The sequence below is a fragment of the Podarcis bocagei genome, assembly GCF_964188305.1.
Source record: "Podarcis bocagei genome assembly, chromosome: 11".
NCBI classification, from domain to species: Eukaryota; Metazoa; Chordata; class Lepidosauria; order Squamata; family Lacertidae; genus Podarcis; species Podarcis bocagei.
Genome location: NC_138136.1, coordinates 13,622,814 through 13,766,992, shown reverse-complemented (window position 1 = coordinate 13,766,992; position 144,179 = coordinate 13,622,814). Strand labels below are relative to the sequence as shown.

Here is a 144,179-nt window from a genome sequence, read left to right as displayed (position 1 = left end):
CCTCCTTCCATTCTCCACTTTGCCTCCTCCAAGTGGAAGAAACCTGGGCAGTGCTGAATGTCACATCCATTGCCAGGTGTGTCCAGCTGGAAATAGAAAAGGGCTTTCCCCTTGGCCTGCCTTTGTATCCACTCAGTTGCCAAGTGCTTTTGTGACATCACAAGAAACCCACAGCCAATGGCAACAGCTGGGGAGGCATCGTCTTCATTGCTCTGAGCCTCACAATGGCGGGGGGACCTATCAGTGATTGTGTGCTTGTTTATTCGGGACACGGGTGGTGCTGTGGTCTAAACCACCGACCCTTTTGGGCTTCCCAATAAGCAGGTTGGTGGTTCGAATCCCAGCAATGGGGCAAGCTCCCGTTGCTCTGTCCCAGCTCTTGCCAACCTAGCAGTTTGAAAGCATGCCAGTGCAAGTAGATAAATAGGCACCACTGATCACGTATGATCTGATAATACAAAGCCATGCATCTGTTTTCTGTTTCCCTAAATGCTTTTTCAAACCCTAAGTTGGGAAATAGAACATTGAACTTGGCCAGGAAGGAGCTGTAAGTAAATATGGCTGTACCGTGAATAGAAAGACTTCCCAAAAAGAGTGGCTTATCAACCTTCTCTTATGGATCCTTCATCTACATAACCTGCATTAGCGGTTAAGAGGTTTTTATTCATTTTAGCAGGCATAATAACAGGGTACTAAAATATACACGATAACCAAAGATGACATTCTAAAGTGAGACTGCAGTTTTTAACACCAAAAAAAATAGAGATCAACTGCTTTTTAACTGGTGTATCTCCTAACAAGACAGCACAGCTGGTTTGATTGTTTGATTGCTGTCTACATGGATGGTTCCTATATTATTGCCTACATGGTGTCTTGGGCCCATATGAAGCCTGAGGTCAATTCTTGCGGTTCCGATGCAGTGCATGAAATTCAATGCATTAGGGAGGGTGAAAAGAGGAGGAGTGGCATCTTTCTGCATTTCAGAGGATCTCTGAGACAAACCAAAAAAGTCATCAGGATGCAGCTTCCCCCTGCTCCTTACAAATTTTGGCGTGATTTGCTGCCAATAGCAACTGACCTATCATCTGACTGAAAACAATGACAAAGTTATGTCCTGATAAAGATTCATATTGGGAGAAGAAAAATAGTTTTACTGTGCATCTGGGAAGGAAAGTTGCAATGGTTTCCTTTTTATTGACATAAATAGTCAAGCCTTTAGTTCCAGTATGGAGTCTTCTCTACGGTTCTTTGTGATTATTTCAGTCTTGATTTTGGAGATGGGAAGAGGTGTGCTTCAGAAACTAGTGCTATGGTCCAGTGCAAGTCTGTAGCAATCTCCTGTTGAAAAGGAATGGTAGTCATTCCTTCAAAACAGGCAGCTCACCAAAGAAAACAGAGCTGTGGCATGAACAGTAATGCAAAACAAATGAGAACATGAATGAGGATGAGGACATTAACATTCGGAGAACAGGAAAACAAGAACAGACCAAAGAACACAAAATAAAGCATTGTCATCGTGCTGCTTTTATTTTCAGAGGCTGCCTCGTCTCTTTCCTTCCTAACAGTGTGGAAAGTGGATTCTGTGGAAGTTGAGGCTGAAAATCATCCTCTTATTTTCCTTTTTGGTGTCAAGAGTAGTTTATTGGGGTGTTTTCTTTGTTATGTGTCCCTGTACTTGTAACAGCGGGGAACCCAGACATGGTAGATGACTCATAGGCCCTAAAGGATGGAATCTCAAGAGCAGCAATTCCAAACTGTGGCCCATGGCATATTAATATGCCCCAAGAGACCTGAAGTATGCCAAGGCCCAGTGGTAGAGCATCTGTTCTGCAGGTTCAATCCCTACCAAAGCCTTCTCTGAAATCCTGCCATGCCCCTGCTATTCACTACAGACAATTCTGAACTAGATGAACCATTGGTCTGAAATAGCAGAAGACAGGGTCTTAAGTTCCTGAGTCTTGAAATGGGGGGCTACAAAAATGGGTACTAGGATAGCAGCTACTCATGATGGTGAAATGTGAATACCACTTCCTGGGGTTAAAAAAAAAAAGAATAAAGGACCCCTGGATGGTTAAGTCTAGTCAAAGGAAACTATGGGGTTGTGGCGCTCATTTTGCTTCAGGCCAAGGGAGTTGGTGTTTGTTGGCACGCAGCTTTACGGGTCATGTGGCCAGCAGGACTAAACCGCTTCCAGCAAAACAGGACACCATGACGGAAGGCAGAGTGCACGGAAATGCGGTTTACCTTCCCGCTGCAGCAGTACCGATTTATCTCCTTGCAATGGCATGCTTTCAAACTGCTAGGTTGGCAAGAGCTGGGATAGAGCAACGGGAGCTCACATCGTCGCAGGGATTCAAACCACCAACCTTCTTATTGGGAAGCCCAAAAGGCTCAGTGGTTTAGACCACAGGACCACCTGTGTCCTGAATAAACAAGCACACATTCACTGATAGCTCCACCCGCCATTGTGAGGCTCAAAGCAATGAAGATGATGCCTCCCCAGCTGTTGCCATTGGCTGTGGGTTCCTTGTGATGTCACAAAAGCACTTGGCAACAGAGTGGATAGAAAGGCAGGCCAAGGGGAAAGCCCTTTTCTGTTTCCAGCTGGACACACCTGGCAATGGATGTGACATTCAGCACTGCCCAGGTTTCTTCCACTTGGAGGAGGCAAAGTGGTGAATGGAAGGAGGCAATCCTCTGGCAGTGGGATACTAGGGAGTGATAATAAGGCAAGTTTGCTTGCTTGAAGGCTGCTAGTATCTGTGGTTGGAAGCTGGTGGACATCTCATGCTGGACCTAATAGAAGCGGGCAGATGTTGGTGGATGGAAGCCAGTGGCATGTGGATTTGGAAGTTGGTTGAGGCTACAAGGCTAAAGCAGACTGATGTTTGTGGATGTCGGCTGATGGAAGTTCACCTTTGGAAGACAGTCAACAGATGCCAGTGGATATTTGTGGATTGAAGCCAGAGCACAAACAGGAAGGGACGTCGGTTGGTATATGTTTGTGTGAGTACATGGGAGGTTTCAAATGTGGTTGTGGAAGAATGGTGTCTGCATGTGCACAAATGTGATATGTGAAAGGTAGATATTTATGAATAGATAGAACCCAGGGGAGGGGGGGATATTGGTTTCAAGGAATCAGATAATCATGGAATTGAGTTTGAGAGGGACCATGAGGGTCATCTAGCCGAACCCCTTACAATGCAGGAATCTTTTGCCAAATGTGGGGCTCAAACCCACTGGTGTGCTTCTGGACTGCTAGGTTGGCAGGAGCTGGGACAGAGCAACAGGAGCGCACCCAGTCACGGGGATTCAAACCGCCAACCTTCTGATCGTCAAGCCCATGACGCTCACTGGTTTATACCACAGCGCCACTTCCTGGGGAACAACAGCTAGAGAGGGCTGAGAGTTTTCCAGAGGCTTCTAGTTGGCCACTGTGGAAGCATGTTGGAACAGATAATCCAGCAGATCTCTTCTTATGGTTTTCATGATCACTCTATGCCCCTTAAAGTTGGGACGCTCCATGCAAATTTGCCGATAGATGGGCAGTGGCATCATCCCAAAGGCTAGAGTAATGAAACACAGGATTTCCTTACGAAGTGTATGCTACAATGAGAGATGTAGAGAAATGTCAGTAGGATCACTGCTACCCAGGAAGCATGGTTTTTCCTCTTCTTATTCCTCAACCCTGATGCACTGGACAAAAGGGAAGGGCAGATTACTGTATCAAACACAGTATGGTTAAACCCATAGATTTAACTGGGCTTAAATACACTAGCGGCCAAAACTGTGGAAACCTTTTGGAAAAGGTGTATTTCCAAGGTTTGATGGCTCATAACACCTGATTGGCTCTCTAAACACTCATGCTCATTGGCTACATTCAAATGAAGGAAAGCTACTGCGTATCAACCTAAGCAGGTTATGCTTCCTTTTTCTGGTTACTTGCTATAACTTTTGATAGAATACAGATAATTGAACAAACTTTGTTGCATTACATTCTTCATTAAATTGTCTTTACATTGATTTATACAGTGGTGCCTCGCAAGACGAAAAGAATTCGTTCCGCGAGTCTTTTCGTCTTGCGATGTTTTTCGTCTTGCGAAGCACGGTCCGTCGCAACTGCGCCTCTTCAAGCGGCTTAAAAAAAAAGCGCAAGACGTTTTCGTCTTGCGAAGCCAGCCCATGGGGAAATTCGTCTAGTGAAACAACGCAAAACCGAAAAACCCTTTGTCTAGCGAGTTTTTCGTCTTGCGAGGCATTCGTCTTGCAAGGCACCACTGTAATTTTATGGTATTACTAAAAAAATTATAATGGTGTTAAGCGCCATCACACCTCAGAAATACACTTTTACCTAAAGGTTTCCACAATTCTGGCCACTAGTATATGTCCAGGGATGCGGGTGGTGCTGTGGGTTAAACCACAGAGCCTAGGATTTGCCGATCAGAAGGTCAGGGGTCCCTTTACCTTTACCTTTATATGTCCAGCAGTGCAGTCCAAACCAACAATCTGCTAGGATGATACAACAAATTGTTGGACTGTCCCAGCTCAGCCTGGGCGTAAGTCAACCAGCCAGAAGAATTTGCACTGGCATAAGTTCCACCCCTCAAAGTGGGTGTTTTAAGGATGGGGTTAGGAAAGGGCAAGGAGGGACTTAACACCTATTCCAACCCCCTTTGGACTTTGTCAGATGATCTAACAACCTGGTAAATCTTAGCCAGCAGAAAGGAAGAATTCAAAATTATCCATATTCCCCATGAATGGAGTTTGGAATAGTTGTAGCATAAGCCAATGTAAATTGGGGGGAGGGGCTTGTTATATGCCTGCTGCCCACGCCACATGCCTGCACTGTATTTGTCACCTAAAATCTGGTTACAGTGGTACTTCGGGTTAAGAACTTAATTCGTTCTGGAGGTCCGTTCTTGACCTGAAACTGTTCTTAACCTGAGGTACCACTTTAGCTAATGGGTCCTCCCACTGCCGGCACGTCGCCACCGCACGATTTCTGTTCTCATCCTGAAGCAAAGTTCTTAACCCGAGGTACTATTTCTGGGTTAGCGGAGTCTGTAACCTGAAGCGTCTGTAACCCAAGGTACCACTGTACCTTGGCATATAACAAGCCCCTCCCCCCCCCACTTACATTGGCTTATGCTGCAACTATTCCAAACTCCATTCATGGGGTACAAGCTGCCCCACAGCTGCAAAGAAGAGGACTGCATGTATCTTGTAAAGGTGAGGTTTCCTTCCACCCTTGATTCAAGGTGTGGGGGACTGTTCTTTGGGTACCAAAAGTTTGGGAATCTATCTTAGAGTAAGGGCTGGGACCCTTCCCAAGAAAGGATAATAGACTTTGCATAAGCTAAACTAGAATGTCCAATGTATCTTATCAGGAGAAATGTAGCTACCAGGACCAGGACAAAAAAGGAGTAAATGGGTCATTGGTTACAAACAATGTTGAATAGGTTTAGTCTTGAGGTTTTGATCCAGAAAACAGCCATTGTAATTTGCATGAGAGAGGTCAAAGAGATCCTGTGGTTACAATACTTAATGGCTTTGCTATAGCTAAGCAGAGCTACAAATATCCAACAGCCACATTCTCTCAAGTACCTTGTTCACGCTGCAACAAAAATGTTTATTGTTAGTAGCACTAAATGGCTGAACTCAAACTACTTCATTAGCTAAGAGGGGAAATGGAAAGGATTTTGGAGGCTACATGATGCAGCAGGACAAAAATTAGAATAAAGATGACTTATGTGGTTTTAGCCTTTAGTAGACCATTAGGTGATGAATGTTCATCTGTAGTCTCTGATGAGCTTCAAAATCACAGAGCCAGGAGCAAGTTCCTTCCTGAGTCATTTAAGCAATATTTGATAGCACTGCAACAAATCATAAGATTGACTCCTGGATAGTACTTTTATCGCCTTCAGCAAGTGATAAATGCATGCCTTCCTGGCCCGATAATGATAAAGAATTTTTATTTAGAATTGCCTGCCAACTGGCGATCAAAAGCTGATAAAAAAAATATATTGTTCAGATTCTGATTTAATGGTTCTTAAAAGAAGCAGATTGGGACGTGGGTGGCGCTGTGGGTTAAACCACAGAGCCTAGGACTTGCAGATCAGAGGTTCAGCGGTTCGAATCCCCATGACAGTGTGAGCTCCCGTCGTTCAGTCCCAGCTCCTGCCCACCTAGCAGTTTGAAAGCATGTCAAAGTACAAGTAGATAAATAGGTACCACTCTGGCGGGAAGGTAAACAGCGTTTCTGTGCACTGCTCTGGTTCGCCAGAAGCGGCTTAGTCATGCTGGCCACATGACCCGAAAGCTGTACGCCAGCTCCCTCGGCCAATAAAGCAAGATGAGCGTCACAACCCCAGAGTCGGCCACGACTGGACCTAATGGTCAGGGGTCCCTTTACCTTTATAAAAGAAGCAGATAAATATCAAACACTGTTGGTAAGTAAGGACCCACAGAGTTGGGAGTTGATAAGCAAATGTGATTATATTTATCAAGTATTAGTGAGTATGGGTGGGTCTCGTTACAAAACATTAATGGTTTCCCATTTGCTTACAGACTGTACTCGTGATAAATTCAGTCTGGGAGTATTCTGTATTCCAGTTATCTCTACTTCACACCCAGTTAACAGGGCATATACTCCAATGTGTATAAAATATGCACACTTAGGTATGTATACATGCATCTTACAACTAATCCAGAATGCGGCAGCTAGACTGGTGACTGGGAGTGGCCACCGAGACCACATAACAGCGGTCCTGAAAGACCTACATTGGCTCCCAGTACATTTCCGAGCACAATTCAAAGTGTTGGTGCTGACCTTTAAAACCCTAAACGGCCTCGGCCCAGTATACCTGAAGAAGCGTCTCCACCCCCAGCGTTCAGCCCAGACACTGAGGTCCAGCTCCGAGGGCCTTCTGGCAATTCCTTCACTGCGAGAAGTGAAGTTACAGAGATTCAGGCAGAGGGCCTTCTCGGTGGTTGTGCCCACCCTGAGGAACACCTTCCCATCAGATGTCAAGGAAATAAACAACTATCTGACTTTTAGAAGAGATCTGAAGGCAGCCCTGTGTAGGGAAGTTTTAAATGTTTGATGTTTTGTCGCTTTTAAAAAAGTTATTATTAATATTCTGTTGGGAGCTGCTCAGAGTGGCTGGGGAATCCCAGCTGGATGGGTGGGGTATGTAGGTATGAATGTATGTATGTATGTATGTATGTATGTATGTATAAATAAATAAATATAATCCTCATCATCTTACATTCTTAGGCGACTTCATGCATCTGGGGGAGCAGGATGCCGCAATAATGTAATTTCACTTTATTGGTAGCATTTTAGGCAGCAAGAAGCATTTTACAACCAGATTGCAGTGAAAATGGTTCTCCTGTTACTCCCTGGAGATCTCTACAGTTTGCAACATAAATCAGCATGTGTTTCCAGGGACTACTCCGTTTTTCACATAATGATCTAAGGGTTGCAAGGGTGTTTTGCCACACAAACACTCCCTTTCATGGATGGTCAGGTAGCGATAACACCACCAAGTAGTAATAGGGTAAAGTCATTTTCCGCAAAGTATTACACATTCCCCTGGGTTTCAAAGGGTGCGTGACATATTTTTTAATCGTGATGTTTTTTTAGCTGCAGAAAACAATTCAAAGATAAAGTATTATTATTAAAACTACCCCCAAATAATCTTTGCCCAAGACTAAGCTCTCAAAATAGGTGCACAATATGTAAGTTTGGAAGCACCGGGGTAAGGGATTCACAGTTATATAGCACATGCCTCCAGATATTACTGTGGTATTCGAAAACCATCAGCAAATTTGCGCTGCACATTCTTAAAATGTGCACCACACTTCAGAGACTGATCTAGGCAGGAGCCACCAAGTCCTTTGAACCTTTCCTATCTGCTAGAAATGGTGGGAAATATTCCAACACTCCCCATATTTATCCTGCAAGTTTTTTGTACTTGGCCTCTTTAATAAGTAGAAGTGAGAGAGGTGGGAATGATTTCTTTCAATATTCTGAAGAGCAACAGCAGAGCATTTCCTAGCCACAGAAGCAAACAAGTGAGACCTGCGACAAAATGTCGGAACAATGAGCTCTCCCTGGTTAGCGCTCCAGCCAAGCCCACCCTCATCCAGCATAATCCATCAGAGTTCTCTGCCCATTTTTCTGACAGTCAATATTTAACGCCCCTCCATTTTAGAGGGGGGAGTCTTTTTAAAAATTGTACTTCTACAAACTTACTTTTATTAAATGTACCCCTGCAAGCCTCCAAGCCTGCTTCTGTTTCCCTCTTGAGTTTCCGACTGTGCTATTGGCTATGTAAGGATCTGCACTGACAGAACTAGTTCACTATTAGCCTATAGGCCTAGGAGACTGCCTGATGTGCCATAATCCCAGGAGCTCCCACTTCAGGAAAACATCCTTACATATTTACTTTCTGGTGCTCCCTGCACCTCTAGAGGAGACACACCGAGGGTCTCCTCACGACAAGGTTTAAGAGCGATCTCTGCTCCCTGTTTTCTAAAGGTACAACCTCATATATATATTCCTTTTTGCGAGTGTGACTAAGTTTTCTATATGCACTCAGTGTGCATGCAGTCCCTTTCCTTGTCTGCCCCGCTCCCCCTCAGCAATTTCCTTTTCCATACTTTTCCCAGGGTCTGTCTGAGGTAAAGTTGGTTTCTAGCCTATTTGGCTGCTGCTTAGCCTGGATAAGACTGACGCAAGATCAGCTGAGAGAGAAAAACAACTAGAGGAAATGGAGGAGGTTATAATTGCTTCCTGGACCAAGAGAATGCACCCACCTTTTGTTTCTCAGTGAATCAGCTTTGCTGAATATTTAGCTTGGTGTTTTTGGCTTTTTTTCAATAATAAACTAAATCTGGCGAAGCTACATTCCCTACAACAAGTGTCATGGGAAAGAATAACAGTGTCTAAAAGCACCCCCCCCCCCAAATCCAGTTCCTTAGAACTCTTCCTGCCCCATACCTCCTCAAAACCAATGTGTACATCTGGTAGGGATGCGAGTGGCGCTGTGGTCTAAACCAGTGAGCCTCTTGGGCTTACTGATCAGAAGGTTGGCAGTTTGAATCCCCGCAACGGGGTGAGCTCCCGTTGCTCTGTCCCCGCTCCTGCCAACCTAGCAGTTCAAAAGCACAGCAGAGCAAGTAGATAAATACCGTATTTTTCGCTCTATAACACGCATCTGACCATAACACGCATGTAGTTTTTAGAGGAGGAAAACGAGGAAAAAATATTCTAAATGAAACAGTGGATGTATGATTTTTATGGTTCATGCTGTGGCCACAGACATGTGATCTGACAGTGAGTTTGGGGTAGCCCAATGCAAAAATCCTGAGGATCCATGTGGATCCGTGCTTTGTAACCAAGTTTTAAGTGGGGAGGGAAGGAAAAGAACTCAAGGGACAAGGAGCTTTTCCGCGGGGAGGAGGGAGGGAAAGAGCACTGTTGCTTTAAAGGTATACTTAAGGTATTTGCCCTGTGCCTGGGTTTTTTTTCCATTTAACAGTTTGCAGCCTTTTCCTTCCGCTCCCTGTTTTGAGGCGGAATAGATTTGAGCAAGTGAGGAGGACTTTGATTGCAGGGGATTCGCCATTAGCTGTGTAAAAGCGCTCCTCCTTGCAGCCTGAACGATAAGCAGCCACCAGCAGCAATAGAATGGAGCACAACAAAGCAGTAGGGGCACTAGGACCCAGACAATGCTCAAATCTATCCTGCCTGAAAACAAGCTGCTCCGTCCCAGCCGATCAGCTGAGACGCGGGGATTTGCGAAGTTTTCCCCTCTCCCTCATGCCCTCCCCAGCCTTTTTTTTTACTTCCTGGTTTTCACTGCGCTGGCTCAGAGCTCGAGGTTGGTTTTATTTTGCTGCTGGTTGCTTAAATTTTATCTTTCCTGCCGTCTCTCTGCAGCCTCATTGCTCTGTTTAGAGAGGGCGCAGACCTTTGCTAGCGTCTCTCCCTCCCGTGTAAGCGGCTGCTGCCGGCTTTGCTGCTATGGCTCTCCTTCCCTCCCTCCTTCCTGGCTCCAGGTCGCTTTAAAGAAAGCAAAGTGAGAGCCTCGTAGAGCGTGTAAGTGGCTCCCACTTTGCTTGACTGATGGCAGCCATGGCTCTGATCCGTGCATTCACTCCTTAACACGCACAGGCATTTTCCCTACTTTCTCGGAGCAAAAAAGTGCGTGTTTTGGAGCGAAATTTACGGTAGGTGCTTTTGTGACATCACAAGAAACCCACAGCCAATAGCAACAGCTGGGGAGGCATCATCTTCATTGCTTTGAGCCTCACAATGGCGGGTGGACCTATCAGTGGTTGTGTGCTTGTTTATTTGGGACACGGGTGGTGGCGCTGTGGTCTAAACCACTGAACTTCTTGGGCTTGCTGAGCGGAAGGTCAGCAGTTTGAATCCCCATGATGGGGTGAGCTCCTGTTGCTCTGTCCCAGCTCCTGCCAACCTAGCAGTTTGAAAGCACACCAGAGCAAGTAGATAAATAGGTACCACTCCGGCAGGAAGGTAAATGGCATTTCCGTTCGCTGCTCTGGTTCTTAGCTGTTCAGTGGCAAGCTACTTTTGAAGTTGTAGCCCTTAACTGTCATCAATAGTTCTGTCCTCAGAAATGGAGAAATCTACATTGCTCAAGTTAAGAGAGAGATTTTGTTAGAGTTGAGCCAGAGGGAAAGTAAAAAAGGTAAAAAGGTAAAGGACCACTAGATGATTAAGTCCAGTCAAAGGCGACCATGGGGGTGTGGTGCTCATCTTGCTTTCAGGCTGAGGCAGCCAGCATTTGTCCACAGTCAGCTTTCTGTGTCATGTGGCCAGCATGACTAAGCCGCTTCTGGTGCAATGGGACACCATGACAAAAGCCAGAGAGCACAGAAATGCCGTTTACCTTCCCGCCGGAGCGGTACCTATTTATCTACTTGCAATGGCGTGCTTTCAAACTGCTAGGTTAGCAGGAGCTGGGACAGAGCAACGGGAGCTCACCCCGTCGTGGGGATTCGAACCGCGAACCTTCCAATCGGCAGGCCCAAGGGGCTCAGTAGTTTATACCACAGCGCCACCAATGTCCAAGAGGGAAAGTAATGTGTCTTCAGAATAAACATTCAGGCTGGCGCTTCTCTTCTGCTGCTTAATGTTCTGAATTTCAAAAGGTGTTTGCCATGCTCTGTTTAACTTATATGAACAAATTTAAAGGTGTCTGTATTTTATGTGGCAGCAAGAGATTGTTGCCAGACCTTTTTGCAAACAGCTTCAAGGGCAGCAAACAATTTACTGCAAAATCAAATCCATCTATGACCACTGAAGCCAAAACAAAAAAGGCAAGAGAACTCATTGATTAATACCAATTTGTAAGACCTTGCCCACAGATTGGAAGTACGGTCCCTCTGTGTATCGGAGCCTTGCAAAAGCGAAGGAGATTGTTATTGTTGCCCTGTTAAATCTTAGCAATATTTTGCATTGCATTTCTTAAAATCTATTTGATCCTTGGGTAGGAGGGTGGATAAATTCAAATTTCCCCTGATACAATTTATTTGGCTATAAAACACTCCTTTGTCTTCACTATTAATGGCAAGTCTTTGTTCTCACAGACGGCTGAGAGTGGGAAGCGTTGAATGAACTCAGTTCATCTTGAGGTAAAAATCCCACCCAATGCTATCTCACAAAAATTGCTTAATAATAGCATGGGGGGAGGGGACTCAATCCCTTATTTAGTTTTATGTGCATCAAGTGGCTGTTATTTCCCTCATTTTTGTTGTTGCTCCTTCCTGTGTCAACATCACTCTTTCACAAAAAGGCCTGACTGCTGGACAGAAACATTTAGAAATAGATGCTTTGTGGGGGTGCTCCTCTTGTCACACTTTAACAAGAGCTGCCACGGTCATTTCACAAAGCCCTCCGTAGACACGCAGCAGCATGTTTAATGCTTAGACATATTGTTGGGGAGGAATTTGCCCATGGGGACAGCACACTGCTCTAATCTCTTTGCGGTCCACAGCAGGAACTTCAGATCTATAAATTGCTTGCTAAAAGCTGCTGCAGTCAGATGCACAGCAAAAACATTCATAAACAGAGAGAGAGAGAGAGAGAGAGAGAGAGAATTGCGTAGAGATGCTATCAGTCTTGTGTTAGGAAAGCGTGTTCTCCCTAGCAGAGAGCACGTGTTGCGGTTGGGAACAGGCCACCCTCCAGTGACTAGGCAAATTTAGTTGAATCCCGACCATTTAAATGGTTAAACTGGGTTGCTGGGGTGTTTTGATTGTTGCCAGTTCGGAGGAGGGGTCAGAGTCTATATATACAGGGGCCAGACGTTGGCACGGCCTCTTGGCCGTTTTGCATCGGATCACATGGAGCACTGGGACAATCTTCTCATTGTCTGGTTACATTTCTTTATTTCTTTATTTCCCCTTTCTTTTAATCCTCTCTAGTCCCTTAAATAATTTAATTCCCCCCTTTTCCTGTTCAATTTCCCACCCCACCCCTTACCCTGCCCTGTAGGAAGATTCTCCCTGTATCTGTGGCTTGCCTTTCCCAATAGTGAGAGAGCCCCCGTTAGGGGCTTTCTTTCGCAAAAAGGTTTCCCCCATTTCTCTTGTTGAAATTGTGGGGCTAGTCAGGGCTGTTCCCAGCTTAGCTGATATCACTTTCGTTTATAGTATCCCCGAAGGTTGGCTTTATGGCTCCCTGTGCCTCCAAGGACTATGAGCACTCTGTATATGCTCTTGAACTATGCTGTTTCTGAACAAGTTTATTTTCTTTAAGTTTGTTTTGCCCTGATAGAGGCGACTGCCATTTTGAGATGAGCCATTGTGGCTTAGTGGCTAAAGTGCAGGACTAGGACCTGGGAGTTCATATCCCCCTCTTAGCCATTGTTATAACAAAACAAAACAAACTGCTCCTTATGGGCTATTCTGTTGCTGGGCAGTTCGGCCCATTTGTGATAAAAGAACTTTGGGTTTCTTGAAGGGGTGCTTCCCTCTAAAAGGGCAAGCAGGGGTACCTGGACAAGCTGTGGGCTACCTCAACTCTGCTATTTCACTGGAAACATTTATGCCTGGCCTAGCAGGTGATCCTAGGGCTTTGCCCTAGAATTCGATGGCCTGGAAGCGTTTCCGGCCTGAATAGTGTCCCCATGTGGTCCATGAAGCATTGGTTTCACTGGGTCAGCGCATAGTGCCGGTAATGCCTAGGTTGCAGGATTGGTCCCTGTATGGGACAGCTGCATGCTCCCCCATTGCTATACCTGGACACTTAAGTCCTTTTGGTGGTTACCTCACTGTGAGGGATGTAATGGGCGCCATGTTTGCAATATGCAACTGGGAGAAAGCACCTTGGCGTGCCCGCATTGCAGTTTGCTCTGTGCGTTGCAGAGCACGGCGCTGCACGGGCTGCAATTGCATTGCATTGCTAGGAGATTTGCAGTTGCATTGCACGGAGGGTGTGTAGTTGCATTGCACGGAGTGTGTTGTTGCATTGCACGGAGTGTGTAGTTGCATTGCACGGAGTTTGTTGTTGCATTGAACAGAGGGTGTGCAGTGCACGGAGTGTGTAGTTGCATTGCATGGAGTGTAGTTGCATTGCATGAAGGGTGTGTGCATTGCAGGGAGTGTGTAGTTGCATTGCATGGAGTGCGTGTGCATTGCAGGGAGTGTGTAGTTGCATTGCATGGAGTGCGTGTGCATTGCATGGAGGGTGTAGTTGTATTGCACAGAGTGTTTTTTGTTTTGCTTTGGTTTTTTGCATTGCACGGAGTGTGTGTGCATTGCACGGAGTATGTAGTTGCATTGAACAGAGGGTGCAGTGCACGGAGTGTGTAGTTGCATTGCATGGAGTGTAGTTGCATTGCATGAAAGGTGTGTGCATTGCAGAGAGTGTGTTTTGCATTTCACGGAGTGTGTAGTTGCATTGCACAGAGGTTTTGTGTGTGCATTGCACGGAGTGTGTAGTTGCATTGCACAGAGCGTGCTTTTTGCATTGCACGGAGTGTGTAGTTGCATTGCATGGAGAGTGTGTGCACTGCACGGAGTGTGTGTTGTTGGTTTTTTTTTTTTTTTTTGCATTGCACAGAGTGTGTGTCTGAAAAGGAAGCTGGCTTGGCGGCAGCTTGGTTGGGACTTCTTTAGGGGTTCTGGCCAGCGTCGGCCCTGTAAATTTACATATCATGATGGCTGCACAAGATGCCCCCTGCCCAAGCGGGGGCTGGAAGCTGGCAAGCAATAGCTCAATACCTTTTGCCCATATTCCCATTTTATTTAGGGATCCAGTTGGATATCGTTGCTAAAACATACCACTTGGCTATGGAGAAGCTGTCTGCCTTGAAGGAAGTTATTTTGTAATACTTCCTCTGTAGCAAGTGATGCTTCACCAGATCCGATCTTGCTGGGTCACTTAACTAATCTTCCCACTAGGCCAGGCTGCCTAGATTTCACCCCTCCCATATCCAAGAATCTCCTGAGGAGTCTGCTGATTCTCCAGAGAGGAGGAGGCGTGTTCTGGTCTCTACTTATTCTGCTCCAGCACCAAGTCAGTCAGTCAGTGTCGGAGAGGGAGAGAGACTGAGTGTTAGAGATCATGTGTAGAGATAAGGTTGCTGCTAAGGGCAGCTGCAGATACTCAGTGCAGTGCAGCATTTATTTATGCTTAGACCTATTAAGCTCTGTATATAGTTTGTATAGTTGTAGATAGAATAAAGAAGATATTCTACAGAGCTGCTCTCTGAGTTGTTTATATACTCAGACTCTGCTGTGCGACGACTGTCTTTTTGTTGGAGTGAATCCGGTGCTCACAACTCTAAGCTGTGAGTCCACAGCACTTTGACCTGTTCATGTGCAGAAGGTGGTCTCTGGAAGTGCTACCCAGCTCGCCTAGCCCAGTTGGGGCTGAAGTGGATGAGTCCAGTTGGTGGCACTGGCTCAAGGGCGATGCTGACAGAGGTCCCCTTACCTTTGTGTATGCCTACCAAATGTGGTGAAGGCAGATATCAGGCGATGGTAGCAATTCCTGAATGTATGCAATAGTAGTTCGCCATGGCAGGATACCTTGAACCCGCTCAGGGATTTTCAGGTTCATGCTGGTGCTGCTGGATCTTTGCCCTTTGGTTTTTATTTCAAGGGCTGCTGGTGTGCAAAGCTATGGCCTCAAGCCTGGTGTGGTGAGGCAATCATGTGACATAACTTTTCTTGAGTTTTCCCCATTGTAGTAGCAGTTCACATGTGGCCCGAGGAGTTCAGTGACCATCGGATCTGCTTTTGGTCTGATAACCAGGTGGTGGTGAGCGTCTTGGCAAAACAGTCCTCATGCCCCACAGTCTCTGCCCCTCCGCTCATGCTTTCGAGCTGCGCCACTTAAGGTTTAATATTGTGCTTTCTACTCTCCAAATTACGCTGACACTATCCGATTTTCAGATGAAGCGCTTCAGATCCTGGGCTCCAGACTCGGCTATTGCCAGACTTTTCCAGTCTTGTGGCATTTTGACAACAATTAGTAATTTCAGAGAGCGGCAGATTCCATTTCCCCTTCTGCTTTTACCTCTTATGGGAAGGCCTGGATGGATTTCTTAGCCTTAAGCTGGCAGTTCTTGGCCATTCGGAAGAATTTGCCCCCATCCTCTGAGCAGATCCTGCAGTATTTGGTCCACCTGCTGCAGATTGGGCATGCGGTTATAACTATCCGAATTCAGTCCGCTGCAATGTCTGTTTCATTGAAGCTTTAATTTTTCAGAGACCCTTGTATAAAGTTTGCAGTGCGCAGGGCCTTGGAAGGTTGGAATAGGCTCCAACCTCATAGGACAGTGGGCAGGAAGTCGGTCAATTTTTACCTATGCAGTATCTGCAACAAGTTAAAACTTGTCTGCGGGTTAAAGATCAAGGTGAGACTCCTTTCAGTAGTCCATTGCATTTTCGCACTGAGGGTTGGGGAAATGGTTGTTGGAGCCAGCACGGGGCCGAGATTCTGGAGGCTTATTGCTTCAGGACTTTTCCTTATCCTTTGGAGCTTGTCATTAGAGCTGGTAACTCTAAAACAGACTTAGTGGGCAGGAGTGCCACAATCAGGCTTCCCGCCACAGGTGAGGAGGGCCCTTGCCCGGTTATGGATAACAGAATATTTGGCTTTTTATTCCCTGGGGGCTGGCCCGCTCCTAGTGCATGAAAATGGGTTCCCGTTAGCCCGGCATCAATGTGCTTACGTCGTGCACCAGTTATTAGAGCCTGCGGCTTGCTTACCGCTGAACACTCCTCATTCCTTACGATTAGGTGCTGCTGCAAAGGCTGCACATTGGGGGCCTGTCAGTAGACAGGATTGTGAATACGGGTCATTGGAAGTCTGACGCTGACAAGGATTATATCAGGAAGTGTCACAGTGATGTCTGTGCTGATGCTTGTCTGTTGTTTCCTTTTTTCATAGGAGCAGCTGTGCACATTTGGGCCACAGCATTGTCCACTAGGCTGGCAAGCATGTTGACGGGTTTGGACTGGGGCGTCATCTCAGTCTTCCTGCCCATGTGAACATATACTGGATGTCCAGATGGGGAATGCTTTGGGAGGAGATCCTTCCTTTGGTGCGGTCGAGTGTGACCTGTGCAGGTCCTCCCGCAGTGCTGGTGGTACAGCTGGGCGAGAATGTTTGCTGTCTTCCTCCAGCATAAGTTTGCATTCCTGCATGCAAGAGGGCTTGGATTGAGTTGATGGCAGCTCTCCCTGGACTCAAAATAATTTAAGGCATTGGTTCAAGGTGGTCTGGAGGGGGGGTTGGAGCACCTGTCCCCTCCAATGCGCAAAGATGTTCCATTAAGGGAATCCAAGGATTTGCCATGCTTTTGTCGCCCCCTTTTGAGGGGTAGGGCCATGCAAGAGCCCCTGGGAGCATTTGGGGTGAGCTTGAGTCTGATCCTGGTTCATTCCTCCCCCATGCTGTTTATTGGAACTGACGATATGGTGGGGCCCAGTCGTCAGTGCTGCCCTGCTGAGGTCAGGTGCAGCTAGTCGGGAACCAATGCCTAGACAAACTACCACCGAGCAGGCCAGAAAGCATGTTAATAAGGCGGTGGATAATAGAATAAAATAAATAAAGTAAATAAAATAACAAATAAAATAAAATAGGTCCTTGCTTTAGGTGGTTCTGTAATATTGCACCCTCCTAATTTTCTTCAAGGCTATTGCCCTCTTTAGGGCAGATGGGGTGCATCTTTCCCCTATGGGGAACGACACCTGGCGGGATGCGATTGCCTTGGGATTCATTACTCCCCCACAATGTTTGCTGGTACTGACGATATGGTGGGGCCCAGTCGTCAGTGCTGCCCTGCTGAGGTCAGGTGCAGCTAGTCGGGAACCAATGCCTAGACAAACGTACCACCAAGAAGGCCGGAAAGCATGTTAATAAGGCAGTGGAAATAAAATACAGGTCGTTGGAAATCGAATGCATTCAAAGATTATGTTCGTTAACATTATTGGTGTCTTACAATTTTTGCTTGTTTCATCTTATTTATCAGGTTTAGCGGTGACCCGTGTTTGGATTGTGGGGCACAGTATCGTCCATTGGGCTGGCGTCGCAGCACGGCAATCTGGATTGGGTCCAGATTTCGGCTTTCCTCCACATATTCGCTTGTCTTGGCTGTCCAGACGTGGGATGTGCTGGTCGGAGTTCCTGCCAAGTATCCGGAGGCAGTTGCTCTTGGAGGGGCCGCCAGCTGCTATTGTGGTGCAGCTTGGTGAGAACGACCTGGTGCCCATGGACTGTTTGTCACTACGTGCTGCAATTTTGGGTGACCTGGAGACGCTGCGTGCAATGGTGCCGACAGCGAAAATTTTTTGGTCAAAGCTTTTGCAACGCTGCGTTTGGAAGGGCAGTCGTTGCCCGGCTGCCACTGAAAGGGCCCGAAAACGCATCAATTCTGCTGTGGTCAAAAAAGTTTTGGAGCTGGTGGCGATGCAATTTCCCACCCCGAGATTCTTTTTGAGAGGCCATCCTTTTTCCAAGCTGATGGCATGCACCTTTCCGCTTCAGGGAATGAGGCTTGGATTGGTGCGGTGGTGACCAAGCTGAGGTCTTGGTTGGGGCTGTGAGTGGTTTGGCGGTGAGCTGAGGGCTCCATGGCGGTTAGGCACTGGTTAAATTGGTGCTTGGAGGGGTAAGTGCCTACCCCTCCAAATGATGCGAATGGGAATTCCGTTAAAGGAAATCCAGGGGCTTGCCATTCTTTCGTCCTTGTCCCCGGAGTCGGACTTGGGCCGTGCAAGCCCCAACGGAACATGAGGGTGAGAGGTGTGGGTCTGTGTCCCAGCTTCATCTCTCACCCAATACTTGTTTCCCACGCTGGCTTCCGCTGGTATCCGGAAGGCCAGCTCTGTCCCTGAGGGCAAGGACAGATAGTCGGAACCAGTGCCTAAGCAACCACTCACATTTTTGTATTTGAATAAAGTTGTGGCCAAAATTATGCCAAAAACCTTAAACAAAAATTGATGTGTGAAGTGTGAATTATTGGGGGGCTACTGTGACTCAACACGCAAAGCGTGTTCTCCCTAGCAGAGAGCACGTGTTGCGGTTGGGAACAGGCCACCCTCCAGTGACTAGGCAAATTTAGTTGAATCCCGACCATTTAAATGGTTAAACTGGGTTGCTGGGGTGTTTTGATTGTTGCCAGTTCGGAGGAGGGGTCAGAGTCTATATATACAGGGGCCAGACGTTGGCACGGCCTCTTGGCCGTTTTGCATCGGATCACCCGCCCTCCCTCCCTTTAATAGGGGTTTTTTTTATTTAAGCTGATCGCTTGACCTTGCTATGCCTGTCATGGTGTCGTTCGCCTTGGTGCGGGGGCACGGTAGGAATTTTGCCATCTGGCTGATTGGCTGGTGCCATTTGGTTTTTGCCTACTGCGTAGCAAATCGTCACAACTTGTAAGGTTGGCGGTTAGGCACTGGTTAAATTGGTGCTTGGAGGGGTAAGTGCCTACCCCTCCAAATGATGCGAATGGGAATTCCGTTAAAGGAAATCCAGGGGCTTGCCATTCTTTCGTCCTTGTCCCCGGAGTCGGACTTGGGCCGTGCAAGCCCCAACGGAACATGAGGGTGAGAGGTGTGGGTCTGTGTCCCAGCTTCATCTCTCACCCAATACTTGTTTCCCACGCTGGCTTCCGCTGGTATCCGGAAGGCCAGCTCTGTCCCTGAGGGCAAGGACAGATAGTCGGAACCAGTGCCTAAGCAACCACTCACATTTTTGTATTTGAATAAAGTTGTGGCCAAAATTATGCCAAAAACCTTAAACAAAAATTGATGTGTGAAGTGTGAATTATTGGGGGGCTACTGTGACTCAACACGCAATTAATCTTGGAGTATACATTTATTTTAATTTATGATAAATATTTGATTGTATCTTTTTCCAGTGTGCTTATTATTATTATTATTATTATTATTATTGTTATTATTATTAAATCAAATACCTTTATTGGCATCACAGTATAAAACGTTTCGAGTAATTGGAATAATTAAAAAGACAAGGGTGAAGCTATCAAGGGTTATAAGGTCACGCTATGGTTGTGTGCATTTGGATGTTCTGCTACGCCCTGTCTATTTCCCGAAAGGATAGCTCATTGGGAACCCTTTCGGGTAAAATTGTAGCTAAAAAGGAAGCTACTAAAGCAGTAATATCTCTGTCCTAATCTGCCAGGAGAAACCTTATTTGGCTTCTTCTCGGAGTTATGGGCCGGAGGTCCAACATTTTGCTCAGCATCAGTTGGCGAGGTCTGCTGTGTAAAGGGCACTCTAAGAGAATGTGGTCCATTGTTATTATTTAGTAAATTTGCATACCGCCCTATATCCATAGAGCTCAGCGCAGTTCACAACCTAAAACCACAATATAAAAAAACAGAAAAGACATAATAAAACAACTCAGTAATCTTGGGTAGAATAGTGCATCAGGTATATTTTTAAGGGTAGTTCTAAGGTATGCACAGATGGTTTTGACCCCGGATTGATTAACGTAGAGCACAGTGGTACAATAATCAAGTTAAAAATGAAAATAAAATAGTATTGCCGTTGGCTCTCTATCATTTGCTGTGCTATTGCTACCTTGCTCAGCATACATTAACAGATTCTGGAGGAGGTCAGTTTTAATCCACCAATGGATGACAACAAGAAAAGCCTTGGCTCAGTCCTGTTTCTGACATTGGCTTTCAGATCCCTTGCTCAGTGTGGCATGTCAGAAATTAAAATGAGCCAAGCTCTGTGTGTGCTGCTGATCTCCTTGTGGCTTCCTCAATGTGAGCAACCATCTCAGGCTAACTGTGACTGTAAGAATCAGCAATGCATCCAGACTGTCCCCAAACCCCAATGCTCACTAGGCAAACATCACATCACATACGTCTTTGTGTACAACATATCTAGCCAACGTGCTTCATCTGTAGCTGGTTGAGGCTGATGGAAGTCGAAATCCAAAAACACCTGGAAGGAACCATGTTGGTTATCCCTCCTAGCAGCACCCTGCAAAATTCCTCAGATAACTCTGTTTGCTGCTGTGGTCCATACTTCCTCATTTCCCCAGCAAAGTCACCTAGAGATCTGAAACCATCGTTCTTGTTTTGTTTTCCTTCCTTACCTCTAAGATGGGTTTTTCTGAGATCCTCCAGACCATCTCCCATCATCCCTGACTGAGGAAGATGGAAGCTGAAGTCCAACAACATCTGGAGGGATGCAAGTCCCCCATCTCTGCTCTCAGTTCACAGCAGTAAATAAAAATATCTAAGCGGCCATGCCAAAGCATGTCTATTGGCATTATGAAAAAATATTGCTTGGTAGCCCCTCTATGTGGGCATCATTGCCTCATTTTTTTAACATGCTCATTAAAGTTGCGCCCACACATTCTACTTGCATCGAGGGATTTTTCTTTGCAGTATTGATTATGACTCATTTTTGCAAAGATGAGAGCTCTGAATACAGCTTTCATGTACCCATGAAAGACTCCTCGTCGGGTGTGTGGGTGAGTATTTCATGTAAAGTTGTAATTTTTTAAGTGTGTGTTTTCACAGACTTTGTTATTAAGAGATTGAGGGCTTTGTTACAATACAGCCGCTGATGTAGGCAGAGTCGGCAGGCTGATGCCTGCAGGATGCTATGAAGACAAAGGCAGTTGGGGGTACTAACAGGCAGGATCCACAGGTATTTGCCCCTGTGTCAGCAGGGGTGTAGCTATTCAAGGCTACCAAACAGATTGCTCCAAAAAAAGAGAAGAAGTTGCAGCTTAGGATCAGATTTGCTTATTCTGGTGAATATCTGCAAATAACAATAGTTTAAATGGAAATGCAATGCAGCCTATGAACAAAATCTGGGACATGTCTCTTTGAGAATGTTATCTTATGAAAACCAGGTGAGAAGAGGAATTTCTTAAGAGTTTGGTCCTATTTAGACTCCTTTTCCAATCTCCTTTTCCAAGTTATTTTGAACATCCATTTCAATTCTTTGTATATCATTTCCCAGTAAGCTTTAACCTTACTACAAGACCACCACGTACAATAAAAAGAACCTTCTTTCTCTTTACATTTCCAACACTTGTTAGATGTATATACCGTATTTTTTGCTCTATAAGACTCACTTTTTCCCTCCTAAAAAGTAAGTGCGTCTTAAGGAGCGAATGCAGGCTGCACAGCTATCCCCAAAGCCAGAACAGCAAGAGGGATCGCTGCTTTCACTGCGCAGCGATCCCTCTTGCTGTTCTGGCTTCTGAGATTCAGAATATTTTTTTTCTTGTTTTCCTCCTCCAAAAACTAGGTGCGTCTTATGGTCTGGTGCGTCTTATAGAGCCAGTTTACTCAGTATTAGATACCAACGATATATCATTTTCATATAATTTCCTCTTAAACCATAAGGCAAAGGGACCCCTGACCATTAGGTCCAGTCGTGGCCGACTCTGGGGTTGCTGCGCTCATCTCGCTTTATTGGCTGAGGTAGCCAGCATACAGCTTCCGGGTCATGTGGCCAGCATGACTAAGCTGCTTCTGGCAAACCAGAGCAGTGCACAGAAACGCCATTTACCTTCCCACCGCAGTGGTACCTGTTTATCTACTTGCAGTTTGATGTGCTTTCGAACTGCTAGGTTGGCAGGAGCAGGGACTGAGCAATGGGAGCTCACTCCTTCGCGGGGATTCGAACCGCTGACCTTCTGATCGGCAAGTCCTAAAAACATAACATGCTGTAAATTTTATATCCATATCCATATATGGATATATCCCCAGATATGGAGATGGAATATGGAGATGGACCAATGTTCTGACTCCATACAAGGCAGCTTCCTCTGTTCCCATCAGCTGCCCTTGGTTTGTAAGCAACAAACCCACCCTATGGCTTCACAGTGGGAGACAGGAGCTCAGTCTTTTAAAGCTGCAGGCTACAAGCAACATCTGATGCTGGAGAGAAAGGTTTATGCTCTCACCGGAGTTATTTGATCAATGGGATAACAAAACAGGAAGTGGTTGTAAATCGCGCTCCCTGTGATCCTTGGGTGAAATTTAATAAATAATAAGAACTGTATAGCTTGCCCAAAGGATTGAACAGTAACTCACAAGAAGGAGAAGGAGGAGAAGATGAGTTTGGATTTGATATCCCGCTTTATCACTACCCTAAAGGTAAAGGGACCCCTGACCATTAGGTCCAGTCGTGACCGACTCTGGGGTTGCAGCGCTCATCTCACTTTATTGGCTGAGGGAGTCGGTGTACAGCTTCTGGGTCATGTGGCCAGCATGACTAAGCAGCTTCTGGCGAACCAGAGCAGCCCACAGAAACGCCGTTTACCTTCGCGCCCCAGGGGTACCTATTTATCTACTTGCACTTTGACATGCTTTCAAACTGCTAGGATGGCAGGAGCAGGGACCAAGCAACGGGAGCTCACCCCGTCATGGGGAATCAAACCACTGACCTTCTGATCGGCAAGTCCTAGGCTCTGTGGTTTAACCCACAGTGCCACCCGCATCCCTTTTTTTATCACTACCCTAAGGAGTCTCAAAGCGGCTAACATTCTCCTTTCCCTTCCTCCCCCACAACAAACACTCTGTGAGGTGAGTGGGGCTGAGAGACTTCAGAGAAGTGTGACTAGCCCAAGGTCACCCAGCAGCTGCATGCGGAGGAGCGGGGAATTGAACCCGGTTCACCAGATTGCGAGACTCTTAACCACTACCCCACACTGGCTCATGCCAAGAGCTTATGCCAAGACCCAACATTAAGAATGGATTTTCATGTTACGGCAACAAAGGATTTCCCAGAGGAATGCCACAATTAATATTCACTCTTCAGTGTAATGATATAGAATAGTGAATATGCTTTAGTCCTATGATACAAATGTTGGAAAGCTTTAGGCATGTATGTGATTAGCTGATTAGCTCCGACTCCTCCAAGCCAAGGTTGCTCAGTCAGCAACTGGCACAAATGATTAGCCACCGTGTTTCCGGATATGGGTTTATTTCCCCTAAGGCAGCCCTGAATGCATTCATATGATCAAACCTTACGACTGTAACATTAAAAATTGCTTTGTTAGCCTTTTATTTAACTATTTCAGATTATATGTGGTGGAGAAGGTATTTTTACATAATAAACGTTTCTGGCAAATGGCGAGATGTGAAGCATAGCTTATTCTTTTGACTCTCGACTTGTCTGACTTGCTCAACAGAGGCTCTGACATGGATTTATTTATTTGCTTCTTTCTTTCTTTCTTTCTCAGGAAGTGTCAGTCCTAGACTTAGACATTATATGGGGAACATGCCACCGCTATTTCCCTCTCGCACAGGGTTGGTTGGCATCTGTAGGGGAGAATCTGTGGGACAGAGTATATAAACCTTCTCCTCATCGTTTGGCATTTCCTTTCCATTGAAATGAAAGTGAGTTATGTAAATAGTTACGTAAGTTGAGTGAGTTGCAAAACCTATGTTGAAGAGCAGACAGTGAAACGAATAATATAGTACTCAGGGGAAACCAAACTGCAGCAGAATGGAAACAGGGCTGGTTGTGACGAATATAGGTCAGAACAGAAATCAGTGCTGCCTTACACTCCTATTTGTAAGCTGCTGCCTCCTTCACCTGCATTCCCTATTATCTCAGCAAATGTTGTCTTAAGGCTACATTTGTCATGTTAACATCCAAGTACAGTGGTACCTTGGGTTACAGATGCTTCAGGTTACAGATGCTTCAGGTTACAGACACTTCAGGTTACAGACTCCACTAACCTAGAAATAGTACCTTGGTTTAAGAACTTTGCTTCAGGATGAGAACAGAAAGTTCTTGATCCGAGGTACCACTGTAGTGGCCTCCTTCAGTGTCAGACTGCAGTGGTACCTCGAGTTACAAACACCTCAGGTTACAAGCACTTCAGGTTACAGACTCCGCTAACCCAGAAATAGTACCTCGGGTTAAGAACTTTAACCTCAGGATGAGAACAGAAATCACTCAGCGGTGGCACGGTGACAGCAGGAGGCCCCATTAGCTAAAGTGGTACCTCAGGTTAAGAACAATTTCAGGTTAAGAACGGACCTCCGGAACAAATTAAGTTCGTAACCAAAGGTAACACTGTACTTCTCTGTCTCTGTCTGTCTATCTGTCTCTATCTATATCTATCTATCATCTATCTTTCACAGTTCTACAGCAACAGCAATATTGTTTATGGGCAGAGGCACCAAGATCCACGCAGCATTGGGCAGCGGCTTGTCGTGTGCACATGATGTCACATGTGTTTTTCCTTTCAGAAGTGTGACGAAATCAAAAGTGAGAAAAATAGGTTTGACGTTAGATTTGTGGTCCACCAGGCATATGAAACCTTTGGCCCTCCATATATTGCTGAACTACAGCTCCCATCATCCCTGGCCATTGGCCCTGTTTGCTGGGGTTGATGGGAGTTGTAGTTTGGCAGCCCTTGAAGGGCCTAAGGTTCCCCACACCTGCTGAATGGAAATGTGTAAGCTGGTGTAAGGTTGATAGTAGAAGGAATAGTCTTTCTTACTAGCCATGTCCACCCAGTATAAATATATGTTTTGAAATAATAATAATAGCCTTGGCAATTTTCTTCACAATCTCCTGCTAAAAACTGCATTGAACAGGAGGTGCAATCCACATCCATCCCATGATATAATGTCACCTATTGTTCCTATTTAGTGCTCTGAGTCCTTAACTCCTTAAAGTAGAGCATAATTTCCTGTGATTGTTCTGGGCCAAAGTCCTGCACTTTCATCCATTATCCTAGCTCTCCCTCTTTTGCTGCCTTTTCATTTATTTCTTGTGCTGTATTGCAAAAGTGGCCCATTCACCAAGACACCCGTTAGTTTCTTCAGCTAATTTTTGTTCCTTTTTTCAAGCCAGGAGTGGGGAACTTGTGGTTCCCCAGATGCAGACTTCTATCAGGCCCAGTGAGCATGGTCAGTGGTTGGAGATAATGGCAGTCATAGTCTCCATTCATGCTCCAGCCATATTTGGAGGGTCACAGTCTCCATTCATGCTTTAAGCAGAAGCCAAACTAGGCTACATCACCATCCTGCGAACTATCTACTTCACAGACCCATTTCGGCCCCGCCCCATTTGGGAGACACTTTTTGTCGTTGTTGGCATATTAAATTTCGTTTGTTGGGGCAGATCTGTAATTGCATAAATTCAATTCTCAATAAAGGAAGCATTTTTTAATAGGAACCACAAGAAGCTAACTACTGGAACAACGAGAGACAAAATGGCTGGCCGCAACCAGATGGGACCTGCAAGACCCATGATCAAAATTTCCAAATAGGGCTGGGTGATATATCAATATATCATTCAAAACCACTTTGAAGTCCGTATCGTGATATCAGCTTCATAATTTTGGACCTGGAAATATATTGTGAGTCATGATATGTGTGAGTGCTATGCAAAAATCACAATGTGGGGGAAACCGTGAAGCCAGCCAATACCTCTACATAGCTTCATCATTATTTCAGACATTGTGATTTATTGGTATATTGTGATATTTAGCTGGTGATATATTGTGATGCTGAAAACCAGATATCTCCCAGCCTTAGTTACAAATAAACCTGAAGTAGGTTAGGATTTTATTTATTGGTGGCAGGTAGACTTAACCATTTTTTCTGATTTGAATAACCCCCTTGCCCTCAGGTTGCTCTTTCTCCCTTGGAAGTGAGGCATCAGGCATAAGCCTGCATTTTATTAATGTTTGATCAGGGCTTGTATATTAAAGAGAGAGCTTAAAGATTTTCAAAAGTTTCATGCCAGGCAGAAGACAGCTGCTTAGAGAACCTTGGCAATGTTTTCCTCCTAGACAAGGGGCCCCTTGATTTATAGCAGAAAACAATTCTCAAAGTCGTAAAAGCTGGAATTACAGACTGAGAGTGAGGACACTGACCCTACATGTTACAGAAGATAAAAAAGGCAGAGATAAACATAATTAGGAATGAGTAAATAGTAAAATAATACCAATGTGCCTCCCAGTAAAATGAGCCAGATCTTCTTTCTAAGGTTAAAAGGCCAAGACCAAATGGAGAAGCATCTAGCTGGCAGAAAGAGAGCATTTTTGGGAGAGCATTTTTGGGAAGTCTTTTTAAAGCTGTTTCTTTCTTAAACTGAGAGAGTTAAAGGGCAATAAATGTTGGGAAAAGCAGCTGGCTGAAGGGGGGTGTGTATACTGAAGAGGCTTCTTTTGAAAGCTGTTTTTTTACTGAGTTACTGAAGAAGCTTCTTTTGAAAGCTGTTTTCTACTAAGTTCCTTTTCTACTTTACAAAGGCCTTATTCCTTTTAAAAGGCTACCTATGTTATGTATTAAATATATTTGCTTAAATGTAATTATGCAAAGGATTTAAGAAATGCTAGATTCTTATTTCATATAGTTGTAAGAGTTGTATTTATCCTGAAATTAAGTCAGCCACCAGCCTAGCCCCCCTGCCAGACAGGAAGACGCCATCCAAGCAGTCCTGATATATAGCTGTCAGGCATTTGTTTAGAAACCTTCAAATGAAGGAGATCTTTCAATGTTGATGTGAAACTCAAGATCCTTGACATATGTTTAAAATAAAAATTTAAGATTAACCATTTGTTTTAGAAGGCAATAGGGCAAGGAGGGCAAGAGGTGAGCTGGTAATTAAGATTCCTTGTTGAGACACATGTAAGATATATTACTACTTATTTGTCATTTATAGATGTAACAATATATAGCTCTTTGTGTTCCATATAAGGACAGGAGGATATGGGTGTATCTTTTAGGATTGGTTATAGCAATCAGCCAATAGGAAATTCAACCAGGCTGATTGGACAGAGGCAGCCACAGGAGGAGCAAAGGGGGCTGGATTAAGGGAATATAAGTGCTGGCCATAATGGCAGGAGGCCAGGCCAGAGCTTGGTAACCATATACCACTGTGCCTCTCATTTATTTGTCTGACAAATAAATTATTATTTTAATTTCTCTATTGCTGCGTTGAATATTTCATTCCAGCTAAGCGTTAACCACAAGCAGGGTGCTACAGAAGGAGATATACAGGTTGGTGTCATGTATGTTCAAGTATATGCAGCATAAACAATTGTTACACACCACCCCAAGCAGTGCAAAATTCTCAGGGTTCCAGGTGTTTACCCAGGGTCTGGTTTCCTTGGAATGAAGGACAGTGGAGACACTGGTATCTGTATGGTATATGGTCTATTTACAGTGGCACCTCGGGTTACATATGCTTCGGGTTACATACGCTTCAGGTTACATACGCTTCAGGTTACAGACTCCGCTAACCCAGAAACAGTGCTTCAGGTTAAGAACTTTGCTTCAGGATAAGAACAGAAATTGTGCTCTGGCAGCGCAACGGCAGCAGGAGGCCCCTTTAGCTAAAGTGGTGCTTCAGGTTAAGAACAGTTTCAGGTTAAGAACGGACCTCCGGAACAAATTAAATACTTAACCTGAGGTACCACTGTACACATATACGGCCTGAGTTTACAACAGAGAGGCTCATAGCATTAACACCCCATGAGGGTCTTGCTTCTCCCATAACCACAGCCTTGGATTCCAGCAGAAATCAGGCAGGGCCCTGTCTCACAGGCTTCAGCCTGCAACCTTGCTTCCAACTTCTAATTTATACACACCTCAGCTTTCAACGAGGGATGCAGGTGGCGCTGTGGGTTAAACCACAGAGCCTAGGACTTGCCGATCAGAAGGTCAGCGGTTCGAATCCCTGTGACGGGGCGAGCTCCCGTTGCTCGGTCCCTGCTCCTGCCAACCTAGCAGTTTGAAAGCACACCAGTGCAAGTAGATAAATAGGTACCGCTCCGGCAGGAAGGTAAACGGCGTTTTCGTGAGCTGCTCTGGTTCACCAGAAGTGGCTTAGTCATGCTGGCCACATGACCCGGAAACTGTACGCCGGCTCCCTCGGCCAATAAAGCGAGATGAGTGCCACAACCCCAGAGTCGGCCACGACTGGACCTATTGATTGGTCAGGGGGTCCCTTTACCTTTACTAGCAAGTTGAAGGAGGGAAGCCCATCCATTTCTCATCTGTCACAGAGCCACTTCCTTTCCTACCTTAACTGCCAATACTAAGAGGGCCATTACTTCACCAGGAAGCTAGCCTGGCTATTCTAGGAACTGAATCCATGGAATTAGAATCCAGGAATTAGAAAGGGGCTCGGACATACAGCCTACCCCACCCCAAACTCCTAACAGTGTGCTTAAGTGCTTTCTTTCATTAAAACAGGTTTGCGTGTTCTTTGGCAAACTCACCATATGAAATCCTTGTTGTGATTAAACTCACCCACAAAAATAGCAGGCAAACAAACTTTGTACTGGTCCTATTATGGCAGTCATATGCTTCTGTTGCAGCGAAGAGGAGATGTGCCTCAGTTGTTGATCAGTTGCACATGATAGCCGAAAGCGGTCCATGTTTACTCCAAGTGGATGCTTAATTTCCTTTCAAAGCCCTCTCTTCCACGGTTTGGGAAGTGGGAGAGCCCCGGGGTCATTGGACAAGAAGGATGAAACAATTGACTTGTTGCCATCGCTTCGGGGAAACTTGGAGACACAAACTATTCTCGGTCATTGCATAAGCAAGCAAGACTCTCTATTGGGGTAGCCAATGTGGTGTTCAGGGCCATAGCTGGGAGGTGGGGTGAGGTGTGCCCCCGCCATGGGCGCAAGTGGGGGTTTTTTTTGGGGGGGGGGGAAATTGGTTACAAAATATGTCCATAAATATAAATGTTGATTGTTGCCTCATAAGAAGTGGTTTTTAATAGAGGGTGAATTGAAGGGGGGCGTTGGAGGAGAGGCAGAAAGAAGAGCTAATTTGTCCATGGCTAGGGGGCGCAATCTGGACACTTCTACCAAGAGCGCAAGATCACCTAGCTACGGCTCTGGTGGTGTTCTCCAGATTGATTTTTTTTTAAAAAAAAATGTCATAACATTTTTATTGTAATGAGAGATTAGTTTTCATTCACATTAACAGTCTGTAGGCTTTTGAAAGTGGTAACTGGCACATATGGGACCAGTGTATACACAGTTTATTAGGCGAATCCTCATCTTCATTGCGTTTTCTGGATAAACGCATATGGATATGGTAAGGAACATTTCTTATTCCTTTTGCCCAGACAGCCTTGTTCAAGCTGGTGTCAATGCGTACATCAGGAGTCCCCCATCTCATTCATTGCAAATTTACATATCTCCCTGAGAGCACGAAGAGCCCGTTTCTTGAAGCCCACACCATGAATCCGTTTGTGAGGGTTTGTAGTATATTCCCAAGTAACCACCTCATTGATGGCTGATCATCCAGATGTTGATGAATCTGCTCCCATTTGGCCTGCAATTTTTCAATACCACCACCCCACAAAAGGTGGGGTTCTCCATTTTGTATTGTCCTCCTCAATTAAGGCCAAGGGTTGCTTCACGTGACTACTCCAGCATACAACATTTATGGGGAAAGACTTGCCTGTCCTTGCTTCTAACTGCATCAGACTGGCAAGATTCTTTGCTTGGAAACCAGCCCTCTCTAACCTGATGCCCTCTAGATGCCTTGGTCTCTTCCTCCTCCCATTACCTGGTCCAAAAAATCTAGAAGCCAGCAGACTGGGAAGGGTATGTGCAGGGCCGGATTTAGGTTTTATGAGGCCCTAAGCTACTGAACGTAATGGGGCCCTTTATATGTCCAGCTGTCCTTTGTCAACAACAAATTGTCACTGTTTTTTGTGTTGAATATATGCTATATGGTAATTTATGGACCTAACAGGTATCTAACGCCATAATGGGATCCAAATAAATAACTTATGTATTACATGAAATCAATCAGTAGGCATAAGACTCATACCCTTAGCCTATGCTGCCTGATCACCAGTCTACAAGCACTCTTTAATATTAGATAACAGGTACAACAGCTTGGCCTACATTCAACTGTGCTGCACTGCAGTCTGCAGCTGCATGCTACATGTTGCCATGCAAACAGTCCATGCAGAATGTAAAAGGTAAAGGGACCCCTGACCATTAGGTCCAGTCGTGGCCGACTCTGGGCTTGTGGCGCTCATCTCGCTGTATTGGCCGAGGAAGCCGGCGTACAGCTTCCGGGTCATGTGGCCAGCATGACTAAGTCACTTCTGGCAAACCAGAGCAACGCACGGAAATGCCGTTTACCTTCCCACCAGAGCGGTACCTATTTATCTACTTGCACTTTGATGTGCTTTCAAACTGCTAGGTGGCAGGAGCAGGAACCGAGCAACGGGAACTCACCCCATCACGGGGATTCGAACTGCTGACTTTCTGATCGGCAAGTCCTAGGCTCTGTGGTTTAACCCACAGCACCACCCGCGTCTCCCATGCAGAATGTAGACACCCTATATATAGAAATGAGCAAACCAGTGATATTTTAGGGAGCAGGCTAGCAGGTGGGGCCCATTACTTCCATCATAGGATCCCACACAACACAAAACACTGTTGCTGTATGTAGGTTTTATTTTATTTGTTTTTTATCTTATATTTTGGAAGTGTCCATCACGTTGTTGTTTTTCCTTTAATTTTTTTGGGGGCCCCCAAGAGAGTGGGGCCCTAAGCTATAGCTTGTTTAGCTTATACGTAAGTCTGGCACTGAGTATGGGTCACTTGCATTTGCAAGTTTCAGTTTTGTGTTTGCAGCCAGAGCAAATTCCAATATTAGCAGATGGGGGAGGAAGGCAAATATCCCAGATGTTCCAATGCCAGAGAGGTGGGCGTTGAATCTGAAATGGCACTCCCAAAGGGTGCATGAAATATGGGCCAGTTAGAGGGAGGAATCTCTAATAACACACCTGATATGAACTCCCCATCTGTCTATGTAGTCCTGTTCAGTTCAAGCATTCTATTGAAAGAACAATCCCCTTTTCACTCCATACTCATTACCTTTGATGTCTCTGACATTTTTGGACATATTTTATGCTGTGTGAGCATGACTGTACCTTAAAAAGAGGCACCACTTTTGTTGTTAAAAAAGAAAACTATTTGTCAGCTGTCTCCCTGCACACCTGACTGCCAGCTGCAGGTAAGCACTAGCAAGAAACAGGAAGGATGTAGCACAGTTGCTTCTTCCTCCTTGTCAGTCTCCTTGTCAAGATAAGGGTGTCTAGGATTCTGCAATTTATTTTTTCCTTGGGGCAAAGGAGGCCTGAAATGAAAGCAGGCTTTTGGAATGCACGGCCTTAAACCACCAGCAGCTTGTGGCCTTATAAAGACGGCGATCTCGCTAACACCCTCTTAGTTATTTCTCTCTCGATAGCAATATTGGCTGTAAATCAAGTCTATACCAGGATTTGCAGCTTGCTCGCTGATACAATAAAGGGAGTGCAGTAAAAACAAAAGTGAATTTTCAAAATTAAATTTGCAGCCGTGCTCACATAACCTGGAAGCTGTGGGAGTTACAGTCATTTATTTCATATTTTATATGTAGCTAATTAAAAACTCTTCCCCCCCACACACTTCTTTTTTACCATATGCACCCCAAACCCAGTCTTGTGAAAGGCTTCCGTCCTAAACCCACTTAGGTGGACGCAAATAAGCATCAAAGTTGGTTAGAACGTGGTGTTGATAACGCCAAGGTTGAAGGTTCGATCCCTGTATAGGACAGCTGCATATTCCTACATTGGTTAGACTAGATGATCCTCAGTGTTCCTTCCAACTCTACAATTCTATGATTTAAAACAGGGGCAGGAAACCTAAGGCCCGGTGGCCGGATGCGGCCCAATCGCCTTCTCAATCCGGCCCCTGGACGGTCCGGGAATCAGCATGTTTTTTCATGAGTAGAATGTGTGCTTTTATTTAAAATGCTTCTCTGGGTTATTTGTGGGGCATAAGAATTCGTTCATTCCCCCCCCCAATAAATATAGTCCAGTCCACCGTCCCTCAGGCCCACCACATGGTCTGAGGGACGGTGGACCAGTTCATGGCTTTAAAAGGTTGCTGACCCCTGATTTAAAATAAAAGTGTGTCAGGCTGCAATTCTATACACACTTATCTGGGAGTAACTGAAATCCATACAACCTTCTTCTTTGATGATAATTTTTATTAGTTTTCAATTACAACGATCCAATAAAAGCCTCATTATAGCAATGCCAAATTTGAATACAATTAATAATACCAATCACTGAGATGCCAAATTATTCAATTTAGGTGGGGCCCCCATGAGCTAGAATTGATGGCTTGATGATTTACTTTATTTCTGCATTCCAAAATCTTATAAATTTCAATTACACTCCAGTCAAAATAACAATCCCTTATATTGCAACTGCAGTTTTAATGACTTCCATTCGTATTGACACATTAAATGATTCTACGGGTGAAGTATTCAAACTATATCCTTGTTCTTCCTGTGTGAGGCAATTATTCTGTCCATAATACTTCTGATGCACCTAGTACTGCATCTCTCAATCAGAATATAGCATCCCAATCATATGCATGTTTACTCAAAAAATGGAAGCAAAGATGCTTTCAACAGAACTTTCTTTTAAGGGCAGAACTGCACTCATTCTCGAAGTCAACTTTGCATAGTAATGGTTGGGAAGCATTTGCATGTAGGAAGCAGTGGGCAGAAGGGGATGTTTTAACTTCCTCCCTGCGTGCTACTTTCCCCTTCCATCTTCCACAAACTTTCCCCTGGTTACATTTCTTTGCTTGACCAGAAAATAAATGCTGGCATTTGCTGGTTGGAAAGGAAGAGTTACAGAAGAAAAGCAACTAATGCAAAAAAAGTATACTCTCTCTCACTTCCCTCCTACAAATTCAAGGGAAGCTCTGTGGTAGAGCGTCGCCCTTGCATGCAGATGTTTCAAGGTCCATTCCCCAGCATCTCAAGGTAGGCTAGGAATGCCCCCCATCTGAAACCAAAGAGACACAGCCAGCCAGTGTGGTGTTGTTGTTGTTTAGTTGTTTAGTTGTGTCCGACTCTTCGTGACCCCATGGACCAGAGCACGCCAGGCACTCCTGTCTTCCACTGCCTCCTGCAGTTTGGTCAAGCTCATGCTGGTAGCTTCGAGAACACTGTCCAACCATCTCATCCTCTGTCATCCCCTTCTCCTTGTGCCCTCCATCTTTCCTAACATCAGGGTCTTTTCCAGGGAGTCTTCTCTTCTCATGAGGTGGCCAAAGTATTGGAGCCTCAGCTTCAGGATGTGTCCTTCCAGTGAGCACTCAGGGCTGATTTCCTTCAGAATGGAGAGGTTTGACCTTCTTGCAGTCCATGGGACTCTCAAGAGTCTCCTCCAGCACCATAATTCAAAAGCATCAATTCTTCGGCGATTAGCCTTCTTTATGGTCCAGCTCTCACTTCCATACATCACTACTGGGGAAACCATAGCTTTAACTATACGGACCTTTGTCAGCCCAAGAAAGTAAAATCTCTCACTGCCTCCATTTCTTCCCCTTCTATTTGCCAGGAGGTGATGGGACCAGTGGCTACGATCTTCGTTTTTTTGATGTTGAGCTTCAAACCATATTTTGCGCTCTCCTCTTTCATCCTCATTAAAAGGTAGTGTAGATAATATCAAAACTAAGTGGACCAATGGGCTAACTCAAAATAAAGCAGCTTCCTAGCCCTCTCTTCCTTGAGACAATTTGGTTGGCAATCCCATGATTTCTACCAAATGTCTTGTTCCACCAAAAGGAAGCATGTTGTTTGAGACATGGTCTTTGTAGAGTGTTTAGCAACTCTCCATATCAGGCTACCAAACACGTTGTTCAGTTGCAAGTAATTGTGGTTTGATGCATAAGTCTTTCCAAAGTATATGGCAACTTTTTGCATAAGGCTGAATGTAGTTGTTTTGTTCCATCTGACTTAACTGGAAATGTGTGTGTGTGTCATTATTACATAACTGGAAAGGTTTGCTTGTCTTCCTCTTTCCTTCTCCCATTTTCCATTTGAACAATGTCTTAACAGATAATAAGACAAAAGAAAGCCTAGGGCCTGTTATTTGTTTTTTTTTTATTTTAATAAAAATGTCCTTGACTGCACCTAGACAATGAGAGGCACTTTATAAATAAACCATCACTGAAGCACAGAGCATATATGTGATTACAAGATGATTTTCGGGTATTGAGAAAAATATTATTTAAAAGTGAAAATTGTACATTGTTTCAATCAATCCAAAGGTGATTTTCAGTTCAGATTGTACTCTTCTTGCTTGAATGTTTAAAACATTTAATAAACTTTAAAGCTGTATTTCCATAGATTCAAACTTGTATGAGAGGCTTCACCTGTGTTGCAGTGACTGGGCTGTGAACACCTGAGGTCTGAGCATCACTGGTAAGCATTGCTTGGGGGAAAGAATATAGAAAGTTCATCCAGACACATTTTCAGGTAATAAGATTGCGCTTCCAAAGGCCATACCCTTTTCAGACCAGACAGCATTGGTGTTTTGAAACTGCATTTCTATACAGTGATATATTATTTTAGGGGAGGGGCTACTCCTGACTTGCGAATATTGCCGCAAGTTATCAAGTTACACCCTAGAAGGAACTTTGCCCCGTGTCAATGCAGCTGCCGTATAAAATGTGTTTATCGCTTGTTGGCTGAAATGATTCACCGTGTTCTCAACCCAGTGTTCCTGTAAACGAAAGCAATGTATAGTTCAAGCTTTGGACTTGTTAGTTCCCTAAGCAGAAAGAGAGTTTGCAAAGGATGCAGGTTCTGCTATTTTGGAGCAGCTGTAAAAAACAAAAACAAAAAAAAAACAAATAGGAGTTCAATTAATCTGGCCTAGAAAAGTGATAGCTGATAGAGAGCCCTGCCTTGCCCCATTGGTTGGGTTGTAATGAGGATCTGTTACCTGGGAGGCACTATTAAAGGGGGCGGAGAGAGAGGCAAACTCTTCCACCTGGGTCCCATGTAAGGAAGAGCTGTTTCCTATATATTTACTCTTGCTTTCTCTTCCATTTTTGCAGGGGCTGCCCTTTGCCTTTCTTGGCAGGAACATCAATGCGTTTGGTTGGTTGTTGTTGTTTTAAGTTAAGATTTTGCTATCTTGATTTTTTCTAAGTCATATGGGTGCATTTGAATTTTGCGTTTGTGCATTATTCTGCAGGAACCACATTGGGTGCCCTTTTTAAAAAATTTTGGCTGAAAGGCACAGATAAACAATTAGATAAATATATTCTAAATTCTAGAATATGTTATTTGTTTTGGAAAGGGCTAATATATCGCCCTCTCATAAAATACCAAACTGGCCTGCAACAATATATTAAAAAAACCCAGTGCAAAACAATGATTAACATGACTGGCAACTCAATGACATTTCAAACTACTGCAAAGGCCTATGGGTATTTTTAAAAAAACGCTTCAAGATACACCTGAAAGTCAAAGGTAAGATACGCCCATGCCGTGCACACATGTGAATCTGCCACTTCAGTCTCTGGCATGGCCACTGAATTTTCTGATACCATCTCCCTCTGAGCCTTCGCAGCAATGTAACACCCCTGCTGCTAAAAATAAGGAAAGGTGTTTCCCACGACCGCCACATGCCATCTGTTGAACATCCAGAATATCTTGTTTCAACTGATAGCCAAAGCATTGTAGGTACATATGCAATATGGCAGCCTGACGCACCATTTGCCTTGAGTGATACTGATATTGCTCATAAAGCAAATCAACAGTTATTTTCCCATATATGCACGGCCGGATTTAGGTTTGATGAGGCCCTAAACTACTGAAGGTAATGGGGCCCTTTCTATGTCCAGCTGTCCTTTGTCAACAACAAATTGTTGCTGTTTTTTGTGTCGAATATATGCTATATGGTAATTTATGGACCTAATAGATATCTAAAGCCATTTGCACATGCAGAATGTAGGCACCCTATATATAGAAATGAACAAACCAGTGATATTTTAGGGAGTAGGCTAGCAGGCAGGACCCATTACTTCCATCATAGGAGCCTACACAACACAAAACACTGTTGCTGTATGTGGGTTTTATTTTATTTGTTTTTTATCTTATATTTTGTAAATGTACATCCATTTTTGTTCCTTTAAAAAAATTTGGGGGCCCCCAAGAGAGTGGGGCCCTAAACTATAGCTTGTTTAGCTTATACGTAAATCTGGCACTGCATATATGTCTCTGTCTCCTTTTTTAATTTTGTTTGTTCAGAAGGGAAACCATCACATTTGGTAACTGGGGGGAAAGTATCAAAATTAGCCAGAAAATTGGCTGCAAGTCAAAAATGTCAACAATGCCTGAGTCACCATAAATTGTCAACGCAACTGGCAGTCCAATAATTAAGGAATGGGGTAACAGATTGCCTTCGCCAGGGCCAAAATATATTTCCCAGCCGGCTTGCAGTGCCACATATCCATTAAGTAAATTTAGTTTTGTTTGCGGGTCTATAAATTAAATACTGTATCTAGTTGAATCAGGTGGATAAAGTACAGCTCCAAGGGTGAACGGAAGAATGGAGAAAGCCAGTCCTGTGTAAGGGTTGGAGTGTAGGGCTGGACGGGGGCTCACATTTTGCTGGCCATAAAGCTCCCTGGGTGAACTTGGGCCAATCACTCACCTTCCTCCTTACCTGCTTACCCAGGGGTAAGCTCCACTGAAGACAATGGGATTTAGTTTTAAGTAGAGGTGCACAAGTTTGTGCTGCCAGATACACTTTATTTACCATCCTCTGTGAAAACTATCCACGTATCAGAAAGTGCTGGTCTCTGGGTCAAACAGGTTGTTAAGCTTACAGTGGTACCTTGGTTCTCAAACTTAATCCGATCCGGAAGTCCGTTCCAAAAGCGAAGCGTTCCAAAACCAAGATGTGCTTTCCCACAGAAAGTAATGCAAAACGGATGAATCCGTTCCAGGCTTTTAAAAACAACCCCTAAAACAACAATTTAACATGAATTTTACTATCTAACGAGACCATCGATCCATAAAATGAAAGCAGTAATCAATGTTCTGCGCTATAAAATAAATAAGACAGTATTGTAGAAGATAAAAATTAAAATTATTATTTTTTTCTTAACTGCACTGATGATGGTCATTGTTTGGATGGGGGGCTTTTATCTATTTCCACAGTCACACAGTCAATCATAAAATGAAAAGCAAGCCACAGACACAAAAATGAAAAAGCCACACAAACAAAAATGCAAAAAAATAGCAAAAACAAAAGCACCAAATATCACCTCAGAACACTGCAATCAGAAATGGAAGGCTTTAATTAGAATGGGGGGGGGACTTTAATTTGCTGCTTAAGGGTAAAACAGGAGCAAATAAACCTTAATTACTATGCGGGGGACTAAAATCTGCTGCACAACAGTAAAAACGGAAGCTCAGGAGCACTTTCTGCTTCCAGGGCAAAGTTCGAAAACCGGAACACCTACTTCCGGGATTGCAGAGTTTGGGTTCTGAGTTGTTCGGGAACTAAGCTGCTCGAAAACTGAGGTACCACTGTACTAAGGCAAATTTATACAGATAGTAAAATCAGATGAAAGATTGGTTAAACATTTACCATGCTTTATTAAAGTGGATTGCCCATTTTGTTTGTATATAATGGGTGTTAACAGGCAACCCCCCCCCCAATTTCCCCAAAATATTAATCACTGTTGATTCTATACTATACTATACTATACTATACTATACTATACTATACTATACTATACTATACTGATTTTTAAATATTTTTGTCTGTTAGTAATAGTCAATGACACCTAAGAAGTGGACGCAAAGATCTTAGTTTATTCCCACCAGGGATTTGAGAATGTCTTGGGCTACAGAGGCTCAAAAGGTTGTGAAAATATACCCAGGAACATTGCATTATAAAACTAGGATTGGGTTTTCATTTGAGTAGATGCCGGAAGTATTATAAATACGTTAAACATCAACCAACTTGATGGCTGTTTCTTATCTTCGAGGGTTAATTCTGCTTTGGAGGTCAAGAATATCAAACAATTATATATTTTTATATTAATTTACCCAGAATAAGAGGTAATATTTCTAGACCTTAGGAGGAAGGTTTGGGGAAGTTGCATAGGTAAAATACAGATTTCTGTTGAGTCACTAATTTGGCCCCAATTCAAAATAACTTACTGTGCTATACACTGCATGTCTCTTCAGAAGCAAGTCCCATTATGTTCAGTGAGGTTTACTCAGAGATAAATGTGGCAGTTCCATTGAACTTCAATAGTATGTACTTCTGAGAAGACATAGATAGAACTGCTTTATTATTTACAGTTTTTCTACCCACTTTAAACTACCATTTTCACATTATTTATTTTATTCTAATAGTTTATGTTTGCAGCAGGGGGAGCAAAATGCATCAGTGATTGTTAGCACAGAGCTAGATGGTTCTGCCATATTATTCATTTTCTCACTTTTATATCCCGCATTTTCCTTCTCCCATGAAATCCGGCAGGCATTCATGCAGTTCCCAAGAGGTCTCCTACCCAGTCACTTACCAGATGCAAACTTGCTTTATTTCTGTAAGGTGGTGTGGTTTCATGTGCCTTTAAAGCACAATTTGCTGTTTTGGGTGGTAGATGGGAATCCCATTCATAAACAACAAGTTCTTTTCTGTCTTTAGTGCCTGCTCACTGAAATTCTCTGAAACCACTCAAATGATTTGCAACACCAACGAAGTGTCAAGTTTAAAACCCGTGGCAATATTTATTCCGTTGAACTTAATGAAGGTTGCTGATGGAGATTAACTTTTCAAGGTCTCAAGTCCATCTCTCTACATGGTTAGTAGCTTCCTAACTCTTACTTATAAGGGACGCGGGTGGTGCTGTGGGTTAAACCATAACCACAGCCTTGGATTCCAGCAGAAATCATCCATGGCCCTGTCGCACAGGCTTCAGCCTGCAACCTTGCTTCCAACTTCTAATTTATACACACCTCAGCTTTCAACAAGGGACACAGGTGGCGCTGTGGGTTAAACCACAGAGCCTAGGACTTGCCAATCAGAAGGTCAGCGGTTTGAATCCCCGCAACGGGGTGAGCTCCCGTTGCTCAGTCCCTGCTCCTGCCAACCTAGCAGTTCGAAAGCACGTCAAAGAGCAAGTAGATAAATAGGTACCACTCTGGCGGGAAGGTAAACGGCATTTCTGTGCGCTGCTCTGGTTCGCCAGAAGCAGCTTAGTCATGTTGGCCACATGACCCAGAAGCTGTACGCCAGCTCCTTCGGCCAATAAAGCGAGATGAGCGCCGCAACCCCCAAGTCGGCCATGACTGGACCTAATGGTCAGGGGTCCCTTTACCTCTTACTTGCTCTACACCAGGGGTAGGCAACCTAAGGTCCGGGGGCCAGATGCAGCCCAATCGCCTTCTCAATCCGACCCACAGACAGTCCTGGAATCAGCATGTTTTTACATGAGTAGAATGTGCCCTTTTATTTAAAATGCATCTCTGGCTTATTTGTGGGGCATAGGAATTCGTTCATTCCCCCCCCCCCAATATATATATATATTTGCTTTCGTAGATTTTCACGGGTACAGGAATGCAGGTTTTGGTGTCTTCGGGTGTCTTCCCGTGTAAGAGTTGGGGTGTCTAGGCGACGTTTCGACGAGGTCTCACTCGTCATCTTCAGGCTGGTGCTTTCGGCTTCTTGTTACTGGAACAGAGCAGGATCTCAGTGTTTGAGTTCCTATAAATACTGTTGAGGGGGTGTGGTGTATAGACACGAAAGCTTTAGCAACTAATCCACACCTAATGACCCTCCTAAGTGGTACTCAGAATATCACTCAAGAAATCACTCAAGATATCCCTCAAGTAATTAATGAACAAAAGAAGAAAAGACACACTAACCTGGGAACTTCCTCTCTGCCCAGAACGTTGGAGGCTATACACCACACCCCCTCAACAGTATTTATAGGAACTCAAACACTGAGATCCTGCTCTGTTCCAGTAACAAGAAGCCGAAAGCACCAGCCTGAAGATGACGAGTGAGACCTCGTCGAAACGTCGCCTAGACACCCCAACTCTTACACGGGAAGACACCCGAAGACACCAAAACCTGCATATATATATATATATATATATATATATATATATATATATATATATATAGTCCAGCCCCCCACATGGTCTGAGGGACGGTGGACTGGCCCACAGCTGAAAAAGGTTGCTGACCCCTGCTCTACACCTCTGTGATGTTAGAGAACCTAAATCTCAACAGGCCAGGGCCAGCTCTGCCATTAGGCAGAGTGAGGAAATTATCCACCCATTCTTCCTGAGCTATTTCCTTGGGTTGGAGCACAGAGCTATGTGTGCTCCAGACCTCTCAGGCACCTCATAAAGCAGCCTGCTTCTTTCAGATGCACTTGAATGGATGTAATGTATTTTTATACTGCTTTCCATTCAAAAGGAAACCCAAAGCGGCTTACAATCAGAGGCGCTGAGTTGCGCCCAACATTGGGGCGGGGGGTTGCATGTGTGTGACATCACAGGGGTGCCTGTTGCATCAGGAAGAGGCCAATACAGTGGTACCTCAGGTTATAGACGCTTCAGGTTACAGACTCTGCTAACCCAGAAATAGTATGTCGGGTTAAGAACTTTGCTTCAGGATGAGAACAGAAATCGTGCGGTGGAGGCGTGGTGGCAGCAGGAAGCCCCATTAGCTAAAGTGGTGCCTCAGGTTAAGAACAGTTTCAGGTTAAGTCGGACCTCCAAAACGAATTAGGTAAGTACTTAACCCGAGGTACCACTGTAGTGGGAGGAGGCATACATCAAATCGTAATGGCAATGGCTGGGTCTGCACAACACAATCTTCTCCTCAATGTCATTATTTGTAGCACAGGCGTTCAAAGGACCGCCACTTTCCTGAGCATCTGCAAGCTGTTCTAAATATTGCTGAAATGACCCTTCCACACAAAACCCAAAAACACACCCAGGAAAAAGAAACACAAGCCTTTTGAACTGCTAGACTGAGAGCCATAAATCTGGCCGGAAACAGCATGGAAGAGACACATCCCATCCCTCACCATGCCCTTGCGGAAGAACCCCAGGCTGCCAAGGTAACAGACTCCCTATGGGTCTGCTGACCGAAACACCTCTTCAGACCCCTTAGCATGACACCTATGCCCAGCTCTGTGCAAAAGAGAAAGTGCAGTTCAAACCATTTGAGAAAGAGCTGGAGAGAGGAGTGCCCACTCTGGGAAGTTTGCACTTCATTGTGCCCCAGGGGGGCACTTGGAGGCAGTACCAGTGTTAGATTATTTTGTGCCATAGGCAAGACTAACTACTTGCACCCCACCCCAAATGGCTAACTTCAATTGTCCACAACTGTCATTTCATTAAAAAAAAATAATGAAATGCCCCAAACTTGAAACTTGCTAGATTTATTTTAAATTGCAAGAATAAGTAACACAAGAATTTTTGATTATGTTTCTCAAATACAAAAGAACATGTTTTCGCACACAAATCATTTCGAATAATATTGTGAATTGTGGTGTTAAAATTTAAGTCTCTTAAGTTTCAACTTCAGGCACATCAAAATCTCACGTTGCATGCCTTTTGCTTTGCAAATGTTGTCACCACCTCCCGCAGTTCAATTGCTGATGCTTGGGGCATGTTCAGCTGATATATCTGCCAAGCGAACTAGTCTCTTTTGCAACATTGTTGAGCGTATGTAAGTTTTTATAAGTTTGAGCTTTGACAAACTGAGTTTACCACTTGCCACTGAAACAGTCTCTTCTTCTGCAGACTTAATAGTTCTTTCACTTATCTTGACATCCATTTTTTCCTCTGTGTGTTTCCCAGAAATATTTATAATTTGTGAAACTTCTGCCTAAGAGTTTATATTGTCTGTAGTAGGAGCGCCACATTCAGAGCCAAGAGGTTAGATGAACAAAGGAAGTCCACCACAGAAGGTTCATCTAGGGGCCTTCTCTGTGGTTCTATGCACAATGTCACCCATTGCTGTGTTTTCAAAGTGGGCATGTCAATATTATAGTCAAATGCATTGATTGGTTTGATCTGCAGTCAATTTTCAGGCGCTTCTTCCGTTCTAGCCTTTGCTTTGCTCAATCCACCAACTCCCAGGAAAACTGGGAGCAGGCAGACAGAGGACTAGGGAGATATCCTAGCATGGCTGAGTGGGGAGCCAGGTTAAAAAAAAAAAGAAATCTGAAGGAAGGGTAAGTTGCTTGAGGCAGATGGGACAGGGATGTAAGCAGAGAGAGAATTGTGGGGTGGGATGCAAGGGGGAACTATTCTAGCTATCAAGGGCCAATGTATGGTATGGAGTGTAGGGCTGGGCAATATATCAATACAGTGGACCCTCCAGATACAAACTTAATTCATTCTGGGGGTCCGTCCACAACCTGAAAAGTCCGTATCCAGAGGCACCACTTCTGTGCACGCACGCGGCACAATAGAGCGCTTCTGCGCATGCGCGCAGGTGCAACCCAGAAATATATACTTCTGGGTTTGCCTCGTTCGCCACCCGAATCTGGAGGGATACATAAGTAGAGGTACAACTGTATATTCCGCCTCGCCTTTGGTTTGGACTCAGTCTGACCCTTATGTCTTCCCTTCCCTTATGGTTTTGATTTATGGGGTACTTTTAAAATGATGCTGCTTTTTAAATTGCATTTTAACCTGCATTTTAAATTGGGTCCCCCCCCCCAATTATGTTTCCATTGTAATTTTACTGGTGCTAGTCACCCTGAGCCCGGCTTTGGCCGGGGAGGGCAGGGTATAAATAAAATGTGTTCTTCTTCTTCTTCTTCTTATTATTATTATTACATCCACAACCACTTTGAAGTCCATATCATAATACCGATTTCATCATTTTTGACCTGGCAATATATCATGAGTCACAATGTGCATATGTGATGCAAAAACAGAATGTGGGAAAAACCGTGAAGCCACTCAATGCCTCTTCATAGCTCCATCCATTTCCCCCCAGACATCGTGATATATTGGTATATTGAGATGCTGAGCTGGTGATATATCACAACGTCGAAACCTGATATCACCGAGCCCTAATGGAGGGTTGAGGTGAAAGACATGCCAGGGAGGCTGATCAACAGGAGACCTGATGGCGGAAATGTTGCCGGTTGCGGCTTCTGCTATCACTGTGGCATCTTTACCTGACAACCCAGAAGGCACTAAGTAAAGAGAGGACCAGGGCCATACAGGCTGAATTTCATCTATTGATTTAAAGTGATGCAGGTGGTGCTGTGGTCTAAACCACTGAGCCTCTTGGGCTTGCCAGTCAGAAGGCTGGCAGTTTGAATCCCCATGATGGGGTGAGCTCCCATTGCTCTTTCCCTGCTCCTGCCAACCTAGCAGTTCGGAAGCACACCAGCGCAAGTAGATAAATAGGTATCGCTGCGGCAGGAAGGTAAACGCTGTTTCCGTGCGCTCTGGTTTCCGTCACAGTGTTCTGTTGTGCCAGAAGCGGTTTAGTTATGCTGGCCAGAAAAGGCGAGATGAGCGCCACAACCCCATAGTCGCCTTTGACTGGACCTAACCGTCTGGGGATCCTTTACCTTCACCTATTGATTTAAACTAAAGCACCAGCTTGAGTGATATATCCGAAACGGCAGAGGGTAGGTTGTGACTGTCACCACAAGAAAGCAGTTTGGCCCTATCTGAAAGCGCACCCACCCACCCACACCAGCTGCTACATTGCGTTTCCTGAGAGAACCCTTTCCCCCCCAAACTACAATTCCCAGAGTCCTTTGGTGTGCGTGTGTGTCTGTGTGTGAGGGGGAAAGGCGAGGTTACGACAAGCATAAAGCCGTTTCAATTTGTGGTGCAGACGCCTCTTGCTGGTCGCTGGACAACACCCCGCCTCCCCCCCGTAGTCAGCCAGCCAGCCAGCCGGTCTTCCCCCGTCTTGCCCCCGCTTTGGCGCGCCTCTTCCCCGCCTCGGGTCCCCCCAGGCCGCTCATGCGCGGTTCTCCTCGCAGTCCGCCGAAGCGCCTTCGCAGCCCCTCCGAGACGCGTCTCTCGACCGGCACTCGCTCCGTGTCAGCGGGCTGGGGAGGAGGAGGAGGAAGAGGAGGAGGTCCTACCCATCTACCCTCCCGCTTGCCGGGGCTGGGGGAGAGTGAGCAAGAGCCGCCGCCGCCGCCGCCTCATCCCTCCGCCACCCGGGCTGCTGCTGCTCCGTCTGCGCGGGCTTCGCCCCTCCAGGCAGACCGAGGCCGAGCCGAGGGCGCAAAGCGAAAGGAAGCGAGCGGAGACGGCGACGCCTCCTTTCCCCCGGCCGCCTGCCTCTTCGCCCGCGTCGGCTTCAGCGCAGCTTCCTCTCCGCCATCCCCGGAGCTGCGGGGAGGGGAGCCGAGACCAAACGCGACAGGACGCCGGTGCAGAAAGGGAGCGAGACAAAGGAGGCTGCCGGAGAGGTGAGTGGCGGGCGGAGAGAGCGAGACGCCTTGTTAGGGACGCTTCCCCCCTTCCTCCCCCGCATTGCTTAGGAGGGTGGTGTCGGAGAGACCAGGTAAGTCCCCCCCCCGCCTTCCCCTCCCCTCCCCCGCAATCGCATCCCGCCTATCCAGCCTGCAGCGGCGAGAAGGCACTGATGGAGCGGCGCGCTCGGGCTGCGTAAAGGTGGCGGTGGCGCAGGGCAAGGATCGTGGCTGCAAGAATGCTCAGCCCTTGGCGATATAAGGTGCTCTTCTTGGGAAGCTGGGAGAGGTACCGGGGTGGGTGGGTTTTTTCCCCCCTTCCACCTTTGCGTCTCCCCAGCGGTGTGGAGTCCGAGGCCTCCCCATACCCTGGCACCCTCGGCTGCAGCCCTATGATCCGTACTGGGGGCTGGGTGGGGGTGAAAGTCTGGGTGTTTCGTTTTTTCTCCTAATCCGTCCTCGGCTCCATGGCGCTGCCCTTTCCTTCCAAGGGAAAGGAGGGGTGCCGAATGGGAAATAACATGGCAAGAAGGTGAAGTCTCAAATACCAAACACGCGCACACCCCGACAAGAATTCAGAGGCAATAGGGGGAAGCGTCAGAAAAAAGGGAAAGCGTTGGCTGGTTTTTGTGTGCTTTCTGGGGATGGAGCTAGCCAGCCATGCTGGCAGGAGCTGGGTAGGTCTCGAGGTGCCATACCAATCGGCACCTCTGCCATTTTCAGGAAATGATACCCTATCGAGTCTTCTTCGTATATGCAGAGGTTGGAAAGAAAATGATGGTTTTCTGTTTTCTCTGAATTCTGCCATTGATGGGCTCAGTAAGTAAAGGGACGAGAGTCTTCGCTCATTCCTCTCCCACTCAAATAGCAGAGCAGAATATGGACAGCATTCATGTGTTGCATTTTCCTTATGGGGTTAAAGCGATAGAAGGTGCACCCACCCTCCCATTTATTTACAATGTCTCAAGATGCCAGGTTCGTTCTTGCAATAATTGCTGCCTGGGAAATCGGGAGCGTGTGATCTTTTAGTAGCCAGCGTGCACTTGACGGAAGTGGACAACGTCAACAGTTGCAAATTTTTTAATTGCTGGTTCTGGGTGAAGGCAATAGTCACGAGGGAGAAGGTGGTGTGTACAGGTTGTTCAGCAGCAGTATTTCCTGGACTCAAGGACGAATGGAGGCTTCTTTACTTCTGTAGTTTGTTTGGTGTGTGTTTTTCGTTGGGAGAGAGGGTGTGGTCGTTATGCCTCTGTGATGCAGCACTGCTAAGCATTGCGTGGAAGCAGGAGGCTGCTGCTTCTGCATGTGGAGTAGAAACAGATCTTGCAGGGCGGAGGGAAGAGATGTTACCTTAGGCTTAATTTCCGAAGCTCCCACTGTCAAAGCAATATACTAAAATAAATGCTTAGAAGAGAGGAAGCTAGCTAACAGTATGTGCTAAACCTCCCCATAAAAATAGATTTGATTATATTATAATATATATATTCCAGTGAATATATATTCAGTGATATTCAACTAAGTTATACCCACTGAAATTAATTAACCTAAGTTAGCCATTTTCATTAATTTCTATGAGAATTTTTACCAGTTGGCTTAAAACTCTCAACATTCAGCAACAGCTCAGTCCCATTCATATTTACTCGGAAGATATCACTGTCTGAGATTCATGAGGCTTCATTCCGGATAAGGCTGTAAGTCATATATCCATTTACCTGGAAGTAATCTCCACCGGGGCTTGCTTTTCAGTAGACACAGAGGTGTCTTTAGGATTTTGGCCTGAATTTATTGAGACTCCTTTTGTGTGATGAATTTCCCCATTCACAGATGATTTCTCCAAGCTGCTGCAAAATGCATGGATCCTAGCTCCAGAGTGGCCAGTCTGATGAAAATTAAAGGGTGGTGCATGCTTTGAAGTGAATATGCTTTCAAATCAAATCCTGCCTTTTCTTAAAGAGATGCGGTTTAAATACAATGGCATAGGCATATCTACAGATAATGGAAATGTACCTGTTACTCTGAACTGAAACCTAACCTGGAAGCAGTGACTGTGATAATGCTAAGCTAGATCTTTCTAAATGAGTTCATGTTTTAAGGATACTTTAAAAAAATAATAATGAAGGAAACTAACTAGTTTGGAATATTTTGATTATATTCATTTTCAAGATTTATTCCCAGATCATGTTTATATATGGATTCATATTGTTTATGACACAGGTATATTTGGACATGAACATGACTGTACAAGTGTGTGTTCTTCTTTCTCTCTTTGACCAGTATACTCATTATTTATTATTTATTGTACTTAAGCCCCATTCTTGCCCTCCAGCAAGGAATTCAAGGCAGCAGACATGGTTCTCTCCTTTCTCATTCAATCCCCAGGTGTAACAACCCTATTAGATTAGTTAGGATGAGCAGCAGTTAATGACCCAAGTTTAGCCAGTGAGCGTCATGTCTGAGCAAGGATTTGAACCCACATATCCTAGTCTGACACACTAACCATTATACCACATTGGTTCCCATTGGGTAGACATTTCCAGCACTTGTATTGGGCAGAATGAAGGGAATACGCTGGTGTGGCCATTCTCATGTTCTGCCTGGACACTGAGGTCTAGTGCCGAGGGCCTTCTGGCGGTTCCCTCACTGCAAGAAGTGAGGTTACAGGGAAGCAGGCAGAGGGCCTTCTCGGTAGTGGCTCCTGCCCTGTGGAACGCCCGCCCACCAGATGTCAAAGAAAAATAACTACCAAACTTTTAGAAGACATCTGAAGGCAGCCCTGTTTAGGGAAGCTTTTAATGTTTAATAGGTTATTGTATTTTAGTGTTTTGTTGGAAGCCGCCCAGAGTGGCTGGGGGGACCCAGCCAGATGGGCGGGATATAAATAGTAAATTATTATATTATTATTATTATTATATTTGGCCTGGGAAAAAAGAAAACCTGGGAATCACTTCGGTTTGTGGTAACTCATTGGCTGGCAACAATGTTATGTTGGAGCTGTAACAAGGCGCTTTAAAGTTTCTTACAGCTACAATGTGATGGCTGTTAAAGTTTACTCTTGCCTATGGTGAGACAGAGGGAGAGAAAGGAAGGACACAAGAGAGGCAGAAAGACCTTCCCTGTCTAATGTAATTTTTTTTTTAAAAAAAACTTGATTTTAACTATTATGTATTTGTTGTTGTTCTTATGCAAGTGACTCTGTCAGGTCTTCAGCTTGCCATTTTTGGCGAGTCATTTCCAGTTGTGTCCTCTTTTCACCTCTCTGGCCCCATGCTTTGTATAAAACTGCTACGCTGCATCTATTGCTGACATGGAAATGTAAACCTGCGCTTTTTTCTGGTGGTGTTACATCCTGGTTTCCCTCATGAAAGGGCAAATCTGTCCCCCACCCTAGCTATAATGCTGCGTTGATTTAGGAGTCACGCCCCCATCCTAAATGTTTGTTTTGTCAACGTGCTCTTTCAGTAGCTCAGCTGATATAGGGTAGAATGTTAATCAATAACCATCGGTTCTGGTTTGATTTCAGCTCAGAAAACGAGATGTTTTATCCTCCTGTTTTCACACAGCCCTCACCTCTAGCCAGAGCTTTCCCAACAAAATAGAATCATAGAACTGGAGAGTTGGAAGGGACCTTGACAGTCATCTAGGTGATAGCTGTCAACATTTCCCTTTTTAAAAAGGAAATTCCCTTATTCCGAATAGGATTCCTCGCAAGAAAAGGGAAAAGTTGACACCTATGATCTAGGCCAACCCCCTGCAATGCAGGAAACTTTTGCCCAAACCCACAATCCTGAGTTTAGGAGTCCCATGCTCTACTGATTGAGCTATCCCAGCTCCTAATAATTCACCTCTCTAGTCATTCAGGCCACATTAAAATCCCAGGCGATCCTTAAATCCCTACACTGGTTTGCTATCTATGGGCATCCATAGCCCCCCTGAATGAACCATAACCCCCAGATTGCCAGCTTTCGCCTTTTAAAAAAAGAGTATGTTTTTAAGGATTTGTGGAATCTGTAGATTTGAAGAGCCTGAGCTATGGGTTAAATGTACAGGTACTGTTTTTCTCACTTTTGTGCGTGAGATACTGCTTTGTAGAAAAATTCCTGGGAATGCCCTTGTTCCTGGATGCAGCATAAAGTTTATGCCATAAACTCTTCCTCCTAACCCTTAAACCCTTCTCTTGCCTTGCACCTCTTAGCACTCTGCTCATATCCCAAAATATTCCTGCTCTGTGGCTTTCACTATTCCAGATCCACCACCCTCATCTGCCCAAAGATCTCCAGCTCCCTTAAATATTTTTTGACCTTTCCTCACCACTTCCCACTTAAATGTGAACCCCTCTTGCAGAGCACTTATGGTACCACCTCTCCTTAAAGCTACCTTTTCTGTGAAGCCTTTGGCACGACCTCTTAGTCATCTCCTAGTGAAAGTAAACATAAATACATGTACTAGAAATGGGGAAATGTGGCAATTTCGTTTCTTGTTTCGTTTTTCCAATCTTAAATCAGTTCTCCACATTTCTATATCTGTTTAGAGTTCTTTTTTAAAAAAATCCTCATAAAAATCAACCAGCATCTTACTGTGAATTTCTCCTAATACACATGTTTTTGTGTGCAGTTTCCCTAATATGCATGTTTTGGCAAAGGCAGTGTCCCTTAGCACAATGCATTTTGTATATTGTTATCACTCATATATTCCTTCTATGCCCACCTTGCCCTAATATGTGCATTTTTGTAAACACATTACATGGCTGGAAAACTACACTACAAAATTGAATGTGTGCGTTTCAAGAAATGGTTGTGTTTCAGTTCATGTGTTTCTTTGGAAAGTGCACATTTTATGCTGTAAACTGCCCTAAGGTCTACAAATCAAACAAACAAATAAAATATTTGGTAGGTTCAGATTCTCCTCCCCCCACCCTATTTCTACACATGTAACTAAAAACTCATTTTTCATTTCCATTCATTGCTTACTTTCCATTTCCTCCATTACTCACCTGTAGCAAATCTTAGATTGGAAGCTCCTTGGGTCAGGGACTTTTCTTTTGGCTCTTGTTCTGCAAAGTGCCGTGCACATTGTTGGCATGGTATACTAATACTGTTAACAGGATGAGGCCATAAAGTTTCTTCTTGGACAATTTTGCCCATTCAATTTCCATTCACTTAATGGAGTTATGTAGGCCGATCAATATTTGATACCTGCCCAGATATCCATAATGTCTTGTTTAATTTTTTATTATGTAAACCCTTTTGGTTTGTTTGAGTCACCTTATTTTCAGCTGCTCTCTTCAGTGCAGTCCTAAAGTAAGCCTTCTCAAAAGTAAACTTTATTGACTTTGACGTGTATCTGAAGAAGTGTGCATGCACACGAAAGCTCATACCAAGAACTAACTTAGTTGGTCTTTAAGGTGCTACTGGAAGGAATTTTTTTATTTTGACTATGGCAGACCAACACGGCTACCTATCTACTACTTTATTGACTTTGTTAGAACTGACTCCGGTAAGTGGGTTTAGGATTGTGGCCTTAGCTATTATTGAAAGCCCCTCAGATACTGTGTTTTCCCCATGTCTCAATTATTTTAGAGCCTTGTGTTTTGCTCTGTGTCTTCTTGTTTCTTGGGTTTACACTGACACTTCCTTCTTTGCCCATGCATGCTGCGTTAGAGATAAGTATTGGGAGAGTGATAAGGCCTTAAGTCATTAAATGTTTCCACAACTGAGGAGTCTTATCAATTTTCCTAGTCATTTAAGTCATTTTATGTGTTCCTTGGATGCAGAGTGGTATATAAATTTAATAAATAAATAAATAAATAAATAATAATAGGTATGCAGGTGGCGCTGTGGGTTAAACCACAGAGCCTAGGACTTGCCGATCAGAAGTTTGACGGTTCAAATCCCTGCGACGGGGTACGCTTGGTCCCTTTTCCTGCCAACCTAGCTGTTCGAAAGCACGTCAAAGTGCAAGTAGATAAATAGGAACCGCTCCTGTGGGAAGGTAAACAGTGTTTCCGTGCACTGCTCTGGTTCGCCAGAAGTGGCTTAGTCATGCTGGCCACATGACCTGGAAGCTGTATGCCGGCTCCCTTGGCCAATAAAGCGAGATGAGCCCCGCAACCTCAGAGTCAGTCACTACTCGACCTAATGGTCAGGGGTCCCTTTACCTTTACCTTAATAATAATAATATTTTTTCACTACAATTTAAAGTAGGTAAATAAATACTTTTGGGACTGGGTCCTTATATATATCAGTAGGTTGTCTCCTTAATTGACAAGCATTAGATTCTCTGCTGGTAGCAATTATCTGTGTTGACTTCACTGCCAGAGCGGGGAGACCATAGTCCTCCAGATACTGCTAAACTAAAACTCCAGTAATCTCTGACCACTGCCCATGCAAACTTGGACTGATGGGAGTTAGAGTCCAGTAACACTGGGCTCCCCACTTTTGAGGGCCATTGATCCCCTACTCTTTCTTTGCCCTCATAAAACTTTCTTATGCCCTAAATGCCCTCGGTCCAGTATACCTGAAGGAGCGTCTCCACCCCCATCGTTCTGCCCGGACACTGAGTACCAGCGCTGAGGGCCTTCTGGTGGTTCCCTTGCTGTGAGAAGCCAAGTTACAGGGAATCAGGCAGAGGGCCTTCTCGGTAGTGGTGCCCGCCCTGTGGAACGCCCTCCCACCAGATGTCAAAGAGAAAAATAACCACCAAACTTTTAGAAGACATCTAAAGGCAGTCCTGTTTAGGGAAGCTTTTAATGTTTAATAGGTTATTGTATTTTAGTATTTTCTTGGAAGCCACCCAGAGTGGCTGGGGAAACCCAGCCAGATGGGCGGGGTATAAATTATTATTATTATTATTATTATTATTATTATTATTATTATTATTATTATTATTATAGCATAATCCTATGCATGTTTGCTCAGAGGTGGGCCCTGTCGGGTTCAGTGAGGCTTACTTCCAAGTGGATATGCTTAGGATTGCAGCCTTTAAGCCCTTTTGCAGTTAGACAACTCTGCCCGCTTTATAACTGGCTTGCAGCTTGAACTGCTACTAATTCTGGTTTCAGAAATTCCCAATAGTAGTTCCGTGGTGGTAATTTGCATTGCCTTTACAGAATGCAGCAACTTCCATATTGTTATTGAAAGGGAGTAGAGAACAGCCAATTCTTAGCGTAGAAAGAGAGAAATCGTAGTAAACAGATAATAATTTCATCTGGAAAAGTATAGAAGATGCTAGTTACCTGTGGGAAGAGAATCTGTCTGCTCTCAAAACAATACTAAATGTGAATGCGCCTTCTGAAATCCTGGCCCTCTGCTAAGGAATAACTTTGTCAGCTTCACAAGGTTTTTGTTGCAACCAGTGCTGGCAATCCCTTATGCCCAGTGCTTGTTTTCTCATTTTGACTCAAGAAAACCACCATTTTGTAGTTCAAATCGGGGAAAATAAATACAGTAAATGGACAAAAGTACAAAGAGTCACAAAACGTTTAGGGCAGGCATAGGCAAACTCCAGATGTTTTGGGACTACAACTCCCATGATCCCTAGCTAACAGGACCAGTGGTCAGGGATGATGGGAATTGTAGTCCCAAAACATCTGGTAGGCCAAGTTTGCCTATGCCTGGTTTAGGGGTATGTGTACCTCTGTGTCTCCCCCCCCCCCAGAAAAGAAACACTGCTTACGCCAAATGTGTGTGTGTGTGTGTGTGTGTGAATCCTATTTGTGTGGCAAGAAAACCCAAATGCATTTTCCATAGCTTCTTAGTTTGCCTGAGCTGTTTGCAACACAATACCAATATTAAATTCTGTCGCAACGACTTGTGGGGACAGAAATATGTGCTTGTCCAGGAAATCTAGCTCCCCCCCCTAAAAACTTGGGTCAAACTTTCTTTTTGAGGCTTCTGTTGATATTGTCTACATACCCCCAAACTTCTCTTCACAGCCAAGGTGGTCTAGAAACTTAGGGTATGGCAACAGTTGTCTATTTTGGTAGATTTAATAAGCTTGAGTAGCTCGGCACAGGATTTCTGCCTTTAAAAGGAGAACAAAGAGAACGGGGGTTCTTGGGTCACTGCACATCTGTATCAGATGTCTGAAATCCAGTGCAAGCAACTTTGCTCTGGTACAAAGACTTATAAGCAGTTCCATACCAAATCCCTGCAGCAAGATAAAGCAATCTGCCTAGTGGCCTTTCAGTAACGCTGACCCCTATATTGCTCTCCTGCAGCCTGCTTCACTTGAACTGCCATTATATGAGCAAAGGCTCCTCATGCCTTGTCAGGACAGAAAGACAGCAAGAGTTTTTTCAACATCTTGTCATGGTATTCCTTGCCTATGACAAGGGGGAGAAAATTTGACTGAATTCAGCAGAGAGGGAAGGGCAGTCTGTAACCAAAAGGCAGCAACAGTGTTCAGACTCAGAGGCCTGCTCAGAGTAGCATTAATTCAGATTCATTCATTTCAGTGGGTCTGCTTTGAGTTGGGCATAGCCAAAAGCAACCCAGTGTTGCAATCGGAGTAGACCTATTAAAATCAGTGATGTCTATTTCCCTGTTGTATCTCTTCAGGGTGGCATGCATTCTTTCTTACGGCACAATTTTTTTTTAAAGAGAAATGGTTTTGCAGTAAAGTGTAAGAAAAATAACATGTTGACATGGTACAAATCGGTATAATTAGCATTTTCATGAGTGAATGCCATATTGTCCCCTAGAAGCATGTAATGGAAAATGGATTGCGGACATAAAATCAATTAACCTCTGCCTTGTAAATAAACCACTAATTGTGACCGAGGCTACTGGTTGTCACTCTTGTTGATAGTGTTCGGCTTTATTTTTTTAAAATATATGATTTCCACCTGCTTCATCCTTCCCTTCCTTGGTTTGCTCTTGTTCGAATCCCAAATCAAGAATGACTTTATTTAATTGTTTGGAAGCTGGATCAATAATGTGGCACCTTTACTACTCTATTAAGCTTATTTGTATTAGAATTTTAAATGAGATTTGCATTGACATTTTAAGCGGTTCTGGTCTCCTTTCTTTAGAGGTGATTAACACATCAGGGTTAGAAATGAAGTATGAGGTTGATGCATTACTGATACACCTTAAATAAAATGATCTCTTGGATGCTGGTGTGCCCTAAAATTAGATGTTTAATGGTAGCTTACTACTTCAATTTGTGCCATATTTATTTTGAGATGGATTTGGGACCACCATGGTGGCTAATAATAATAATAATAATAAATTTATATGCCCCCCATCTGACTGTGTTGCCCCAGCCACTCAACCAAAGTGGCTTGCGATAGAGAGAATATATACAAATTGAATATTGGCTGTTTGCCAGATATAAAAACTTACAATGTCTGGACCACTTCTGAAGTTGGTTCCCAGTTTCATGCTGAATCTTTGTATCAGTAGGAAAACTTTCCTTACAGGGCTTGTTCAGGGCTTTGGATAAGTGGCCACATCCCTGATTACTTCTGCTGTTCACTGGAAAATGTGCTGCCTGCCACCAAGTAATTGTGAATGTGCTCGGGACAGCTTGTGTTTCTCCCATGCAGCTGCATCCTCAAGCTGCTCCATGCAGACAGACTTTCAAATGTGTGAACCGGTCCAGCATCATGCTAGTTAAGTGAAAACTTAGAAGGGTAGTTGATGATATAGGGGGATTTAGAATATGAATTCATTAATTGCATCATGCTGGTCAACTTTACATTGTGTATACGTAGCTACTGCATCCAACTGACACTCTGTGCTCTGGCAAGTGGGTTATTCTTAAATTTCCGCTTTTAAAACTTGATTTGTCATAGGCTATCCAGGTTGACGTGGGTGGCGCTGTGGTCTAAACCACTGAGCCTCTTGGGCAGGGGTCAGCAAACTTTTTCAGCAGGGGGCCGGTACACTGTCCCTCAGACCTTGTGTGGGGCCCGACTATATTTTTTGGGGGGAAATGAACGAATTCCTATGCCCCACAAATAACCCAGAGATGCATTTTAAATAAAAGGACACATTCTACTCATGTAAAAACACACTGATTCCCAGACCATCCGCGGGTCGGATTTAGAAGCCGATTGGGCCGGATCAGGCCCCTAGGCCTTAGTTTGCCTACCCATGCTCTTGGGCTTGCTGATCAGAAGTTCGGCGGTTTGAATCCCCGCGACGGAGTGAGCTCCCGTTGCTCTGTCCCAGCTCCTGCCATCTAGCAGTTCGAAAGCATACCAGTGCAAGTAGATAAATAAGTACCACTGTGGCGGGAAGGTAAACAGTGGTTCCATGTGCTCTGGTTTCCATCACGGTGTCCTGTTGCGCCAGAAGTGGTTTAGTCCTGCTGGCCTCATGATGTGTCAGTGGACAAAGCTGTCTGTGGACAAACGCTGGCTCCCTTGACCTGAAAGCAGGATGAGCGCCACAACCACCCGTGGTCATCTTTGACTGGACTTAACCATCCAGGTGTCCTTTACCTTTTACTTTTATGCCTATGATCTTGTCTGTCTGCTTAATGCATCTGATGAAGTAAGCTATTGACCAGCAAAAACTCAGCCCACATATAAACCAGTTAGCCTCAAAGGTGTCACAACATTTTAATTATATATTTGTCATCTGGCTGCTACAGACTTAATGTGGCTCTTTTTCTTGAACAGTTAGCTTAAGTGGTTCCTTAGATGTCAAGATGATTGATTTTTGCTTGCTCCAAATCTTATCTAATGTATCTTCACAGTAGAGTACTTGTACAATAGTAGTACTTTATGACACAAGTAGGGATAAAATATTTAATTCTCTGCAACTATTTTCGGGCAGAACAATGAGCCATTTGTTCTCTCTCTGTATAAAACAGGATCCAGAGACAGCAAGCCATTTGTTTGCAGAATAACTAGAGGTCACACGTGGCTTCTAAACATACTAATGTATTATAAGGTTATAATTAATTGTGTAATTCTTGCTTGCAGATGAATTTCTCTCTTCCACTCTTCCTCTCAGGTTCAGTTTTCATAGCAACTCAAATCTGTGAAGTACACAATTCTTCAGATAGGGAGATTGTGGTGTTAGGCAGGTAGTATTTCATATTCTTCTGCATCCATTTTAATATAGGTATATGCCGTGGCATATGTATATATTGAATGAAATAAGAAATAAGAAAATATTTAGCAAAACCCTTCCACCGATGTTTAGAAAACTGTTGTATAAAAACAAACTATTGCGTGTGTGTTTTGGTTTTTTTCTTTCTTTCTTTCAATCGAGCACAATAATCTTTTGTACTTGTTTAGACAGCTTTGAAAACTAGCTTGTTCATAAGAATATTGATGTTGTCGATCTTCATTAGTTGTAGAACGTTTTACTTTTTGTTTTACGGAAGGGGAGACATTATCTGACCCATAAGCCTTTGTCCCCTGTATTACCTTACAAAATCATGATTGATTGATTTATATATACTGTAACCTTTACATTAGTGACAACCAGGTAGATTGAGATCTGCTGCAAAGGCTTCTGTCTTCCGATACTTACCGTATTTTTCGGACTATTGGACGCACCGGTCCATAGGACGCACCTAGATTTGGGGGGGGAAATAAAGGGGGAAAAATTTATCCCCCCCCCGCCAGGCACGGGGCTGGGGCGGGGAAGCCCGAGCTTCCCCCTCCCCCAGAACGGGACCCAGAGCCATGCCGAAGCTGCGCGCAGCTTTGGCATCGCTCTGGGAGCTTGCGGGGCTGGGGGAGGAGGAAGCCTTCCGCCAGCCTCCAAACCAAGTCGGGGGACAGCGGGAATGGCGCGCTGCGCCTCTCCCGCTGTCCCCCGAGTTTGCGGGGCTGGCGACGGGGAGGAGCAGGCTTCTCCCCCCGCCAGCCTTCTAACCAAGTTGGGGGACAGCGGGAAGGGCGCGCTGCGCCTCTCCCGCTGTCCCCCGAGCTTGTGGGGCTGGCGGTGGGGCTCTCCTGAAGCCTGGAGGTTGTGGGGCTGGTGGGGGGGAGAAGCAGGCTTGCTTCTCCCACCCCCAGCCTCCAGATCAGGTCGCGGAATAGCGGGATGGCGGAGCGCTGCCATCCCGCGATTCCCCGACCTGATCTGGAGGTTGTGGGGCTGGTGGGGGGGGAGAAGCAGGCTTGCTTCTCCCACCCCCAGCCTCCAGATCAGGTCGTGGAATAGCGGGATGGCGGAGCGCTGCCATCCCGCGATTCCCCGACCTGATCTGGAGGTTGTGGGGATGGTGGGGGGGAGAAGCAGGCTTGCTTCTCCCACCCCCAGCCTCCAGATCAGGTCGTGGAATAGCGGGATGGCAGAGCGCTGCCATCCCGCGATTCCTCGACCTGATCTGGAGGTTGTGGGGATGGTGGGGGGGGAGAAGCAGGCTTGCTTCTCCCACCCCCAGCCTCCAGATCAGGTCGTGGAATAGCGGGATGGCGGAGCGCTGCCATCCCGCGATTCCCCGACCTGATCTGGAGGTTGTGGGGATGGTGGGGGGGAGAAGCAGGCTTGCTTCTCCCACCCCCAGCCTCCAGATCAGGTCGTGGAATAGCGGATGGCGGCGCTTCGCCATCCCCCTATCCCCCGAGCTTGTGGGGCTGGGGGGGGGGAGAAGCAGGCTTGCTTCTCCCCCCGCCAGCCTCCAGATCAGGTCGGGGAATAGCGGGGTGGCGGCTCTGCAGCTCCCCACTGTCCCCAGCTTTTGGGTGCAGGCTGCTGCCCGCAAGCCTTGCGAGCCCGCGGGACATCCCGCCGGGCTTGCAAGACTTGGGATAGCTTCCTGAAGCCTGGAGAGCGAGAGGGGTCGGTGCGCACGGACCCCTCTCGCTCTCCAGGCTTCAGCAAAAGCCTGCATTCGCACCATAGGACGCACACACATTTCCCCTTCATTTTTGGAGGGGAAAAAGTGCGTCCTATAGTGCGAAAAATACGGTAACCGGTGCTAAGTGAACTTTAAAAGAAAATAAACCTCTGGGTAGACTTACCTTCTGCTAATCACTTCTGTCAGCTTTCACGTTCCTCGCCTAAAATAGTATTAGTCTGATGCCTTTTACTTAGATAAGGAAAACTGTTGACTAAATAAACACTTTGCTACTTTCCCTCCAAAATATATTTACAGTACTGTAGACTTGAAGCTAAAATGACCAAATCTTAAGAGTGCTTTATTTTGTCTCGTTTTTAAAAGTTTATTCCATCACTGAATTTGGATTCCCAGAAGTTAGAATGCAGTTACTAACTCTCTGAAAGGAACTTGATATTAAGTTGTTTACAAGGTACGTTCGTGAGAATTGTGTAGTTCACATTCCCCTTTCTGTGTCTAAGGAGATTTCATGATCCATGATGCCAGAAGGAATTTTGGTACAACAGTGGCAATTTGTCTAACCACTGTGGTTGTAGATGCTTATGCAAAACACAGTGGTCAGAGACTTTCATTTGCTTCCATGCCTTATGCTTGGCAATGCATTAAGTACTGTGCATTAATCATATCAAGTCATGATTTCTCCCTAATTCCTTTGCAATCTTTTGTGTGCCCCTCTTCATCCTCATGCAATTGCATGAAGCCACTGTGGTTCAAATGATGATTCTTTGCCTTTACAAATTGTTTGCAGAACCAGTTTACCATGTGGTCATTCAAAAATATAGTAAGGCAACTTTGTAAAGATACAACTAAGCTTCAAAAACCATCTGCAGATTTCTTTTTCTCTGGTGAATAAGAGATTTGTTCCAGTAGGGTGCATACTCAGGTGTTACGCTTAGTAGATCCTGTGGGAACGCTTGAGGACAGAACAGTAGAGACATTGACATTTAAGACTAGAATGGAAAGTTTAAACATAATTATTTGTTTAGGTTGCCTAATGTAAGTTATGTAATTACATGTAGGTATAATGTTTGGAAAACTACTAGTTGCGTTACTCAAAGCATTCATTATTCTCTCTGCCCAGTACAGTACTTTGAAATTAAAGATCTCTATAGAGAAGACATTAAGTCTCCTACACCCAAAATATAATGTTGCTGGGCAAAGCATGTACTGGAATGTTGTAACTTCTAGGGAAACATCTCCATTAGTATCAAAAATAATTATTTGTTAGTGCAAAAGTTCAGGGGATGCACACCTGATCTGGTCTGGAATACTTTGTTGTGTCTGTTGTATATTATTCTAACAAGCTGTGGGTTTTTAAAATAAAAAATATGCCTCTTGTCCTGTCTGAAATAACAGACCTTTTCCCAATTCCCTTGTATGCTTTTTCCTTACCATAATTCAAGGTAAGGGTGGTATTGTGGGCAGTGCCTTCTGGGGAAGGGCGCTGCAACTTATTTTTCTAGCATTTCCTCCCCCTTGCTCCTGCTCTCAAGTTAGGGTGTGTGTGCCAGGGAGAGAGGTCTATTGGAAAAGAGAGTTTTTAGAAGGACTGTATTCAAGTTCCACTTGCGTTATTAATTCACTGTATGGGCAAGTCGCTCTCTCTGAGTTTCAATTCCCCACAAACAAAATCATGTCCAAATTGGGATGTTGCGAGGGCTAAGTACAATAAAGGCTGTGAGGTTCTTTGCAAAAAGAAAAGTTCCATGTATATGTTAAAAAAGAAAGAAAAGAGGTAAAGGACCCCTGGACGGTTAAGTTATTAAAAAACCACGCCCTAGCTCAATACTTTCTGCAGTACTGACACTGACTGCCACAAATAGACATTCTTGCTAAGCTTCTCCTGCTTCTCCTGCTGTTTCTGCTTTGGCCAAAGATAAAGTTAAAGGACCCCTGGATGGTTAAGTGCAGTTGAAATTGACTATGGGGTGTGGCACTCATCTCTGCTTTCAGGCCGAGAAAGCTAGTGCTTGTTCACAGGCAGCTTTCCGGGGTATGTGGCCAGCAGGACTAAACTGCTTCTGGCATGACGGGACACCGTGACAGAAACCAGGGCACACGGAAACACCATTTACCTTCCTGCCACAGCGGTACCTATTTATCTACTCGCACTAGTGTGCTTTCAAAGGGCTAGGTTGGCAGGAGCTGGGACACAACATCGGGAGCTCACCCTGTTGCGGGGATTTGATCCGCCAACCTTCTTTCTGATTGGCAAGCTCAAGTGGCTCAGTGGTTTAGACCACAGCGCTACCCGCATCCCAAATAAACAAGCACGCAATCACTGATAGGTCCACCTGCCATTGTGAGGCTCAAAGCAATGAAGATGATGCCTCCCCAGCTGTTGCCATTGGCTGTGGGTTTCTTATGATGTCACAAAGGCACTTGGCAACTGAGCGGATATAAAGGCAGGCCAAGGGGAAAGCCCTTTTCTGTTTCCAGCAGGACACACCTGGCAATGGATGTGACATTCAGCACTGCCCAGGTTTCTTCCACTTGGAGGAGGCAAATTGGTGAATGGAAGGAGGCAATCCTTTGGCAGTGGGATTCTAGGGAGCGATAATAAGGCAAGTTTCCTTGCTTGAAGGCTGCTGGTATCCGTGGTTGGAAGCTGGTGGACGTCTCATGATGGACCTAACAGTAGCTTCTGGCACAATGGAACACCATGACAGAAACCAGAGCACATGGAAACACAGTTTCCCTTTCCGTTGCAGAGGTATCTATCTACTTGCACTGATGTGCTTTTGAACTGCTGGGTTGGCAGGAGCTGGGACAGAGCGACGGGAGCTCACCCCATCGCGCGGATTTGAACTGCCAACCTTCCAATTGGCAAGCCCAAGAGGCTCAGTGGTTTAGACCACAGCACCATCTGCATCCCTTTACCTTTGCCATGTATATGATAAATTCCACAGAGGTGATGGCAATAAGTAGCTTGTAGCTTGCTAGACCCATTGTTCAGGTTCTATGGCTCCCAGTAAGTCCATGTAGGTAAGTGAGAGAGGGTGTTTGTTGGGTTTGTTTGTTTTTTGGAACATTACTAGCTTATTTTTCAAATTTCAATTTTTTATTTATTGTGCCCATGGGTCTAGAGCAGGGGTGGCTAGCCTTTTTTTTTGGGCCCAGCCACATTGAGGGTTGATTACCCCTCTGAGGACTGCATGCCATCATTTGTGCATGCCTGTCATACATGTGCAAACTGACACAGCACATGCACACAGTGGAGGGAACAGAGAGACTCGGTAGCATGCATGAACACACTCAGCAAGCACGCTATCTCTCCCTACCCCAACAGCGCCATGCAGAGGAAAAGCACAGCAGATTTGCTCTCTAGGGTCCTGCTGGGACCATTATCATCATTATTAATTGAATTTATTTACTGCCCTATACCTGCAGGTCTCAGGGTAGTTTACAGAATAAAATCATAATATAAGACTGCAAAATCCATAATCAAAATAATAATAACAACCCAATAACCCACTCCCCCCAAAACCCCACATTTTAAAAAGGCATAGGATGTCAATCAGATCAACCAAATACCTGGTTAAAAAGGAACGTTTTTGCTTGGCGCCTAAAGGTGTATAATGAAGGTGCCAGGTCAACCTTCCAGGGGAGAGAATTCCACAGACAGGGGGCCACTGCAGAAAAGTCCCCGTTTTCATGTTGTCATCTTCCGAACCTCTTGAGGAGGAGGCACGCAAAGAAGGGCCTCAGAAGGTGATCTCAGCTGCCGTGTGGAAGAAAAAAAAACAGCTCCAGTTGGCAGTCATTGATGGCTGCCAAAAAAGATATAGTGGCTTTCAATTGTCTTTGATAGCAGGTGCTTTGACTGCTCTCAGTAATAATTGTGACTCTCTTTAGAAGTCAGCCACAGAAATTCACGTGGAAGCAAAGACACAGTCTTCTTGTGAACACGGGTCACAAGAAGCAGTTTTGGGGTGCAGTTTGGACAGTAAAATATCCCAGAACCAGAGCAGACACAGCAGACAGCACTTGAAACTATATGGTCAGTGCTAAAATGAATCAAGTCTCTCTAGCAGGAAGCTACAAGCATTTTACACCTGTTGCTTGAGATTTGGAACATGGCCTATCTCATAATAGCCAAAATTGCAGTGCTCAGCAAGCAAGCGGTCATTTCTATTCCTGAACCAGCTTCTGGGGAGAAGAAGTGAGACAGTCACAAAGTTATCTACGCATGCAAAATGCAGCTGTGTTTACAACTGTCTGATTACGCAGGTAGAGGGCTAAATTGCAAGCCAATTACAATAATAAATACAAAGTGTTATAATAATAATAATAATAATAATAATAATAATAATAATAATAATATTATTATTATTTATATCTCGTCCTCCCCAGCCGAAGCCGGGCTCAGGGCGGCTAACAACAATCAAATAATCCCACATTCTAAAAACATTTCATTATAAAAATTAATTAAAATCAAATTGATGGCAACAGTTAAGCAAAATTCTGTGCCGATTGCCAGAGGAGGGAGTCAGGCTGCACCCTGACCAAAGGCCTGATGGAACAGCTCTGTCTTGCAGGCCCTGTGGAAAGATGGCAAGTCCCGCAGGGCCCTAGTCTCTTGTGACAGAGCGTTCCACCAGATTGGAGCCACAGCCGAGAAAGCCCTGGCTCTAGTTGAGGCCAGCCTAACCTCCCTGTGGCCTGGGACCTTCAGGATGTTTTATAAATTGCATTTGGATAGCATAGCTCTTCAGTGTCTCAGATATGGACTAGGTTTTTGGGTGTGTTTTAAAAATCTCATTTTATACAATAAGGCACTTAATTTTGTGATTGAAAAGCAGCTGCAGCTTTTCTCATCGATAAGAAAAGTGTTTGTTTGTGAATGCCACTTCATATTTACTTCAATGTATCTGATACCGGATGTATCTGAATTTTGTGTGTACGTGTGAAACTTAAACATAGCACCTGGAAGATATTGGTTGTACTCTTTTAGTTGCAATGTGAATTAACTGAGTTTCATTCATGCCATGGGGAGAGGCATAACTTTTAAGGGACTTCTATAATTCTCACTCCTGCCTGTTTTCATAACGCTCAGAGCTAGTCAGAATAGTTATCTCTGCCCGTGGAATTTGTGGAAGTCACTTTCATTTAGAGAATGTGCTGTTAGGTTTTTTATTTAATTTGGCACTTCTTGTCAAAGCACTTCTGAGCCCGAGTCCATGTGGGACACTCAAGTTTAATAGCACTTCTCATAATAGAGGTTCTGGCAAAGTTTAGTTTAAAACCTGCAATTCATCACTCGCAAATTATGCTTACACTGACTTTGGAAAGCAAAGGTCAGCTTCGTGCATTTTTGTACCCACAAGCACAGTTATGCATTATGAGGATTCCTTGGGGGACGTTACTGCGTTTGTCTTTAGGTGCCACAGGCCTCACATACGCTCACCTCAATTGACCTCTCATCTATTCCCCCTACTCCAAAAATAAAAATAAAAATTGAACAATGTGACAGATTAGATATGCCTAGCCAGTACTCGCGTATGGCAAGCAATGTAAGTTTTATCGAGGCTTCTCTTTCTGATTGGAAAGTGTCTTCAAGGGGAAAAAACAAGCATCTTTCCCTATGAGGCAGTGCTTTCCAAATTTGGGTCTCCAGCTGCTTTTGGACTACAATTCCCATCAATCCTAGCCACTGGTCTTGCTAGCTAGGAATGATGGGAGTCGTAGTCCAAAAACAACTGGAGATCCAAGTTTGGGAAACACTGTTTCTGAGGCCATCTGCGGTGAATTGGGGGAGCCAGTTGTGGAGATAGCTACTGCTTGTGTGGGCTGTGCTGAAATTGTTGACATCTCTTGGTAGTGGTGGCGCTGTGGTCTAAACCACTGAGCCTCTTGGGCTTGCCGATCAGAAGGTCAGCAGTTTGAATCCCCGCAACAGAGTGAGCTCCCGTTGCTCTGTCCCAGCTCCTGCCAAACTAGCAGTTTGAAAGCACACCAGCACAAGTAGATAAATAGGTATAGCTGTGGCAGGAAGGTAAACAGTGTTTCCATGTGCTTTGGTTTCCATCACGGTGTCCAGTTGTGCCTGAAGCGGTTTAGTCCTGCTGGCCACATAACCCGGAAAGCTGTCTGTGGACAAACGCCGGCTCCCTCAGCCTGAAAGCGAGAAGAGTGTTGCAACCCCATAGTCGCCTTTGACTGGACTTAACTGTCCAGGGGTCCTTTACCTTTACATTTTTACCAGTGTTGAAGGAAGAGTTGTCTTAGTAATAACTATGTAGTGGCTTGAAAAATGCATATTATGCTGTTTGGAAGTATTTGTCATTGCTGTTGAACAGTTCTGTTTGCAAAACAGGTTCTGTTTACCTTCCTTAAGCCCTCCAGGTGATTTAGCCTGCAGCTCCTATCAGCTTCACCTAGCATGGCCAATGGTCAAAGATGATGAGAGTTGTAGTCTAATAGTGACTGGAGGGTACTATGCCTAATAATCCTGTTTTATTTGTGAGTAGGTGAATCTGCAAAGAATTGCAGTTCTTCCTTCCTTCCTTTCTTTCTTTCGTTCATTTCAAGGAGATGAAAATATGAAGAGAACCACTCATTCGGTCTAACCAAACATAGGGATGCCTTTATCAATGTGGAGTTCTTGGAAGGAGTACGTGATAAAGTATAAATGCAGTTTAAACACTTCAAACATCAAAATAAAAGTCAGCTGAAGTGCAGAGATTGCCTAAGAATTGCTATTAAAAAATTGTATACCTTCAGTCAGAAACTGGTTAACTGGAGTGTTAATAAAAGAGATGAGCTAAATTGCTCATTACAGATGAAGCAGAGATCATGTATTACAGCAAATGTAGGTTAGGTAAGTGTTTAGTTTAATTAGAGAAAAAATGTTTTAAGGCAGAGAAATCAGGAGTTAATGGGGGGGAGTGAGTCCTAGGTATTGCAAGGTGTGACGGAGTCCTCCCTAGGAATGTTTGGGGGGGGGGGTTGTTAGAGTATGTGTGAGATAACAGAATCTTGACATAGTGTGAATGATAAAAACAAATCCATACTTTGTGTTCAATGGCTGTAAATGAGAGTGGTGGATTTACCAAGGATCAGTTATCTCTCTTGTTAATTAACTGTCATCTTTGGAAACAAAACAAAACAAAAAAATCACCTCTCTTTCCTTCACAACATTTACACACCATTTGACTGTCATAAAGCGCCAAAGCAGTTCACCAAAAGAGCAAAACAATCAAATTATTGGTAAAGAACAGTTGAAACAACTATTATGAAACATTAAATGATAATACAATTATTTATAATTGAAGAATTACCATACATCATCGGAGAAGACTTGCTCCTGTGTCTGAAATAAAGCTTCATTTTTGCAGAACCACAAGCCTTATTCTACCATTGTTAGTATCCATCCAAGTTCATCTTTAATTCTGACATTTTCAGAATTACTCATACCACTGTTTGAAAAACTTCCTTAATCACACATAACTTGGATGAAAACACCCATTTGTCCTTGCATACAGATCATCTCCTTTAACAAATAGACCCCTTTGTTAAAAGATACAGCCCATTTATCTAAGCTCTAGCTGAGCTAATATAGCCGTTATTTCTTCCCGGAGAATAAATTTGATAGGAAACAGCTATGGGTGGGCTTATCTCATGCAACCAGGTTGTTGTCTCTAGAAAGGTGGCGACTGTGGGAACCTTTGTAAGGTCCTGATTCATTAAACACTCCGCAGTCGACTTGTTGAGGTATGAGACTGCTTTGCTAACATTTGAAATGTTTGCCAAGACTTTTTAAAGGACATGTAAAATTTCAAAGCTTTTGTGGTGTCAGCTTTGAAGAATAGGACACTCTGCTAAGTCAAGGCTCTCACTTGTCCCAAATATGTGGGGAATGCTTGCCCCAACTACGCCACTCCAGTTTGAACATGTACAGAATCTGTGATAGGAGTTGAGCAGAAGGATCCACTCTGTCTATGTTCAGTGGTGCTGGGTTGGGTTCTGGCTAAGTTAGTTGTGCTTAGCTCCTATCAAAATCACCAGGCCGTAAATTAAGCCTGTTGAAGGAAAGTGATAAATTGGTTAATTCTCCATGAGTCAGCAGAGACGACTCATTCCCCACAAGGCAGCTGCAGACGTCTTGTAACTGCCTTATCGGTATTGCTGGCCTGAATTGGCGCATGAGGCTAGGTAGATAAGGCGCTCAGGCTACGGCATTTATTGTGGTAGGACGTTGGGAGAATCTGTGTGAGACTGTGTGGAACAGAAAAAGGAAGAGGAAGAATTGGGATTCTGGACAAGACTGAAAAGTTGCAAGATTTTGAAAGCAGCTGAATTTAGGACTTGGCAGCAAGGACTTTGAAGCAAGGAACCCTCTCTGGGGTCAGAGAGAGAAGACTACTTGTAGCATCTGTAAATAGTGTGTGTATGCATAGTGGTGTTTGTTGGTGTCTGCCTAGTAAAGACAACTCTGCTTAATGGCTGTTTTATGCAGTGAGTTTGACTGAAGTCCCATGGTAAAGGTAAAGGGACCCCTGACCATTAGGTCCAGTCGTGGCCGACTCTGAGGTTGCGGCGCTCATCTCGCTTTACTGGCCGAGGGAGCCGGCGTACAGCGTCCGGGTTATGTGGCCAGCATGACTAAGCCGCTTCTGGCGAAACCAGAGCAGTGCACCGAAATGCCGTTTACCTTCCCACCAGAGTGGTATCTGTTTATCTACTTGCACTTTGACATGCTTTCGAACTGCTAGGTTGGCAGGAGCAGGGACCGTCGCGGGGATTCAAACCACCGATCTTCTGATCAGGAAGTTCTAGGCTCTGTGATTTAACCCACAGCGCCACCCACGTCCCCAACTCCCATGGTACATACACCCAAACCCAAACGCTCTGCTATGTAGATTATTTTGGCAAAATGTTTCGTAAGTCACAACCTGCTTCTTTTCTGTCTCATCAGATGCACAAGTTGTGGAAGATGACAGGGAAGGTATCTTCTGATTTTGTATATACACACTATGGCATTGGTTGTCAAGCGGTGGGTCAAGACCCACTTGGTCACAGCCTAATCCAGGCTTCCTCAAACTCGGCCCTCCAGATGTTTTGAGGCTACAGTTCTCATCATCCCTGACCACTGGTCCTGCTCGCTAGGGATCATGTGAGTTGTAGGCCAGAAACATCTGGAGGGCCGAGGTTGAGGAAGCCTGGCCTAATCCAAGGTGGGTCGCAACAGGAGCACTACTTTGGTACAAATGATTTAGGTAAAAAGGGAAGCCTGCTTAGAACTCGTCAGCCTGTCTTTTAGGATGTTCTCTTCAAGTAGCAAACTGTGTTTCCTGAACTTAAATACTGAAATCACTGACAGAACTGCTCATATGGGTAGTTTTGCAGAGATTACAGTGCGTCAGTGCAAAGTTCCTATTTCTAGTTCTCTAAATCACTTTCTGCTGCTGCAGCATACCACAAACTGGCAAATTGTTGCAACCCAAGGGAATCTGTGACTTCCCACATAGTTTCTACCACCTCTGGAGCATAACACCCTTGCTGGCATATTAAATGGTGCATTTATTGCATATTTATAAAGTAGTGTTTATTTTACGTGTTTATAATCTGGATCTTAGTGTTTATCCTCCATTATACACACCAACATTTTTGGAGGTGGGGCTTAGGGGTGACTTGAGTGAAATGTTGTAAACAGTTGTCATTGCCAATACAGATGCAACTCCACTGAGCTTAGGAACTATGTTGCTTCTGGAAGCTTAAGTCGCTTTCACTTTTGAAGGAACAAGGAAATACTGCAGTTAGGAAGATAAGGAAGGACCATTACCCAAAGAGTCCTTTTTGTGGAAAGGGCACAAGAGCTGGGGTTTCAAGAGTAACCACAGGATTGAGCAGGTTGTTTAACTGCAGAAAGAACAAAGCTCAAGCTACATGCCATTTTTAATATGTTGTGCATTTGCATGTGTGTTTTTGAAAAGCATCACAGGGGACTCCTGGAGTTGCTCAGTGGTAGAGCATATGTTTTGTATGCAAAAATAAAAATGCCTGGTTCAATCTCTAGCATCTCCAAGTAGGTCTGGTAAAAGATTCCTGCCTGAAACCTGGAGAGCTGATGTCTGTCTGTGTAAACAATAATGAGCGAGATCAGGGGTCAGCAAACCTTTTCAGCAGGGGGCCAGTCCACTGTCCCTCAGACCTGGAGGGGACGGACTATATTTTGGAAAAAACCAAAAGAACAAATTCCTATGCCCCACAAATAACCCAGAGATGCATTTTAAATAAAAGCAGACAATCTACTCATGTGAAAGCATGCTGATTCCCGGACCATCTGTGTGAGGGATTTAGAAGGCAATTGGGCCGGATCTGGCCCCTGGGCCTTAGTTTGCCTACCCATGAGCTAGATGGTAAAGGTAATGGACCCCTGGGTGGTAAAGTCCAGCCAAAGGTGACTGTGGGGTTGCAGTGCTCATCTTGCTTTTAGGCCGAGGGAGCTGGCGTTTGTCCGCAGACAGGTTTCCGGGTCATGTGGCCAGCAGGACTAAACCGCTTCTGGTGCAACGGAAGACCGTGATGAAAATCAGAGCGCACGGAAATGCTGTTTACCTTCCCGCCGCAGCGGTACCTATTTATCTACTTGCACTGGTGTGCTTTTGAACTGCTAGGTTGGCAGGAGCTGGGACAGAGCAACGGGAGCTCACCCCATCACGGGGATTTGAACTGCAGACCTTCTGATCAGCAAGCCCAAGAAGCTCAGTGGTTTAGACCACAGTGCCACCCGCCTCCCATGTCCTAGATGGACCAATGGTATGAGTATGGTTGGACTAGATTACCCTCAGAGTCCCTTCCAACTCTAAAATTCTATGACTTAGGCAAGAGTAGGCCACTTTCCTATATTCCTATGATTAGGAGTGCTATGATTGGTGGAGGAGGCATCCTGAAACTCCTCCCCTCCTACACTGTGGTCCTGAACAGTATTCCCATTTCCTGAAACCACTGTGCTCAGAAGAAAGCTGCCAGCAGTTCAAGCTTCCCCCTCTCCCCCTCTCCAGCTTTAATCCTCACATTCCTGTGCGGCAAATTACGGTAGATTGAAAGTTACCCACAGAGTTTTGTAGCCAAGCGGGGTTTCTCTGTGGTCTCTTAAGACCATTCACAATCCACTATGTCATGCTGGCTCCAGGACTGAGCTAGACAGCTGACTTGAGTATATTTTGCTGATATGTCAGATATAAGTACTTGGACTTGCTGTAAAGTAACATAGAGGAACTTTACTTCCAAGTAATGTTGTTTCAGTGAAGATGATAACCTTATGACAACAATTCCTTCCCGTTTTTGGTATCATTTTTATTACGTTTTTCTGTTTTACCTTGTAGAATATTAATTTAAACAACCTTAAAATATCAATGACTTCCCTTCTTCTCTTTCCATGGTTCATTTTGCATAACATAAATCCCTGCATATTTTACATAAACTAAACTATTCAGTATTCCATTACTACATCCATCAAACCTATTTACACTGTTGAATTTATCTTAATGCTGCCAACGTTTCCACGTGTACACAATCCCCCCATATTTCCAATAAGCATTTTTTCAATCTTCTTTAAACCTATGTTCTTCTTGTTCTCTTATTCTATATGTTAAGTTGTCAAGCTGCATGTATTCCGTCTGTTTAAGTTGCCATTCTTCTTTAGTATAACAATTCCTAGGTCTCCTACTCATATTCTCTCACTGAGCGTCACTTTTGTCAATAACAGAGAATGTGAAAACCCATCCCTTTACCACTCCTTTAAAGAACTGTGATTGGATTAAAAGAAGGTAGTTAAATTAATCTAGACTGAGAAAAGCTTAGCCACTTTATCTTAATCTCTTTCAGGGTGGTTAGAGTGACAAAGGGGTAGACTGAGAACTGCAGCCAGGGGATGAGAGGCAGAAAGGTATCTACTCCTGTGACGTTCAGTGGAATCAGGGTCTCTGTGCGCACAAGGTGCAGATACCAGTATTTTCACTACTGTGAGTACCAAAGCTTTCTGGAATGGAATGGTCGGAATGAAACTGAACCAGGGCTGTCAGGAAAGTAGGCATCTGATTAACATAATCCACTTTGAGTGGTCTCAAATATTCACTCCAAGGGTGCTGCCAAATGGCTCCTTCCTGCTGCCATGGAGGGATGTTTGCTACCATCCAGCCTCAGGCTTCCCAGAAGACCCTTTATATGTTTTATGTTGCTAAGTGCTGTGCTGCATCTGCAACAGGCAGGAATCTCTTCCCCAAATGGGATGGAATATAAGGCCTTCTACATGGGCTCATAGGGACGCGGGTGGCGCTGTGGGTTAAACAGACCTTCTGGTCAGCGGTTCGAATCCCCGCGACGGGGTGAGCTCCCGTTGCTCGGTCCCTGCTCCTGCCAACCTAGCAGTTCGAAAGCACGAAGTGCAAGTAGATAAATAGGTACCGCTCCGGCGAGAAGGTAAATGGCGGTTCCGTGCGCTGCTTTAGTTTGCCAGAAGCAGCTTAGTCATTCTGGCCACATGACCCGGAAGCTGTACGCTGGTACCCCAGCCAATAAAGCGAGATGAGCGCCGCAACCCCAGAGTCGATCACGACTGGACCTCATGGTCAGGGGTCCCTTTACCTTTACTTTTACATGGGCTCATGCAGACCTGGCAATGGGAAAGAGCAGTCTGTGCTGCTTATTTTGGTTATTGTTTTTACTTTCCATTTGCCAGAGGGTTTTTTTTCTCCTTCAAATTACACCCACACCCACACAAATAAGTGCCAGGTGTCATTTGCGGATATTGTTGTGTATTCAGTAGCTTTCACTTTATTTGTTGGGTAATATCCTTCACCAGAGCATCCCAAAGTGGGTTATGCAGTAGTAAAACAAGGCCATGCATATAGTCGAAATGGCTATAAAATTGCCATTTGTCACAAGCAATGTGAAATCGCTAACATGCAGGGTGAACAACTAATCAAACATTGTCCATGATTTGTGTAAGAAGGTACTCAAGGTGCTAATCTGTTAGCCACTGACAGATGATAACCACCTCTGCTCAGAAATTGCTCATATTGCACTAAACCATTAGCACTAAACCTAGTGATCGATCTCTCTCTCTCTCTCTCTCTCTCTCTCTCTCTCTCTCTCTCTCTCTCTCTCTCTCTCTGTGTGTGTGTGTGTGTGTGTGTGTGTTCTACAAACAGTGTTTTCATGAATAGAACTGACACAAAGGGGGTACTCCACAAGAGGTTTATGCAAGATTCTGTGGCCTGGTTACTCTGATGTTGGACACATCCTAGAATATCTTCAGCCTGTGAGTAAGAGATTCCTTCCCCCTCTTCTTTTTACCTTTCTCCTCCTGTGATGGAACTCCTATTTGGGGACTTCCCCGGCTTTTTCTTGTCCCATGTAGGACCAGTCTGGAAAGTTAGCCTTGGTGAAGACGTGACGTTTTCATCCCCCCCCAAAGTTTTTGATTTGAGTTTCCATTGAAATGAGGCTGTATTTTAATGTTTTAATGTTGTACAGTGGTGCCTCGCAAGATGAAAAGAATTCGTTCCGCGAGTCTTTTTGTCTTGTGATGTTTTTCGTCTTGCGAAACACGGTCCGTCGCAACTGCGCCTCTTCAAGCGGCTTTTTTAAAAAAGCGCAAGACGTTTTCGTCTTGCGAAGCAAGCCCATAGGGAAATTCGTCTAGCGAAGCAACGCAAAACCGAAAAACCCTTTCGTCTAGCAAGTTTTTCGTCTTGCGAGGCATTCGTCTTGCGGGGCACCATTGTATTTTAATCTTGTTTTTAAGTTGTATTTCAATCAATTTGTTGTTATATCGGGTGTTAGCTGCCCTGAGCCCTGTCTTGGCTGGGGAGGGTGGGGTATAAATAGAATTTATTATTATTATTATTATTATTATTATTATTTGTAGGCAAGGTTTGTTCTTCACCATGAGTCCCAGTTTAGTCAAACCTTTGCTTAGCTCAGGGTGGAAACAAAAAGGACCGGGGAGGGTCAATGTGACCTCTCCAGCAACCCACATGTACATGTGACCCCCTTAAGCCATAGTTTCTATTGTTTGTGTGATTCCGGTAAGCCACAGAACCAAGCTATTCCTGTTTCATGCATGTTGTATCAGAACTGGCCAAGGATCTGTGTTTCAAACACTTTCAGACTAAACTGCTTGGCATAGGGGTTTTTCCTCCTTTTGAATATTTCTGGGTGTAACGGCCAGACAACTGCAAGAACCAAATAACCAAAGACTGTGTTTTTAACAATGTGCTACTTAATAATTGTGTGTGTGTGTGTTGATTTTCTTAGGCCCGTTGAGTAACTGCTCTCTTTGAACAACTGTAGAGTGATTCTAATTAGGGATGAAAACTAGATGTTCATCTGCATCTCTGTAGTCTGTTTTGATTTCCCCCTTGTATGTGCTCACAAAGAGTCAAAGCAACTATGAATACATTATGTCTCCTTATTTCTGCATGCTACAGATGTCAACCTAAAGGGCAATGTTTCTGAAATGAGCACATTTTCTCCTGTGCCAGCTGTAGCCTTGGAGACTCTGCACAACCTTTATTTGCCATCAAGCTCAGCAATGCACTGATATTTAAATTTGTTTAAAAAAATATTTTCAAATTATTGTGCATGTTACATATATGCACGGTTGTCTTTTCCGTGTAACTGGTGCAAATTCTGCCTTCCATATCAGATTCAGAAGGTTTGTATGCATGCAATTTCTCTTTCTGGATTTGCTTTTTGCCTCAGATCTTGCCCCTTCAGGGGTTTACCAGTACAGTACTATGCTATACAGCTGGCTCGGATTCAGTTTACATCACAGTAAACCAGCTGTGAGGCTGGCAATGCCTGCACAATTCCAGCTGTCAATCTACCCGATGCAGCAATGGCCCATAGTCTTACCAACCGAAAATGGTAAAAGGCACGCCTAGCGACTGAGGGGTTCACAAATTAAGAGAGGCAGGTAGCCTTGCAGGTGTTTGCTGACGTTCACAATTTGCCAAAATTATGTTTAAACACTTAACTCATATCTAATTCTTGTTTTGATACTGCATGATCTTGATACTGCATGATCTTGATCTTTGATACTGCAGGATCCCCATCCTGCTGATATAGAAAGGTAAAATAAAGCCATACTGACAGCCCATAATTTAACTGAGTGTACAACACAGCATGATTTAAAATAAAATTTAAAAAATTCTGTACTTGTTTTGCAGTGAATGTAGTTGTGAGCTACCAGAATTCAGCCTTCATTTTTGTTTACAGCATCTCATTTGCATGCCCCTCCCCTTTTCCTTTCTGCTGTCCCTGCCATTAAAGACCTTGAGGCAAATCTCCATAAATCAATTTAGTGCTGAGACAATTTAGTGCTGAGACAAACATGCATTAGAGTTGGAAAGGATCTAGCCAGCGTGCAACTTAGCCCAACTCTCTGCATGGAAGATGATACGTTCTGTACCTAAAGGCACTCTCAGCAAATGCCAGTTCAGCCATGAAAACTTCTGTGGCAGAAATAGAGAGCATTGTAATGTGAAAATTAGGATTTTAGTTTTCACTTTTAGTATTTTGCCCACCAGAGAAAGCTCTGTATAAAAAGCAATCTACATATATGTCATCTGAGCTGGTGACTTCATGTCTAAAAAACTTAAGATTTGCTCACATTTTCTCTGTCTGTACAATTGATAGCTATCGCCACTTGAACATTATGTTTTTTCTTTCTTTTTTATATTTTTTTATTGGTTTTACATAAATTTTTACACAATAACTGTAACCATTCCAAAACATAAAAAATAAAAAGGTTCTTTCGAATCTACAGACCTCCTCCCCTCCCTCCATGGGTTCCATTTACAAAGATTTTTTCTTTTTTTCTGCATCTTTTACCGTTATCTATCTGTTACATAATCATAGTAACCAAAATTCATTTCACATTACAAGTGTCATTGTCTCCCTGCCAATGATTTTAACTGTCTAAGGTGGCCTTTTAAGTATGTTAAAAAGTTATTCCGATATTTTAGGAATACTTGATCTTCCTGGTTTCTGATCTTTCCCGTCAGCCTCACTATATTCCATCAGTTTGGTCTGCCATTCCTCTCTGGTCCGCACTTCTCCTTCCTTCCATCTCTGGGCTAGAAGCATTCTCACTGCCGCCGTTGCATACATAATCAGTCTTTAATTTTCTTTCGGTAGTTCCTCAGAACATTATGTTTTTTCAAACCTAGCCCTGGTGTTTGTTGATTTTGTCCTATTCTCTGGGGATATAGGAGTATAGGCATCCAATATCCTTGCTTCTATTACCCTTTTTAAGTATTTGAAAAAAATTGGAAATACATTTAGAATAGAATAGAATAGAATAGAATAGAATAGATTCTTTATTGTCATTACACAAGTGCAACATTGTACAAAGTGCAACGAAATTGGATGCCATCCCTTAAAACATCAAAAGCAAAACAACAACAACAACCAAACAAACCACATTCCAGCCACACCCACACCACACCCATCAAACTCCCAGGTCACACTATCGAGTTACAGCATTCAAAAAGGCCACAGCTCTTGGATAGAAACTGTTTTTCAGTCTATTTGTCTTTGACTTGATGTTTCTATATCTCCTGCCAGAAGGCAGTAGTGCAAACAGACCGTGTCCCGGGTGAGATGAATCCTGCAGGATGTTATTTGCTTTCCTAAGACAACGGGAACCGTACAGTTCTTCCAAAGATGGGAGAGGATGACCAATAATCCTTTGGGCTGTGGTTATGACCCTCTGGAGCACCTTCCTCTCCCTAGCTGTACAACCGGAGAACCAAGCACAAATACAGTATGTAAGAATGCTCTCTATGGAGCCTCGGTAGAAGCACACCAGCAGTCTCTCACTCAGATTGTTCTTCTTTAAAAGTCTGAGGAAATAAATTCTCTGCTGGGCCTTCTTCACCAGAGCAGTGGTATGTGCGCTCCAAGTCATGCCCTGATCGATAGCTACTCCCAAAAACCTGAATTCCGCCACCCTCTCCACCCGTTCCCCGTTGATATACAAGGGCTGAATGTCTGCCTTTTTTTTCCTGTAATCCACCACCAATTCCTTGGTCTTAGCCGTATTAAGAGCCAGATTGTTCTCTCCACACCAAACACAGAGCCGCTCCACCTCGTCCCGATAGGCGGACTCATCCCCTCCTGAAATGAGCCCTACCACCGTAGTGTCATCAGCAAACTTGATGATTTTGTTGCTGGAATAGATGGCTGTACAGTCATACGTATAGAGAGTGTAGAGCAGGGGACTCAACACACAACCCTGTGGTGAGCCGGTGTTAAGGCTAAGGGCTGTGGACATGTGTGACCCTACTCTAACCCTCTGAGAACGTTCTGACAAAAAATCCAAAACCCAGAGACAGGTGGAGTTGGAGAGTCCAATCGCCTCTAGCTTGGACACCAGTCTATGGGGGAGGATAGTGTTAAAAGCAGAGCTAAAATCCACAAACAGCAGCCTCACATAACTCCCCGGCTGCTCCAGATGGGACAGAGCAGCATGGAGAGTGGTATTTAGTTAATGAGTGTGAACTGGGAGCCATATGGTTTGAGGCTGGAACTTAACCTAGTGAACTTCTTGGCTTTGAGCATTCTCAGGATTTGGTGCCTTCTTAGGGACAGGTCAGAATAGAGATGTGAAAGAGTAGCACCTTATGTTTGGCACGGGTGGCACTGTGGTCTAAACCACTGAGCCTCTTGGCCTCCCTTATCGCTCCCTAGCATCCCACTGCCAGAGGATGGCCTCCTTCCATTCACCACTTTGCCTCCTCCAAGTGGAAGAAACCTGGGCAGTGCTGAATGTCACATCCATTGCCTGCTGGAAATAAAAAAGGGCTTTCCCCTTGGCCTGCCTTTATATCCACTCAGTTGCCAAGTGCTTTGGTGACATCATAAGAAACCTACAGCCAATGGCAACAGCTGAGGAGGCATCATCTTCATTGCTTTGAGCCTCACAATGGCAGGTGGACCTATCAGCGATTGTGTGCTTGTTTATTCGGGTGGCACTGTGGTCTAAAGCACTGAGCCTCTTGGACTTGCCGATCAAAAGGTCAATGGTTCAAATTCCTGCGATGGGGTGAGCTCATGTTGCTCTGTCCCAGCTCCTGCTAACCTGGCACTTCAAAAGCACACCAGTGCAAGTAGATAAATAGGTACCGCTGCAGTGGGAAGGTAAACGGCGTTTCCGTGGGCTCTGGCACTCATCGAGGTCCTCTGTGCGCCAGTAGCAGTTTAGTCATGCTGGCCACATGACCTGGAAAACTGTCTGTGGACAAATGCTGGCTCCCTCGGCCTGAAAGCGAGATAAGTGCCGCAACCCAATAGTCTCCTTTGACTGAACTTAACCATCCAGGGATCCTTTACCTTTACCTGTTACCTTATGTTTGGCAGACCTGGTGTGAACAGGAATACCCTCCTAATCTTGCCTGGTCAACAAAGTAGCGCTTTCTGTATGCCATTCTGCATCTCTTTAACTTGCAACTGAGCATGACACAAGCTCAGCCCTGTATTTGGGTGAAGCCATTGGGACTTCAATCCTGTGCTGAAGTTTCCAACCGCATTTCCCACCGTATCTCTCCTCTTGTAACTACAGCTGTGGTCTTTCTAGTGCTGATTCATTATGCTAGCTTCTTGTTTTTCTGCAGCACTTCTTCAGAGTAGCCTCTGCAACGAAGAAGAATCATTTCCATTTAATAAGCATTGCTGCCTGTACTGGGTGTTTGGAGGTGCAAGAGAGCCTGATTATGAAACCAGGCAATCAGAAATCTATCTGTTTGCTTTTAACCCTCCAAATGGTTAGGCTAAATAGCAAGAACAGATGGGGAAGCAAATTCATCATGGTACTGTGCTCAGCAAAGCATGACAGGGCATTTAACCTTAAATAGATTTGATCTGGTTTCATGGCGTTCTTCCATGAATTTCTAAACAGCATTTGAAGTACCTCTCTGGTAATGAGCCTCTGAAGAGCAGTACATTGGAATTATGATATGCAAATATCTTTTGTTTCCACAATAGAAACAGACTTATTAATATTCATATATAATACAAACTAACTTTGACAAAAGATGCCGGTGCTTTATGACCCTCAGTTAATTGAGTGAATTATTTTTGACAGTAATTATTTCTCCTGTTTCCCCTGCTGGAATTAGTAGTGTTTATGGCATCCAGTCTACCTTTAATTTAGAAGTAGAATAATTTTCTGCTTCTTGCTTTTCTGGCATGGGAGGAACAATTCACTAGTCAATATGAGGATGAAGGCCATTGTTCTCATCAAAATTTAAAGGGGAATTGTTCCATTGGAAAAATACTTACGTGTTGAAACAAGTTAGATGTTTGCAAAATGTCTAGGTTATTCTAGATTAGAACTTTTATTGTATCATAGAACATGATCTTCCTTCTAGAATATTTTTTATTCCTGCAATATGCTACATTTCTGTCATTTCTGAGTACCATCTTGGGGGCGGGGATTGCAACCCTTTATGTAAGCTTCTTTTTAACAACAGGCACCTGTGATTGGCAATTATGTTTGAGTCTTTTTTATGAATACTGTTTGAGCATTTGTTTCCCCTAGCTTTTAATGTGGCACACTAAGATTAAATTGAATGTGTATAGTTTGCTTGAACTTCAAGGAGGTGGTGGCTGAGGGCATTTAAAACATGCCCATGTTTTAAATTCAATTAAGACAACTAAGAGTACTATTTTCAATCAATCCAGAATCCCCCCCACCCCCGAAACATGACTTCATATATAAGGCTATAGATTTTGGTTAGATTTTCCCTACAGCCCAAATAGCCAGAGGTGCTGCCATTCACCCACTGAATTTCTTAGCTTTTCCTTTCTTAAAGTCTCTAGCCCTCATTGTTAGGCAATATGAGAGGAAATGTGGGTGGCACTGTGGGTTAAACCACAGAGCCTAGGGCTTGCCGATCAGAAGGTTGGTGGTTCGAATCCCCGCGATGGGGTGAGCTCCCGTTGCTCGGTCCCAGCGCCTGCCAACCTAGCAGTTTGAAAGCACACCAGTGCAAGTAGATAAATAGGTACCGCTCCGGCAGGAAGGTAAACGGCGTTTCCTGCGCTGCTCTGGTTCACCAGAAGTGGCTTAGTCATGCTGGCCACATGACCCGGAAGCTGTACGCCGGCTCCCTTGGCCAATAAAGTGAGATGAGCGCCGCAACCCCAGAGTTGGCCACGACTGGGCCTAATGGTCAGGGGTCCCTTTACCTTTACCTTTATGTGAGCACATTTCCTAATACAGTGGTACCTCAGGTTAAGTACTTAATTCGTTCCGGAGGTCTATACTTAACCTGAAACCGTTCTTAACCTGAAGCACCACTTTAGCTAATGGGGTCTCCTGCTGCTGCAGCGCCACCAGAACGCAATTTCTGTTCTCATCCTGAAGCAAAGTTCTTAACCTGAAGCACTATTTCTGGGTTAGCGGAGTCTGTAACCGGAATCGTATGTAACTGAAGCGTATGTAACCTGAAGCATATGTAACCTGAGGTACCACTGTATGAATGTATGAAGTAGACCCTAATTCCACCTAAGGGTTGAAATAAAATTTGCATGTAACTTCATCTTTCATTATCTGTGTTCATGTGTCGAAGTCCAAGATGCAAATACAATAGTGTTTACAAATACCATTGGGTTTTAGCTGCATACTTTTATACGCTGGTGTAATGCTGGGATATACAGCACTTCCCTAAGGCTTTGTACTTTGCCACATAGTTTGACACACAGTGGGACTTAACTTTCGCGTAAATTGGTTCAGTGTAAGGACACACAGTTGTCCAAGGGGCCAGGAAAAATAAGTAACACTATTAAGGGGTAAGGTTTAAAGCAAAAAAATTAAGTTTTCAGAGAGTTTCAGAGATGTGCATGCAATTAGATTTGTTAATGTAGAAAGTCCATTTATTTCAACTCTGTTTAATGATAGTTGTTTGGTCAGCTAATTGATTAGATTGCTAATAATTTGCAACATCTGTAACACAATCCACAGGGATGTTTATTTACAGCCATCTTTGCACATCTTTGCACATCTTTACAGCCAGGACTGTTGCACCTACTAATCAATCATTCATTCATTATTTATAGGGTTCAATATTTTACCTTTCGTGCCAAAAGAAAGCGATAGAATAAATTGCCTGCACAGTTACCTTCATTTAGTACCCTATGCATATATAACAAGGTGGCTTTTATTTTTAAACTGTAATTCTGTTAAAACATATTGTAGCACATTCTTTTTATAATTATTGGAAGCATGTCAAACTTTGCTGTTAGGTTTCTTCCTACTCTTCCTGCAAGTAGGTAGAAGAACTTTGTCATAGTACAGTATCTTGATTCCCTTGGGTGTGTCGTAAATGGTGCTCGTAATGAAACAGAAATTTCTCAGAGGTTTTCTGGTTTTGGTGTGCTGCTAAATAATCATTGGTCATTCAGGCACATCTCTGTGTCCCTCTTCTTCCAACCAAAGTTTGTTTTTGTTATTGACAGAGCCAAATATTAAATACTTATGTATGGTAGAAGCACAGATCTTTATGCAGATAGCTGTTCTGAAAACCAGTAATGATATAATAATAATAATAATAATAATAATAATAATAATAATAATAATAATAATTTATACCCTGCCCATCTGGCAGGGCTTCCCCAGCCACTCTGGGCAGCTTTCAACAAAATATTAAAATACAGTAATCCATAAAACATTAAAAGCTTCCCTAAACAGGGCTGCCTTCAGATGTCTTCTAAAAGTCTGGTAGTTGTTGTTCTCTTTGACATCTGGTGGGATTGCTGCTACAGGTCACCTTTGAAAGAAGGCACTGTGGACCGTGGCCTGTCATTTGCTGCTGCAGCATTTAAGTTCATCTTGTTATTGCTTCTACAATGCCAAATCGCAACATGTTTAAAAACTAGTAGCTTAAATCCAACACAATTGTTTAAGTGAGCTGAATTTTAACAGTAGACGTGGTCTTTGTTGAAATTCTCACTTTATCCTGGTTTAAAATGACAGAGAAACTTCCATCATCGGTGTTTTTCTCTAATTAAGAGGTGAGAAAATTGTCTTCTAATCTTCTAAGGGTCATTTCCTTAGTTTCAGTTAGCTTTTATAATGACACTTCAGATAATAATATTTGAAAGGTTTAGAAGTTGTCACACCTAACTGGATACTTGCTTTGAACCAACTATAGCCAAAGGTGACCCTCTTATTGTCTGTAACAGTTCTGGGTTAATACAGCTGCAAGATGCAGTCATTTGTTCCAGTAAAAATATATAGTCCCGTCAAGCATTTAAGATTATATCAGCACGACAATGAACCATTGTTACACGGTACTAAATGAATTAATATGAGATCTATGTTTTCACAGTTGAGTATTCTACCAATCTATGCTGCTTTGCCATCACCCTGTTTTTCCTACACTGCTTCTGCCTGCTTTCTCAAAATTTGCACCATCTGATTTGCCTCTGATACTTATTGTTACTACATTTGAAAGTTTGCTGGTGCTACTGTAGACTAGTTCAAATGTTCAGTTCCTGGTAGAAAACATGATTCTGCTTCCTTTTGATTGCAAAATTTTGAAGGCAAAATTTTGCTGGGGATTCAATTAAACCAACTAGTACTCTTGTGAAAGTCTGTGATTTTGTTACCCAGGACTGAATTCCCAGTTCATTCCATTTCATTGTCTCCTGTTACATTCCACGAATGACTTTTTCAGACGCAGTGTTTTCACTTGTATACCATTTTGCCAGCTATTTTGCCTTGTTGGGTGAAGAACACTGCAGTCTTCAGGCCTCCAAATCCCAAGATGTGGCTTTAAAAGTTAGTGTGTGTTTTTTTAAAATAAAAATAATAATCATATGCCTTATTTGATTATTTAGAGTAAAGCCACTGGATTCCAAATAAATGGTCTTGAAGAGCGTTTTGCTTTCTTGGAACAACTTCTGGCAGACACATGTGACTTGTGAAAATTGGACCGTATTCCTTGCATGACTCTTCATATGTAAATAGTCATGATTGAGTGGCTGGGATTGTTCAAGTGGGAGGGGACAGCAAGGGCTCTATTCTCTCTGTGTTTGTGCACTGAAAAAAAGATAATGAAGGCCTTTGTACCCCCTCCAAAGACCTGCATTTCAGCAGGAATTGGCTGTGCAGCTGCAACCCTGGCAACAAGACCAGGCAGAAAAGAATTAGGGCAGCCTTCCAAAATGCAAGGCAGAGAGAGAGAGAGAGAGAGATTTGGAGATGCATGAAATGCCAAGCTTCTGGATAAGCAAGAGAAGCATCTTCCTGAGGCATAAGGGTAGATTTTTGTTTTCTTTCTTTGTTTTGAAACAGCTAAATAGCAGCTTCCAGACTGCTGCTGTTATGTGTGTAATCTACTTATTATATATGGTGAGCTGGAGCCTCAGAACTTGTATGACTGCATGAAGAGGATTTGCATGCATGCGAAACTTTTAAAAACCTAAGCCAGTTTCAGATTCCCCCTTTCTCACCCTCCATTTCACTAGGTAGCCTAAAACATCCATATATTGTTTTGAGTGTGTATGTGTGTGTGTGTCAGGGCCGGATTTAGGTTTGATGAGGCCCTAAGCTACTGAAGGTAATGGGGCCCTTTATATGTCCAGCTGTACTTTGTCAACAAATTGTCACTGTTTTTTGTGTGTTGAATATATGCTATATGGTAATTTATGGACCTAATAGGTATCTAAAGCCATTTGCACGTGCAGAATGTAGGCACCCTATATATAGAAATGAGCAAACCAGTGATATTTTAGGGACCAGGCTAGCAGGTGGGGCCCATTACTTACATCATAAAGGTAAAGGGACCCCTGACCATTAGGTCCAGTCGTGGCTGACTCTGGGGTTGCGGTGCTCATCTCGCTTTATTGGCCGAGGGAGCCGGCGTACAGCTTCCGGGTCATGTGGCCAGCATGACTAAGCCGCTTCTGGCAAACCAGAGCAGCACACGGAAACGCCATTTACCTTCCCGCCTGAGTGGTACCTATTTATCTACTTGCACTTTGACATGCTTTCGAACTGCTAGGTTGGCAGGAGCTGGGACTGAGCAACGGGAACTCATTCCATCCCGGGGATTTGAACCACCGACCAGCAAGTCCTTGGTTCTGTGGCTTCACCCACAGCGCCACCCGTGTCCCTTACATCATAGGAGCCTACAAAACACAGTTGCTATATGTAGGTTTTATTTTATTTGTTTTTTATCTAATTATTTGGAAGTGTACATCCAGGTTTTTTTTTCCTTTAATTTTACGGGGGCCCCAAAGCTATAGCTTTTTCAGCTTATACATAAATCTGGCACTGGTGTGTGTGTGTGTGTGTGTGTGTGTGTGTGTGTGAGAGAGAGAGAGAGAGAGAGAGAGAAACATGCACTGATTAAAAAACACAACAACCCTCTTTCTTGATACTTTAAAACCTCAATGTAATACTTTTAATTTCTCTTTCTATCCCATCTGTCTGTTGATGCAACTTTTAGAAAGTTAGGGGTAGATGGGTGAAAACTCTTGCTGGTGAGCAGTACCTATTGTAGCATAATCCTTTGACGGCATTAACTCAAAATCTTTCATTGGGAATAAGATATGTGTGTCTTCAGCCGTGTGATTTGCTGTTTGCGTAAGCACGGGTTTAATAAGGATAACAGTGCTGATGTGAATACAATAGGCTTCATTAATTACCCAGCTGTTTAATGTGATTCCATGAGCAGAGTTGCACTACTGGCTTGGCAGGAGATGGGAGTGCGACTTCCCCCCAAAAGCAAGTCAAATAGTGCTACTTTGTGCCAAATGATCTGAGTCTGAGCGGCACACAAACAAGAGTTTGGGTGAACTAGCCCCTGGTTGTTCATGAAAGGGTAGAGCACAAGAAAAATGACATTACCCATCCTAGTGACAAACAGGGAGTTATGAATCTGGCTATGCATTGCAAAGCAATGTTGAAAGCATACTTCACCTCTATATATTAAACTGTGAAGATCTTTCAGAAATTTGGGTTGATGCAAATTACCTTTTTGGTTTCTCTTGTCGTCGTTCCTGGCAAAACCAGTAGTGAACATCAGTGGAGGTCTGTCTTTTTCTGAATACAGTGGTACCTCGGGTTACATACGCTTCAGGTTACAGACTCTGCTAACCCAGAAATAGTGCTTCAGGTTAAGAACTTTGCTTCAGGATGAGAACAGAAATCATGCTCTGGCGGCGTGGCGGCAGCAGGAGGTCCCATTAGCTAAAGTGGTGCTTCAGGTTAAGAACAGTTTCAGGTTAAGAACAGACCTCCGGAACGAATTAAGTGCTTAACCCGAGGTACCACTGTATCTTCATATTCCATACTGGAATCAGAAGTGTGCATGCACATGAAATCTCATACCAATAACTAACTTAGTTGGTCTCTAATGTGCTACTGGAAGGAATTATTATTATTATTTGTTTTGTTTTGTCAGTCCTCTTGTTCTTCTCCATGCTTTTAATAGGAATGCTTTCATGCACATCCACACAGAAGGCAGCAAGGCTGTGGGGAAGGGGCAGAGGGCCTGGCTTAGAGGCAGAGCACACGCTGCAAAGCTCCAAAACTCAATTCCTGGTATCTGCAGGTAGGACTGGGAAGACAGGCCCTTGCCCGAAAGCTTGTAGGGCTGCTGCCAGTCTGGGTCAACAGTACTAGGGTGGATGGACCAATGATCAGACTCAGTGCAAGCTATCTATCTTCCTGTGTACTGTGCAATCAGGGCATTTTTGCAAGACCTCGTGGAACGAATAGGATTGGGGTAGGTTTCCTCTGTTCAGGTCTAGAAATGGATTTTAATGCTATTTCCAGGTTAATGAAATGTTTTAAAAAGATATAAAAGAAAGTGGTTATGCAGAAAAAGATTCAAAGTTTCAAACAGATATAATAAATAATGAATGCAAAATTTTGTCAAAAATGTATAATATATTGTTGGAATGGTATACGAAAGATGAAGAGGTTAAATCGGTAATGATACAATGGGCCAAAGACTTTGGGTATAATATTCAATTTGATGATTGGGAAAAACTGTGGAAAGAAAATTTAAAATTTACTGCATGTACGGTGTTGAAGGAAAATGTCATGAAAATGTTTTATAGATGGTACATCACACTGGTAAAACTAGCAAAAATGTATAAGACATGTAACAAGTGTTGGAAATGTAAAGAAAAAGAAGGAACGTTTTATCATATGTGGTGGGAATGTAAGAAAGTGAAAAGTTTCTGGGAAGTGATATATAATGAATTGAAAAAGATGTTAAAATATACTTTTGTAAAGAAACCAGAAGCTTTTATTTTAGGGATTACAGGAAAGGAAATAAGAAGAAAGGACTGTAAACTTTTCCAGTATGCAGTTACAGCAGTCAGAATTCTATTGGCCCAGAAATGGAAACAAGAGGAAATACCGACGATAGAAGAATGGAGAATGAAACTGACAGACTATGCGGAATTGGACAAACTAACCGGGAAAATAAGATACGTGAAAGACCAAGAATATATCGAAGACTGGGGAAAGTTTGTAGAATATCTGAAAAATGTATGTGATGTGCAAACAACGCTAGCGGGGTTTCAAGAAGCACTGTAAAAGTTGAGATGTATTGTTAAAGAGAAATAGAAGGGGGAGGGAAGACAAATGGCAATACAAATGAAGGGAATGTGTACTGAAGAGATAAATATGGATGATTGCCAGAGAAGCTGAAGGAAGTTCAAAAAGAGATAATTTGTTAAAATTTGGATGAAAATGTATAATGGTATTGGAAAATTAATAAAAAAATATACAAAAAGAAAAGAAAAGAAATGGATTTTAATGCAAAACTAGGGAATGCAAAAGCAATTTAATGCTCCAAGATCCATTTGCCAGGCTTAAATGATCATCATGATACTGTCTAGAGCAGTGTTTCCCAACCGGTGTTCCGTGGCACACTAGTGTGCCGTGAGACATCGGCTGGTGTGCCGTGGGAGGGAGGCGGGCGAGTCGGGCGGTGAGAGGCGGTGGCGGCGAGGATCCGCGTCGAGCCGGGGGCGGCTCCGCGGTGGTGGTGCCGAGCGGCGGGGCAGCGCGTGCAAATGGAGGAGCGCGAGACAGCGGAGGAGGAGGAGGCCGGCATGTCCGGGCAGCAGCAGCAACAACAGCAGCAGCAACTCCCGCCGCCGCCCCCTCCTCCGCCCGCTATCGCCGCCACCACCACAACAGCCGCCGCCGCCTCAGCTGCCGCCGTCCCTCAGTCCCTCGCTCTGCTGCCTCCCCACCCCCACCCCCAAAGCTTGGAGGTTCCCCGGCAAGGGGGAGGGGAAAAAGTGAAAACTTTCACTTTCGTGCGTCCCTCCCGGCGTGACGCTGCGCGCTGACGTCACAGGGCAGTAATGGTGGTGTGCCGCGAGATTTTTTTGATTAAACAGGTGTGCCGTTGCCCAAAAAAGGTGGGGAAACACTGGTCTAGAGCCACCGTTCCCAACGTGAGGCACACAGAGGGGGCAATCTGATTTTTAAGGGGGGCAATTCGAGAATGAGTTATAAACAGTGAATGGCCTTTTGGGCCTCCTCCATGTGAATGAGGGTTCACTTTTTGAATAATAAGAATTATATGCCAAGAATTGATGCTTTTGAATTATGGTGTTAGAGGAGACTCTTGAGAGTCCCATGGACTGCAAGAAGATCAAACCTCTCCATTCTGAAGGAAATCAGCCCTGAGTGCTCACTGGAAGGACAGATCCTGAAGCTGAGGCTCCAATACTTTGGCCACCTCATGAGAAGAGAAGACTCCCTGGAAAAGACCCTGAAGTTGGGCAAGATGGAGGGCACAAGGAGAAGGGGACGACAGAGGACGAGATGGTTGGACAGTGTTCTCGAAGCTACCAGCATGAGTTTGACCCAACTGCGGGAGGCAGTGGAAGACAGGAGTGCCTGGCGTGCTCTGGTCCAGGGGGTCACAAAGAGTCGGACAAAACTAAACAACAACAACAAGGTGGGGCATGGCCAAAAAATGGTTGGGAACCACTGAGCTAGATGGTTGTTATATAAGGCCATGATCCATAGGGCAGCCACGAGAAGCAAAAATACCACTCATGCAGATATAAACATAGCCTTGTGCAACCTATGTGTACGATTGACTGAGGCTTCGGTCAGCAAAGGAGCTTGTCGAGATGCAGCTTAATTTCCCCCCTGCAAGCAACAGAGTTTGGAACCTGCTTTTGCTTATAGAAGGACTCCTGCCTAAAACCTTGTTCAGTTATTGTCGGTCAGTTTCATCAGCCCTGTGCTTGATCGACCGTTGATCTGATCTTGTACAGTGGTACCTCTGGTTAAGTTCTTAATTCATTCCAGAGGTCCGTACTTACCTGAAACTGTTCTTAACCTGAAGCACCACTTTAGCTAATGGGGCCTCCTGCTGCTGCCGTGCCGCCAGAGCACAATTTCTGTTCTCATCCTGAAGCAAAGTGCATAACCTGAAGCACTATTTCTGGCTTAGCAGAGTCTGTAACCTGAAGCGTATGTAACCCGAGGTACCACTGTATAAGACAGCATTTCTCTTTCCTTTAGCTTAGTTGGTGTACCTGTGTGCAGTGCTGATAAATAGCAGCCCATGTCCTTTACACGTCAGTTGCAGATGTACTAAGTCTGATTCTTGGAGTTTTTGACGGGGGCCCTTCAGCCAATGTCTGCCTACAACGTCATCCCGTTTCCCTTTTATCTCTTGTCAACCCACACCAGGCCGGGGCTCTTGCAGAAGCCCACTTGAACTGTACAGTCTGCAAAAGGGAATGTGTGCTTTGAGTCCACGATAAGAGACCTGCCATTGAATGGCATCTATTCAGCTTCCTTTACAGATCTCTTTATCTTAAAGAAGCTGTTATCTGAACACGCTCCTGCAGCCTTCCATATGCATAGCATTCTAACTAGTACAACTCCCCTTTCAGCAGCTGTAATGTGATTTCACATGTAACGGAGGCGAGGCAAAACACAGCCTTCCCACAAGGGTATAGTTGTGCTACTGTTGCTGTTCACACTGTGTAAAACCTGATTAAAATGTGTGCTTTCATGCAGATTGGACAGAGCTGCTATATGTGAGCCAACAGTAGTAGTAGTTATTTATTGAATTTATATACCACCCTATATGGGACGCAGGTGGCGCTGTGGTCTAAACCACTGAACCTAGGGCTTGCCGATTGGAAGGTCGGTGGTTCGAATCCCCGCGACAGGGCTCCGTTGCTTGGTCCCAGCTCCTGCCAACCTAGCAGTTCAAAAGCACGTCAAAGTGCAAGTAGATAAATAGGTACCGCTCTGGCAGGAAGGTAAATGGTGTTTCCGTGTGCTGCTCTGGTTTCGCCAGAAGCGGCTTAGTCATGCTGGCCACATGACCCGGAAAAACTTCTCTTCGGACAAACGCCGGCTCCCTCGGCCGGTAAAGTGAGATGAGCGCCACAACCCCAGAGTCAGGGGTCCTTTACCTTTTTTACTGCCCTATACCCGGAGGTCTCAGGGCAGTTCACAGAATAAAATCAAGACATAAAACCAAAAAATACATAATAAAAATAAAACCGACAACCCAATAACTCCCTGCCACAACCCCCCCCCCCATTTTTAAATTGCATAGAATGTCAATCAAATCAACCTGGTTGATTTCGCCTGCTTAAAAAGGAATGTTTTTGCCTGGCGGCTAAAGGTGTATCATGAAGGTGCCAGGCGAACTTCTCTGGGGAGAGTATTCCACAGATGGGGAGCCACTGCAGAGAAGGCCCTTTTTTGTGTTGCCACCCTCCGGACCTCTTGAGGAGGGGGCACATGAAGGAGGGCCTTAGAAGATGATCTCAGGGACTGGGTAGGTTCATATGGAAAGAGGCGGTCCTTGAGGTATTGCGGTCCTGAGAACAGTTCTCCCTAGAAAAAGTGTAATGCCATAGAATCATAGAATTGTACAGTTGGAAGGGACACTAAGGGTCCAACCCTCTGCAATAGGAAGAATATGCAGCTGTCCTATACAGGGATCGAACCTGCAAATTTGGCACTATCATCACCATCCTCTAACCAACTGAGCTATCCAGATACATATTTAAAAGTTGCATGCAGTGTCATTGAGTCAAATACTTATCCATGGTTTGACGCTTTAGCCTTGAAATCATATACATTTAACATCCCGTTATTATGGATCTCGTTTAGCTGCTGTTGTTTGCTTAGCTTTAGCAGCAAATCCCTGAACAGTTCTGCTATGGTAACTCTGAAACCATATATAGGTGAGAGCAGGGATTTTCCCCCAGCTGGAATTCACTGGAACTCTGTTTCGGCACCTCTCAGGTGGGCGCCGTTGCCATTATAAGAAAACACAGGAGCAGTGGCGTAGCGTGGGTTGTCAGCACCCGGGCCAAGGCAAGTAATTTGCGCCCCCTAACCCGTGGATTTGCGCCCCCTAACCCTACCCCCCAGATGTTGCGCCCGGTGCGGCCGGCCCCCCCTGCACCCCCCACGCTACACCACTGCACAGGAGGCATTCATGGTGAGTTCTGGCACTTCTTTTTCTATTAAAAAAAGCACTGGGTCGAGAGCAGATTGAGCTGGGGAGTGTGTCGTGGGCTTTTATTTGATCCTAGCAAGCTTTTAGCCACTGGGATTCCACACTGTAGACACCCACTGTCCTTTGTTTTCTTTATGACCTGGAATAATGATAATAATAATAATAATGATAATAATAATAATAATAATAATAATAATAATAATAATAATAATAATAATAATAATAATTAATTTAGACCCCCCTCCCCAGGCAGGGCTGGGCTCAGGGCAGCTAACACCAAATATAAATTACAATAAAACGTAATAGGGAGCCCCCCCAAAGAAACCACAACAGTTAATTAAAATGCGGCTTAAAATACAGCTTAAAATATAGCCTCATTTTAGTAGTAGCCCATAGATCAAGACCATAAAGGGAGGAAACATCAGATATTCACCTGGGCCAGCAAAAAAAGTCAAGGGAAAATTTATATACCAAATCTCATATAAGGGGTCAGAGTGATTCTAAGCCAAAGACCAGGCAGAACAGCTCCATCTTGCAGGCCCTGTGGAAAGATGTCAAATTCCGCAGGGCCGTGGTCTCTTGTGACAGAGCATTCCACCACGTCGGGGCCAGTGCTGAAAAGGCCCTGGCCCTAGTTGAGACCAATCTAACCTCCTCGAGGTTCAGGACCTCCAAAGTGTTGTTATTTAAGGACCTTAAGGTCCATAAATGGACCTCAGAGTGATGCTGCCCATATATCTGAATACATATTATGGACAGCTCAAACTGAAAAGCTTAAACTTCAGCTGACCACTCTTTTTGAAGGTTGTCTGAGTGCCTGGCTAAGAGGATTTCTCTCTCTCCTTTTATTTATAAAATTGTTGACATCATCGTAGCATTTTACTAAAACACCTGCGTGCTGCTGCTGCTTCGTGTAGGCCAGGAATAATTTTGCCGGAAGCCATGCTAACAGGTGCTGATCTCACTGAGATCAGATTACTTTATATCTGTTCAGCTATAATCAGGGGCATTATAGCCCTAATGGATGTATTGAGTGATTGGTACCCAGATATATATATATGCTGACAAAGCACCAGGACCTATACTTGGAATGTTATATTTAATATATTTGCTCAACTTGAGGCACAGGATGAAAGTTATAATACGAGCTGCTTGGTTAACAAGCAAATTGTGGCGTTACAGTAGAGGCAATAAAAATGTCATGTTTAAATCTTCTTTACTGCCCTCATACATGCACGCACAGCAGATTTACAATCATACTGTGCCCTTCCCCGCCAGAGAATGGCTTTTGGTGTATGGTGCTGAATTCTTATATGTAATGTCAGCCAATTCTCAAAGCAATACTTATCTCATGTCCTCCAGAACTGGGAAACAGTAGGAACATTGTTGGGTCTGCTATCCAGGTCCACAGCATGGTGAGATACTACCTTTGTTTTCAACATGAGGTAAGCGAATGAAGTGTTATTTTCCTTAGATGTAGATCTAGTTGTAAACACCCCCCCCCCCAATTAGACAAGAATCAAAAGCTTAAGCCTGCCAGTTATTGTTTGTTTTGAAGCGTATTGCAGGCTGGATTTAGTTGTTCTATTGTCCAGCTTTGATATGCATTCTGAACTTCCTGTGCTATTTCTGCAGTTTACTAAGACTGTTCTTTTGGTTACAAATAACACGCAAGCCTTAAAAACAAATTTGCAGATGACATGAAGCTTAGAGGGATAGCTAACACTATGGAAGACTCAAGATTCAATTGATCTAGGCCAGGGTTTCCCAAACTTGAGTCTCCAGCTGTTTTTGGACTACAACTTCCATCATCTCTAGCTGGAAGGAGCAGTGGTCAGGGATGATGGGAATTGTAGTCCAAAAACAGCTGGAGACCCAAGTTTGGGAAACCCTGATCAAGACAGATTTGGAACACTGGGCCAAAACCAATAGGATGATATTCAAGAGAGATAAATGATAAAACCCTGCATGGGTGCAAAAAAAGCAAACACACATACAGAATGAGGGTTGTCCACAGGGCCGTCTTACCCATAGGCACTAGGGGTGTGGGGCACCCGGGCGCTGGGCTCTCAGGGGCGCCAGGCCAAGAGTCCGGGGCCTGAGATTTGAGTCCGGGGAAGAGCCCACCCATCAGTCGGAGCTTGGCTGCGGGCTCTTCTGCCGTGGGCGGCTCTGCGCCGCGGGTTCGGGGGCGACTGAGCCAGTGAGACGCTGAGGTGGCCGGCTGGCTCCACCCTCCTGCACGCCTGGGACTGGGCAACCGGGGGGGGGGGGGTGCTGGGCGGATCTTTGCACCCTGGCGTCGCATATGCTTAAGACAGCCCTGGTTATCTGGTTTGGTAGCAGCACATGTGAAAAGGATTGCAAGCTGAACATAAACATATGCAGTATTCAGATGCTTAAAAAAGCTAATAAAGCAGTTCCACATCATCATCATCATTATATTTATTTATACCCCACCTTTCCCCCTATTTACATCAGCTGTTTACAAGATATTTGCAATCTCCCAGACACTCCAGGCTATATATCTATATATCAATATATCAATATATCTATATCTACATGGCCTCATGCTTCAATTCCATGCATCTCAGTTCCTTCTCCTTTGTTAATGTGATTTACCCTTGTCAGGGGGGAAAATAAAATCTGATTAGTACTACTATGAGGACTGATATAGATGTGAAAACTCCTAAGGTGACTATTGGATGTTTATGATCAAAAGGCCAAACAAACTGAACTGTAAAAGTTCTGTATGGATTTAGAAATCAGATTGGAAATAAAAAAACAAGTGTGTGCCATTGCAAACCTCAGAAACAACCCCATACTCTTCCCACACCCACTCAGCACCTATACAATGAATCTGCATCCATCACAAAATAGTCTGTTACATCCTTTCACTCTTTCAGGAGTTTGCAGTCTTTGACTGGGTCCTACGTTCTATGTTCCAGCAAATTAGGCGTAGCAGACAAGATAGGACCACAGTTAATTAGCATTGTATTTTCTCTTAGATGTACTAACTTTTATAATGAGATTGAAGCAGCTGTTCTCTTAATATCATTGTATATGTGCATACTGTGTGATATATTTGAGACTGACTCAGGGCAGCAGGCCTAAAGGTGCCAAAATAACCTCTGCAGTTTTTCCCATCTCTGAAATGTTCTCCTTAGTACCGACGTCAGGTAAAATAAAATCGTATATAACCTATTGTTCAAAGGTTGAATTGAGACCATAAGTAGATAACTCCTGACATATTTCAGTCATAGCAGAACTAAAACTGCAGCTTTAGATTCATTTTACATGCAACTTTATTAGGTTTATGTTTTTTCCCCAGTTGATCAAAACAAACTTGAAGCAAAACTGATTGAAGAAGCAGGGGAAGAAAAAGATAGGTAATTTGGTGGGTTGAAAGCCAAATTGAGGATAATCTATTCATGTTGTATTGCTGTTCCATAATCAGAAGGTGGTCTGTTTAATTGTTTTTCAGATATTATGAAATGAAAGCTAAAGCAGAAACTGTAGCTATGGATATTGTTTGAAACCCAGCAATCTTTTAAATGACAAAATTATACACAAAAACCAAAGGGCTAAATCAGATTTTCACAAAAAATGTGGCAGTTTGCTTAGAGCTGTGAGGATATTTTAATTGAGACTTTTTGAAACCTTACTTGTGCAAGCTAGGCGGTATGCATTTAAAAGATAAATATTTCATTATGATACTTGGTGCCTGTCATCGCTGCATAAATACTTTACAATAGATGGAAATGTGGCTTGATTGTATTACTCGTAGGCAAACCAGCGCTCAGTTTAGGTCTACCACTCTCAGCTGCTAATTTTTTTTCTTGTTTTGTAAATCAGATTATGTTTCTTGGGAACTGAATTTTTGTGTGCATGATGAGGTCAAATGACTGAGTTTTGTCAACAGTGCTGTGCTTGAAAATGGGAGTTGTGCATTCACCTCTTCGCTAGATTGCAGCAAGTTTGTGTGTTAGAATTTTGGGTATTGTTCCCTTAGCAGACTGTCTGTTGTGATAAGAGAAGTGGAGCAAAAAGCTTTGCAAAATGGGGGGAGCCAGACATACTGCTGGTGTGTTCTGCTCTCTTTCTCTCAGCTTTTCTTTGGAGCAGTGCTTAACTGAGAGGGGCTGGGTTTCATCCCTACCTGGAAATCATGCTGTCTGACTTACGATGCCCTTCATCTGATGAGTGGCTGATGTATGAGATTAGAGACCATGAGAATAAGTAAATAACGGAGGAGGCCAAGTCCTGCACATTTTATTTATGGTGATCAGAGCATATGGGGAGGGATATAAAATTGGCTTTCCTGGTCTCTTAAATGATTGTCCTACTCCTCAAACAATACAAATTTGATCATATAGTTGACATCTTGCCTCTCACCTAAGTGTTAACTTCATTTTAAAATGAATATTGTGGTTATTATTTGGCAAGCCAGGTGTAGGTCTGTCATGTGTTGGACTGCTTGGATAAACAAAGTTCAGGAGGTGGCACTGACGTGTATTATCTTTAATCCAAGTAAGCTATGCATAATAACCAGTGAGGGAAACTTATTTTTAGAAAATTATAGGGTAGAGATGAAAAATTCAGAGTTATAAATTCAGCTCAGAGGCTGCATTAACAAATGTCTGTTTCCAAAGCATTCACATTTTCTTTAATTACTTCATTGATGCTATCTGTTGTGTTGAGACATGAATGGTTTGCATCATTTTAAAGCTGGGCAAAGGCCTGGAGGATGGAGAAGACTTAAAATCTTTTTCAGGTTCTGCAGATCCAGCAAAAATCTCCTTCTAGTCGAGCTTTGTCTAGTACTGTAACGCTCACAAAGCAGCGAAAATCCAAAAATAACCACATTACTTACAAGACCTTAAATAGTCATAGGCCCCGTTAGCTGCAAGAGGAAGTGGTGTGGGAGTAACTGCAACATGATGTACTGTGTGAAAGAGAATGGTAATGCGTAACTTTAAAATACACAAACTTTTAGATTATGATTAATGTGGGGAAGACATGCATTCACTTTGCTTTCGAGTGCAGGGGCCAATCTAATTCAGGCATTAGTTTTAATATCTAATTCAGTGCAATATAATTTTAATAACTGACTGTGCACAGAATTATTTATAACCTGTTTTATACTAAAGAATGTTGTGGGTGGAGAGACCTGTCAGGAGTAAGCATGGACCAATGGTACCAAATAGTATGGGAAACAGCCCTACTAGAAAAAATAACCAATAAACTGAAACTGACATGGGGACAAATAGAAGAAGATACCACAGAGCCTAGGACTTGCTGATCAGAAGGTTGGCGGTTCAAATCCCCGCGACGGGGTGAGCTCCCGTTGCTTGGTCCCAGCTCCTGCCAACCTAGCAGTTCAAAAGCACGTCAAAGTGCAAGTAGATAAATAGGTACCACTCCGGCGGGAAGGTAAACAGCGTTTCCGTGCGCTGCTCTGGTTCACCAGAAGCTGCTTTGTCATGCTGGCCACATGACCCGGAAGCTGTACGCTGGCTCCCTCGGCCAGTAAAGCGAGATGAGCGCCGCAACCCCAGAGTCGTCCGCGACCGGACCTAATGGTCAGGGGTCCCTTTACCTTTACCTTCACCCCGGTATGGCTCCCCTTTATCACATACACAGCCCAACAAGACAACGACAAGAATCCGCCAACAGCATACGAATCAATATGGCTAACCTGATTCAAAAACACCCACCCCACTCACACACGAAAATGAAGTTCACCACAGCTAGTCACAAAGAAGCAACTGCACCCTAGGCCAACCCCAATTTCTCTCACCACCAAAGGAGCACAAGCGAATAGCAAAGAGAACCCGCACAAACAACGCAGACACAAAACCCCACATATACATTCAGCAAATAAGAAACATCGCCTCCCAGCCCCACCCCTACTCGCCTCTTCCCCCCTCCACCTCTTCCCCCCATTTTCTAACCCTAATGTCTCAACAGATGAAACTGACCTATGGAAAATGTAACTTGAAAAAAGAGACATTGCGCGTACCTTTGTAAACCAATAAAACTTTAATAAACAAACAAACAAACAAACAAACAAACTGAAAAAGAAGAATGGCGAAGAAGAAAAAAGAAGAATGGTGGAGGTGGGGAGAAATGTAAGAAAGTTTCTATTCTACCCACATCCATAACCAGCAAGGATAGGATAATTCTTCAGAGCTCTTTGGCATTTTGTATTCTGCAGTAGTTTTGAAGCAGGCCTGCCCAGCCTATGAATGTGATGAATGGAGGGGCAAATGTAGTCTACAAAACCAGGTAGCATAGTTTGCCAGGTACTGTTTTATCCACACTGTGCAACCTAATTGGGGGGTGGGGAATGATCCAGGGAAGGCCCAGGCTAAATATAAGAATATCACATACATTATGGAGTTCTGTGGTATCTTCTCAATGTTGCTGTGATAACATTTAGAAATGGCTGAAGTGAATTACATGACTCCCACAGCAAAGGACCCATGGGTGGTTAAGTCCAGTCAAAGGCGACTATGGGGTTGTGGCACTCATCTCGCTTTCAGGCTGAGGGAACTGGCGTTTGTCCACAGGCAGCTTTCCAGGTCATGTGGCCAGCAGGACCAAACTGCTTCTGGCACAAGGGAACACCGTGATGGAAACCAGAGCAAATAGAAACACTGTTTACCTTCCTGCCGCAGCGGTACCTATTTATCTACTTGCACTGGCATGCTTTCGAATTGCTAGGTTGGCAGGAGCTGGGACAGAGCAATGGGAGCTTACCCCGTCACGGGGATTCAAACCACCAACCTTCTGATCAGCAAGCCCAAGAGGCTCAGTGGTTCAGACCACAGCACCACCCATGTCCCGAATAAACTAGCACACAAAGGTCCACCCGCCATTGTGAGGCTCAAACCAATGAAGACAATGCCTCCCCAGCTGTTGCCATTGGCTGTGGGTTTCTTGTGATGTCACAAAAGCACTTGGCAACTGAGTGGATATAAAGGCAGGCCAAAGGAAAAGCCATTTTTTATTTTCAACAGGACACACCTGGCAATGGATGTGACATTCAGCTTCTGGCACAATGGAAACCAGAGCAAACGGAAACACCGTTTACCTTCCCGCCGCAGCGGTACCTATTTATCTACTTGCACTGGTGTACTTTCGAACTGCTAGGTTGGCAGGAGCAGGGACTGAGCAATGGGAGCTCACTCCGTTGCGGGGATTCGAACCACCAACCTTCTGATCGGCAAGCCCAAGAGGCTCAGTGAAGCATCACCTGCTTTATTTCAGCTAGAAATGGCTGGAATGAATTACATGACTCCCACACTAGCATCTTTTGGCCCCTTGGGAAAATAATACTGTTGTAGAAGAGATTTTTTGACGCTAGAGTTTTCTGATGGAGCTCTCAGGCCCCATGAGGTCCAAAAGCAAGGGTCCAGTACAAAAGCTATTTCCTTCCATTCTTACTATTCCTGCCCCACTGTGTAACGTCTGTACATGATCTTGGAACTCAGTCGAGGCTACAACTGTGCCATGGTCGGAAAGCAAAACAAAAAAACCACCTTCCTTGCAAAGCAGGTAGCTAAAGGAAGTCCACCGAGTTTCAGACCTCCCAGTAAGGGGGCACACATGCCCCATATGATCAGAAGAGTTAAGCACGTAGGAAACATTTGAAGTCCCATTTGCCTGTTTTTGACATCAGACACATAATGTTCATACACCCGTCCATTCAAATACAGTGGTGCCTCGCAAGACGAACGCCTCGCAAAACGAAAAACTCGCAAGACGAAAGAGTTTTCCGTTTTTGAGTCGTTCCGCAAGACGAATTTCCCTATGGGCTTGCTTCGCAAGAAGAAAGCCCATAGGGAAATCTCCGGGGACCTCTTTTAAAATGCTGGCGGTCGGGAGCAAAGACTTTCACCCACCGCCGGCCTTCAGAAGAGGTCCTGGACCTCTTCTGAAGGCCGGCGGGGGGCAAAAGTCTTTGCCCCCCCCCCGCCTGCCTTCCTGGGACAGCAGAGACTTCTCCGCTGTCCCGGGCGATCTTAAAATGCTGGCGAGCCTGTAAACTGAAGCATCTGTAACCTGAGGTACCACTGTATACACTTATATAAACTAAGCCTAGGAGTCTTAGTTTGGTCAGAATCGACCATAACCCGGTTGGCAATGTTGCACATACTGCCTCTTCTCTCTCTCTCTCTCTCTCACACACACACACACCAAGTGTATTTGAAGCCCAGACAAGCGATACTCAGTAGACAAAACCCTCATGATGTGTTAACACCTGCAGTCGTCCTTCTTCCTCTGGTTTTCTGTACTCTTTATCTCTTCCTCCCAATACTGAAGCAGCTGCATTACCACATTTCCTGTCTGAAGTAGCAGCAAAGAAGCAAGGCAGCCAGAAAGCAAGAAAAGAAGGGTTGATCCTTAAAAGTGAGCCTCTTAACTATTTAAAAATTGTGCGAGGGGGTTTCTGCTCTTGAATGGTAATAACTTAGCAATTTCATTTGGATGTTGCCTTTATATTCAGATAGAGGGAGAGGGGTCTGCAGCCGGACAAAAGCCATGTTTTTTCTTACGTCGCCTTGTGAGAGTTTATTAACATTAAACTTCTGCTGCCGCTCTGAAATCATCCTGGTTCCAGGCTGTTCGCTCTGAGCAACGCTTTTACTTTACCCTGCTTCAGAGTTACAACTATGTAACCTCCCCGCTCTCAGTTAGTAACTTCATGTTCTCCGTTGTTACTCATTAAGAGGTTTGATTAAGGACTGAAAAAATGCTGCTTTTGAGAGAGAGAAGATCCCTCTCGTTCATTAGAACGAGAAGGGTACATGCAGCTTGAAAGTGTTTTTGGAATTATTACGCATATTTGTTGCCAGCTCCTTGGCAGGCGTTGAAATGCAGCCAAGTAGGGACTGTATAGAGATGCTGTTAGTCTTTGGGGCCGTATATGCAGTGCCGGATTTACATATAAGCTAAACAAGCTATAGCTTAGGGCCCCACTATCTTGGGGGAGGGCACAAGGAGAAGGGGACGACAGAGGACGAGATGGTTGGATAGTATTCTTGAAGCTACCAGCATGAGTTTGATCAAACTGCGGGAGGCAGTGGAAGACAGGAGTGCCTGGCGTGCTCTGGTCCATGGAGACACGAAGAGTCAGACACAATTAAATGACTAAACAACAACAACAATCTTGGGGCCCCCCAAAAAAAATTAAAGAAAAAAACTGGATGTACATTTCCAAAATATAAGATAAAAAAGAAATAAAATAAAACCTACATACAGCAACAGTGTTTTGTGTTGTGTATGGACCTATAAGGTCCATAAATTACCATATAGCATATATTCAACACAAAAAACAGCGACAATTTGTTGTTGACAAAGGACAGCTGGACATATAAAGGGCCCCATTATCTTCAGTAGCTTAGGGCAGGCATCCCCAAACTCACCCCTCCATATGTTTTGGGACTACAGTTCCCATCATCCCTGACCGCTGGTCCTGTTAGCTAGGGATGATGGGAGTTGTAGTCCCAAAACATCTGGAGGGCCGAGTTTGGGAGTGCCTGGCTTAGGGCCTCATCAAACCTAAATCCAGCCCTGCATATATGCAGCGAGTGGGATTTGCATGCTCATGGCAGCGCTTTGCAAAGCCATCACGACTGCAGAAATTGCAGTGGCCACGAAGGTAGCCACCATAAGGGAGCACCATTTCAAAGAAACAAGGGCGTGTCACAAATTGGACAGTGACCCTTTGTGCCCTGATGCGCTCCCTATGGACTGCAAGCATGAATTGGCACTTTTATACATTATAGTCCCCAGCTAATACCATAACCCTGCCCATGAATTGAAAGGGGCTGGAGAGGCATCTAAGCTCAATTAGTTGATATGTATCTGCTCCTTCATATGTGTCTGTTGCCTCGTGAAGCATTCTTTATTTTGTTGAGAATTTGCCCTGCCGAGTTGTTCATGGCACATGCTCCCTATCATTTCTGATGGAGGTCTTTATTTGCTGTCCTGGTGGCGTTGTTGGTTTAAGGTTGGTTGGTTTCTTTTTCATTTCTATAAGGTTGCCTTGGATCTATCTATCTATCTATCTATCTATCTATCTATCTATCTATCTATCAATCATCTATCTATCTATCTATCTATCTATCTATCTATCTATCTATACCCCACCCATCTAGCTGGGTTTGCCCAGCCACTCTGGGCGGCACCCAACAGAATATTAAAACACACGATAAAACATCAAACATAAAAAACTTCCCTAAACAGGGCTGCCTTCACATGTCTTCTAAAAGTCAGATAGTTACTTATCTCCTTGACATCTGATGGGAGGGCGTTCCACAGGGCGGTCACCACCACTGAAAAGGCCCTCTGCCTGGTTCCCTGTAACCTCACTTCTCGCTGTGAGGGAACTGCCAGAAGGCCTTTGGTGCTGGATCTCAGCATCTGGGCTGAATGATGGGGGTGGAGATGCTCCTTCAGGTATACTGGGCCGAGGCCATTTAGGGCCTGAAGGGTCAGTGCCAACACTTTGAATTGTGCTTGGAAAAGTTAGTCGTGCTTATTTTCATTGAAATAAATGAGAAGTAAGTCAGTAACTTGATGGGACCTAAGTACAGCTAGCATACCTGTTACTTTGGTTGTGGTTTTATAATGTGTACTAGTAATATTATTAGTTTCCTTAACGTAAGAACTTTTGCCTGTAGTTCCATGCCTTGTTTCCCACACTCAACAACTAGATTCCTTTGGGAAGCTACAAACATGAGGGCAATGGCCCTCCCCTACTGTTGTTCATCAAGTCGTATTCAGAGATGTGCTACCTGTGATCCTGAAGCTAGAATACAGCCGTAATGACTAGTAGCCATTCTTAACCATTGATAGCCTTTTCCTCCAACAATTTGTCAAAATCACTTTCAGTTGGTGGCCATCAATAGGGTTGGGCGATATCTGGTTTTCAACATCACGATATATCACCAGCTAAACATCACAATATATTGATATATCACAATATCTGAAATAAGGTTGGAACTATGTAGAGGCAAAAGGTAGGGCTGGGTGATATCTGGTTTTCAACATCATGATATAGCACCAGCTCAACATCATGATATACAGTGGTACCTTGGTTTAAGAACAGCCCTGTTTACGAACTATTCGGTTTACAAACTCCACAAAACCAGAAGTAGTGTCCCGGTTTGCAAACTTTACCTCAGTCTACGAACAGAAGCCAAATGGTGGAAGGGCACCGGCGGCGGGAGGCCTCATTAGGGAAAGTGTGCCTCAGTTTACGCATGGTTTCAGTTTAAGAACAGACTTCCGGAACAGATCATAAAGTTCATATATCGAGATACCACTGTACTGATATAGCATGATGTCTGAAATATGGATGGAGCTATGTAGAGGCATTGGGTGGCATCACGTTTTCCCCCACATTGTGATTTTTGCGCGCGCGCACACACACACACACAATTTGCTATATACTGCCAGGTTAAAATTTATGAAACTGATACCACAATATGGACTTCAAACCAGTTTTGGACAATATATTGCCCAGCTCTAACAAATTTCATGATTCACTATATATTTCCAGGTCAAAAATTATGAAACCGATAGCACCAATTTTGGACAATATATTGATATATAGCCCGGCCCTAGCTGTCACTACATCTTGTGGTAGTGAATTCTGGAGGGTTGTGTGAAGAAATATGCAAGTAATGGGTGTCGAAAGCCTCAGTCTGAAAGCATAGGCATATTTGGCTAAGGTACCCATGTAAAGTTAATAAACCTGGGGTTAGGTCCTTACATACTGCCTTACAGATGAAAAGGTTTTGGAAGTTCCCTTCTGAAAAACCTCTCTCCTCTTTCACCTGTAAGATTACAGGAACCAGGTGATGTTGTTAAAGGAAGGCAGTAGCACAGTTTCAGTGGGGAAAACAGCAAGCTCTTCAGCCTTGGTTAGTCATCTATGAAATGAGAATAATGGTCCTGTTTCTCACACCACAAATATAGTTGTAGGTGAAGAAGATAGGGAAGCTTCTCCAATTCTGAGCTTTAGTGCTAGCTGTAAATCTAAGTTCTTAATAAATTCATCACTCTAGCTAATAAGATTAGGGATATAAAGTGATTAGGAGTGCATTGCAGGAGTCTCCTTATCTACAATGCCGTTGCTGAATTATGCAACGCTACAATTTTAGCCAATTAAAAATATTGGTTGTCTGCAACTATACTTCAATCTTGTTTAAGGGGATAATCTCATGGGCCTTCATTAATCTGAGAAACCTAGACAGGCAAGAACTGTACTACATGTAATAATTTGGTTTGTCTCTCAGAGTGCAGCATTTAGGTCCTGAACTTTCCTCACATTACGCTGCGTTTCCCAAAGATCAGTGTTAATAAAAAACTATATTTAGAATGCTTGGTATCTTATTATACTTATGCACAGATAAATGTATTTTTAAAATGTCATATAATCCCTGGGGATGGCCACATGTCCTGTTTTACAGAGGACAGTCCTCTGTTTGAAGGGCTTTCTGGTCCAAGTGTTGTTTAAAAGATAATGAACATCAGGAAGAAGGGAGAGCTGCAGGCCCCTTGAAGTCATTATTATTATTATTATTATTATTATTATTATTATTATTATTATTATTATTATTATTATTATTTATATACAGTGGTACCTTGTTTTGAGTCCAGCATCTGTTCCGGAGCCCCGGACGCTTGACGAAAAGGGCGCTCGACAAAGCACCGCTGCGCATGCGCGAAGCACAATTTAGCTTTTCTGCACCTGCCAGAGACGTCTGCCGAAATGGATGTTGGATGGGGCAGACTTATACGGAGGTACCACTGTACCAGCCTTTATCAGAAGATCCCAGGGCAGTGTACAACATTTCAGAACATCAATGATAAAAATGAAATAAAAACTTAATAAAAAGCATACTGACAGGCAGCCTAATAATAAAATAGTCATCATAATAACAGTCCTTTCCCTCATACTTTCCCAGGCCATAGATTACAGTGGTGCCTCGCAAGACGAAAAGAATCCATTCTGTGATTCTCTTCGTCTAGTGGTTTTTTCGTCTTGCGAAGCAAGCCCATTGAAGGATTAGCGGATTAGCGCTATTAGCGGCTTTTAGTGGCTTATCTGCTGATCGGATCAGCTGATAAGCGGCTTAGCGGCTTAGAAAAAGGGGGGGAGGGAAAAAACCAGCAGGAACTCGCAAGACATTGTCGTCTTGCGAAGCAAGCCCATAGGAAATTCGTTTTGCGAAGCACCTCCAAATGCGAGGCATTCGTCTTGCGGGGCACCACTGTATTTAATAGCCATAGGCCTGTGTAAAGAGGAATGTTTTTGCCTGGTGACTAAAGACAATTAGTGATGGCTCCAGGCAAGTCTCTCTGGGGAGAGAATTCCACAATTGGGGAGCATTATTATCAATTTACAGTGAGGTGGAAGGTTCACAGGCTATGAAGGACTTGTTCACAATTTGTTTGACAGCTGCGTGAATCATTATAGCTAGGAAGTGGAAGGGGCAAGCAGAATATAAAATGGAAGAATGGTATAAAGAGGTGCGGGATATAGTTATTAATGATAAATTAACACGTGCCATTAAGGTAAGATGGGGAATATACAGGAGAAATGATTTTGTGGACGTATGGAAGGTGTTTGTAGAATTTGTACTGTTGAAACGGAACAGGGTCAAACCATCGCAAGAGGTGCTGAAATTTTGGGAAGTTGGATAGTTACAGTGGAATTGTCTCAGCGGTAGGGTGCACATTTTTTATTCTTATTTATTTACGGATATTACTTTGTCAAAATGAAATAAAAAATTAAAAGGAGAGAGAGAAAAGAAAAATAGAAAGGCTGTGAACTCGATTCAGCTCTGGTACTAAAAATAAATTATTGTGCTCAATGCTAAAAAATAAAATAATCCCAGAACCACCACAGAAAAGGCCTGTTCTCTTGATGCTCATAAATAGTTAGCACCTGGATAATAGTTAGCACACTGTCTTCCCCACTATGTTTTTGAGCAATGCAAAGTTTTTCCCGAATATTTGAAGCCCCTACTTCCCCTTACCCCACCAAGAGTGTAGCCACCATCACTTCACTTGCTCAGAACCAGAATGTTTCAAACTACTTTTTCTCCCCACGAACAGCTTAATAACTCCATTTCCGAAAAACAATAAAGATTAATTTTTACCTAGAGGAACTAGTTGTACTGTAGCAAAATTCCTTGCTTAAAAATCCAGTAATAATTATACGCCTGACTTAGCTTAATTATACTTCACGTAATAAACCTGTGCTTTCATGGCAGTATTTATACAGGAAGTTCTAGGAATTAATTGGAGTGCCTGATCTGCAGGTGTTGGAACCGGCAGATGGAAACACACATTTAGAGGTAGATTTTCCGTCTCTCGCATGAGTCGTCGAAAGCTTTGATCCATTCACCAGAAGCAACATGCAATCAGGGACGAGAAGGAAAAGTTGCTGGCCACACATTCGGCAGTTGTGTGAGTTGGCCCTCAGCCTCCCAAACTGTGACTGCCAGACAGGCTCAGGCTTTCTCTATAGCATCCGGTGTCAACAGACTGGGCCTGCTTCTTGCAGTCATGGAGGAAAGAAAGAAGCACAGTCTTTTCTTAAAAAGGTAAAGGACCCCTGACAGTTAAGTCCAGTCACAAATGACTCTGGGGTTGCGGCACTCATCTCGCTTTACTGGCCGAGGGAGCCGACGTTTGTCCGCAGACAGTTTTTCCGGGTCATGTGGCCAGCATGACTAAGTGTGCTGGTCCCAAGGGTTAACCGTGCGGCAAGGTCCGAGTCCAGTCTGAGGGTGCAGTAGGGAGGCTGTCCATCAAAACTGAAGCTGGGTCCAAGGCAGGGAGTCGGGTGAGGTCAGGAACTCTGGCAGAAGAGCAGGACAGGGTGCAGGCAGGAACAGGCTACCAACAATGTTGCTCCCACAACCTGGGACTGGGGCTGGTTGGCTTTTATCTGCCCCGAGGCATAGGGCGGCCCCGATCCTCAGGTGACTCGCCTCTCCTGGCCTGGAGGCGAGCACTCTTCCTGCGGGGACTTAGTTCCCTCCGCCTCTCTGCCCTGAGCCTCTGCAGCTCAGGAGAGGCTGGAGGGTTACTGGACCCAGAGGCAACCACAGCTTCCTCTGACGGGACTGAGAGTGGAGCACCTGCAGGCAATGGGTCCTCCATCACCTCAGGAGCCAGAGCAGACTCAGCTGATGCCTGCACCTGAGGATCCAGCACAGGTGAGGACCCTTCAGGCTCAGGCCCCACCCCCGGCTCAGCTGGTTCTGGAGGCGGGGAATCCTGTGCAGGCTGGGATTCCTAAGGTTCAGCATCCGAGTCCGAATCCCAGGCCATCACACTAAGCCAGCATTACTAAACTAGAGCAGCGCACGGAAACGCCGCTTACCTTCCCGCCAGAGCAGTACCTATTTATCTACTTGCACTGTGTGCTTTCGAACTGCTAGGTTGGCAGGAGCTGGGACTGAGCAACGGGAGCTCACCCCGTTGTAGGGATTCGAAACACCAACCTTTCGATCGGCAAGCCCAAGCAGCACAGTGGTTTAACCACAAATTGCCCCCTGCCTTCAGAAATGCTTGTCTCCTTAAACTATGGAAGGTAACACTACTACTCCTGCTACAAGAATCAATGTGAAAAGAACCAGCTAGATCCAAAATCTCAGTTGAGATCGCATTCTAGATCTAGATCAAAATTCAGATCCAGGTCATGGACTAGTTCTGAGTCCAGTGATCACCAACAACGTACCTTGTTTTTTTAGGCATGTATTATCCAGACACACAGTTGAGTTATTATGTTGCAACATTGCTTAAAATAACTTCTGTCTGTTATCCTGTCAGCAGACAATTAATACTATTAAAACACAATCTTCTACAAAAGAGTCCACTTTGTTAAATGTCATGGGCAGCTACTGACGTCCTTGTGGTGTTTATTTGTATATATTTTTGTAAAAGACTTTCATTTTTATGCTTCAAATATCAATGGTACATTGATTATTACAGTAGTTTACAGCAGGGGTCAGCAAACTTTTTCAGCAGGGGGCCGGTCCACTCTCCCTTAGGCCTTGTGGGGGGCCGGACTATATTTTGAAGAAAAAAAAATTGAACGAATTCCTATGCCCCACAAATAACCCAGAGATGCATTTTAAATAAAAGCACACATTCTACTCATGTAAAAACACGCTGATTCCTGGACCATCTGCGGGCTGGATTTAGAAGGCGATTGGGCCGGATCTGGCCCCCAGGCCTTAGTTTATCCATGGTTTACAGCTTGTCGTAATGAACTCGCCCACAAGAGATATTACACTTGTCCTTACTTTTAACACCAGAATTCAAGAGGAGCCCCCCCCCCCAACAAAATGATGTTTATCCCAATTTCTAATAGGAGCCTTGCAGCACTATTTAGATGCTTGGGGGTGTGTGTGGAAGAGAGGTTTTGGAAATGGGGGGGGGGATACTTTTTTCGTTCTTTCCCACCATCCTGAAACTTTCCACCACTGTGCTATATGATGCTAAAGGACTAATAGCCACAAAATTTCACAATTCAGCTGTTCTCAGCAGGCGCTGGAAGGCAAGGAACATAGGTCTTGATCAGGGTAACCCCCACTCCACCCCCGTTTCTTTCATTTTTAATTTGCAAAGTATTATACTTCTGCATACCTGGGGAGCTCACTTTGTATGCAGAATGGGTTATCTCTGTTTTTTAATGGCCCATTTCGTTCCAAACTGATAAGTATAGGACCACCCAAAATCAGCATTAAGAGGAAGCACGCGATTATATGAATTTCACAAAGGGCTCACAATGGTGCATTCGGCATTCTCTGTCTTCTGCGTAATATATTTTGACCTTGATTTACAAGGCAAGGCTGGGAAAATAGGTAATATGCCAAATGACCAAAGTAATGCTTCATTGCCCTTTCAAAGTGTAACAGCTATATAGTTTCAGGTTAGAGATTAACTAGCCCTTCAATTTCACAAAAGAATGGGTGGAATTTTGTGCGTCTCAGTTTTTCCGCTCCAGAAGCTTAAAACCTTTTAAGGTAACAGCTCATACTTCAAATATTATTTTCCATTTTGAAAAACACTATTACTTGAAGCAGCAGGATAGCAGTAGTAAATTATGCCCGTCTGGCAGCATGCGGACACCAACTAGGTTGTTGAAACACACTTAAACAAGGCTGGGTTATTTAATGAGCTTGCGGTATGAACAAACAGTGGTGGTGTGGAGGGGGCACTCTGTCAGCGCCTTAATTGTGTTAAGAAAAAAAGAATATTTTTAAAGCTGGAGGAGGACTTCATTGCCCTTGTCACATTGCAATACAATGTAGAAAGTGTTGATATAGACTATTTGCGTGGGTTTGATGGGGATACTATTAAGCCCTTAATACTCATGAGTGAGGAAGAAAGGTAATATAGTGTTTGTGCTCTGATTCTCTGTATTTTGAGATTTATTTTCTACTGAGTAAAAATGGATTTTTTTTTATTGAATGATGTCTGGTGCATAATGTTGTAGAACCTAGAATGTTCTCAAACCTAGTAGGTTCTAAGTGCCAAGCAACAGATTTTAAACCAGTTGCTTTAGAAACCATGTAACAAGCATTGTGAATTTTATTTTTACTTTTTCTTTTCCCAGGTTACTATTTGGAAGCTGGAGTAGAACATTGTTTTCTGTAATGCCGGGCCCGATATCTTGAGAGGGAAGAGAAGGAGAAAGCAGCTACTCTGGTGCCAACCCAAACTGCAGGGGAAAGTTTAAAAGACGGATTTTATTTACCCTCTGTGGGACCTGGGCACATTGACTAAGAGGAGATACTATCTCACAGATTTGGAGCTTTATCTCTTGCTCCTAACCTCTGTATTTGCACTTTGAACTGGAAGCAAAAATGAGCGAGTTCTGGTTGTGTTTCAACTGCTGTATTGCAGAACAGCCTCAGCCCGTAAGTATGAATTTTGCTTTGCTTTCCATTGTTGGGTAATGTTGGTTCCATTCACTTTTTCTTGTGCATTTTCGTACGTGGGCTATCGGGATGTCTCTGCTGCATTGTAGAAGCAGTCAAACCTGCTGGCTTTTGTCTAATATAGCGTTGACAACGGCTATTCCTAAATTCCATTAGTGCTGTGGAACAAGTCCTTTTTTGATGCATCTGGTTGGACTCAAATCAGCAGGGCCGTCTTACCCATAGGCGCTAGGGGTGTGGGGCACCTGGGCACTGGGCTCTCAGGGGAGCCAGGCCAAGAGTCCGGGGCCGAGAGTTGAGTCCGGAGAAGAGCCCACCCGTTGGTCAGAGCGCCATGGTGGGCTCTTCTGCAGGTGGATCTGAGCCACGAGTCCGGGGGTGACCAAGCCATCGAGACACTGAGGTGGCCGGCTGGCTCCGCCCTCCTGTGCGCCGGGGGGGGGGGCACGCCAAGCGAATCTTTGCACCCCGGCGCCATATATTCTTAAGACAGCCCTGCAAATCAGTCCTCTGATGTGAGAAGTGACAAACTTACAGCAGCCGCACCTCTTTCCATTCATACTGTAGTTCTGATTTGAAAATATTGTTTAGTGCATGAAGATAGAAACACACACACACACCCCATATATAATCTGAATGTGATATATAAACAAGTACCCCTCGACTTTACCTATTTTCCCTTTATGCCTCCTAGATGCTGGCTTGTAATAATTTGTACCTAAGAAAAGGAGTACATATTACAAATATGCCTCTCAGGCAAAGGCATGTTTCATCTCTTGCTCTAATGCCAGATATAAAGTTCTAAATACTATTATATTACATATACCAGATTTGTATAGTGCATATTGTGCTATTAAACTAGTCCATAACAAGCTTGACAGTGGCTGCATACTCATCTGACATAGCAACGGGGGGGGGGGGGAGAAACATGCAGGCTTACATATCTCGATGCCAGAACAGAGGTGGTTGCTATGTGATTCACAAACTAAATGTTATTTCTAATATTTATACTTTGCTCTTTAAAAGACACACTGAGTTCCCTTGGAAGAAATTTAAAATACATGGGCTGTGTGCAACTGTTATGTAGACAGAACAACTTCTGTGAGCACAGTGGAATATCTTTTCATCCTGTAGGCCCCCAAATCTACTTTTCCCCCAACCCTTTGCAACAGACTGGGGGGGGGGCAGCAGTTCTGTTGCGCATGGGGAATTTGTTCTGCTTGCACAGTGATTTAGTTGAATTAAAACCCCATGACAATCAGGCAATAAAATAATAATAAACATGAATGAAAAATGCAGCAAAGAACACTTATCAGCAAGGAGCAGAGTTAAAATCAACTGATTTAAAAGGGTTTTTTTAAAAAATAAAATAAAATAAAATAATCAGTGCTTTTCTGGGGGCACGCAGGGGTACGCATACCCCTAAACATTTTGTGAATCTTTGTACTTTTGTCCATTTACTGTATTTATTTTTCCCGATTTGAACTATAAAATGGTGATTTTCTTGAGTCAAAATGAGAGGGCATTCCACAGGGTGGGCACCACCACCAAGAAGGCCCTCTGCCTGGTTCCCTTGTAACATTCCTTCTTGCAGGGAGGGAACCACCCTTGGAGCTGGATCTCAGTGGCTGGGCTGAACAATGGGGGTGGAGACGCTCCTTCAGGAAACTTAGGTGTGTGGGGGTACTATGCCTTGGATGAAAACGTACAGAAGGCAAAATAGGGACCGTAAAGTACTTGAAATCATAATGAGAATGGATACATTCAGACACTATCTAGACGGATTTCAGTTTTTTTTGGAAAATTTCAGACCTTTGCAAAAACAGAAGCCTCAGCTGCACTGCTGCTGCGACTGTCAGAGAATGCAATTTTGAAGATCCTGACAAAGGAATATTCTGAAAAATGATGCTAATATTTGACTTTGAGCAAGTTACTCCTCCACAGTTCACACTATAAAAATGACCAAATGCCATATTTAATGAACAGAATTTTGGGAAGACTTCATGCCTTAGATGCCAGAATGGGGAGTTACTAGATCTTTAAAAGTAAAGTGACAATTTTGAACTCTTTGGGCTGATTTAAATGTGTTGTCCTTCTAGGGCTGTATTACTTGATAATGCTTTTGGACAGGCACGTAACTGAACACAAACAGATTCCCAACATAAAATCTTCTATTGAATTCTGGAGGTGTTGCTTTCCAGAAGAGCTGTGCAAGCTACTTCTTTCCTTGCTTGTTTCAGGAAAGTGCAGATTAACTCTTAGGCACATTGTCTTTTATTAACATCTAAAGTTTCAAAACAGAGTGCTTGAATATGAGTAATTTATGAAAGCTTTCTGAGATAAAATCCAAAATCATTTCCACATTTTTTAATTGTAGGAGCTACAAAAACATTGAAAGTCATTTCCCTTCTTTTTTTAAAAAATTTTTTTTTATTAGTTTTCAATAACAATAATCCAATATATGCCTCATTGTATCAATACCAAATTATAATATCAATTCCAATATCAATCAATCAAATACCCAATTATGTTTGAGAACCAAGGTATGACTATACTTATAGAACAGGCTTCCTCAACCTCGGCCCTCCAGATGTTTGTGGCCTACAACTCCCATGATTCCTAGTTAGCAGGACCAGTGGTCAGGGATGATGGGAATTGTAGTCTCAAAACATCTGGAGGGCCGAGGTTGAAGAAGCCTGCTATAGAATATTTGACACTAGCCAGTAAAATAATTCAATTCAGTTTAAGCGGCTTGGACACACTAAAGTTAAAATGCCTCACATTTATTTTAGAAACATCTAGTGGGTGTTGGTTACAGGTAGGTAGCCGTGTTGGTCTGCCATAGTCAAAATAAAAAATTTCCTTCCAGTAGCACCTTAAAGACCAACTAAGTTAGTTCTTGGTATGAGCTTTCGTGTGCATGCACACTGTGTATCTGAAGAAGTGTGCATGCACACGAAAGCTCATACCAAGAACTAACTTAGTTGGTGTTTAAGGTGCTACTGGAAGGAAATTTTTTATTTTGATCTAGTGGGTGTGTGGGTGTTTGTATGTATGCATACACAGAGAGACACATACATATTCTCAGTCTTTTTACTTAAAATTGCATTGGCAGTTAATGAAATGACATTAAGATCATATATTGACCGCTGGGTTTTTGTGATAAATGGAAACTTTGAGGAAGAGGATTGGGCTTCTACTTAGGCAAAAAAAAAACAAAAAAAAAACACAAACATTCATGGAATATTTTAATGTATGCAATACATCTGTAGCACAATTGGCCATTGTTCCCTTTTGGATACACTTCCAGAGCTTGAGATTTCTATAGCAATTCAAGCTCTCTCTCAAAAAGTGGGCTACTGTGATTTGTTTCTAAGTGATTTGCTTGGACTTAGGATACTTTCATTTATTCATTTATTTACGGCTATTAGCCCATAAAATATGTACAAACATAAAAAAGCACAAAGGCTTAAAAACCGAAATATCTGGCAACAGAAGGTGAACACTGCGATGCAAGGGTGGGTCATTGGGCAGAGCCAAATAATAGGATGTGGCCCGGAGAGCTCCAAGGGACGGTTCACAGAAAAAGGAAAACTGAAGACGAGATCTGACATGCACTCTCATCATAACTGTCCGATTAGATTTTGGACTTAGGATATACTTTATGCACTTGTAAAATGAATACTGCAGAATGTTATCTGTTGTCTGATGCTTCAGTTCTAATTTTTTTTTGTGGAAAATAGGTGAAGCAGCTGCTGCCCCTGAAAACAAGTAAATTCCACTTGCAATGAAGAATAACCAATTTGATTGGTAGCTATATCTTGCACAGTGGTCAAATGTAGCATAAAACTCTGAATTTGTCAGTACTATATTTTGGATTTTTTTTACTTTTACTCTGCAAACGCGTACTTTAATTGAAAGGTAAGGTATATAAAAATATTTGCAAATAATATTGAATAGTTTTCTCAGCCAGACATATTTCTCAGGTGGTTTATAGAACTTTTTCCTGTCTAAAATTAGTGGTATTTCAGTTTAGCTAATGATTTATTTTGTTTCTAACTTTTAAAACATTTGAAAGCATGTACTCTGCGTCCACGTGTGGGCACTGGAATTTAGTATACACAGAGCTCAGATGGAAGTGGCTCCCTACTCAAATGAATAGGACAAAACTATTCTTGCAGCATTCTCTCCCTGGTATTTATTTACAAGTTTTGAAGCATTCTCCATAATTCAGAAAACTATAATGTCAGTACACTTGTACCTTGGCTCCCGAATGCACTGGGAGTTGAATGTTCTGGCTCCCGAACAATAGAAAACAGGAAGTGGCTGTTCCGGTTTTTGAACGTTCTTTTGGAAGCCAAATGTCTAATGGGGCTTCCGCGGCTTCCTGCAACCCATCAGAAGCTGCGCTTTGAAAGTCGAACGTTTTGGAAGTCAAACGGACTTCCGGAACGGATTCTGTTTGACTTCCTAGGTACAACTGTACTGCAGTCCAGCATTTAGGACCAAACTAGATATGATGTTAACTGTATGCTCATTATTAATGAGTCTGTCTATTTATTTTTAAATGGGAATAGTAGCTGCAGGTAGGATATTGGGATTGGGAATATGGCTTAATCTCCGCAACCATAGTCCCATTGAAAATCAGGCCTGTCCCAAAACTGATATTCACCTAGGGACAGAAATTTGCATTGGTGTGGATCCTGGTTTCCCCCACCTCCCCTGCCGTTCTAATTAGAATTTAAAACTGGATGTGTCAATTACAGTTAAGGGCATTGACTGTTAATTTATTTCAAAACTCAGATGTGGTTTATTAGGCTAGTGTCTCCTTGCTAATCTCCCCACATGAATTCTGCTATATTATCTCTCTTTAAAGCAATGTTTCCCAAACTTGGGTTTCTAACAGTTTTTGGACTACAACTCCCATCATCCCTATCTAGCAGAACCAGTGGCCAGGGATGATGGGAATTGTAGTCCAAAAAAAATCTAGAGACCCAAGTTTGGGAAACACTGATTTAAAGGACCGCATACTTTTTTTTTGAATGCTCTGAGATTACTTCAGCCAGTAAAAGCTCCACTTCCAGTGATTCAAACTTGGCTGTTCAGCGAGATCACCAAAAGGGCATGTTTGTGCATGTAGTGTCACTCCTTTTGAACTGTGATCTTATTCAGCTTGGTATTGGTATAAACAGAGCCGGCATTAGATGCCATTGGTGGGACTGCCAACTGATTAAAGGTGTTTGATTGCTCAAATATCTTACATTCTAGCAAATTATTAATGGATGAATGCTGACCAGCATGTAAATACAGTGGTACCTCTGGTTATATACTTAATTTGTTCTGGAGGTCCGTTCTTAACCTGAAACTGTTCTTAACCTGAAGCACTACTTTATCTAATGGGGCCTCCCACTGCTGCCACACCGCCAGAGCACGATTTGTGTTCTCATCCTGAAGCAAAGTTCTTAACCCGAGGTACTGTTTCTGGGTTAGTGGAGTCTGTAACCTGAAGCGTATGTAACCTGAAGCGAATGTAACCCGAGGTACCACTGTACAGATGGAATCTGTGGGTTCCCTCCCCCCCCCACTCCGCTCTTGAAACAAAGCAAGTTTGTCTTGGTTTTAATTTAGCTATTAAAATGTTGTGCGTATAAAATTATTTTTAAATGCATGGTCTAAAATAAATATTTCAGTACACTGTTTTTGCAGTCTTCAAAATCTCCACAATTCAGGATTTCTGGCTTCTTAAAATAAGTGCTTGCAAACAAGGGGGACTTGCTATTTTTTAAAAAAAAACAACAACTCCACTTAACCAGTCTCTAATTACCTGAAGTATTTCTAGGTGTCATACCAATAGGATCTCCCCAAAGGCTACATGGTACGTCCCACCCAGAGCCATCTTTCCCATAGGGCTTAGTGGTGCGTCGCACCAGGGTGCTGGCCTCTCGGGCACCCCAGCAAGTGGGGGAGCTGCGTGGCTTTCCCAGTGGCCTCCCTTTTCCCTGGATGCCCGCCAGCCGCGTCCCGCCAACCATATGGCTGGCGGGCACACAGCTTCCCTCCCAAGCCTCTGTGGGGATCGCTCTCCCACAGCGGCATGGGGGAGAGTTGCGCCCCCTCCCCCCGATGGCTGGCAGTGCACAGCTATGGTCTCCCCAACACTATCCGTGGTAATTTGGGGGAGCTGGGTGGATATTTGCACCCTGGTGCCGCATCTGCTAAAGACCTGGTCCCACCAATCCCAGAGTAAAAAATGCCATGGCATAGTGATTTGGTGCCACTGATGCCAACTTAAGAACATCTTGATACACATCCTCTGAGACTGCAAAGGCTGCCCCAGGACTCAGCAGGGAGAGAACCTCTGCTCACTTTGGCAGCACTTGTAATACTACTAAAACTGGGCGAGAACCCAAAGGAAGAAGGGGCGCTGGCAGATCTGGGCAATATTAGCAACAAGCCAGTGCAACCCCAACCACTTGCTAGCAGGATATCCGGTTTCCATAGGAGCAGCTGGGAGGGGGGGAATGCCCCAAATTCTATTATTATGACAGCCGGGGTGTGGGAGACTCTTTCCAATTTCTCCACATGTCCTTTTATACATTTCCATCATGCACTTCCAGCCTCTGATCATCTTGGCTATATTTTCTGCTCACCCTAAGATAAGAGCACTTCATTTTCTTATTAGTTCGACACCATCCAACAAACTGGGGGGGGGGGGGAACCATTCACAAAAATAATGGAGTAATACGAAGATTTTAATTGGACTCTGATTACACTGGAGATAAGCAGTATATTATAGTATGATCATTATAGATAGCATCTTTGCCGTCTCTGTTAAATCAGTGGTAATCAGGATGGTAAGGGATGAAACAGGCTTACCATGCTGAGTTTCTTGCTTGGTCAAAAATATTTCACTTGAGAGCAAAACAAGAGAACTGATAAAAGGCCACATATTAGTTCTGAATTCAGCATGCTCTATTCGAAGTGTTGCTTCTGCAGAAATGACCATCAGGCAGTGGCGTAGCGTGGGTTGTCAGCACCCGGGGCAAGGCAAGTAATTTGCGCCCCCTAACCCATGGATTTGCACCCCCTAACCCGTGGATTTGCGCCCTCTAACCCTAACCCCCAGATGTTGCGCCCGGTGCGGCTGGCCCCCCCCTGCACCCCCCACGCTACGCCACTGCCATCAGGAAAAGCCTGCGGTTGCTTAAAAGCACCAGTTGCTTAAATGGGTGAGGACCATTTTCAGGGTGTGTCTACTTAGGTAGTACAAAATGTTGTGAGGGGCATCAATTAGAATTTGTCTGCATATCAACAGTATGGAATGGCAATCTCTTGCCCTGTACAAGTTTCCAGTTGCAACTAGAATTGCTGTTTTGTATACACCTTGCTGTGGTTGGGAAAAGCAACAGCACTTCCCCGCCTTAGACTCAGATTCTACACTTCAGATTTCTTGGTGTTCATTAGACAGTAATATGTGCCAGTGATGGCACTAGCACTTTAAGACCTCTAGATAGGTTCTTCAAGGACTGCAGATGTCTGAAAGCTTGAGAGCAACATGTAGGTCAAAGACTCTCTTGGCTCTCGTTGTATCTGCACACTTTGCTGTTTAGAGTCTGTTGCCCCCAATGTTTAAAAGACAAACTCACAACAGACTCAATTGCTGCAGAGACTAGAGCAATGTGACTTTGTGCAAGGAAAACCACTGCACAGATGTGATTGTTGCTGCACCACGTCTTACAAAGCTGTTCTTTCTGACTCGCAGCCTTCCCCTGGGACTGGTGCGGGGAGATACTTCTGCAAAGTGAACAATGTTTTCATATCCCTTCTGTAAAATTGAAATGGACAAGTAGATGTCATCCAGCTAGTCGCTCTGAACAAATCTTGTTCTGAACGTGTTGCACCCTTTCGTAGTGAATTAAAGCAATTCAATTCCTTGTCTGCTAAAATGAAATGAGTGATCAACCAGTTCTAAAGTAGGGCATTAAATTCCCTTTAGGCACACACAGCAAAACAAATCTGTAAGAGTGCTCTAGATATGCTACACTTTCTGAGTCTTACTGAGCTGCTGACACCAGTATATGGGCATTTTCCTAGCATTGAATAAATATATGTTTATCTGCTGTATATCTTTTTCATATATTCATCTAGTTGCATGCCCCCAGGAGATGTTCATCTAAAATGAGTCATGTTCCTGTCAGTGTTAGAATGCATTTGTGCTGGAACACCTCAATGTTTGAACTGGACATCCACAGCTTGAATTAGATCTTACATGGTGCCTTTCACTCCAAAGAACCATGAGCAGAATTTAAAAGATCTATTTGAGCTGTTCCACAAGCTCATGGGCAAGCTAGTGCAACACTTATTGCCTTGCAATGTCACCGTGTATTACAGTATGAGAAACCTGGTGAATAAGTAAGATGCAAGCTTTATAATACAAGGTGTGACCGGAAAGTTTGATGAATGGTCACAGAAATCGGACAGCAAGAAATATTCGAACATACAATCGGCATCGGAAACCCATGAAATGCTCACAAATTGTGTACTGAGATGAAGCTGTAACATGAAAGACAGTGTATGAGTGGTTTGAGCCTCTCTGTGAAGGGCGGCAAACCGTCGAAGATGACCCATGGTCTGGAAGACCATTGATGAGCAGAACAGTGGCAAATGGCGGCAGAGTTGGTGAATTATTGATGCAGGATTGGCGTTTGTCCATCTGAATGATGGTGGAAGAATTGCATATTCTGCGTGAAATCATTACTGAGGTTACTGAGTTATCCCACCCTCCATATTCTCCCAATCTGGCTCCACCAGATTTCTTTCTTTTTCCAAAACTGAAATGGCACAGATTTTCCAACATTTCACATGTCCAAACTGCTGTGATGAGGGAACTGAAAGCAGTACAAAAAGACGACTTCTCCGGAAGTTTCCAACAGTTCTACGAACATTGTCAATGGTGCATTGTATCAGAGGTGGCCTACTTTGAAAGCCTGTAAGGTATGTATGGTCAAATATTTCTCGCTGTCCGATTTCCGTGACCATTCACCGAACCTTTTGGTCACACCTTGTAAAAGCTCTTGTAGACTATGAAAGAGTCTTTAAAAAAAGATAATGTGCAGAAAATGACAGATTTCCCTGGATTTGGGACTTTTATTCCTTTTCTGCTAGGCAGGGTTTAGACTTTCCATGAGTGAAAGAGGCTCTCCAGTACTGGAATGATGCTTCTAGATCCAAGTGTGGGTCTTCCAAAGTGATAGCTATGAAGATTTCAGAGTCACTTCAAAATGTCTCTGCTTGGCCAGAATTACAGCACAATCCAAATCACCGATATTCTGTGCTGGGCAGGGTAGATGAGGCAGAGGTCTCCCTGCACGCAGCCTAGAACAGCTCCAACAGCCTCTGCTACATCATTCTACTGGTGAGCCCTGTCTGCTCAGCAAAAGGGCAGATGGGTGGAAGTACCCTGGGCAGGCTTTCCAACAGCCACCGCTGCCTGCAAAAACCCTTAAATGAGGTATTCCAGGGGGAGAGTTATATGGTTTGTGTGTACATCCTGACATCCTTCCTCTAAAGAGCATGCTGCATTTTTTGAAATTATTTCGCTGATTTTGAAATGGGATAGATGCTTAAAGTGGTGTGCTCCACATATGCATCTGAAGTTCATAACCTGCCTACAGCTGCTGAATAATCGCAAGATTGCAAAATGGCCGCCTCCTCCAGATGACAAGTGAATCCAAGATGAAAAGTGAACAACAATATCTGAATAAGTTATTTTGCCTTCGTTGGGCAGATGTTTGAAGCTTTGTGCGTGCATGGGTATTGCGGGGAAAACGAAATGAGTGGTAGAAATAATGGGCTGGACAGAGGGGAAAGGTGTTGTCACAAAGTTAGTTTCCTGGGAAATTTCTAGTCCACTTGTATGCCTTCACCTGCAGACCAATTTCAGGATTATCAGAGATTCGATACAAGTCCATTTCTTCAAGCCATGCCAAGTTGCTGAGGAACAAGACTACCCTGACTGATGGGCAGAGTGAGTTGTCTAGCTAAGGCAGCAGATGCTGCGGAGTAGGAAATGTTGGCAAGGAGTTGGAGGACAGAGCTGTGGGTACCACCCGGCTTGCCCTTTGCCTCCAAAGCCTGCTGCCCTCAAGTGTGGTGGAACTATGGAATATGTTGTCCTGTCACCAGCGTTGAAATAAGGTTCAGCTGCCAGCCCTGTGGACTATTGTGCCTGGCAGTAAATTCCCTTGAGCTGACCCTGCTGAGGAGAAAGAGATGTGTCTCTTACTGCAATGGAGTGTTAAGGCCTGAGAGAGAACACTCTCCGGGGAACTGTTACATAAGGAAAAACTGACAGATAAATTGAAAGGAGCCCAGGACAGAGAGAGCCACCCAGAAGGAAACTGTCAAATGGATCAACAATCGTTCAGATATGATTCACCTTTATTCAGTCTGCAACTTGGCAGAAGTTCAACAGCTGAAGTTCAAGTGACTGAAACCAAGAGGCCTGCAATTTAGGGGGTCATGAATTGAGCTTTAAGAGAGAAGTGTTTAAGAGTTTGAAAAGAAATCTGAAATCATGTTAAACCACAAAAAACCCTCTCCAAGCTGTGTATGCACATATAGATATAAACACAGCTAAAATCCACAAACCAGTTAGAAAACAAATATACATAAAACTATCCCCATAAAATATAAAAAACCTTATAAAACAGATATAGGAAACTAAATTATATGTCCAGGTACATATGTGTGTGTAACTCATTACACAGTAAATTTCCAACCAATTAACCTATTACTGTTGGGAGCGCCCATCATTTTATGAGATCATCACAGTCATGAACCCTTAATTTTTCTTGGTTTGCTTTGTTGCTGGATACAAGACTGAATACAGCTTACAAACAGCTGCTTCCACTTCACTTATCTTGGGTCATAAGTGACTCAAATGACTGTAAATATATATATAGCTTGCCTGTTTAACATTGTGTTCTGGACAACAGAGCTATGTAAAAATTAGTAGCTTCAAACACAGTGAGGTTGTTTCCCTCCGCTCCCCTTTCAATTCACTATCTTACATTGCTGTCCACCGAGCCTCTTGGGCTTGCTGATCGGAAGGTCGGCGGTTCGAATCTGCATGGCGGGGTGAGTTCCCACTGCTTTGTCCCAGCTCCTGCCAACCTAGCAGTTCGAAAGCACACCAGTGCAAGTAGATAAATAGGTACCGCTCTGCCAGGAAGGTAAACAGCGTTTCCGTGCGCTCTGGTTTCGATCACGGTGTCCCTTTATGCCAGAAGCTACTGCTACGTCCATCATGAGACATCCGCCAGCTTCCAACCACAGATACCAGCAGCCTTCAAGCAAGCAAACTTGCCTTATTATTGCTCCCTAGCATCCCACTGCCAAAGGATTGCCTCCTTCCATTCACCACTTTGCCTCCTCCAAGTGGAAGAAACCTGGACAGTGCTGAAGGTCACATCCATTGCCAGGTGTGTCCTGCTGGAAATAAAAAAAAGGGCTTTCCCCTTGGCCTGCCTGTATATCCACTCAGTTGCCAAATGCTTTTGTGACATCACAAGAAACCCACAGCCAATGACAACAGCTGGGGAGGCATCATCTTCATTGCTTTGAGCCTCACAATGGCTGGTGGACCTATCAGTGATTGTATGCTTGTTTATTCAGGACACGGGTGGTGCTGTGGTCTAAACCACTGAGCCTCTTGGGCTTGCCAGTCAGAAGGTCAATGGTTCAAATCCCTGTGACGGGGTGAGCTCATGTTGCTCTGTCCCAGCTCCTGCCAACCTAGCACTTCAAAAGCACGCCAGTGCAAGTAGATAAACAGGTACCGCTGCAGCGGGAAGGTAAACTGCGTTTCCGTGCCAGAAGTGGTTTAGTCATGCTGGCTACATGACCCAGAAAGCTGTCTGTGGACAAACGCCAGCTGCCTCGGCCTGAAAGCAAGATGAGCACCACAACCCCATAGTCAATTTTGACTGGACTTAACCTTCCAGGGGTCCTTTACTCCAGACAAAGGAAGGGACGTGTCGTCACCCAGTGCCCAACACCTGATTTGTTTCCTCATGCTGAACTCCAATTTGTCGATGGTGTCATCTGCACATGTGCATGGGCAATGTTTGCCTGAAGTTTACACACCTTAGCTTCTTCTGATCGGAAATAAGCTGGTTTGAGGGGAAAGCTCAGCAAACAGGAATATTTCTCGAGAAGCTACTGGTTGCAGATATCAGTCTTATGGACTTCTTTCTTCTTCTGTGGCGTTCACACTTAAAGTCACATATATTTTTCCAGGGAATTTTGTGGATACTAGAGTGCTTCAAAGCTGGGGGTGGGCGGGCAGGGGAAACCTGTCTGCCCCTTGTAGAAGCTTTGTTGTGGTCCAGGAAAAGCAGCTCTTTCTAAAAAAACAGTTTTCCACTTTTAAGTACTGTAACTTGTTTCTTTTTTCCCAGTGCTTCAATCAGATGAAACAGCCACAATAACTTGTGAAGTCTCAGATCACAGTAAAGAATGACTGTGGTTGTCTGTCTGAAAAAAAACAATTTATTTTGATTGTTTGAAGGAGAAACACATCTGTGTTTCATAGCTATTACGTGAGGCTATTAGGGAACCGTCCATTTTCCCTAGTAAATCTGTTGCCTAGTATCTTCCTGTGAAATATGACCACTGTTTTGTTGTTTAGAATAGGCATAAAGGTATTACTGTTCTGTCTGGTGAGAAGATTAAACAAGCACCGTTCTTAAGAGAAGGGCTTAAAGTACGAGCCGGCAAGTTCACAAGGAGAAAAGGGAAGTCTCGACAGAGATAGTCAGGTTGGTGCCTTTGAGATATTTTGGACAACTCCCGTCAGCTCTACCAACATAGGCAATACAGTTGTACCTTGGTTGTCAAACGCCTTGGTACTTGTACGTTTCGGCTCCGGAACGATTGAAACCCGGAAGTGAATGTTCCAGTTTTTCAACTTTTTTTTGGAAGCTGAATGTCTGATGCAGCTTCCACAGCTTCTGATTGGCTGCAGGAGTTTCCTGCAGCCAATCAGAAGCCGCACTTCGGTTTCCGAACGTTTTGGAAGTCAAACAGACTTCTGGAACGGATTCCGTTTGACTTCCAAGGTACGACTGTAATGTCATTTGCAGTATCTGGAGAGCACCCCATTGGCTACCCCTGCATGTGTCTAACAGCCTAGGGGTTCAATGTAAGTACCAATCCTGGTTACAACCCACCTCCCCATTTGGAGGGCTCTGGGAAAGCAGGTTTCTCCCAGTTACATTGCCATGCTAATTTCACTTCCCAAGGATTCACTTCATGTAAAAACAGACCTTCCACCCCAACTGTATTATATATAAATAGGACACATGTATGAATAAAATCCATTGGGCCTGAGCACCACATCTAGTGTGTCCCTAAAATGTCTGTTTTCTTTTTTAAGAAGTACAATACAAAATATATTTGATTACATTTTGAGTATTTGCCTGCTAAAGGGTACGTCCCCATATTCTGCACATCTGCATTTGATGGCTGAATTATTCTTACGCTAAGGAGCACCTGAGTTGTTTATAAATCAACTGAACTACAAAATGACATGAAAAACTAGAAGTTTATTCTCTTTAGTAGGCTGTGGGTTCCTGCAGAGATACTTGTTCTCTATAATGTTGTTGTTTTTTCTGAACGCCAACTCTCTGCTTTTTCCCTTCTCAATTGGAAGTGGCATTTATTTGGTTGAATAGGAAGGGTTTTCATGTTGTAACTACTGACACACATCCTGTCGTGGAGCTGTAGCGTTTCATCATGTAGGTTGACCTCTCTCTAAATATTTCCTGTGCAAGTTTCAAGAGACTCAGCAAGTGAAAATTAAACTCCCCCCTCCCTTGTTACTGCTCTTCGTTTATAAGCAGCAATCACTTTAGTAACTGCCAGTGTACTCTTTACGTATTATATTTAATTTTCAGATTTCTTTTTAAAAAGTAGATATTAGGAATGTTCTTTTAGCCACAGTGTCTTCTGCCCTTGTTCATTTATTACTTGGCTCCTGAGAGCCTACTTGGGTTGAGGGCAGACCTAAGGCTTTTTCTGCCAGGTTCTTGCAAGATCCAACATTCAAATAAACACAGGATCTTGAAATTCAGCTGTTAGATCCTTCTTTACAGAATCAGAAGAATCTTCATTTGCATCAGCCACAAGCCATAGCAATAAAATAAAATGAAATGTGCTGAAGATAGAGGTAAAAACAGCGATAGAAAATACATTTTGCGGGTTTACATCAATATTCAAATAATAGATCTTATTCTAATTGCCCCTGCTAAAAACCTTGCAGTTTTTGCTGTCACCTGATCATCTTGATCTGCAAAAGAAAGGATACAGTAGCAATGGCTGAGTGACCCGGGATGGACAATAATAGAGGAGTAATAACCTCACTACTCAAATCTTTATAAAGAGTGCAAGCCAGAAGCACATGAGCCACTAACTCAATACTGCCATCTCCACAGGGACATAACCGTTTTTCCAGCAGAATTTTTTGAAATCGACCCTCAAGTACAGCCAAAGGCAGTATATTCTATCCTGTGACAGTGAATGCGCGTCTGTATTTTGGAATTGTTAAGTTTTGCAGATAGAGTCATACCTTGGTTTTCAAACGCATTGGAAGTCAAACATTTTGGCTCCTGAACGATCAAAAACCGGAAGTGATGGTTCCAGTTTTTGAACTTTATTTGGAACCTGAACATCTGACGCGACTTCGGCGGCTTTTGATTGGCTGCAGGAGCTTCCATCAGCCAATTGGAAGCTGCGCCTTGGTTCCTGAACATTTTAGAAGTCGAACGGACTTACAGAACAGATTCTGTTTGACTTCCAAGGTACTACTGTAGACCCTTCCTTTGGTGATGGAAGGGAGGAGTGATCTTGGGCCCGGTAACAACTGAAGGGGCCCTCATTCAATTAACTCCGTTCTGCATTATCATATTACATGTATTTTTATCCCAGGGAGAGGCTATAGAAAAACTGCCATGTGCTAAGAGAAGTTTTAAAAATAAATAAACAAATAAAGCCGGCCTTCAGAGAACAGCTTCTATTTTCGCCATGATAAATTGCAAGGGACCCGAAAGTATTCAGAAAGATTAGCATAAACCCCCCACTGGAAACCGTTTCCAGGTTATGGTCTAGTACAGGGGTCAGCAAACTTTTTCAGCAGGGGGCTGGTCCACTGCCCTCAGACCTTGTGGGGGGGCCAGTCTATATTTTTGGGGGAGGAAATGAATAAATTCCTATGCCCCACAAATAACCCAGAGGTGCCTTTTAAATAAAAGGGCACATTCTACTCATGTAAAAACACGCTGATTCCCGGACCATCCGTGGGCCAGATTTAGAAGGTGATTGGGCCGGATCTGGCCCCCGGGCCTTAGTTTGCCTACCCCTGGTCTAGTAGAACAATCAGTTTGGAAGGAAATCTGCAACACAAATATCATTGAGCCCTTTTAATTCCTTCTTCAGCTGGCCAGTGTTTTCAGGATGGCAACCATTTAGCGCTAGTCTGAAAGGCAGCTTTCCCCTCAAAGCCAGAGACTTTGTATGTGTAGTGGAATTGCAGCCTTAAAAGCTTTATGATGGTTGCTTTCAGAAATAAAAATAGGTGCCTCCTCTGAACTCTGTGTTCATAAACCAAAATTAGTTCGACATAGTTTATTTATATTTACGATTTAAAGAAATGCCTACAGTGGTGCCCTGCAAGACGAATGCCTCGCAAGACGGAAAACTCGCTAGACGAAAGAGTTTTCCGTTTTGGAGGTGCTTCGCAAAACAAATCTCCTATGGGCTTGCTTCGCAAGACGACAATGTCTTGCAAGTTCCTGCTGGTTTTTTCCCCTCCCCCCTTTTTCTAAGCTGCTTATCAGCTGATCCGATCAGCAGATAAGCCGCTAAAAGCCTCTAATAGCGCTAATCCGCTAATCCTTCAATGGGCTTGCTTCGCAAGACGAAAAAAACCGCTAGACGAAGAGAATCGCAGAACGGATTCTTTTCGTCTTGCGAGGCACCACTGTATTTTCATTTGATTAAACAATTGCCCATAGATTCATGTTTTTTTACAAATTACATAGATTATTGAACGTACAGGTGACCTTGGGCAAAGAGATCTTTAAAAAATCTGCTTCCCCATTTTATAAGAAATCAATTCAACATTAAGTGTAGAAAGTACATAGGAACTTCTTTTCAGAAGGGCAATTGCTGCGTACAGAAGCTAAGTTTTGTGCAAATCACAGCTAATTACAGAAAGGTTAAAACCCCATTCTCAGGACTACTTAGGTCCTGATGAAAAACTGGGTTTCAGTATTGACTCCCCCTCCCCAAAAAAGAGCAGACAACATTGCATGCCACACATTTAATGTAATGTATACTTAGGCCCTGCAGAAAACCATTAGTTGTTTTTTTTTAATGGAACTGAGTTATTAACAGTAACTTTTTGTTGCATGAGGATCTGATAAATTGAAGTTCTAGTTTGTCTTCCTTTTGCAAAGCACTTTTATCGATGTTCATTTTATTAGAAGTAAAAGACTTGTATTAAAGGACATTATTTACCAAATATACTTAATGGAGCAGATATACTTGAGCAGAGCTTTAGAATGACAGATGAATTCTTTTCCCCTGCCGTCCAGTCTAAACATGCTTCTTGAAAGAACTATTATTTTTCAGGAATCATCTGACAAATGTTTCTGTTTGTTTAAGAAGCATGCCCCAAAATTGCTAGTTTATCATGTGATGACTAAGACCACCACAACATAATGGCATAGTGGGTAAACAGTTTAGAGGCTGCATTCTTCACTTTAAAAGATTGCTAAGGTGACGGTGTGCTGAGCCAGCTAAAAAGAAAAGGAACTTTGTGATTCAGCAGAGCAACATCAGTGTGTGAGGTCTTTGCTTCCAAAGTATGATGATTAGTTTTGTACAAAATCAGGATCTGTTTAAAGAATGACAACAAAATCCCCAACAACAACCCAGACATCTGGCTGTAAAAGACTAGACTGCAGATTGACAATATTTGTAGATTGACAAGAGAAGTACAACAGATTTTCGTCTCACCTTTAAACTAGTGGGTCAGTGACATGTTTGATCTTTGATGCTTAAAAATATAATGCTAGTAATAAAAATGATACTCCTCAAAAGCTCACTTCCCTTTATATGTGCATTTTGAACTGTGCTGGATCTTCTGCATTCATTGTCATATTACTCTGGTTCCTCTTTTTCTAACTTCTCTTCCTTTTTTCCTTCCATTTTCTTTCGACTACTGGCTGCTTCTTGGTTTTTCTGCCTCTTTTATAAGTGGGTTGGGCATAGAGATGGGCTATGGGTTAGTTTTATAATTTTTTTGTAAGTTGTTTTTCAACAAAGTAATTTTCTTTATCCTTGCCCAAAGTTTTCCGGACATAACTAAACTTCCTCCACCCACTGCCTGTGTGAGTGAAATTATATAGGATGACAAATTTAAACTGAAGTATGAAATCAACGTAGCTGCCATCTTACCTGGGAGTGATCCCCACTGAATTCAAGAGAACTTACATGCTTAGGTTTAAAGACATACATGGCTTTGTGGTGGGTCCTAACTTAGGTAAGGGACCCCTGGACGGTTAAGTCCAGTCAAAGGCGACTATGGGGTTGCGGCGCTCATCTCGCTTTCAGGCCGAGGGAGCCTGCGTTTGTCCACAGACAGTTTCCCAGGTCATGTGGCCAGCAGGACTGAACCGCTTCTGGCGCAACGGAACACCGTGATGGAAACCAGAGTGCACTGAAACACCGTTTACAATTTAAAAGGGATGCAGGTAGCGGTGTGGTCTAAACCACTGAGGCCCTTGGGCTTGCCGATCAGAAAGTCGGCAGTTTGAATCCCTGTGACAGAGTGAGCTCCCATTGCTCTGTCCCAGTTCCTGCCAACCTAGCAGTCCAGAAGCACACCTGTGGGTTTGAGCCCCACATTTGGCAAAAGATTCCTGCATTGTAAGGGGTTGGGCTAGATGACCCTCATGGTCCCTCCCAAACTCGATTCCCTGATTCTCTTATTCCATGAAACCAATATCCCCCCCTCCCATGGGCTCCATCTATTCATGAATATCTACCTTGCACACATCACATTCGTGCACATGCAAACACCATTCTGCCTAAACCACATTTGAAACCCCCCATGTACTCACACAAACATATACCAGCTGACATCCGAAAAGATGACATCCAATCACGTTCATGCCCTGCCTTCAATCCACAAATATCCACTGGCATCTGTTGACTGTCTTCCAAAGGTGAACTTCCATCAGCCAACATCCAGAAACATCAGTCTGCTTTAGCCTTGTAGCCTCCACTGACTTCCGAATCCAAATGCCACTGGCTTCCATCCACCAATATCTGCCAGCTTCTCTAAGGTCCATCATGAGATGTCCACCAGCTTCCAGCCATGGATACCAGCAGCCTTCAAGCAAGCAAACTTGCCTTATTATCACTCCCTAGCATCCCACTGCCAGAGGATTGCCTCCTTCCATTCATCAGTTTGCCTCCTCCAAGTGGGATAAACCTGGGCAGTGCTGAATGTCATATCCATGGTAGGTGTGTCCTGCTGGAAACAAAAAAGTGTTTTCCCCTTGGCCTGCCTTTATATCCACTCAGTTGCTAAGTGCTTTTGTGACATCACAAGAAACCCACAGCCAATGGCAACAGCTGGGGAGGCATCATCTTCATTGCTTTGAGCCTCACAATGGCAGGTGGACCTATCAGTGATTGTTTATTTAGGATGTGAGTGGTGCTGTGGTCTAAACCACTGAATCTCTTGGGCTTGCCGATCAGAAGGTCAGCAATTCGAATCCCTGTGATGGGGTGAGCTCCTGTTGCTCTGTCCCAGCTCCTGCTAACCTAGCACTTTGAAATGGGTAACACTCTGGCGGGAAGGTAAATGGCATTTCCATGCGCTCTGGTTTCTGTCACAGTGTCCCGTTGCGCCAGAAGCAGTTTAGTCATGTTGGCCACATGACCCGGAAAGCTGTCTGTGGACAAACGCCAGCTCTCTTGGCCTGAAAACAAGATGAGCCCCGCAAAGCCATAGTCTCCTTTGACTGGACATAACCGTCCAGGGGTCCTTTACCCTTACCTTTTACTTAGTCACTTCATTAACTTTGAAGGATTTGCAAGACTCTTGATTGCAAAAGACTTCCCCTCTGTAAATTCATTAACTTTGAAATGGAACATGCAGGGAATGTAATAGATTTCTAAATATCTGTTGATGGCTGAGATGTGCACATCTTTTGTGTGCTGTGTAAAGTATATCTTCACATCAGTGGACATGAAAATGAACTGCGATCAACTGCAGTGGACCTTCAAAGTGTCAGTGAATATTGAAACAGAAGGTGACATGGTTTATGCATCCCACTCCTATTCCCGTTTATTATTGATTATTATGGCTTTCTCCAAAGAATCCAGAAACATAGTTTGGTGACCTCAGTTAGATTTCCTAACTCTCCAGCCTACAGCTCCCCGGGTTCCCCATGGAAGCAGGAATGGCTATTAGTTTGTCTGTAGCATAAAATGCTCTAAGCATGGTATAGAAAGGATGAGTGCAGTGCATGTGTTCTCTGCAGAAGTTATTTTCCACCTGAATACCTCTGCTTAATGTGTTTCACCTAGTGGGTCATTGGCATCAGTTTTCTAGGTAGCGATTACACTGTTGATGCTCCTGCGCTTTATCCTTTGGCAGGAGATAAGGGAGGTAAACTAGAAATGTAATAAGAAGAGTTGTCTGCTGAAAGACGCAGAAATAACTGAGAAATTGAAAAAGGGTTGATAAAAATGAGCGAGGCAAGTAAAAGCATGAAGAAGAGTTCATGCTGAGGTTATACAGAAGATTTGATACTGCTAATTAGATAAATAATCCAGCCGCCCATCATAATCCTTTGAAAGTTAGATGCATCTATAATTGAACCATGTCTGTATTTGCAGCAGTCAGTGATTAAAATGCTGAAAACAAGCTTTCGAATCCTTCATGACTCTTTTCCCCACTGGATGTTTGGAAGAAAGGGTGGGGTGAGAGACATGTACCTTTGACAGGACAGTGTCTTGGCCCAAGCGATGGACTGTAGAACATATTTTATTTTTCGTCAAAAGCTGCAAATTGGCAAGTAGATGGCTTAGCGGTGGGGTTTCCCTGCAAACTTTCTCAGACTGACTTAATCCAGGTATTTGAAATGTTAAAATCTATAAAGGGGGCGGGGTTAGGCAGGTAAGTAGGTAAGTAATTACATTAAGAGCTGCTCCTCACATACTGAATTCCCTGCACAGGTATTGCTTGTGGGTAGAAAATGTGATGCTGTACATGTATTGCCCTTGTAACTTCCCACAGAGGATAACCGTCTTGTTTTAAGTGACGCTGAAAGAAAGGGAAAGAGTGGGAGTGAGAAGGATACAGAAGCACATTTGATATATATATATGTATATATATATATACACACACACACACAGAGAGAGAGAGAGAGAGAGAGAGAGAGAGAGAGAGAGAGAGAGACTAGATCCTCTGCATATTCTAGCAGTGCTCTGTGGGGGTGTGACGTTTGTGTTTAGCAGCTTTAAAACGGAACAACTTCAACTAGTGCCTCGGTTGCCATAGTAACTGGGGCCTGTAGTTTCAAAGGTTCACCCCATGTATGGGTAGAGAAATTGTAAAAAAAAGAGAAGGCGATGACTTGCAATATGGCATGACTCCATGTTTTGGAAAGAAATTTCACTGGGAAGACATCTCACCTCCCACCCCCAATTTTGATCCCAAACAAGTGTCTGAATTAACAATTTTTGCATGGGATCATGCAGGTTGGGGTTACACAGCATGGCCAGTTGCCCCCCCCCAAAAAAAAAGAGGACATGAATCACACACATACATAAAAGGGAATCAAAGAGAACACCGATTTGTTTTTGCAAGTGGGAGTAGCTATAAACCACAGGATCATGTAGAGGTAATAACAGGAATAGGTTCTCACATTAAGCCTACTAGGTTCTGTAGCATCTAGACTCAGAACCTGGTTGAAGACCATAGCTCAGTGGCCCAGGTTAAGCCCTTGATGTCTTCAAGTAGAGCTGGAAAAGACTGCTGCTGAAAACCTCAAGAACCACTGCCAGTCAGTGTACAATACTGAACTAGATGGTCTGACTTGATATAAGCAGCTTCCTGTTTTCATAATATAGCCAATGGGGGGGGGGACAGGTTATGAAACCCTTATTTCCAAGATGATTGTTGGCAGTGGAATGCCCAGGGGATGATTCTTCTTCTTTGGCGATAACTCTTAGCCAAGTAAGATTGTCTTCCATGAACACAATCTTAACAGTGAGTCCGTAAGTGACTGTGGAGGCCAATTCTGGATCCACAAGTCCTTCTACAGTGGCGACATACGTTTCCAGGCGGGAGTTGATCGCGGTGACGGTTTGCCAAACATGCCTTCCTCTTAGCACGTTTCTCATCCTGAGTTGGAGCATCTTCAAAGCCCATGACACCTTTGGTTAAGGCTGTTCTTCAACTGGAGCGCTCGCAGGCCAGTGTTTCCCAGTTGTCTGTGTTTATACTACATTTTTTAAGATTTGCCTTAAGAGAGTCTATAAACCTCTTTTGTTGACCTCCAGCTTTCCATTTTTAAGTTTTGAATAGAGTACCATAGTTGCTTTGGAAGACGATAATCAGGCATCCACACAACATGACCAGTCCAATGAAGTTGATGTTGAAGAATCATTGCTTTGACACTGGCGATCTCTGCTTCTTTAGCATCTATGGCACAGACCAAAATTCAATTCAGAGAACTGCCTGCTTTTGTGATCTCATTGTTCATGAGAATCTTAGCCAAAACCACACAAAAACCTGTGAATGATAGATCCATGTGGATGCTTAAATGCCTTTGATGGTGAGAAACATATGCAGCTTTGATAACAATCCTACTGTCAGGCTGTGTAGGGGAAGTCTCTTGAGTCTGACTCATCAGTGCAGACTGAGGGCAGATGGGAGATGGGGTTGTAAGTGACTGTGAAGGCAATTCTGGATCCACACGTCCTTCCATGGTGACCTAGGGAATTATGACTGTCCTATCTAGAGCATAAGTATACATGCTACGCTAGCAAGATAATTGTGTTTCTGAAATTCGCCCCCATGAGATAGTGATGGCCACCAGTCAGTCACAGGTCAGCAGAGTGTTCTTGGGCTTCCTGTTCTGCTTCTGGGCTTCCTGTGGGCATCTTGTTCGTCAGTGTGGCAACAGGATGCTGGACTAATTGGGCTTTGGCCTAATCCAGGAGGGTCCTTTGGCTATCTGAGCCTCTTGGGCTTGCCGATCAGAAGGTCGGCGGTTCAAATTCCCACGACGGGGTGAGCTCCCGTTGTTCGGTCCCAGCTCCCACCCACGTAGCAGTTTGAAAGTACGTCAAAGTGCAAGTAGATAAATAGGTACCGCTCTGGCGGGAAGGCAAACGGCGTTTCTGTGCGCTGCCCTGGTTCACCAGAAGCGGCTTAGTCATGCTGGCCACATGACCTGGAAGCTGTCTACAGACAAACGCCGGCTCCCTCGGCCAGTAAAGCGAGCTGAGCACCGCAACCCCAGAGTCATCCACAACTGGACCTAACGGTCAGGGGTACCTTTACCTTTATCTTTAGGCTGATTTTCCTCTGGGTCAGCAAGGGGAAATGTCTGGAAGACTCCTCTAGCTGTGTGCTAGAAGTACTCTCTTGACATTAGAGCTGGGCAATACCTGGTTTTCAGCATTGTGATATATTAGCAGCTAAACATGGTGATATACTGATATATCCCGAGATCTGAATTAAGGATGGAGCTATGTAGAGGCATTGGCTGGCTGCATAGTTTTCTCCGCATTGCAATTTTTGCACATGCACACAAAATAGTGATTTGCAATATATTGCCAGGTCAAAATTATGAAACTGATAGCACGATAGGGGCTTTTAAACGGTTTCGGATTATATATTGATATATCACCCATCCCTACTTGGCATTAGCTTCAATAGCATAATATTGTGTGGATTGTTATTTTTTAAGCTGCTCTCCTTTGTCCTCTCCCATTTGACAGGTTTTTCGATAACTTTCTCTTGAAGTGGCTAAAATGGAGAATAGGATGGTGGTGCAATCTTAAGCCCCCAAAAAAGTAAATTCCATTGACATTGATGGGGTCTGCATACAAGTACATGTGTTTAGGATTATAGGGCTAGCATTTTGTTTTTGTTTTGTAGCTTTGGCATGCTTTGAGATGCTTAACATTCATGTTAAGGAGTCCAGAAATCCTGGTGTGTTAGTTATCCGGAATAAGTGGGGGGCCTGGGAGAAGGGCATGCATGTTGTGGGCTCAAGTTCATTCCAAACATATTTTGCTTTTATGGGCTATGGCCCATGATGTATTCTCAGCTGTGGCTTTGATTTGCAGTGACTCAACTGGGGCAGTGTTTGGACAGCAAAAAAATCCTGCTGATGAGACGTGTAAACTCCCACCCAGAGCTCTAGGTGGTCTTGCCATCTCATCACATACCAAGAGTAGGAGGATACTGACCCCTTTAAATATGTGATGGAGAGCAGGTTTATAGGGCCAGCAGTGAAGGGCTCAAGAAAACTCTTCAGGGCAATTGCATAATGTTTAAATTTTTTTGGCTCTTAAAAAAAGAAATACATGCCTAGAATTGTGTTGTTCAGATGAGACATTACCTATTTGATTCTGCTTCACTGATAGATATGAGAATATTTTGTATTAGATGTTGGAATGAAGATTACTAAACCGAGATTTCAATTCCATCTTGCTAAACAGATTTCAAGAGAGGGAATGAAAACAAAAACAAAACTTAGAGGGGAAATCCAGTGTTAAGTTGTTAGAAAAGAACTTAATTCTGTGCTGACACTGTAGGGTGACCTCAGTGGAAGTCACAGGAGATTAAAGTTTAATACGCTATGCTTTCTCAAAGAGATCAACCTGTTCAAATAGGTGTGTTAGGTCGTAATTAAACAAAGAAATTAGCTGTGATCCTTGATGATGAGGTACCAGTATTCTTCTTACCTTGATAAAAGTGCCATGGGTGCAAACATAAAATGACTACAAATGGCAGCAATCCCCCCCCCCCAAAAAAACCTACTCCATACCAGTGAGTGCAATCACAAAAAGTACTAGTAAATATCTAGTTCAGACAAGGAATTATCATGCATCAAGTGAAAGCAGATTAAACACATACATACAACAGGTTTTTCCCCCAGACACATGATGATGATGATGATGATGATGATGATGATGATGATGATTTATTTGTACCCCACGCATCTGACTGGTTGCCCTAGCCACTCTGGGTGGCTTCCAACATACATAAAAACATAATAAAACATTAAATCTTAAAAAGCATAAGATTCCTGTTTTTCTTTTTAAACTCTCCTCTATGCTCAACAGTTGAGGACCTCTTTTCGTCAGCCCTTTGGCAAGTTGAAGACTTGTATAGAATATGTATAGAAGGAGAAAGGAACGGAGCCAGGCACAAGAGGAACATTTGATCTGATTATAAACAGAGTACAGAGGGATGCGGGTGGCACTGTGGGTTAAATCACTGAGCCTCTTGGGCTTGCCAATCAGAAGGTTGGTGGTTTGAATCCCCGCAACGGGGTGAGCTCCCGTTGCTCGGTCCTTGCTCCTGCCAACCTAGCAGTTCGAAAGCACGTCAAAGTGTAAGTAGATAAATAGACACTGCTCTGGCGGGAATGCAAAGGGCGTTTCTGTGTGCTGCTCTGGTTCGCCAGAAGTGGCTTAGTCATGCTGGCCACATGACTTGGAAGCTGTACGCCGGCTCCCTTGGCCAATAAAGCGAGATGAGCGCCGCAACCCCCGAGTTGGCCACAACTGGACCTAATGGTCAGGGGTCCCTTTACCTTTATAAACAGAGTTAGAATTGACTCCTCCTTGATATACCTTTGCTGACTCCTGTCTTGCACACGCATCTTATACTTGCACTTATAAACAGTTACAAAGAAATTAAGTTATGAAATATGGACTACAGAGAAGTCAGCTACCCAAATGTGATACGAAGAATGAGGACACCAGGAGTGTGCCTCATCTCTGGAAAAGTATATGAATTGACCTAGATGGCTGATAGAGGCAATGTGAGCCATTTAAAAACACACCATGGATTGTGCTTTCAAGCAAGAATCCCTAAACATTTTGTGAATCTTTGTACTTTTGTCCATTTACTGTATTTATTTCCCCCCGATTTGAACTTTAAAATGGTGGTTTTCTTGAGTCGAAATGAGAGTACCCCTAAACGTGTTTTTTTTAGAAGGAAAAAAAGCACTGGTTAAAAGTAAGTTTCCAGTTGCATTTATTATTTGGCTCATGCTTCATATTTAAACCTTATTTCCCTTTGAATGAAACTAGTGTCTTCTTTCTCCCCTTTTAGAAAAGACGGCGGCGAATCGATCGGAGTATGATTGGTGAGCCAACAAACTTTGTTCACACAGCTCATGTAGGATCAGGAGATCTCTTTAGTGGAATGAATTCGGTAAGTCCTGCAACATTTTATTTTATTTTTCCAGCTTTTTTCTTTATATTTTATACATTTCTTTAAATTTTATACATTTTTTGACAAAGTAATAATCATAAATAAATAAAGAATAAAAATGTGCACCCCACCGCTGAGACCATTCCATTGTAACTATCCAACCTCCCAAAATTTCAACACCTCTTGTGGTGGTTTGACCCCTTTCCCTTTTAAAAGTACAAATTCTACAAACACCCTCCATATCTCCTCAAAATAATTTATCTGCATATTCCCCATCTTACCTTAATGGTGCATGTTAATTTATTATTAATAGCTATATCCCACACCTCTTTATACCATTCTTCCATTTTATATTCCGCTTGGCCCTTCCATTTCCTAGCTATAATAATGTGTGCAGCTGTCAATAAATTTGTGAGCAAGTCCTTCATAGCCTGTGAACCTTGCACCCCATCCCTGCAGCATTTAGACTGTATCCTTGAATATGTATATTTTCTAAAACATTAAACAATTTAGATTGTTTAATGTTTAGATTTTAGAATTTAGATTGTTTAATGTTTAGAATTTAGATTGTTTAGAATGTTTAGAATTTAGATTGTTTAATGTTTAGATTGTTTAGAATTTAGATTGTTTAATGTTTGTTAGATTGTTATCCTAAAGATTAGAGATGTGACGTAAAATATTGCTTCATATTTTTTTTTACAAGATGACACAGATGCTCAATTACTTATATTTTAATGCCAATACTAGGTTGGATGCCTTTTGGCCACGCCATTTTGCAGCTCTTACGAGACAGTATATATTCAGGAGGGCAGGAGGGAATGCATCAGTACTGGGAAAAGAAGTAGAAAGGAAAACTCAAAGATGCAAAGGAATTGGTTAACGTATTCAAGCATCATCATTTCTAATTAGTTAAAGAAGTCATCTTCAGGGGCAGCTAGAAAACAAATACGGTGGTAGCTCAGTTTTTGAACGTAATCCGTTCCGGAAGACCATTTGACTTCCAAAACATTCATAAACCGAAGCATTTATTTCTGGATGCATTTACTTACGGAAAACTCAATATGGAAGGCACATGGCACGTTCAACTTCCAAAAAGCATTCGAAAACCGAAGCAGTTACTTCCGGGTTTTTGGAGCTTGAAAACCAAAACGTTCAACTACTGAGACGTTTGAAAACTGAGATACCACTGTATATATTTACAGTGTGGTCGTGCTTGTGTTCGAGTAAGTGTATATATAGGTCTGTAGCCTATTAAGAAAATTATGGATTCATTTATACCTTTAACACACCAGCACATCAAATATAAGAGTATTGTAGCTGATTCACTCAAATGAATAATATCAGAAAGCCTGTAACACGGACAACCTAAATGGCATATTATAGATTGTTTCAAAGTAAGGGGGGTAATCAGTGTTAGAAGCATAGTATTACTTCTCTTTTCAGATCATTTGTAGTGTTGTCTAGTAAACAGAATAAGTTGTACTTTCTCCCCAAGAAGATGTCAGTCTGTAATAAAAAATGCATGTTAGAACACAGACAGCTTCAGCTTCCTTCTTCCAACCCAAAATGCTCTTTCCTATATCCCTTTTATTGTACAAGAAACTCTTGTTATCTTTTTTTAATAGGCTCAAATCTGCTATGTAAAAATGTATGCTAACTAGTTTCTTCAAAGGAAAGACTGAAACTGTTTCTCGAAAGGCCAAAATGTGTGTTTGCCTGCAGGTAGCTATCTAACCATACAAGAAATAAACCTAGGAACTGCTAACGAAGGAAAATAACGCACACCACAGATAAAATTAACAAATCAGCTGTTCTAGAATTCTTTTATTAGCATGACCTTTGAAATATCCTGGAGAAAACTTGGATAGCCCTAGGTAGAAATCCCTAAAGTCACACATTCCTATGTTAGCATAGTTCACTAGAAGCAAGAATCAAAAGAACTCACATCTTCACTGAAGAGGGCCAGAGATGGTGTTTGCAAACCTAGAATTGAGATGAATAATTGAGGTTTAGGCTGCACATATTGGAGAGCAGGTTTGGCTGTTAACTTGCTGCACAATTACAGAGGGAACAAACTCCCTGTGTTTTTTGTTCCGCCAGCACAGCACTATATTTAAAATGCATTAAAGGTGTTTACAAGGTTGGATAAATCCCTGTCCATTCCTTATATGGATTTGGAGTTTCTGTGAAGGCATGGGGAATGAGCTGCATTGAAGTTACAGATCCAAATGCTTTTAAATCCGTGTTCTCTTTATCATCTCTTCATTTCATGCTGCTTGGGGATCTGAGCTCCCAGAATACATATTTCAATTTTAAAAATTGCAAAAATAAAGAGAATTTTAAATTTCACCTTACAAAAAAGGGGCATACTAATGTCTGATTTTACATTCTTGAATTTTTAAAATAAATTATGCATGTACAATATTATTATTGTAGCAAAGTGACTTCATGCTCAGCTGTTTTGCATATTTATTGCACACATAACTTTCCCCCCCCCAATTTTCCCAAATAAGTTTGTTCTCCCTAAAGTCTGTTTTGATTCATGGCTTACAAATCACAGTAATAAATGCCATTTTCTTATATTTTTATGGATAAGCATTTCAAAACATTTTTGTCTCTGTCTATTTCATCCTAGAAGAATTTATTTCATCTAACAGAATTGATATGTTAACATTCCACTTAAATAAATTTCCTATTAAGAGAGTAAGAGATGAATCAATTGGAAGAAAACATGGATCTCTTTTGCATAGCTATGTAGACATCTATTTTTAAGACATCTGTTGCAATGCATACATCCTGTGCAAGAAATGTTGGACTCTTATATGATATACACGATTCTATTTGTCTCTCCTAAAAAGAAAAACATTTTCTGTTTCTAAGCCATGTTTATAACTCAAGATCACACATGTATATCTGCTGCAACATCAAATGATGTACAAAACACTGATCCCATGCTGCAGCTACGAGGGACTGAAGGTTCCCTCGTATGTTACTCCCACAAAGTTGTGATCATGTGATCACACAGCTCACCCTGGCCCTGATGTCCAGGCATTAGGCATGAGAATCCCCGCGACAGGGTGAGCTCCTGTCACTCTGTCCCAGCTCCTGCCAACCTAGCAGTTCAAAAGAATGCCAGTGCAAGTAGATAAACAGGTACCGCTGCGGCAGGAAGGTAAATGGCATTTCCGTGCGGTCTGGTTTCTGTCACGGTGTCCTGTTGCACCAGAAGAGGTTCAGTCCTGCTAGCCACTTGACCTGGAAAACTGTCTGTGGACAAACGCAGGCTCCCTCGGCCTGAAAGCGAGATGAGCGCCGCAACCCCATAGTCGCCTTTGACTGGACTTGACTGTCCAGGGGTCCTTTAGGGACAGCATTGGTTTAGTAAAGAGATGTTATTCTCCTTATGGAAACTAAACAACTAGGAAAAGTGCTATCCATGTCAAATGTGTTCAAATGCCAGTCAACCTACCTTCTAGGAATGAACTTGTGCTAAATCAGTTCCTCCGTTAAAGAGGGCACGTATTGCAGTGAGACCTGGACAACCGACACCCTGTGTTGTGGGTGGGTACATTTGGTCAGCCACAACACCCGATTGGTAGGTTCCTCAAAGCTGGGTACAATCTGGGCAATGGGATGCAGTCCAAATGGTTCGAGGGACCTATTTATGCCCATGCACGTGACCCAGAGCTTCCTCTTTCAGTGTGTGCATTTGGAACACCCACCCACCTCTCCCTACTTTTAGGGTTTGTTGCGCTTGACCTTGCTATGCCGTCGTGTGTCGTCTGTCGTTGGGACAGGGGCACGGCAGGAATTTTCCCCACTTGGCTGATTGGCTGTTGCCATTTGGGTTTCGCCTGCCGCGTAGCAAATCGTCACAACTTGTAAGGTTGAGGATAGGCTCTGGTTCAGGTGACAGGGATGGGAGAACGCTCTCACTATCCCTATGTGAAGGTTATTCCGTTAAAGGAATCCAGGGACTTGATGGTTTGGTCAACCCCTGAGAGGGGGTTGTGCCCGTGCCTGAGTCCAGGGGGACATTTGGGTGGCGGAATTAGCCCGTTCCCAGCTTTCCGCTTATCCAGGTGTTCACCCTTGGCTGACCTATGCTGGAACCCTGGGTCAGTGCTACCTGTGTGGCAGGGAGCTAGTCGAACCAGAGCCTATGCAACTAGTTACTTTCTGTAATCAATAAAGTTGTGGCCTAAATTCTGCCAAAAAACACACCAAAATTTGAGTCAAGTGTGAATTTATTTTAGGGGGGAGGTTTCTGGGTCTGAACACGCAATGTAATGAACTTGAGAGGCCACCAGTTCATGGCTGACCGTGCCACTTTCTTTCCTACCCTTTCCCTGTATGTCTAGGTGAGTTCAATTCAGAACCAAATGCAGTCCAAAGGAGGCTATGGAGGAGGAATGTCTGCAAATGTTCAAATGCAGCTTGTAGATACAAAGGCGGGATAACCGTGGGACATACTTTGAGTGAGTATTACAGAATTTGCAAGCGCTATTGCCGACTTTTCTCTGCTATTAACAGAGAAGAAGCTGCTGTGCTCCTTTTAAGCGATTCTCTGTAAATAGCTTGTTTGTTATATTTGTCGCGAGCCCAGGAGCCGGCTGCAAGAAATATGTGCGTCCAAATGTGTGTTAGGTATTATGCAATGAGCGATAAGATCAAGTACTTCCAGTACCAATTATAAGAAAGAGATTTTGTTCGACTGATTTCGCACACTCGTCCATCAGGAACTAGCTTTAGGCCTTTGGCGTTCATCTTTGTAGGAAATATTGGCCCCTAAATTCCTCAGTGGTACCAAAACGAGAACAGTTAAATTGCAGAGAAGGGGTAACATCACAGTTAAAGTATGATTGCATAAATAGAGCATGCGAGCATTTTTTTATTTCTGATAGCAGAAATAAAACAATCAAACAATCTCTTAAGTTCCTTAGTTCCCTGCTCCCACACATGGTTTCCTACTGCTGCTGGAGGTTAGGAAACACACACTGTAATGATGTCTCAACGTGAGATGAAATTTGCGCTATGTGTCACAGTTTGAGAGAACACAGCCTATGGCTGCCATGTTCAGTAGTAGCTGCTTGCAAGCTACATTTCTTTCTTATCCTACTTTTTATTCATTCTTTTATTTCTATTTTGTACATTTATTTACATTTCATGCACTCTGTTTTTTTTAAAAAGTAGTAATAATAAATAAATAAGCATAAAAATGTGCACCCCACCACCGAGACCATTCCATCATAACTATCCAACCTCCCAAAAATTCAGCACCTCTTGCGATGATTGTTTGACCCCTTTCCCTTTTAACAGTACAGATTCTACAAACAATATCTCCTCAAAATCATTTCCCCTGCATGTTCCCCGTCTTACCTTAATGGCACATGTTAATTTAGCATGAATAGCTATATCCCACACCTCTTTATACCAATCTTCCACTTTATATTCTGCGTGCCCCTTCCACTTCATGGCTATCATCATTCGTGCGGCTGTCACTAAGTTTGTGAGCAAGTCCTTCATAGCCTGTGAATTTTCCACCCCATCATAGATTGATAATAATGCTGCCTCTGGAACTTTGGACAACTTTAACCCAGTGATTTCTGTTATCTCCTTATATATTTTTTTTTACATATTTACACTGCCACCACATGTGAACATAATTCCGCAAGCTACATTTCTGCCCTCGTTCTGAGAATGTCTTGTTTGTCTTTGTACTAATTCATTGCTCTGTTTTCCCCCCACAGATCCTTGTGAATATCTGTACCTTCTTTCCTGTGTTCCTCTATGCCTTGGTGACTGCTTCCTGTGCTCATGAGAGAAGTTGATGGTTCATCACCCACCCCTTGTGATTACGCCGTTGAAACATTCCTTTTCTGCTGTGAGGGTGACATTTATCAGACTGGTCTTGTCATGCTTTTCAAGTGGCAAGCTTACATCTCACTGCTACCCAAAACATCTGTGGACATGTATTGGTTGGTTGAGTTGTTCTTTGGGGGACATTTTTAGTCTATTCTCAGCATTTTAAAACAACATTTTTAAGCGATCTAAACATGTAGTTTGGTGTTGGGTTGACCTCTTTATTTTTACTCCCTCTGCAAGGCCTCGTTTACGGCATTCTCATCGGTTGTTATTGTTTTTTTTAATCCTTATTTCCTTTTCTGTGATTAGAAGCAAGCAAGTTCCTATTAATATGTTGAACCTGTCATTGTTAATATAATTTTATTATTTTTTAGGGAAAAGGTCTGGGACCTGCAAGCACAATGATCATTCCACACAGTCAGAAATCAGCAGAGTATAGGAGCGCATGCTTTGTGAATTTGCTTGGTATGGTGGCCTGTTGGGTGCCAAAAACTTTTTTTTTTTAATGCTTGTTCTTGCAGATGGATGGTATTAATGCTGATTAAAAAGTTTTGCAATGGCACCAGATCATGCTAATCTCTCTGGGGGGAAAGGTCTTGTATCTTTTAGCTGCTTTGGAAATACATCGTCTTAGGTTTTGATCCAGCTGGTCTTGAAATAATAAAGAGAGCTTGCATTCATAAGGCATTTTGTTGTAAATGTTCAGTATATTTATTTGAAAGAGCTGACCTCAAGATTGTAACCCGGTGTAGTAACGTACATACTAAATGTTGTGGTTGCGCTTTGTCTGGTTAAAGAGGCATCGTTATGTTGGCTGCTTTTTTCTTTTCTCTCTCCCCCCACGTTTTTTTTTTAAAAAAGCTTAATTTTAGGCCATTCCGGCATTGCCAGTAGCAGCATGTTGAACTGCCTGCAATATTATAGCTGGAATTTAGTTGACCTCTCTAAGTAGTTGGCAGTTTCTGCGTACTAAATATTTAGGGGCCATGTAAGTTGCTGAAAGCAACATAGTAACCTGGCAGAAACTGGTGCCAGCGAAAACAACATACAGGGTGGCTTTTTGCTATATTGGTCAAGAAGCCTTTTGCTCAGGTTCCAAAGCATGTTCCTCTTTCACAAAGTGTGAAAATTGTGTTTTTTAATATTGCACTGTTCTTGAAATATTTCTGTAAGTGGTCCTCTTTTCTTTTTTCCTTTCTTTTCTTTTTTTCATCTTCCCCACCCTCATGCCCCCTTGGTCATAAGAAGCTGAAGTCAGTTGATTAAACACTAGCAAAATATTTTTTTAAAACCGCATTTAGAATGCTCCTCATACATTTTTAACATCTTAACTGGCAAGTGGCATTACTGAGCCTAATTGGAAAAGTTCTTGAAAGCGACAAGCACAGATAGACACAAGACAAAAGAGAGAGAGAGAGCAAGAAAAGAGAATTTGCGGCATAAAATCCATTCATTTCCACATGGTTCATGCAGAAACGTCATGAAACTAGCATTGCTTTGTAGTTAATGCCGAAATATTTCTCTCTGCTCCCATTGGTAATTTGTAATGGGAAGACACTAGAATGAAAGGTAATCAAAAAACAGTTTTTTTAAAAAAATCCTGGTACTACTGAAAGTATTAATATTTTTCAAAAGCTAATAAAACAACATCAGTTGGATAATGATCCAAGACCACTGTTGAAGTCCCAAACTACCAAGGAAGTCATATGTCTAAGCATCTCTGAAATGAGTAGAAGCAGTGGCTAAGCTCATCTGTGCCAGATATTGCTCTGCATTCATTTCAATGAGCTAAGTCCAGAAGATGTTCCTGTTGCATTGATCCCATAGACTTTCTGAGGACAGCAAGGCTATAGGACCGTAATGCGATTTTGTGGGGCAAAGATCCAATTTAGATGTCCCATCAAATCTTCACTGACTGGAGGTGCTGATTTATGATGTTGCACCTCTCTTTGGCTGTTTGGGCCAAATAAATGGCAACTTAATGATAGTTATCTTAGTTCAATTGTGTACATTCTCAAAAATGCTCTTCAAAATATAGGATTTCAGAATTACTTTCACTTTTGTCCTTGCTGACGGAAAATAAATTTTTTGGAGCATTTGTTTTGTCTGGGGGGAAAAGTAATAATCTTCAGCTCAGTCGCCAGAAAAGAGAGACATATTTTTATAACAAACATACTTTTTTTTGTACATTATGTTCATTCTTAAATAATGTAAGTTCAATGTTGTCTTGTAGATATTAAAAGGAGAATATTGACTTTTGATTCAATAAATGTTTTCTTTCAGCTGCTGGTTTACCTATTTCTTTATCATAACCACTACCTATTGGTTTGGAGGGATCAGAGCCTGCCGGCCTTCAAAACACTGTTTCATCTTTTCAGTTTTAGTGCTTTACTGGAAGGTAAAGGTGGGGACCATATGGAAGCAGCTTTGTAGATTCTCTTTTAGATCATTACAGTGGTGCCTCGCAAGACGAAAAGAATCCGTTCTGTGATTCTCTTCGTCTAGCGGTTTTTTTCGTCTTGCGAAGCAAGCCCATTGAAGGATTAGCGGATTAGCGCTATTAGCGCTATTAGAGGCTTTTAGAGGCTTTTAGCGGCTTATCTGCTGATCGGATCAGCTGATAAGCGGCTTAGCGGCTTAGAAAAGGGGGGGGGGGAAACCAGCAGGAACTCGCAAGACATTGTCGTCTTGCAAAGCAAGCCCATAGGAGATTCGTTTTGCGAAGCACCTCCAAAACAGAAAACTCTTTCGTCTAGCGAGTTTTCCGTCTTGCGAGGCATTCGTCTTGCGGGGCACCACTGTATTTAACAAAATGTTGAAGCCCAGAGCATTGCTGTGGAAGATTTCACCCACTTCTCTCAAATCAAATTCTGTAGAAATAATTATATATACACCCTGCCCATCTGGCTGGGTTTCTGGGCGGCTCGCAACAGAACACCAATAACAATAATAAAAAAGGAGCAACATCAAACATTTAAAACTTGCCTAAACAGGGCTGCCTTCAGATGTCTTCTAAAAGTCAGATAGTTGCTTATTTCCTTGGCATCTGAGGGGAGGGCGTTCCACAGGGCAGGTGCCACTACCGAGAAGGCCCTACAGCAATGCGTCATTTTTGAGACTGCCTAGATCAATGGCCAAGGAATTGCAACAGGTGGTTCACAAATAATCTTGTGGACAGATTATTAACTGCTACCCACCATGTTGATTCTGTTTCACAGGTATTGAAAGATAACCATTGGCTTCCAGTTTGTATGTGGGTGCCATTCAAAGGTCTGATTTGGACTTATAACACCCTAATATCTCGAGAATATAACATCACTACTTCAGATGTCTTCTAAAAGTCAGATAGTTTATTTCTTTGACATCTGCTGGAAGGGCATTCCACAGGGCGGGCGCCACTACCGAGAAGGCCCTCTGCCTGGTTCCCTGTAACCTCACTTCTCACAGTGAGGGAACCACCAGAAGGCCCTCAGAGCTGGACCTCAGTGTCTGGCTGAATGATGGGGGGAGATGCTCCTTTAGGTATACTGGGGTGAGACCATTTAGGGCTTTAAAGGTCAGCACCAACACTTTGAATTGATGCACACAGGTATCAACTGCAGCAGTCTTCCAAATGTCAGGTGAAGAACTCATAAATATGACCACCTCTGGTCAGGATGTGTCAAGTGCATCTCTCTTATTCCCAAGTAATCACAGCTAGGGATTTTGAATAAACTTAGCCTTCAACATTTCCCTTAATACGCTTCACAATTTCTACTTTTTATACTAATAGAAAAGGCAGGTGAATAAGGACACCTACACAGAAGATTAAAAATACATTGAAACATCAGTCATTAAAAACTTCCCTAAACAGGGCTGCCTTCAGATGTCTTCTAAAAGTCAGATAGTTGTTTATTTCCTTGACATCTGATGGAGGGCGTTCCACAGGGTGGGTGCCACTACCGAGAAGGCCCTCTGCCTGGTTCCCTGTAACCTCACTTCTCGCAGTGAGGGAACTGTCAGAAGACCCTTGGTGCTGGACCTCAGTGTCCCAGCTGAATGATGGGGTTGGAGACGCTCCTTCAGGTCTACTGGGCCGAGACCGTTTAGGTCAGTATAGGGATGGGGAACCCACACCTAAAGGACGGCGTGGAAGAATCATACACCAATGGGAGCGTGTGAGTAGTTCCATATATTTATGTTAGTCTCTCTGAGTGTCATTGCTTATGTAGTCCAAATGGCTCCATGCCTGCCCAAGAGTGAGGTATCTACAGGTTCTGGGGAGGGAAATCTAAGGAGGGAAGGAGCCCCCCAAAACAACCCAATGCAGACAGAGCATATTCAGTGGCCATGGGATGTTGACTGAGTGTTGGGGGTGGAGGGATGGAAAACTGGGTGGTTCTTGCAGCTGCTGTTGAAATTGTAAAACAATGAACAGGGCGGAGCAATGGAGAACTTCTAAAACAACAATGGGATATTAGCTCCGCCCAAAGCATGATGGAGAGCAGCAGCGACTGGGAAAAGAGAGACGTAACATTTTACAAGGACAGGAAGAAACACCACGGACAGAATAATCGTCACACACAGGAGGAATATGGATATAGTTTGAATGCTTCACCTATAGCTTTATAAATCATTTAATGTGTAAAGACAAATGGATGTCGTCAATATTGCAGTTGTCGTATAAGGGATTGTTATTTTGGCTGGAATGTAATTGAGTTGAATATGATTTTAGAACGCAGAAACAAAGTAAACCATCAAACCATCAATTCTAACACGCGGGAGGCCACCTAAATTATACAATTTGGCATCTGAATGATTGGGATGAGTAATTGTATTATAATTGAGCATTGTTATAATGAGGCTACCATTGGATTGTTGTAATTGAAAACTAATAAAAATTATTGTAAAATTTAAAAAAAGGAAAACTGAGCAAGGGGAATCATAGAATCATAAAATCATAGAGTTGGAAGAGACCACAAGGGCCATCGAGTCCAACCCCCTGCCAAGCAGGAAACACCATCAGAGCACTCCTGACATATGGTTGTCAAGCCTCTGCTTAAAGACCTCCAAAGAAGGAGACTCCACCACACTCCTTGGCAGCAAATTCCACTGTCAAACAGCTCTTACTGTCAGGAAGTTCTTCCTAATGTTTAGGTGGAATCTTCTTTCTTGTAGTTTGGATCCATTGCTCCGTGTCCGCTTCTCTGGAGCAGCAGAAAACAACCTTTCTCCCTCCTCTATATGACATCCTTTTATATATTTGAACATGGCTATCATATCACCCCTTAACCTCCTCTTCTCCAAGCTAAACATGCCCAGCTCCCTTAGCCGTTCCTCATAAGGCATCGTTTCCAGGCCTTTGACCATTTTGGTTGCCCTCCTCTGGACACGTTCCAGTTTGTCAGTGTCCTTCTTGAACTGTGGTGCCCAGAACTGGACACAGTACTCCAGGTGAGGTCTGACCAGAGCAGAATACAGTGGCACTATTACTTCCCTTGATCTAGATGCTATACTCCTATTGATGCAGCCCAGAATTGCATTGGCTTTTTTAGCTGCCGCGTCACACTGTTGGCTCATGTCAAGTTTGTGGTCAACCAAGACTCCTAGATCCCTTTCACATGTACTGCTCTCAAGCCAGGTGTCACCCATCTTGTATTTGTGCCTCTCATTTTTTGTGCCCAAGTGCAATACTTTACATTTCTCCCTGTTAAAATTCATCTTGTTTGTTTTTGCCCAGTTCTCTAATCTGTCAAGGTCGTTTTGAAGTGTGGGAGTAAGAATAGAATCCTCTCCAGGGCTGTCAGATCAACCCAAGGGCTACCAATAAATTAGCATGTATTCAGAGAAATGGACTTCGTTGGGAAGATGGGTAGGATATAAATCTAATAAATAATACATAAATAAAATTGGTCCTCAAAATGTTGCAGAAGATGCTGATTAATGATGGGCACAACCCACCCCCTTTTGATTCAATATGGGCTGCATCTTCCTTGGCTTTTTCCAATAATTCTTCAAAGCTTGGGGAGACCAACCCCAGGGGAACTTCTCCATCACAAGCAACCTCCTAACCAGTATCACTGCTTTTAATGCTTAACTCATTATTTATATGGTCTTTATTGTTTCTCTCTTCTATTTGATATGTCTCAGCTAAGCAGCTAGAATAAATAAAAAGTTTTTAAATAAACTTAAAAAAGAACCAAAACACAAGTAGTTTTTAAATTAATATTTAATTTGGAATACTTGTTGATAATTCCATGCCAGGATCTTGTTGATAGATTTAACACTGCGTAAAACACATTCTTGGCCTAGTTGCGTGTGGAGGCCCCCCAAACCACCCCCAAACGAAGACACAATAGACACAGATTTTAGTTTAAGGTTTTTGGTATTAAATTTTGGGCACAACTTTATTGATTACAGCATGTGAGTGGTTGCTTAGGCATTGGTTCCAGACTACCTGAACCTGCACGGTGGCAGGAACACGACTGACACTGGGCACCACCATCCACTGGGCAAGCATCCTGGGGGAGCGAGAACTCCTTCGATCTCACAGCTCACCCCAGATGCTCCCAGGGGCTCTGGCGTTGCCCTAGCTCCTTGACAGGGTTCGGACAAAAGCAAGGCAAGCCCCTGGATTCCTTTAACGGAATTTCCTAGCAGCAGCAATGGAGGGGCAGGCACAGCCAACCATGTCCTCTCCCCAAAACATTGAACCAAATGCCTAACCA

General features: G+C 43.6%; 1 protein-coding gene and 3 long non-coding RNA genes across 8 annotated transcripts; 2 read left to right on the top strand and 2 right to left on the bottom strand.

Annotated features, from left to right (window-relative positions):
* Positions 1–592: 592 nt before the first annotated feature.
* LOC308597927 lies at positions 593–2,494 on the bottom strand. Its single transcript, XR_014013294.1, has 2 exons — positions 2,367–2,494; positions 593–1,338 (listed from the first exon to the last, which is right to left on the bottom strand). It is a non-coding gene; the product is annotated as an uncharacterized lncRNA (long non-coding RNA).
* Positions 2,495–5,179: 2,685 nt separating this feature from the next.
* Positions 5,180–8,909, top strand: LOC308597923. The gene is made up of 2 exons (XR_014013290.1): positions 5,180–5,229; positions 8,674–8,909. It is a non-coding gene; the product is annotated as an uncharacterized lncRNA (long non-coding RNA).
* A 35,311-nt stretch (positions 8,910–44,220) lies between these two features.
* On the top strand, positions 44,221–139,754 carry CDC42SE2 (CDC42 small effector 2). 5 transcript variants are annotated; one of them, XM_081213942.1, is made up of 6 exons: positions 44,932–45,054; positions 70,753–70,862; positions 105,743–106,046; positions 131,506–131,607; positions 135,969–136,085; positions 137,358–139,754. In XM_081213942.1, the coding sequence occupies exons 3-5, from the start codon at positions 105,993–105,995 to the stop codon at positions 136,065–136,067; spliced, it is 255 nt and encodes an 84-aa protein (XP_081070068.1). In that variant the 5' UTR covers positions 44,932–45,054; positions 70,753–70,862; positions 105,743–105,992; the 3' UTR covers positions 136,068–136,085; positions 137,358–139,754. The 5 variants fall into 5 exon arrangements, with proteins under 5 accessions (XP_081070067.1, XP_081070070.1, XP_081070068.1 ...); XM_081213944.1 differs by lacking the exons at positions 44,932–45,054; positions 70,753–70,862 and adding an exon at positions 44,863–44,883; XM_081213943.1 differs by lacking the exon at positions 70,753–70,862 and having other exon boundaries at positions 44,934–45,054.
* Positions 55,323–59,407, bottom strand: LOC308597865. The gene is made up of 2 exons (XR_014013226.1): positions 57,720–59,407; positions 55,323–55,777 (listed from the first exon to the last, which is right to left on the bottom strand). It is a non-coding gene; the product is annotated as an uncharacterized lncRNA (long non-coding RNA).
* Positions 139,755–144,179: the final 4,425 nt, after the last annotated feature.

What these genes read in the sequence shown, in the direction of transcription:
- CDC42SE2 (XM_081213941.1), top strand. Translation starts at nt 44,331, where the DNA reads ATGCGCGGTTCTCCTCGCAGTCCGCCGAAGCGCCTTCGCAGCCCCTCC. An exon ending in CAAAGGAGGCTGCCGGAGAG is followed by an intron (nt 44,789 to 105,742) that starts GTGAGTGGCGGG and finishes TTCTTTTCCCAG; the next exon opens with GTTACTATTTGGAAGCTGGA.